Source organism: Malus domestica, chromosome 02 (genome assembly GCF_042453785.1).
Source record: "Malus domestica chromosome 02, GDT2T_hap1".
NCBI lineage: Eukaryota > Viridiplantae > Streptophyta > Magnoliopsida > Rosales > Rosaceae > Malus > Malus domestica.
This window is the reverse complement of record NC_091662.1, coordinates 36,694,783-36,816,931: the sequence shown is the minus strand read 5'-3', so window position 1 is coordinate 36,816,931 and position 122,149 is coordinate 36,694,783. Positions and strand designations below refer to the sequence as shown.

Sequence of the window (122,149 nt, the reverse complement as noted above, 5' to 3'; positions counted from 1 at the left end):
TCACTTTGTCGTCGAATGTTAAGTTGATAGGTGGAGGTATGTCAGCATGCTAGTCTACATATGTGACACGTTGAAGAGACCCAAGGTTGGGAGGTTCATTAAGGGCCAATAAAAGTTGTGAGGGCCTCCTGTATTGGGGTCGGACGACTAGAAAGTGAGAGAGCACATGTTTTAGTCAAGCGTTATTTTAGTTTTGAAATCAATAGAATCCGAGCAACATAATGAATGTAGCCCAATTTTAAGGGGTGGACCACTTAAATCTTTGGGTCAATTTTGTTGCAGTCCATACCCAAAGCCTACCAAGGGTCCGGTATTTTAATTTGTTAACCTGCAAATTTTGAGCATTAACAACCCCCACCACCACCACAACTAGCAGAGCCGCTCCTGTTTCTCTTCAGCCTCTCATTCAACTCACTAAAACTCTCCATCGATAGTGGTGCCCACGAAGCAACTTGGAAACTCGCTCATTGTCGTTGCAGAGCCAGACCTTCTTCGCTTCCCGCTTCTTCACTGCCACTTCGTTCATCAATATGTTAATTGGGACGGTGAACAGGTTTTTCAGCTGGATGTATGGGATTTAAAGTAAATGTTTTATGAGGATTGAAATGAACTAACAGATGTATGTCATTTAATTTAAATAATAAGTAAATGTATGATGTTGAAATGTTTAAAGATGTTGTATGAAGTTGTAATTGAACACAAACATGACTGGACAATATGTAAAAATGCGGATGTGCAAGGTTGGGTTGAGGACATGAAACGGTAGCCTGATTCTGCAAGCAGTTTTGCGGGAGGAGTCAGTTAGATGGACAGGTACTTATTCAAAATTCAAGGGTAGTGCAAACAGAAGCAGTTTTGTAGCTTATTTTATTCAAAATTCAATGCAGCTCATGTTATTCATTTTTTTATTTTTTTTTTGCAGGAAATGCTCAATATGAAAGGTGCAAGAAAAAAATAAAAGAACCGACAACGCTTTACAAAAATTATTGTAGTGGCAAATTTCCACCATTTTCAGTCTTGACAAAATTGTACTTACAAAACATATAAACAACATTGATCAACGGTCAAAGCCACACTATCAGAAATTTGGCATTGCTCAACGAAATTTTGCTTGACGAACAACATTTCGTCGGACAACGATATTGGACCCAACAAATTTTACAGTTGGTCGGGCAAAAGTGGTCAACGTTTTGATTTTTCGTTAGAGAGGTTTTAGGTGATGAAGCCAATTCGTTGGGCAAGGATTGGCTCTAAGGAACAAAATTGGTGCGTATTACTCCACATCTTGCTCGACGAAATTTAAGTTCGTGGGCTAATGTTATCTTGCCCGACGAATATTTTTGAGCAAAGTGTAACAATAACCTATAAAAAAACACGGATACTTTTTAACTCGACGGTTAAACTATATGGTTCCTCTTCTCGTACTTAGTCTTTTGATTTTTATCGCCAATGCTACTGCTTTCTGTAATTTCAGCGGCCGTCATGAAAGGTGGAGACTTTATATTTATTTTTTTAATAAAAAAACAAATTTAGCCAGACGAATATTTTCGTCTAGCAAACTTTATACATATATTTATTTTTTTATTTTTATTTTTTATTTTTGGTTTTCAACAATTGTCCAACGACAATTTCGTCAAGTCAAGTTTTTAGTATTATTTAATTTGGTGCGAGGCAACGAAAACTCGTAGTCGGGCAAGATAATTTCGTTGGGTCAAAACGGTCAACGCATATTTACCTGACAACATTATTCGTAGGGCAAATTCTGTTTCACCTGACAAATTGCTATTTTTGTTGGTTAAAACTTCGAGCGACGGGTTTTGCACGACCAATCTTTTCCGACGAATCCGTCGGCTAAAGTTTATGGTGATGAAAACCATTTTGACCCGACAAAACTTTTCCATCTAGGAAGGTGTTATTTTTGTAGTGATAGCTTTTGAAATACATAATTCAAACCCAATATTAGCTAATCTGTTGGTCCCATTCTATCTATAGCTATCAAGTTAAGCTTTCCATCTTTACTGCTTAATTAGGGTTGACGATGAGGGTGCAATCAAATTTCTATATATGTGAGATCTGGTTTTGAGCAAGTGGTGATGATCGTACGTAGTGATGAGGGGAGTTTCAATTCATACTATCTTGGTGCAAAAGCAAAAGCTACCCACATATTGGGTTGGATTAATATATATCTATCTCAAACTCAATGTTATCTCATTTTTAATTGTACAATCATCATTACCATACATGGCTAACCTTCCGCCTCAATCCATCGTTTCTCTTTAAACGAAGCAATATGTCTACAATCATCATTACTACAAGAACCACATTGGTGAGGGACAAGGTTTGTTATGTGCTTATATGATCTTGGGCTACTCCTCATATGGCCAATTAGTTTTATGGTGGAACCCCAATTTCATCATGGTATCAGAGCAAGGTTGTCCACGTGTGAAGCCCAACGGCCACACGCGCTCCACGTCACCTAGTTGTTGTCCACGTGTAGGCTTGAAAATCCGCCACACGTGAGAGAGCGTGTTGAGAGTTGTCCCACATTGGTGAGGGACAAGGTTTGCTAGGTGCTTATATGATCTTGGACTACTCCTCATATGACCAATTGGTTTTATGGTGGAACCCCAATTTCATCAGTTATATGGTAAATGTCATATTACAATATCAAGGTAGGTTATTGGTTATACGGGATTATATTACACTAGCAATGTTGATGATTGCACCATGGACATCTTATTACAAAATAGGCAAGTTATTACAAGGGGACGTCATGAAATTACACAACATCTTAATTCACTTATGGTCTCCCTACCTTAATGTATAATGGGATTACAACATAACGTTAACATTTAACGTATGAATTACAAGAAGGGTAATGTTATGCTATGTAATTGTTCAAACTTACACTCCAAAATTACATAATAAACAGATCGTTGTATTTAATTACACATAATGAAGTCGGTATTACTATAACAAGGTTGGCCTTTACGTTGTAAACATCATAATACACTGTAAAGTAAGATATATATATATATATATATATATATATATATATATATTATACATGGACGTGATTGCATTACACTATCAACGTTCAAATTAAATGATACCAATGATACCCCTTTCTTATTAGAACACCATAGACTAACCCTAATTTAAAAAATAAAAAAATTTCTTAATTACTTTTAGTATATATGTCTTAAATTTTTAACTATTGAACTTAATAATGCACCAAGTAATAACCATCTTTTGTGTTAACTTGTTTAACTAACTTTTATTTAATTGATGAATGAGGAAGAGGAAATACTCGTTGGGTGTGGCTGAACTTAATCCCAGAATAAGCGTAGGTGATTGACGACTAGCTAATAGAATTCTCACACCTCGATAGGGTCAGGTATAAGAGCCAAATTAAGCAATGAGAAGACTCTAAGTGGTAAGTCGTCGGTTCCATGTCTCATCTTTGTTTTAGCTGGCATGGGAGAACTTGTGATATTTAATATATGCCTGCAGCATTACCCTCTGGCAGTTGCACTCGACTCGCACAGGTACTGGTTTTATATACTACGTATAACTAAAGGGACGTGCACATTATATGATCATAAACTCAATTATGGTATATCTAGTATTCAAAGTTTGCCTCAATTTGATACTGGTCTCGTGGGCAGTGCTTTACCCCTAGATGTCCAATCATGATAAAATTCGCAGCACACTGGTACTACCTTTTTTCCAATACAAGTTCAGGGGAAAGTCGAACACAAATGGAGTATGAATTAATGAATGTGTAAACTAAAGATGTTATATTATTCTCAGCCTTTTACTGTTGTTGAATTAAAGAAGAATTCGATGTAAAGCAAAGACTAGGAACTAACTTGATCAAAAGGTTCTCCCGTAATTCTCGCATTACATTTCGAAATGTATCGAGAATTGGCTCCAGTTGGCTCCAGTGAGCATGGTCAGGGTCATTATCATTCAACAGATTTTCTTTGCTTAGGTAGGGACATCGAATTAGAATAATTAACTGAAAGTTCTCCTCTTTCTTTTTTATACGACAGTGATTAGAGTTAGTCCAGGTGGAATAGCTTTATATGGCGGATTAATCGAAAGTATCAAAAGTAATTAAAAAGAAAGAAACTGATCATTTTTTTTTTCATTAAAGAATAAATTGATGTTTAAAAGTATCAAAAGTGATCTTTCGACATAAAAAAAAATTACTTTGTAAGCATAGTTGTGGGTAACATATACACACTAGGGCTATGTTGAAAAAATGGTAACTCCTACATGTAAGCCTAGTGGAAAGTGAGCAAAAGTTTGGAATCTGAATCCAAGCTTGAACTCCAATAGATGCATTCCTTGAGCTGGCCACCAATGCTACTTTCGCATACCGTTTGATCTGAAGACCAGAAATACATAGTTGCTTCTTGTGGTACTAGGGAGGCATGAAAATGAAAATTAAGTTGCTATAAATGTGTGGTGGGAGGCTTCCAATGTTAAAAAAAAAAAAAAAAAAAAAAAAAAAACTGTAGTATTAGTAATTTTCCTTTTTGGATAAGTTTATAATTTATACATATTTTACATCAAATTCACTAGTCTTTTGTTAGTTAGTTCCTTATCTTTTTGAACTATTTACTTTGTTCTTGTGTTTTGTAAGATTTTTCAAGCAAATAAGAGAAAAGAAGCACTAGGGAGATTTTAAATAACAAATTCGTCAAAACCACCTCTGTAAATCAACTAAATTTTACAGTGAATTAATAACAACTCATAATGAACTAGAGAATAAGCCTTTATGCTTGAAAAGTCACCGTTGTCTATTTTCTAGAGCATTTTACAGTTTTCTAGAAGAAATTATGTCGATTTTAATATTGAAAGGTTACCAAGAAGCAGAGCAGTTTGTAACTGAAAAAACAATAAATACAATAAATCCTAAGAGCCAAAACTGTTACAGCCTAGAAACCAAAGGCTTCATTCCTAATTGGCTTTAATTAGAATTGAATCCTTATGATGGTGAAAAAACCCTATAACACAATCGAAAAGGCAGCAACCGAAAGAGGGGGACGAATGAGCAGACCTCATTGTATTCTTTTCTTTCAGTTTTTTCTAAACTCCTGAAACTTTTGAATTTCTTTTGCTTTCGTAATCATGTAACTAAATATGATTACAAATTTGTTAAGACATTTTGTTTGAATTTCTGTTTGCTCCCTAAATCCGTCATGGTGCCTTGCGGGCATGCCAGGGATTTGCTCACATACGAGATTGGTGGGGTGCGGGCGTGCCACTACTAGATGCCGCTAGTAGACGGGATTTGAATGATTGAGGTTGCGCCTGAGTTTGACTTCGAACCAAGAGATTGTGCCATTTGAGTGGGAGTTGCTCAAATTAAGGTTCTTTGTTTGCCTTAAAAATAAGGACTTTACTTATATGGAGAGATAGAACAATATGTAAATGACAAGGTTGCTTGGAAATATAAATGACAGAGGAAAGTGACTAATATTGCAGATTGCTTGTAATTTATATGACTGGAAATGAGTACATAAAAGCTACAAATCAGATCGATACTACAAGTGAGTAGCAGAGCTAATAAACAAGAAAAGCAAAGGATGCCTGGCTAAAAATAAATGTCTACAAGGAAGCTGATGAGCTAATTTGAGTAGAGTTTTGATTGGTTGTTTTGAGTGTCCATAATCCTTTTGCTTGTGCTCTTTTATATAGAGGTCTGGAAGAAACCCCCTGCTGAGGTTTTTGTACTTGCCTGAAAGAAGCTTGGGCAGCTTGTATTGTGAAATATTTAGACTAAGCAAGTTTGAATCTCCACCACATATCTCCATCACTTGTAATAAATTAATAATAAAAAGAAGCAAGTTGTCTTCTTTCACATGCTTCCTGCAAGAATGCCTGCATGCTTTTCCAATCTACTTGAAGGCATGCAAATCTCCACCACCCCAAACAAATTGGAGAAACAATATTATAATGTCCACTTGCAGTCAAATATTTTCCTAAGCTAGCCTTCTTGCATAATAATCCTCCAAATGCCATATTTTACCCCAATGACCCAAATAAGTAAAAATGGGCATATTTTGAGTGCAAACAGTGCCCCCCAAGTTTTACAAATTTGAGCAAAGTTTGTGAAACTTACAACTCCACTGCTGCCAGGAATGATGTCGAAGGAAGAGGCACGTCTACCTCTTCGGTCTTTCTGTTGTTGATAACTTCGGCAAGAGGAGCAAGGCAAATTGGAAAGAATGTTGTCTAGCTTGTGCTCCTTCTCGTTGATACCAAAAAAACGTGGGAGCATCCTTGTTGATTACAAAAATGGTAAACTAAAAAAATGCCCGAAGTCGGGCAAACTGGAAAAGAAATGAATAACTTGGGCAACTATTTCCTCTATCTTTTTCTTTTTGCCTTTTTTTTATATATATATATATAGGGTATATAAAGTTCTTTCAGGCAGAGCACCTTTTTTTACTCTTTAAGTATAAGATATATATAGTACTATTGGGTAATAGTGACAGACAGACAGGGAGAAAGAGAAAAAAGGGAAAAGAAAGAAAAAAGATAAGGGAAGAGGGACCGACACTCTTTCTGGCAACAAAGATCAGAAGAGACAAGGAAAACAAGAGGAAAGATAGAGAAATAAGAGAAAGAAAATGAAAGAAAATGACAGCCACTTGGGCTTCGGGCTACAAGTAGAAAAGCAGCCAGTCTTATATTATAATATAAGATATATTTTTTTGTTTCTTTTCAGTACTTTTCTACTATATGTATATATATATCCCACTTGGTCAAAATAAAGACAACAGACTTTAACAGAGACACGAAGAAAGAGAAAGGAAAAGAAATAAAAAGAGAAGGAGAAAGAGGAAGAGAAAGAAATAACAAAAAATAAAAAAGAAGAAAAAGGAAGAGACCCTCTTTCGGACCAAAGGAAAACAGAAGAGATAAGAGGGAGAAACATGAAGAAAAATGAAGAAAAGGAAGACGACAGGGAAAGAGAGAGAGCCTTACAGTCTTGTATGATTAGTGCTCACACACTCCTCTCCCTAGCCAGCAAAAATCCAGATTTCTCTTCCCATACTGAGAGATAATCAGATTGCATTTGTTGCTCACTTATCTGTTCTATTGAGCTGTACTGGAATTTGCTCTGCTGGTTGATGTTCTTCGCCCAAGCTGCGACTCCAAGACACCACCCATGTATTCGTTCTGGAGCCACAACGCCACCCCAGGCTCATGGGATTGCCTCGCGCTGTCTTCCCCATTTTTGGTTTTTTCGCTGCTCGCCTCATTTTGACAGATTCATCTTTCGCAAAATTTCCATCTAGTCGTTAAGGAAAAGGCCTGCTCCATTGAAGCATGAGTCATAGTTTGGGAAGAGTATAATATCCTGATGGCGTCATCTTGGATGGCAGAAGGACCGAGAAAAGCTCCGTCGGTCATTCAGGCAAACTTCAAAAACAGTTTTCTGTACTCTTCCTCCAACCCCGGCTATTCAACTTAATCTGAGAACCCAAATAAGAAGATCAGGTGGCCATTGATTTTTAGACGACTTGTTGATGGGAACACCGTTGATCAGAGCTGGTGAATGGTTACCAACAACTCGTTTTGTAATGGAGGAAACATGTTGTTGTAACTGCCGCATGTCACTAATCTTTGATTGCTGCCTAAGCAAAGACTACATCATGCTGGAATGTGGACCGTTTATGTGCTCTTGACCAATGAATTGGGGATTCTGAAGCCTTTTAATTTCATCAAATTACTCTTATGCCCAGGGCCACTTCCTCTTTGTGATTTTGTCGGGCAAGGTTGTAACTCCATCAGGGATTAGCGGGCAAGATAGCCCAGTCGGGCAAGATACTCATGCTTTAGTGACAATGGCTTCCAATGGGTTCATTCTTTCGTACGGCTCCTCCTTTTACAAATGGCCATGACTTCTTATCTTTGGGATATATGAGCATCATATATTTGCTCCACTTCCCAAGTCGCTCGATTGCTGCCATTGTCTTGAGTTCCATCAAGAATATTGCCAGAACTTCTTCAAGAGTGGTTGATCTCCATACATTGTTTGCCAAAGCCCTCCAGTAAGATTGTGGCTTTCGTCGGGCACCAACAATTGGGCAAGATAACCCTATGCTCCTTTTGCAATAGCCAGTGAGAAGCTATTTGATAAGTTTTTTAGCAGGAAAGCCATAGTTTTGGCTCTTATGAAGCTCCTCAGCAAGAAAGCCAGACAAAAACAAGAAAGCAAAATCTTTTTGTGGTTTTTGGAATTTTTAAATTTTTATATCTTTTCTTTGTGTCTTTTCTTTTCAATACATATATATATATATATATATATATATATATAAAATCTCCATCCCCCTACTATAACATATATGTACATACAGCCCCTGTCGGGCAAAACACTTTTATCATATAATATAATATAATAAATATAGAAACATAGATATAAAAGTAACCTTTTCGGGCAGCAGAAAGACAGGTGAGAGAGAGACATGAAGGAAAAGAAAGGAAGAAAGAAAGAAAGAAAAAAAAGAAAAGGAAAAGGAGAAGAAGGGTACTGGAGAAAATGCACAAAAGAATAACACAAAAGAAAGCCATTCGGGCAAATTGGATGAAGCCCCTTGGCTGCTCAAGTGTTATTTTTCTCTCAACACTCAAATCTTTTTCTCTTTTTAAATTTGAGTGTAGAGAGATCATACCCACCATTTAAATTGGCCATGCCATATAGCTTGGGAACCATAGGAGGTGGCCATTCATGTTTGATCCCAAGCTTTGTCCTCTTTGAGATCTCGATGCGGACAACATGCTCGTGTTGGCGGGGAAGAATGTAGGAGCTATTTTCTTCTTCTTCGGGCTCCACATGAGGTGTGGGCTCGTGCCCCCCGAGCGTTGGTGTTTGGCCTACAATAGCCACAAGCTCCATCTTAGCCGCTATTGGTTTTGATATGTCGGCTTGGTCTTCTACAACCATATCTATTTTCATAGATTTTCATTGGGTGGGGCCATTGTTTGGCCTTCATCAACGTGTATGATCTGTTCTTCCTTGGTTGTAGTAGGGTGAGTGTGCTTTGTAGAGGGGATTTGACACATTTGATCTATCAACTTTCTCAAAGTTTCTCCAAAAGTTGTATAGCTTTCCTCCACCTTTCTAAAACACTTAGTCACCTCTTCACCATATTCGATGTTTGCCATATGGAGTTTGGACACCTTCTCTAATTTGCCCACATCTTCTCTGCAGAGCTTTTCATCCGGATGATCATGAGTTGGCATTTCATATATTGGCTCTATGTACTCATTGGAAGCCTTTTGATACTCAAAGCCATTGGTTGGCCTATCATAGTATTAAAAAATGTGATTGTCTTCAAAAGAATAATAACCTTCATCATAGCCATAAGTTGGCCAATCTTCAAGATTATTATTTATTTGATGGCCATTAGTTGGCCGACAATCATATTCCAGGGGACTTTAGTATTCTTCAGCCATGTACCCATAAGTTGGCAACTCATAGGTTGGCTCTATGTGATAGCCATAGCTTGGGTGTTCTTCAACACCGCAATCCTCCTCATACTCCGAAAAAGCAGAAAAATCATGAACATAAGGATTGTTCATGATCTAACTTCATATAAGGATCCCACCGGGCGTGCCAAAATATGTTTGCTCCCTAAATCCGCCATGGTGCCTTGCGGGCATGCCGAGGATTTGCTCACATACGAGATTGGTGGGGTGCGGGCGTGCCACTACTAGATGCCGCTAGTAGACGGGATTTGAATGATTGAGGTTGCGCCTGAGTTTGACTTCGAACCAAGAGATTGTGCCATTTGAGTGAGAGTTGCTCAAATTAAGGTTCTTTGTTTGCCTTAAAAATAAGGACTTTACTTATATGGAGAGATAGAACAATATGTAAATGACAAGGTTGCTTGGAAATATAAATGACAGAGGAAAGTGACTAATATTGCAGATTGCTTGTAATTTATATGACTGGAAATGAGTACATAAAAGCTACAAATCAGATCGATACTACAAGTGAGTAGCAGAGCTAATAAACAAGAAAAGCAAAGGATGCCTGGCTAAAAATAAATGTCTACAAGGAAGCTGATGAGCTAATTTGAGTAGAGTTTTGATTGGTTGTTTTGAGTGTCCATAATCCTTGTGCTTGTGCTCCTTTATATAGAGGTCTGGAAGAAACCCCCTGCTGAGGTTTTTGTACTTGCCCGAAAGAAGCTTGGGCAGCTTGTATTGTGAAATATTTAGAATAAGCAAGTTTGAATCTCCACCACATATCTCCACCACTTGTAATAAATTAATAATAAAAAGAAGCAAGCTGTCTTCTTTCACATGCCTCCTACAAGAATGTCTGCATGCTTTTCCAATCTACTTGAAGGCATGCAAATCTCCACCACCCAAACAAATTGGAGAAACAATATTATAATGTCCACTTGCAGCCAAATATTTTCCTAAGCTAGCCTTCTTGCATAATAATCCTCCAAATGCCATATTTTACCCCAATGACCCAAATAAGTAAAAATGGGCGTATTTTGAGTGCAAACAATTTCTTTTATTAATGGATGGAAATTGACTCACTATCTATATTAGTTAGTGATTAATTCTTAAGTATATGACTTCTTTGTATGCATACTTAGTAAGCATATATAAAATTCTAGTGCTATGAGTGCCTACCCTTACCAAATGAGATCCTACATATTTTCAAGAGTAATGCTTGATAATTGCAATTAACAAGTGAACCAATTTCTATTAATTATGATGCCCAGTGATGATTCAAACTCTTTTACTACTTAATGATTTCTACTTGTTAATCTGTAACGGCAATAGAGAGTGTTTCCAAAAGTTGTTTTGAAAAACAACATAAATACAACTTCTACTATGATATTTTGGGCGAGCATAAACCATTAGGCCAGTCGGCCGGTCATTGCAACTTCTTTGGCACCTATGGTAGAGATTAGAGTTATTTGGCCCCCAAAAGGGATTGGGGATTTAGATCCTTGGCTCCGAGGTATACTCAAATCTTTAGTTTTATACTTGTTTGGGTTAATATTTAACTTTGGGCTTAGAGGAGAGAAAGCCCAAAAGAGTTCAATAAGAAGAGTTTCGCTCGAAGCCCAGACCGTCCATCTCAAGACTAGTTGGTGTTCCCCCATTAATGCAAAAGTTAGGTGCTTACAAGAGAAATGACAACTGTTGAAAATCAACCTACTCTCAGCCCAAAAGTACTTTTTAGTGGCAATACAAGTAAAATACTGATGAGTCACTATCTTTCAATTGCTTTTGGGCAAGAACAAAGCCACAGGCAGTCGGACTAATTCGTCTATAAAATGAGGAAGAAGGCCCAGAGACAAGGACACTCAACCAATCAAACAAACATACAACTTGTCTATCAGCCAAGCAAATACCCAGAAAGCCGTGCTTTGTCTAGACTATGCACCCTGTTTAGCCTTAGATTTCCTTTGAAAGACATCTTTTGTCTATGTAAATGCTTTGCTACATTTTCCTAAATGTTGTAGTATCGATCCATAGTGTATAAACTCATTTCCAGTCATCTCCTTTAATACTCAATCCTTTTGTAAACTGCAAAGAGAAGACACCGCAAGACGTTTAACCTTGCCCGATAAGGTGAAATCTTGCCCGACTCTCTTTGTTTTTGTCTTTCAATTAATAGATCTGTTGTTATAATGCATTCCCCAGTTTATATTCAAGTTATTTCTGGTCATTTGATGACCCAAAGCCCCATCAGTTCTCAGATATGGTTCACTTAGTCTTTTTATTAAGATTGGAATGAATTAAACTGATGACTTGATCAGACATGGACCTTCACCCCTCGAGCATACAAGATAACTAAAAGTCTTTGATCTCAAGGCATAGAAAAGAACTTAATGTAAACTTAACCCACCTACAACAATCCTTTGATAAATAAGAAGTCAGAAATAACTTGGGGCGCAAGTAATCCGCTTAAAACACACTTGTTTTACATCTGCCATACAGAGATGACAATGGCACGCCTAAACACCTAGTTGGTTTTGATTACGAGTCTCAAGGTCTACACCTAAGGCCCCATAAAGACACCTTTTAGAACTAACTTTGTTATCCTCTTGCAGTATTGTGACAAGCAGGAACCCGACAATCAACCAAAGTGCCAACTCCTCGGGGAGCTGTGTGCTCGAGCTAGGAACGCCCACCAGCCAGATTTCTTACCCGAACAATACTCTACTCGTTTCTTGAAGGTCCAATTAATCAATAATATTGAAGGACGATTAGTGTCTGTTCTGCATGACTTTGGAATGTCATAGCTAAGGAGTGGATATCATGGTTCCTTGACTTGCCATCTTTCTCTTATATTAGTATTATAAGTCACTTCTATGTCTTTGTATGCAAAGGGGTGTAGGTTGCTTTCTATGATCTTATATGCTTATTAACATCATTCTAGATTACATGCTTGGAACTAAATTAAGTCTACATAAGAAAGAGTAATAAGTTGTGTCCTAGCATTGAACTAACCTAAGCATCTTTATCTAGAAACAGAGGAATTTGAATGAAATAGAACATATTTGCATGATTATGTGGTGGTGGATAGCAATCCCCCCTAGCTTGTTTTTCTTAATTTATGAACTAAACCTTTTTTCATTATTTCACTTTTGTTTATGTCCTGTTTTTGTTGGATTTTATTAAAATTACCAAATCAACTCATAAAATCCCAAAAATTTGTGTGAGTGTACCTCCTCTGTGTATCTAGTATATGCATACAAATCTTCGTTGAATTTATATAAGTGAAAGTCAGTAGGAATAACAATCCAGTTTTTTGTAACATTTTAGGTAGTTAGATAAGATAATCCTTTGGGGGAAGTTTTTCTATGCTACTGTTGACAAATCTTACTGTTAATAAGGAACATCAATAGGTGGTTGGTGTATTATTTTGTGGTATGCTTTTATTACTATTATGACGATATTCTTGGAGGCGGTGAGTACAAATGAAGCTAATTAAGACCCATGAAGAGAGTTCAAACCCCAACCCCACCCCCCCCCCTCCCCTCCTCCTCCTCCTCCTCCTCCTCCAACCATGTGTTTTTCTCTTCAAAAAATTTGGGGGTCATCTACTTTCATCATCCAAAAAAAAAAAAAAAAAACACCAAGAACTTGTTTGATAACTATTTTTTTTTTAGTTTCTAATTTTCTTTTGCTCATATATAAAAAGCAGAAACTTGTTTGATATTTTAAAATAAAAAATAAAAAATAAAAAACTGGTTTTAGTTTTCGTTTTGTAAGAAAGTTGGAAATGATGTTTTTTATTTAAGTTAAAATTGTAAATGTGAGGACATAGAATGAAAGGGCATGTCATAATGAGTCTGGAGTATTTTGTTAATGAATTTTGAGTCGTTAGGTCTCGTTAGGTCTCGACTCTCGAGGCCTGTCTGAAAGCCTAGCTAGGCTTCTCAATTTGTTGCATGACCAGTCAATCGGACGCGAAATAATAAAAAACAATAAGTTTCGAGTTGACTCGTTAATAAGTCAAGTCGTTATTAGGTCTCCCGGTAACATTTTGGATTATTATCTGGTCATTCGTTATCATTTCGGGTCGTTATAGTTCACAAGTTAATTAACAACCCGTTAAGCTAAGATAATGGTATAAAGCATAAACAACACAAACACAAACTATTTATCAGGTCTAGACAATATGCACGGCAATTTATTGTATAACCCACTAAACTGATACGAAATGACACCCATCAACGAGTCGGTCCATTATCCGGCCACCTATTAAGAACATGTTAAGACAATGGGCTTGACGTGACATAATCTATCAAAATAACGGGTATTATACAAAAATAATACGAACATGACAAATATGACATGTTTGTCAGGGCTAAATCCTGAGCTCTTATTGGATCATAATTAATTGCAATAGTCAAGCCGCAGAGTCACCAAGTCACATGGTTCTAAATAGTTGGGTTTTGAGACTACAGAGCGATCCATGTTTACCGAATTGGTGAATGAGAAAATAGACCATAAAAGATGAAAATGAAAACAAAAGCTTGAAATTTATTTTAGAGAGAGAAAATTTGGCTTGATTTTAATTTTTTTTCTTTTGATAACTAAACAGTTATTAGATAAGTTTTAATTTTCAATAAAGTGAAAATGATATCTCAAAAGGAAATAATTACAAGGCAGATCTTAAATTTAAAAATTTCATAGTTGAATGATGAGCCATAGTCTAGGTGGTGAGGGATGGCCGGTGAAATAAAATTAGAATCTTTGTTTAATACATACTTAGATTTTAGTTAAGCACACATAAAGATTTGTGAAACAATTTGCTATTATTTGTGTGATATAATATGCATGAGGCTATTTCTAATGCACCAAAAATTTGGTAGCAAGAGTTGTATTTGATTCTCAATTTGACTTAGGGGTGTGATATCCGCACACCCCATTTTACTTCTCACACATCTTTTTAATTTTCGACCGTCGAATCGGATGAATTGAAAAAGATCAACGGACATAAATTATCATGAGATGTGTGAGAAGTAAAATGGGGTGTGTGGATAGCACACCCCTTTAACTTAATATGTCTACAACGTATGGAAAATGTTGGGATCCATATAACCTTCGTTCTATATGCAAAGTCTTGTTTGAATTTGGATGTAACTTGCGAGTTAAAAAGTGAGAACTCCCACTTTTCAAAGATATATAAGTTCTGGTTTTTTATATTGGAGATAGTCTGAGAAAATTAATTTTTAAGTTGATTGGGTCAATTTTTATGACCATGCATAATTTGTAGAGGTACAATGAAGTAACATTTTTGTTTAAACAAATAAAGTAACGTTCTTAAAAAGGTAATGTCAGGAAGACTAAATTTGCAAACTAAATGATGTGTCACCAATAAGAATAAGCATATTTATCAATGTGTAAGTAATAAATCAATCATCAACTTTCATGTTTTTTAGTTTTCAAAATTTTGTCTACAAATTTAGTCTCTATAACATTACTCTTCTTAAAACTTATAAGGGAATAGAAAATAAAACGTGATTATTATTATTATTATTATTGCTGTTTTGCTGTTTGTAATAATGAAAATTTGTTTGATTACTGATTGTGCTCAATGGTTTCAATCTTTCCTACTAAGCGAAGCATTCTTTGGCTCATATACCCTCATAGCCTAGCCTACTAGCCAAACCCCACACAACAAAACAAAGCAACCTCTCTCTCTCTCTCTCTCTCTCTCTCTCTCTGCAGTTTAAAAACCTTCCAAAAACCCCATTCCCATGTAAGAGGGTTAGAGCTCCAAATCATATCTCTCTCTCTTTCTCTCTCTCAATATTATTTATGGAGCATGATCAGGACCAAGAAGCTCTATTTCATTCATACCCTTGTGCATACTACGTGCAAAGCCCATCCACCAACTCCCATTCCAACAGTGCTGATATCCGAAACCCCATCCCGGAATCTGAATTCCACTCCCCAACACGACCCGATCCAGCAAACCCAACCCTTCATGAAGAGGCCACTCGCTTCACTCTCTCGCACTACTTGTCCTCCCGTGGATCCAGTCACTCATTCCTGCACCAAAAAAAGATCTCCTTTGATGCACGTAGTAATGGCACAGGGACCGATAATTGCGAAAACCGTCTGGTTATCGTCAAAGGTAGTGATGATCACTTTGGCGATGAAGATGATGACGAGGAGTATTATTATGTGGTTGGGAAAAGATCGGGGTGGTGGAAGAGGTATTGTTCATATCGATATTCGGATTCGTTTGTATGGATACTTTTGCAAATAAGTTGGAGGGCTATGTTGAGTTTGTGTATCGCACTGCTTGTGTTTTATGTTGTTACAAAGCCCCCACCACCCAAAGTGTCTATTCAGGTACGTTCATCAATCTCTCGAAAAAGTACTCTATTTTAGTTTCAAAACTATGCGTATGTATTAAATCTAGCACTTATATATCACAAAAGATTCACCATACTAGGTGTATGTATTGCATGATTTGCTTCAGCTGGATTTTGCAAGTGGCTAGCTAGTAGCATGCACGCCACATATTATTATGGTGGTAATTGAGGACACATGATTATGGCGAATAGAATATAAATACCTAATGAAGAACTATAAAGTGAACGTATGATCACAAATATTATAACACAATATATTTTCACCTTAAAAAAAAAAAAAAAGAGAACTAGGAATTATGCCAATTGAATATATGATTAGTGGCCTTTCTGCCCAATTTGTTGCCAGAAGTTATTTTAACTTGTCTTGTAAAATAGGAAATTTAGTTTATACATATCAGAAAAATAAAATTGAAATTACGAAATGCAATGACCATTTTTTCATTTTTAAGTCTGATCAATAGTGATTTCCTTTCTTTTTTATTAGTTTGAGTTCAAGTTACCTTTTAGAAAGACAAATATATATATATATATATATATATATATCATTTTTTTCCCTTTTGATAAAAAATTATGTGATGTACATTTAATTTATTAGCCTATGTTTGCAGGTGTTTTAGTTAGCATCTTGTTTGCTTTTTAAACTTTTACCGAAACCTAAATAAAACAGAATTCATTAGTTCCTAATCTTGAAAATATGTTAAATGAAATTTGCCCTTTGTAAGTTGAGGATTATCTTTTCTACGTTGTACTGTTGTGTATGAAGAAAATGAAAACCAAGAAATTATGATAAGATTGGAAACAGGCATTAAATTACTTCATATTTGCTGGATATGAGCTTGGGATACGCGCGTTAAGCCGAATAATGAAGAAGCACAATCATGAGACTCAAAGCATAAAGCCAATGGTAGACATTGACTTAGTCAAATTAATTAGAGTTGTGTGCATTTTTTTTATGCTCAAGTGAATATTGCTTTCTATAATTTAAATAAGTTTAATGCAGATATCTTGTTATATATAAATAAAATTAAAAACACAAAACAACTAAACTTGAATCACCTAAAATAGCTCACATATTGCTAAAATATCCTCTTGGTGACTACATGATCAAGAAATGCATAATGAGTCGCCCTTAGCTAGGCTACGTTTGGTGTGGAGAACAGAGAACTTGGAAATGAGAAAATGTTGCCTTCTAATGTTTGGTAAGTTCATGTTTGAGAGATGATTTTCTAGCCATAGGAAAATAGGGAAAAAGTGAAATCCCACCCCTCCCCCACCCCCCCCCCCCCCCGGCGCGCGCTTGCGTATTCACTTTCCTTCCTCATGAAAAAAAGAAAAAAACTGATAGAAATATGTATCGTTACCAAACATAGGAAAGGAATTTTGCATTTTCTCTCTCCCAGGAAGAGAATGGGAAATCATTTCTCATGAATTCCTTTTTGCGTACCAAATGCAACACTAGATTGGATATCAAGGGTTAAGTTTTTTTTTAGTAAAACAACAAAGTCAATTCCACCTCAGTATTGCTATCATGAGAAAAAACAATGAAGTAGATTATTAAAAAAAGCAGAAAAGTACAATTTGTTAAGTGGGACATAAAGTCTAAAAACTCTAAGAATGATATCAACCATAACAAACAAAACCTCCAACAATCAATTCAAGTTATGAAAAAGGTAACAAAAGATAACCTATTGAAAGTGAGTGTGGAAGACCTCAATAATTGCGATGAAAATACTACAAAAGAATTTAGGAGAGTCCCACCAAACAAGACCAGTAAAAGAGAAACCATGATTGGCAAGGGCATCAACAACTTGATTACCTTCCCTATATATGTGAGAAGGCCAAAATGCATTTGGAAAATTCTATGCGAGTTCTTCCACTCCATTCTCAATTGCCAAGTTACCAGTTGCGAAGAGCGTAAGAAGTCAGAATCAACTTCCTACCAAATAAAATCCAAATCCCGAACTGAAGCTAATTCAATAGCTTTAATAGCACTATTCCCTTTGCCACAACAGAGCTAGGAATCTTCGGTTAGAACAAAAAGCTCCAAGAACTGGCATTTAAAATCCCGAAACACACCACTAGAACCAACACGACTGAAACCACTCTTTCATCATCACTATTTAAATTAACCCACCATATGATTGGGAAGAAGCCAACACAGCTCTAAACTAATGGGGGCTCGACGAGCCTTAAATGTAAAACCAAATCTCTTCAACACACAAAAATCATGAAATCATTATTCATACAACAAGCTTCTATTTGAATAATGGATCTGACCAACAATAAGCTTAAAAGCATAATCAATATTCATTCTAACTTCTTCATGCCGGGCTTGGTTTCTCTAGTACCAAATACACCAGAAAGTAGAAACAAAAGTTGCCAACCACAAACCTCGTAATTGAGAACTCTTATTCAAGGCCAATCCGCGCAGTGAAAACTTTCTAATAAGGAGCCATGAAGTGTATCCATTATCCAAGCCAAAAACATTCCAAATATGTTGCCTACCTGACATGATAAAAGTGCATGTAACAAATGTTGGGGCTTAAAAAGTCTTCACTACTTTGGAGATGTTTATCTCACGAAGAAGAATGTAAAGCAGCGGAATTGATAGGCAAGATAAAGAAAGAACACTCAAAATATTACACAAATTTTTTATTCTCACACAAACATTTTTTTTACAGAAACAATAGTGTATTTCATTAATCAACATGAATCATTACAAGGGTGTCATTGGGTACATAGCTTCAGTGACAAAAAAATTGATCTGAAGTGAATTACACAAATAGACAAATAAGAGGAAACCCCTAAATGACAACCACAAGAGCTAACATACAACCGCCAAGCCCACAAGAGCTACCAATACAGATCTGTTACAATAAACGATAGCAGCAACAGAGAAATACAGACAACCACAACGGACATAGCTAAAAAGCAAGGCCACAAAAAATCATCGCGAAAAAGCGAGATCACATCAAGTCATCGTTTTGTTAGCAAACGAGACTACCAAAACGGATCGCATAAAGACGAAGACCAATTTGACCAAAACAAACAGTGACACCACGGTTGTTACATTTATATGCAATGACTATGACTAAGAGAACGTAACCTCATAAATTGTGCTTCTAATTGACCCGAACTTCTCCCACGAATTTGTTAAAGACTCCCAATGATCTGCCTCCGTTACTAACTTCATAATTAATGTGCATGAGTCTTGTTGATGCACAAAACCGGAGGTCTTGGAACAACGTAAATCCGACCGTGAATCTGCAAGTAATGTAAATAACACAAGATATATCGTGGTTCACCCCAAGGTTTGGGCTACGTCCACACTGATTGTATTATATTTCTCTGAGAAGTGAGGGAGAGAGAGAGCTTAGAGCTTAGGGGATGTGAAGAGGCTTCATCAATGGCCTCCCCTAATTGTGAGGGTGAGGGGTCCTTTTATAGAATAAGGACTCTTCACTTATTATATATTTGCCCATTCCTTTATCACATAATTACATTTAAGTCCCCCGAGTATTTATACGAGGTCTAAATACGAGGCCCTAAATATGGTATAAACAGTAGTCCCCCAAGTCTTCAGTCAAGAGAGTCTTTTGGCTGGAGACTTGAAATTCAATCCATGTGTGGGCCGAAGTAACTAGATATTGTCTTGAACTGATGCTTAATATGAGGCGGTGCTCAATCTGAAATGATGCTCATCTAGAAGTAGTACATGCTGCGAGGCTGCTCGACTCGTGGCTTATGTTGCTTTGGTTGGCTCGGCTTGCGGCGTTTGAAGGTGAGGGAGTCCCTTTTTATAGAATAAGGGCTCGCTCCTCAATACATGAATGATGGGCTATAGTTGATGCTCTCTAATGATGGTGAGGGAGTCCCTTTTATAGAATAAGGGCTCGTTCCTCAATACATAAATGATGGGCTAGAGTTGATGCTCGCGGCGAGACGGTTGCTCAGTAGGCGGCGATACTCTTTAATGGTGGTGAGGGAGTCCTTTTTATAGAATAAGGGCTCGCTCCTCAATACATAAGTGATGGGTTATGAGTGATGCTCGCGGCGAGGCGATTGCCCAGCTGACGGTGTTGCTCTCTAATGATGGTGAAGGAGTCCCTTTTATAAAATAAGAGTTCACTCCTCAGTACATGAATAATGGGTGCTCTCTAATGAAAGTGAGGGAGTCCCTTTTATAGAATAAGGGCTCGCCCCTCCATACATAAGTAATGGGCTAAGTCCCCCGAGTATTTTTCATGAGGCCCATTTGAGGCCCAATATATGGTGTATAGTGTAGTCCCCCAAGTCTTCGGTCAATAGAGTATGTTGGCTTGAGACTTCAAATTAAATCCATGTATGGGCCGAAGTGGCGGTGGTTTGGAGGCTGTATTTGTATACCTTGCACTGAAGCTTTGTAAGTGAAGCTTTGAAACTAGAGCTTTGTAAATAAAGCTTTTGAAGCTAGAGTTTTTGTAAATGGAACTTTTGAAGCTGTAGCTCTGTAAATGAAGCTTTTGAAGCTGATTGACATGAGTGATGCTCATGAATGTTTATGTTGACTGACATGAGTGATGTTCATGGATGTTGTCATGAGTGATGCTCATGAATGTTAACATGAGTGATGCTCATGAATGTTGACATGAATGATGGTCATGAATGTTTATGTATGATTATCATAAATGATGCTCATGAATGTTTATGTATGAATGTCATGAGTGATGCTCATGAATGTTTATGTATGAGTGACATGAGTAATGCTTATGTATAATTTGGAGTACTGGGCGTACTTTTGATCACCTGGTTGGTGGCATGAAGGAAAGTACGGGTTGTACATTTCATTACCTGGTTGGTGGCATGAATGACTAGTTGCCAAATGATATTAGAGTACGGGTTGTACATTTCATCACCTGGTTGGTGGCATGAATGGCTAGTTACCAAATGATATTAGAGTACGGGTTGTACATTTGATCACATGGTTGGTGATAATAGCGGCGGGTTACCAAATGATATTAGAGTACGGGTTGTACATTTGATCACATGGTTGGTGATAATAACGGCGGGTTACCAAATAATTATGGAGTACTGGGCGTACTTTTGATCACCTGGTTGGTGGTAATAGCGGCGGGTTGTCGAATAATTGTGGAGTACTGGGTGTACCTTTGATGACCTGGTTGGTGCTATTTCGAGCTTATGGGCTTTCGCCTTCTGTAACATGCCATCCCATTTGTTTTGGGCTTTGGCCTTTTTTTTTTCTTTTTTTTTTACACTTGGTATGATACTGGGGATACAGATGGTGATAACAGTACATATACCAGCAAAAAATAAAAATAATGTCTGCGGTGCCCGCGTATGCATGCATATCCTCGCTTTCTCCACTTTCTCTTCTTTTGTGCTGTCCACTCTCTTTGTGCTTTTAAAGATACATCACAGACGACCCATCATCACACCTCCACTTTTCTAACAGTGTTGTCCTCTTTCTTTTTCCTCTTCTTTATGGTAAGGCAGAATGAGTGGGATCCTGAGTAATGGACCCATCCACTGGTTTTTTGGGTCAGGCATGGGAACAAACCAGAGCTGGCACCCATCTCGAATGATTGTCCCATCCAGTACATTTATCATGGGCAGGGGAAATGCAGGCTGAAAACCTGGCTTCTTCGGGTTTCACCATTGGTTTCCACGGGAGGCCCACTTCCACACTAATATTTGAAGAATAAGTATAATAATAGATATTATTAAAACTATCTTGCTTTAAGAAAATGTGGCCAACATCTTGTAATAAAAGAAGGCTTATCTTCTGTGGTTTGGAGAGTAGGATTGTGGGCTGGCAAATAGTGGGATAGTGTCCAACAAGCAAAGTTGATGCCGTTGATGCTTTGTCAGTGCTGCAAAGTTGATGCTTTGTCAGTGCTGCAAAGTTGATGCTTTGTCGGTATTTCATGAGCCCACCATTGCAAGAAAGCTCTGCTTTCAGTTTATAGGAAAATAATATACCGCTTCACCGCCCTTCTCTAAACACTCGCAGCTGACTGAGCAGATCATCACTGGCTTTGATTTCCACTTGTTGAAGGACAATGAACCAAGAATCCCAGCTTTCATGAGTTGTAGTTTTCTTACGCCCAAATAAACTAGAACTTCTATCAAGAGAAGAGGACAAAGAACCGGTTTTCAGCCCACTAGTGACTGTAGGTGTTCGAGCTGATGGGGAAGAAAGCTTTGAGGCCGACTTCCTGACTCCACTGCTAGCACTACTTATCCAATGAGGAAGTCGCCCTTCTTGAAGAGGAGGATGAAGTGGACAGTGCAAGTTTGACAGCAGGCTTTCTGACGGTCTCTTGTTTACTTACACTCACATTTGACAGGGATGATTTATTCAGACTCCGGTGTAATGGCGATCTTGAAACCGACTTTCTAACTTCTGAAACACTGATTCAAGTCAAAGATTTAGTAGTAACAGCTGAAGGCAATGAACTCCTTCTAAGCTCTGGGAAAGACAGCCTGATAGGATCCGCGAGCCAGACCCATACAGGAGGTCGTCGAATCTTGAAGTATGAGAGGACGCCGTTTCGGGGAAGGAAACACTTGGATCTCCAGCCCCTGCTGTAATTGGTCCACTTGTGGAGGACTCCGGCGACGGTGGCCTCAGATCCCGATGCTCGGTCGGCGGTATTAGCTTCAGATCTTACCTGCGCCAGACTCGCCGGGAGGCTCCGGGTCCGGGACAACGAGATCTCCGACGATTAGTCACCGAGACCTTCAAGCGTGATGTAGCAGAGCGGGAGCATTTCTTCGACCCGTATTTTTGCAAATGGGGGTGGACACCCCCGCTTCATCTTCGCAATCACCCGTCAGTGGTAGCTGGTTCACGTCGATGCCCCGCAGGAACGATCGGGGCCCACCCCGACACCTCTCCAAGTTAGAATTTATATCTCATATTTAGCTGAAAGTGGCTGCTGCTTTGATTGTTATGGGTGTGAGGAAAATTCAAGCTGAGACCGAGACCCAAACGTGTATGCTTCCAAGTGGCTGTGCCACATTTTGCTGCAGTGGTGTAGTAGTACGGGTTTTGCAGTGACTGTTTATGTGTTTGGTTTTTGGGTTTCTGCAGATTCACGGCGGAGGTGAAAAATTGAGAGAGAACCGACATAACTTTTTGTGTCGATTCCCATAGACGGCGCCAAATGTTGATGCACAAAACCGGAAGTCTTGGAACAACGTAAATCCGACCGTGAATCTGCAAGTAATGTAAATAACACAAGATATATCGTGGTTCACCCCAAGGTTTGGGCTACGTCCACACTGATTGTATTATATTTCTCTGAGAAGTGAGGGAGAGAGAAATCTTAGAGCTTAGGGGATGTGAAGAGGCTTCATCAATGGCCTCCCCTAATTGTGAGGGTGAGGGGTCCTTTTATAGAATAAGGACTCCTCACTTATTACATATTTGCCCCTTCCTTTATCACATAATTACATTTAAGTCTCCCGAGTATTTATACGAGGTCTAAATACGAGGCCCTAAATATGGTATAAACAAGTCTCACAAAAGAAAAAACCGTAATGTTCTATCATGGGAACACAATGTTCTAATTCCCAAGCTACAAGGATTAAAAGCCACAAAATGAACTAAATCAATAAAATTAGTAACATTCACAAGCTTACAAATCCTAAGAGCATCTTCAAGGCAAAGATGTAAACCTGTAATAACACTTTTACCTTCATATGACATCTTTATTGACTATTTTATTGTGTAAAACTATTTTGCTCTAGTGAAAGTTTGTGAAGTCTCGAAACTGCAGATGGCAGGAATTGACCAATTTGGGCTTGGGGAAGGAGTGGATGGCTCGGGCGTCACAACTAAGTTCCTTACCTGCAATTGTTCCATAAATCTCATAATAGAGAACAAGTCTAAGCTCTTTAGCCTCCACATTCGTCCTCCAGCGATGGAAATGTGCTTCGGCCGGCTACCTTTTGCACTATCACATGTAAGTATACGTGTGTGTGTGTGTGTGTATTTGCTCAATTTTGTGCCTCATTTAACTTGTCACATACATTTAAATTTAATTACATTGGTGTTTGCTTAAATTGCCTGTTTGTAAATAGAAAGACTCGTGTCTGATTGTGTAGTCTAGATTAACGGTTTGACAAAAGAATTTTCCACACGCACACACACATGTGTTCATGATATGTCAATTTGTTCCGGTCCACCAGTCATTATTCAAAGTTTTCAGGGACCAAAGCTATATGCTGAGAGTGGGTCATCAAAATTCAAGTTATATGTTGGAACAAGGAATAAGCCTGTGTATGGTGCTGGAAGAAGCATGGACGATATGCTCAAGTCAGGGAAGGGTTTGCCGTTGGTGCTTCGTGTGAAACTGAGCTCAAGTTTTTGGGTCGTTAGGAATCTCATAAAACCTAAATTTCATCACCAAGCAGAATGTTTGTTGGTCCTTGATAGGGCATATGACAAAAAACATCGTACTCAGGCATACAGTAGCACCTGCATGATGACTTGAAAGAAGATGAGGGATTCATATATATGTTGTCCGGACACAAGCCAGTGCCGTCCGGTTAAGTAAATTCATATGTTGTATTTGTTATGTATTTAAGCCTGATGTCGTTAATTTTATAAAAGGATTTAAACCCAACGTCATAAACAAATTATCATATTGGATCCTAATTACATTTTTTTCCCTTAAGTTTGAGACTTTGAGGTACAAATGTCGGCATTTCTATCCACTATGCACAATTTAATTAGTGAGTGGCTCATACTCATAGTAAATTATTAGATTGCTTTTTTCGTTGCCACTATACATTAGTTGGATGTTGTAGGTAGGTAAATTGAGAATAAGTTTTTTTTTTTTGGCGCTCCAAAAAAATGTCATGAAAATATAACAAAAAATTTGTATATGGAATACTATTTGTAAGGATATGAATTTTTTTTGGAGTACTATTTATAACAAAAAATTGTGATGTCATTTTGTTCAAAATTATTCTGCTTTGATTTAGTGCACTTTATATTATTTTCAATCAATTTTTTTTTAAATACTTCTACTTTCATTGTTTTGGTTTGTGCTAGTTGTGTGGTTGTAACTCAAATTGTCCATGTATCAAGTTTTCTATCTTCTTGTGTTTGCATCTAAATATAGGTGAAATTGGACTATTTATTGTAAATTTAGCCGTTTGCAATTACGAAGCTTTTTGAGTTTTAAAGTACAAATACAAAAGTTTAACTTACTTTTGCATACAATACATATGTAGCAAAAATAAATAAATAAATCATTTGATTTTAAGATATTTTTTTTAGCTAGCCCACCCATAAAATAATTTCTAGCTCCACCAAGCGGGTCGGAGTGGCGTAGTGGCGAATTGGTAATGGTTTGGCCGGCGACAGGTTTGGCAAGTAGAATGGTTAGGTTGGTCAGGACGACGAAGGCTGGTGGTCTTGTGGGAGATGGTGGTGGTGCATAGTAGGTGCATTCAACAGCGTTGCGGTTCTAAATTTTTCAGAGGAACAACGGCTTTGCAAAGAGGAAGAGGTTTTTGGGGTTGTTTTTTAATAACTTGGCTACAACGACGTCCTTTTAAAAAATATTAAAATCTGCTAAATGCATTACTGGCTACTTCTTCCACCTCTAGTTTGTTATTTTCTTTTTTGGGACAGCAAATTGCACGGAAGAAAAATTGATATATATGAATATGAGTGGTTTTCATCTTTTCAATGTAGTGGAAATGGCAACATTGTGTCTTCCACGCGATAGTTGTATGCAGTCTTCTTAGTTTAATCATGTAGTGTGCTGATATCGTGGCTTCCACACGAAAGTGGAATGCTTTTCTTATTTTCCCTTTTAATTCTAAATAATATTAGGAAGATCAAAATTTCAAATTAAATTAGTAAATTAGATGATTTGTCATTAATATAAAATAAGCACGTTAATTAACATTGTCATTATGCATATTTTTTCGATAAAATTTCATCTTCTCTCACAACATAGTCTGATTAATTTGAGTATTAATTTAATTCGAACACCCAGTTTTGGTCATAGTTATGGTGGGTTTTTTAAATTATGTGCTATCGTAGGTATAAGAAATTGGCATACGCACATTGTACTCCTAAGACCACTATATCTGTTATGGAAATTGTTGTTGTTGTGAAGCCAGGTACTCATGTCATTGGGTATTGACATAAACAATGAATTTAACGCATCTTGTTTATGGACTAGCCAATTATATAATACATGGCTCACAATGCTTAGCCGGTAAAATTAGGTCACCACGGGAGAATGGCAATGAATTCCAGGCATGGAGTATTGGAAATCCTACGTAGCCCACATTTGGAAAGAGTTACGATAGCTACCAGCTAGAAGCACTTCAATTTGCACAAACTATACAAATATAAATAAAAACATACTTTATAGCTAGCTTATGTTGATGGTGGATTATCCACCTTTTCAGAATCTAACAAAAAATATTCGTGAGTTTTACCAAATGTATGCACGGTTGAAATATCACAAATTAACTGCATTTATGAGAAAAAAAAAGTTTAAATATCTCAACCTCACTTCTACTAATACCAAGATATTTTATAATAAAAGTCCATACTTATCAAACTATGCATGTGGTAATTAACAAGTTTGAGACAATACCGGTGTTAAAGTAGGCCTATGGCACATCTCTCTGATAATTCGACGTGCACTCTTTGGGCAAGGTATTGCGATGCTGTCTTTCAATCATTTGACACTTACTCAATTCACTAGTGATGTTTCTGAAGTGTATTTCTTGTGTGCCACTTTTTCTTCTCTTAAAAGGATGAGTTTTGTTCCCTCTGTGTGTTCGTGTGGGTTGAGCAATATTCATTTTTTATTTTCCTTTCATTTTTTTAATTTGGGAGGGATTAGAAAGGTAGAGGAAGAGTACTTATATAAAGCGAAGGTAGGAGGGCTTTTGTGGTAGTGAGCTATCTATCAAAAGGAAGTTGGTGAAAAGGAAAGCTTCGCAATTGCTAGCTCTCTCAGTACAAAGAACAGTAAGCGCAAAGGTATGGCCCGTTACTTGCAAAAGAGAAGCTCCTTTCCCTTTCTTTCAATCTATTTACATTCCAAATTTGTATAGGTATATATGTATAAGGATTATTATTGGCACACCAAAAATCTAAGAATAATCCTAGCTGCACCTTATGCATCAAATGATGTGACACCAATTAATTTATATTTTAGGGTGAAGTGTCGATTTAGTCCTTAAACTATCATCTCAATGAAAATTAGGTATCTGAATTATTATTTTTTGGTAAAATAAGTTCCTAAATTCATTAAAAATTGCTAATTTCATCCCTACCATTATATTCAAAGCTATTTTATCCAATTTTTCGTCAACTTGAGGTGGCACTTGACACACGTTAGAGTGTAATACCTTCATTTTCTTGCCTATAAGCCCTTAACATTTCATATAAGTTACGAATTTAACGTCTAATTTACCCTACAAAGTTAACTCCATACACTATTTCTTTATGAAAAATTATTAATCTGCCCTCTAATGTGTGTTACATGCAAGTAAAGTGACTTAAATTGACGGAAAATTGAATATAGTAGCTTCGAATCTAATATTAGGGATGTAATTAGTAGATTTTTATAATTCAATGACTAATTTTTCTAAAAAAAAATAATAATTTAGAAACCTAATTTTCACTCAGGTGATAATTCAGGGACTAAATTGGCAGTTCGCCCTATATTTTAATTTAAGTTAGAATTTGATTAATAATTGTAATTAAAATTTGATTGGTTCCACATTTTGGTGCAAGAATTTGCCGTCTGTATCACACCTAAAATCTAAATGTGCACTCCAAACTTCTATAGTTAGAAAAAAAAGTACTCATAGTGCACAATTCGACTTCTAGAGTGTCAATAATAGTTTTCTATTGTTGGAGTGCCAATTGGATATTTTAATGATTTTGAATTTGTCTAATTTTTTGCATTGATGATCTATGAATGATGTATAAAAATATTGATAGTTTAGACCGTTAAAAAAATTACAAAATGAAGTGTTCCTTGATAAGCTTATTTGATGAACACTCAAACTATATATTTATATATGTGTGTGTGTGTGTGTGTGTGTTTCTTTCATGTTCTTTCTCTTCTATGCATGCATAATTCATCTTTCCTGGCATATACACATGCATAATATGCATTGATTTGTATATGCGTTGCAAGCCTTGCAACGCTAAGAAGCTCCAATTCAGGGGGCTAGCTACTACTGTGGTAGAATTAGAATTTTAAGTTTGTGTTGATTTGTATATGTGTTGCAAGCCTTGCAACGCGAAGAAGCTCCAATTCAGGGGACTAGGGATATACTACTGTGGAAGAGCTAGAATTTTAAGTTTGTGTAAAATCTATGGTCCAGGGATAATATCGGGTATACAGTTTGTATGTGGCGTAACTAGACACTTTAATCCCAAAGCATTGGTGGGCCGTCCACAATAGTCTTCTAAAAATCTATCGCTTTGGGGTCCTACAAAACACAAGTGCTCCTCGGTCTATTGGAACCCATACGCACGAATCCCGAACTGGACGGTCAAGTACAGAGAGTTGAATATAGGGTTAGGGTGAGTAGAATACTATAATCATTTGAGTTATAAAATCTTCATTACTCCTGAAAAGTTTAAAATTTAGGATATATTTATTAATATTATTCACCATCATATTCGACTGCCGATAACATTATTGTTTGATATTGAAATATTGCCGTCTAATATCATAACGCACTTATTAATTATAAACGTGATTTTACACCACACGTAGCAATGCTACGGTCTCGCCCAAAAAAATTAATTGTACATAGTCCTCTTTTAATTAAACCTAGTTTCACATAAGACAGGTTGAAGCTACTTTTTCATGGAAGGTTCAGAAGACATATGGACATCGTTCTCTCTCCCTCTCTCTCTCTCATCTTTAAGTGTCATAAGTTTTGTTGGTACTCGATATAGAAAACACCTGCCGTAATGCTTTCTGGTACTAACCAGGGATTGTAAACCCAAGGGAGGTATATATGTGCAGGAATCGAGATCCTCTTCGATTTAATTGACTATTGGAACCCTTATGTACGAATCCCGTACTGGACGGTCAAGTACGGAAATACCTGGTTAATATAACTAACTAAATAGACTCACTGTAGTCAATGATGAGTTAAAAATGTTCTGTACGCCCGTCTCTCTAGAGATTGCCGGTTTTTGAGTTAATAATTATGAACGTGCGATTATATAATGACTTTTTTCGTTGCAATGTTTACTGTTTTTTTCTTTTCCTTCACAATCACAATGCTGCTGGGTTACGTAGCTTCCATGCACTACTTACATTCTTGGCCAAATCCACTACTATATAGTACATAACTATATGCAATGCACATTGTGGAAGTTTGAAATAACTTTTTGTTACATGTGGAATAATAAATTACATAGCTTGTGAATAAAAAAAAAATTCCTCTAGGGCTCAAACAATCACCTTCGAAATTCAAATGCTCCTTCCCTAAATTAATTAGTTTGAAAAGCAGAAAAGTAAACTCAGAATGTAGCAACTCTTTTTATTATATGGAAATTACCTCATAACAAATTTCCATGATATCTGGCTTCATAATTAACATTTTTTTATGATATAGTAAAATGAAACGACTGTAAATGATAATTGCTTACTTGAATATTGTGATTTCTTTTAGGAAGTGATTATTTATTTGTACTTTTAAACTCTTACAACGATGAAAAAATAAAAAGAAATAACTTTGCTTTCTTTTTATGTTCCCCTCAACTATTTTCACCTTGATAGATATATGGCTTTATCAAAACACATGTTCGATGGTTTTGAAAGGGTCTTATTTTTATTTTAAAAAAAACTAATATATATTCCTAAAATATAACCCACTGCTTAATATATTTATAAACTTAAAAAAAAAAAAAAAAAACTAAGTACAAATGATATTGAGTGAAAGGAGAGTTGAATATTGGACTAGGGTGCAAGATTACACTTGAATTATAAGCTCTTTGCTACACCTGAAAAGTTTAGAATATCTATTAACAATAATCATGATCATATTCTATAGTCGATAACATTATTGTATATACTGAAACATCATTCCCTAATGTAATATTGTACACATTAATTTTACGTGCTCGAATTTATACCACACGGAGCAATGCTATGGTCTCGCTCAAAAAATTACTTGTAGATAGTCATCGATTAATTAAACCTAGTTTCACACAAGAGACAAGTCGAATCTTCTTTTTTCATGCAAGGTTCAGAAGACATGGACATAAGGATCATTCTGTCTCTCTCTCTTTCATCTTTAACTTTATGTGTGATTATTTAGATGATAAATAAGACTCATGTTTTGTTGGTATTCAATATAGAAAACACCTGCCGTAATGCTTTGTTGTACTAACCAGGGATCGTAAACCCAAGGGAGGTGTGTATATATATATATATATATATATATATATATATATATATATATGTGTGCGCGCGCGCGTGCAGGAATCGAGATCCTTACGGATCTATTCGGACCGGTTATTTTAAATTCTATCTATTTCACTAGTTCATCTTACACAAATTAAGGGTTCAGATCTCTCTTTCTCTCTTGAACTGTCCAAATTTTTCGATTCGTTGGTTCCTAACTACGATCTTCGAAAAAAGATCTGAATTCCATGTGCACAATATCCAAGTTTGGTCACACCTGTATATCTTGTCCCTTCCCTCTTCGACATTGCATGATCCTAAAAGTGATATAGTTCATTGTGAGGCTAAACTCACCCCCTCCCTTTAGTGTAGATAATATCGTTTCTAAAGGAAGAAAAAAAAAGGTTATTATACGATATTTGTCCTTGCCTGATCCCATTTTGCCAAGTGGAAATTTGTAACACTTTAGGCACAAGACTCAAATGTAAGTCTTAAATGTACAAAATTAATATTTTAAAATTTAAAAACTATCATCGACACTTTGCATTTAATATCACGGTCTAGTGGTATTCCTCTTCACTTTTAAATGAGAAGTCTTAAGTTCTATTATTGCCAAAAGCGAATTTGAACCACAATTAATGCTAGCTCATTGTGAGGCTAAACCCACCCCTTCTCCCTTAGTTATCACTCTGAATAGTTATCACTTCTCCCTAATTAAAAATAAATAAAAAATAAAAAAAATACGCGATGACCACTTGAGAATACAAACTTTGAATTATCACCAGTTAATATATGGATTACCTGCCAATTACATATTTATTAGACTGTATACATGGAAGGTAATCTTGCAGGTGTTTATAAAGAGTTGAATTACTCTACATGATTTATAGTAGAATTTCTTATAGTATAAATATAGGTCAACATACATGTGAATCACATACTCCATGTCACCCAATCTGTGTTGTTCGCATACTAGGCTTGAACATGTCAGTGAATCGGGCTTCAGGATGCGAAGAGTGACCCAAATTAGAAGTTTACCAAACCTTAGATGTGCTTATAATGAGTTGAGTTATTCCACATATTTGTTTGATACTCCCTATGTATATTTGGATTACTTGCCAATTATATGCAAAATTGATAGTTTTATTTGTTTATTTATTTATTTTTGTCAAAAACAGTTTTAGTATCCAATTGGCATGGCATGTAATCTTTAACTATATATATGAGATGGATCCGTGACATCACTTTTTTATACAATTTTTTGTGTGCCCACTTCATGGTATATTTTGACGATCCGAACCATCTATCTTTTAATACATCATTTATAGATTTTTTTTTTTAAATTATTACTATTAATGGGAAGAGGAAGAATTTGAAACTATTACAAGGATTTAGAAAATGGGAGAGTTTTGAACTAGGAATGCATGGGTAGAAACCCAAAACCCAATCCACTAGGATATTGAACCACATGCAACATCATTCATAGATCATCCTTGCAAAAATTTAGACAAATCCAAAACCATTAAGACATTCATTTATAGTCAAGAAAATGGACGAACATGGTTCCACAAAGAAACCCTAAACTCTTAATCCAACGGTCATATGGTTTCAGATTTAGGTGATTTTGGTAGACATAGGCTTTGAAGGAAGACCTAAAAGATAAACAGTTCGGATTGTTGAAATACATTATAAGTGGGCCCCACAAAAACCTCGTTTTTGTCTTTGTTTTTTTGTCTTTTGGGACTCAAATTATGCTATACGTATCTACACAGGTTAGGCATTATAATTAACCATTGGTAACATTCTTTTTTCTTTTCAATAAATTTGGGACGCAATGTTGTCAAATTATCAAATTTTATATATATGGTGACATAACAGACCATTTTGTATTTACAAATGGCTTGTAGCTCATTAGTCAAGAGTATCCACTCCTGTCCCTCTTACTTTTCCTCCTCTCCTTTCGCCTGTATATATGTATATATATTCAAGAAATTTTTCTTTGAAGCATTTCGTCCACTTTATTAATTATTTTGTGGTGGAAGCTGGTTTTTTCTCTTAACTCTAGCATTGAAAGTTTGTTACTGATTGCATATACAATTCACACAACGCGTCTTTGCTCACGCACTTGAAGCAAATGCTAGCAGAGTCCCTCCTACAACTTTGATTATCTCGCAAAGATTGGCATTTTTATAAGCAAAAAGAAATCATGTTGGAACTTAGAACAGCTGCTTCTGTTGACAGATGTTCAGTCTACCCGAAACATCATAACTGAGGAAGGTTCTATCACTGATATGGTGCTATAAAATCCAACTTGAGCTTATACTGTTTTGTGTGTCCTCCTGGAGTCATTTCTCAGGCATTACATTGACATAGAAGGTTTATTTATTTTCTCTCTTAATTAATTTGAGGTTTGCATTTGGTATGTGATTCTTGGTCTTGGAGAATTAAACTGAGCTTGGATTGTGCAGACCTAGGCTTAGCTAAGTTTGCGAAAGCAGTGTGGCTCTCTAATCTGCACCCAAGTTTGAGTCCCTTTTTCCATAGCTTAGATAGTTTAGTGTAGATTGTCCCATTGTTTGTCGAAAAAGAAACCGAGGTTGGACTGTGAGACAGTACTGCATTTGTATAGTGATATCAAAAGCTCAAGTGAATTGGCCTCATTAGAAAGTTTTATTTTATTTTTGAAATTGCAGTATCAACTTAAGCATGGCTGAGGAGCAAGATTTGCATAAGCCAGTGAGCAAGTGGAAGATTCCTGTTGGTGTTTTCTTCAAAGATGCAAGGTATACAATTTCACATTTACCATATTTTAATTAGTACCTTGCTCTCTCTAATTTTATTGCTTCTTTGGGGACACCCTTTGCTATCTTTATTTAAGGTTATAAGGGTAAAGTGCTAATTGATGTTTGGTTTTATGAACGTGATTGCAGGCGTGTTTTCAAATGGGATACGCTCGGGAAGGAGATATTACAGATTGCATTCCCTGCCGCTCTCGCTGTGGCTGCTGATCCAGTTGCTTCTTTGATTGACACAGCATTCATTGGTCATATAGGTGAATATGCCTTTGCTTCATGTCTTGATTATTAAAGGTGCTTACATTGGCATGCATTGTAGAATTATCAGACAGACAGGCTATAGGCCCACAGCTCACTTCCAACAATACCGATACTGTTCCCAACTTGGTAATTACTACCTACACAATCTATAAGGTGTGGAGTTTTATCACAAACGGCCTCGATGTTAGTTGGAGTGGGGTGAAGATATTTAAACTATAATTTCTCTTTTTGTATAGCTGATGTGGGACTCTAACATGCATCAATTTTTAGGATAAAATAAAATAAGTAATTGTCTGCATGTTCACAATAAAATAAAATAATAAAGGTCGTACCCAGTGCACAATAAAATAAAATAATAAATAAATAAAAACCTTCTATCGTACGGAGTTTGGCAACATTGACCAGTGTTGTACTAAAAATTCACTAGTTATAGTATTATCCAAAGCCACTGTTATCAGTTCTGTTCGAGTGACCTTTGTTTCATGTGGAGTGACTTGAAAGATATATTTTGTGTTCTATAGGTCCGGTGGAGCTTGCAGCAGCAGGAGTATCTATTGCCCTATTCAACCAGGCTTCAAGGATTACTATATTCCCATTAGTCAGTATTACGACTTCCTTTGTTGCCGAGGAAGATACTGTTGCGAAAATGAACGTGGAATCTGAGAAAGGTGAGAAGCGGGAAAAGAATTCAGACATGCTTGATGGCATGGAAAAAGGGGCTTCCAAACCAAAAGGTGGTGATACACCTCAAAATGGTAAGCATCTAGGAAAGTTTTCACCTCAAAACAGTGGGATGGAAGAGGCTTCAACTGATGATATTGAGCGTGGGGAAGCGGGAAAAGGTGCCGCTGATGCGAAAAGTGAGAGCTCGGACGAGGGATTAGCGAAAAATACTGATTCAAAGAAAGTCATATCGGAAAATGTTAAGCCTGAGATTGCAGAGAACGGTGCTGCTAAGAACAGTGTTCAACTAGAAAGTGGTACTCTTTCTCTCTCTTAAGCTCTAGGCTCTAGCTCACCGCCATTAGAACCCAAAGGTCAAATTAAGAATATCTTAAATAATAATATGCATTGTTGTTTCTTGATTAGGTTCCAAAACCACTATGGAAAAGCGTCCGTCAGATCTGATGAACAACAGTTTGAAGACAAAAATCAGGAAAAAGAAGCGACATATTGCTTCAGCGTCAACAGCACTCATCTTTGGGGCAATATTAGGCCTTTTACAAGCTATTTTTCTCATGCTTACAGCCAAAGTTCTCCTTGGTGTTATGGGCGTGAAACCGGTAAGTGATTCATTTTTATTAGCTCCGTCTATATTGAATGAGGGAAAGAATTACAGCTGTTGTTATGGAGCAGGGTTCCCCTATGCTAGACCCGGCAAAGAAGTACTTGACAATAAGGTCGATCGGTGCACCTGCAGTTCTTCTCACATTGGCCATGCAAGGGATCTTCCGCGGCTTTAAGGATACAAAAACTCCTTTATATGTCATTGGTAGGCCAAAATCTCTGTTCTAATTTCCCAACACCCCAGCACCACCCCCCCCCCCCCCCTCTTCTCTTTTTCCTCTCTCATTATCCTCAGATATGATTAAACACAAGAAATAGAACCCTATAGTGATTGAAAAGTCTAATTACTCGAGTTTATTTGTTCATTTGTTTCGTATTGTAGTTGTCGGATACGCAATTAACATTGCCTTGGATCCATTACTCATCTTTGTCTGCGGTTTGGGCATCAGAGGTGCAGCTATTGCACATGTTCTTTCTCAGTGAGTAGTGTCACCCTTGTTGCATATTTTCAACTGCTGTAGAAATCTCGCTGTTCATACATTTTTAACTCGATTTGGTGCATCATTTCTAAGATTAAAATGTTTGAAACGGTTTTAGGTACTTGATGGCACTGGTACTCTTCATAATCTTAACCAAAAAAATTGATCTCTTACCTCCAAGTCTTAAAGATTTGCAGTTTGGTCGGTTTCTGAAGAACGGTAATGAGCTCAATTCTTAGTAACTCAAACCAGTATTATAGTTAGCATAATTCATCTGACCTCCATCCCTCAATATTCCAAAAATGATAATTGGAATGCATATTTAGACAATATTTATGGTTTTTTGAGTACCAATTTTTCCTTGAACTTGGGCACAGGAACTCTATTGTTGGCTAGGGTGGTTGCTGTGACATTCTGTGTGACCTTGGCCGCATCCCTAGCGGCGCGGCTAGGACCAACTCCAATGGCTGCATTTCAGACTTGCTTGCAGGTCTGGTTGACATCATCTCTTCTTGCTGATGGTTTGGCGGTTGCAGGACAGGTATATCTTTCCTTTTTTTTTCTTTCTCATTCAAAACAAGAGCATAAATATAAGCGTGACTTAAAAGGCAGAAATGTTTACTACTTATTCAAACAATCTTTGTGTGTATTTTCTCATTAGGCTATTCTAGCATGTGCATTTGCTGAGAAAGACTACAAAAAGGCCACAGCTACTGCAACCCGGGTTTTACAGGTTCCTCATTCTCTACACGCAGCGGAAAAATCTATCAACCATAAACGCTTCATCATTTGAACAACCAATTTATTTTCTTTTTTGCACTAATTTGTGATATAATGTTTTGCAGATGAGCTTTATTCTTGGTGTGGGGCTTGCTCTTCTTGTTGGAATTGGTCTGTATTTTGGAGCTGGAGTCTTTTCTAGAGATGTTAACGTTTTGCACCTTATAAAGATTGGACTCCCGGTATTTAAATTCAGCTCTTCTAAAACTCCAAATCTTCATTTACTATAATTATTACTGTTATTTTTTTTAGGATGAAAATAATCATTAACTAATTTGTTTTCTACTCACCAGTTTGTTGCAGCTACGCAACCGATCAATTCGCTGTCTTTTGTGTTTGATGGTGTGAACTTTGGAGCATCTGATTTTGCATATTCAGCATACTCATTGGTAAGTTTCTTTGCAATGAACCTTTCCAAATTCCCTTCTCACAAGTTGAGTTGCTAGCTAATTATCCAAATTATTTCTTTGTTGCTTCTCAGGTTCTGGTTGCCATAGCAAGCATTGTATCCTTGTTCCTCCTCTCAAAATCCCATGGTTTTGTTGGGATCTGGATTGCCTTAACCATTTACATGGCGTTACGTGCATTTGCTGGTGTATGGAGGTAATTATCCTCCCATCTATTTTTTTTTAGAACTAACAATGGGAATGGAGATTCATAATTGTTATCTATTACAATATCAGGAAGAGAAATATCACTAGAACAATAATTTATTTATTTTATCAATGGATCGAGGAAGGGAATTCGAAATTGAGACTTCTTCCAATGATGCTTTCCACGTTATGATTTGAATTACTTGAACTGAGCAAGGTTGATATATACTACATTTGCAGGATGGGGACTGGAACAGGACCTTGGCGTTTTCTCAAGGGTCGTTCACCACAATAGGTTTATCAGCCTAGTAATACAGGAATACTTAAGTTTAGGGTCGTTCACTCATAACCCTTGTCTTTTTTTCATTCCTGTTATGAGTATAGGCATAAACACTCGACTTAGTTTCTATGCATTTTTTCCTCATTTTGTATCATGGTGTCCTGTCAAAAGATGTTTGTGTTTTATGTAATATTGCACTATATAGTTTTCAGTCATTATAATTGGTGTCTCTATTTGGAGGAGATGGATTCATTTGAATAAAACGGCCGACCCTTTTTTTTTTACTCTATATGATCTACCAATGACAAAAGTGAAGAAAGTTGAGGTTCCACCATAAAATTAATTGCCAATATAAACCCCCCCATTTTCTTTCCTTGTATCAGGAGGTGAAGAACTCGATGAAAATCTGAAAAATTCTGAAGTCAAGAACCAAAATATTCAAGAAACGAAAATTCCCACTTCTATTTGACGATTGTAGAAGCATTGAAGAAATTAACAGACAGAATTTCTAGCGAAAATTATAAGAGAAATAAAGCTAGAAAGATGAAACTAACGAAAAGTTGAACCACCAGGATCCATGGTGTGAGCTTGGTGGCTCTGTTACCATGAAGAAAGTTGAGGTTCCACCACAAAACCAATTGATAATATGAGAAGTAGCTCAACTTACTTATAAGCCCATGCAAAGTCTCTCCTCCCATTAATGTGGGATTCATTCTCAACAAAAAGAGGCAAATAGAGGATCATTCCCCATCCCTCCCCCTCCCAATAATATTAGCTAATTAATCTAATCTAAATTTTGAAAAAAGTAATTTTAATTTGGGTGCAGAGAATAAACATATTGGTCTAACCAACTTGACTATTCATGTTTGGGCCACAAATAAAATTTAAGCCTAGTACTAGGCCATCTAATTTTCATTTCACCAAAGAGGAGTGACATCGGCCCGTTACAGCGCAATCCAGTTCGGGCTAGCTCATCTAGGCTCGGACTACCTTCCTAGGACACGAGATAATCCCTAGCAAGCTCGAGCTCTCGATCGTCCATCCAGAAACAGATAATCCACATGGCCAATCAAGCCCCAAAATTTTCGCTAATTAATCTAATCTAAATTATGAAAAGCGTAATTCTAATTTGGGTGCAGAGATAAGTATATTGTCCTAACCAGCTTACTATTCATGTTTTGGGTCACAAATAAGCCTAGTACTAGGCCATCTATTTTCATTTCACCAAAGACGTGTGACATCGACCCTTTACAGCACAATTCAGGCTAGCTCATCTATGCTCGAACTACCTTCCCAGAACACGAGATAATCCATTACGAGCTTGAACTCTCAATCGTCCATCTCAAATAGCATAATCCACATGGCCAACCAGGCCCCGAAAATTTCGCGATTCCTTAAAGCTCAAGGGATGCGTCGCCAGACATGGCATAGCCTATCAGTGTACAAGCATTTAAAAAACCGCAGGTCGAGCTAGCTCACAAGAAATCCAGTTATTGTCATAAGTAAATGACCAACGTACCCTCACTCCAGCATAGCAATAAGATTGAAGATACCTTCCAAGATCCCAATAAATGGAGGCAGATGCCTCTAAGCTCAAGAGTCAGAACCTTCGTCAAATTCAATCTCTACGATTACAATTTTCAAGTAATTCTTAAATCAAACCCATAAAAAACCTAATCTCTTCAGCTCAGTCCAAAGCTTTCTTCAAAGCTTCAGCCTATGATTCTTAACATTAAAAATAAAAAAATAAAATAAAATAACCATTTATAGCATTGCTACTTCGTATATTATGATTCGGTTGACGATTCCTACCATTGATCACCAATCTATAAGGAAACTTCTTAGTCTAGTTTTATACCAAAGCTATCGTTGGACTCTCCTAGCACTATCATGTCCTCTATAACTTGAATCTTGATATTTCAACGTTTTTTTTTTTCAAAGTGTATTACTTCTCTTCCCCTACGCTCCTAGGTAAAGCATATATAACACACCTCGGTCCCAGAGACATAAAAAGGAACCTAACCAAACTAGCATCTCATTCGGTGCTCAATCGTTTTTGTTAAAAGAGTTAGATCTAATAGCAAACCTACAAATGATTACGTTGTGGCAGCCCCCAACAATGGCATGCTGACTCTCATATTTTCTCTTAAGTCATCTCTTGGCATTGAGAATGAAAACAACATCTGAGACAAATCCAACACTCCCAGATCTGCTCACTCATTTATGTTAATTATTTATATCATTACTAACTCATTGAATTTTCAAAGGTTTTTGGAGGATGATCCATTATATGATTGGAGTGAGAACGTACTGGAACTTTTGGTGTTCCAAGCACAAGCAGATACAATTTATAATATCAAGTTGTAAATGAAATTCAGATTTGTAAAGGCGTGACCATACTTAGAACATGAGAGACGTTATAAGCATATTATTCATCAGTTCAAGTGTAAGTCTTTTCTTTTTCTTTTTTACTCTAGCATAGGCGTGGGCTAGAGGACGACCCTCAAACACCAAGCCTACCAAAATTTATTAGATAAGAAAAAAATGACAACAAGAAAAGCCAAAACCTCGAAGAAAAAATACAAAGGTTATAAAATCTTACATGAAACGGTAGTTAGGCATGCGCAAATCTCTATGAAAAAAATAAGAACAGAGGTGAATCCCACCAAGTACAACTCGAGCTCATAGCACATGATTTGCCAAATCATCTGCGGCTTGATTACCTTCTCGTAAAATATGAGTCGAGTATAAGTCTAATAAGTAGCGGAGGTAGGAATTTATAATGATGGGGTCAAAAAATAGCTTTCAAAAATCGGTTAGACTTTCATTTATAATTGTCCACGACGTGTTCTCAAATTTTGGAAACGTCGTATCACAATATCATTATTAATAAAATCAAATACATCATTCTCCATGTATACAAACTAAACTATCATTTAACCATTGATCTTTCATTCAATTACGATGTGGATTCTTCACAATATTCATCACTGAAAATTCTTTTTCAACGGAAGCAGTTGCAAATGGTAAAATCAAAGCTAATTTGACTAGCAAGTACACCAAGGGTATCATCTATCCCTCTTTGCCTCCACTACCTTTTGTGCAAGACTACTAATTTCTTTCAACACAGCAAATTTCATTATGCAAACGCATGTCAAAAATATAATTCTCAAGTCCAGAAGATAACCGTTTAATCAAATTTACCAAGCTACCATAGTGTGAGTCCCAATGTGTGTCACTTGCATTGTACGTTTGACACTAGTGTCTTGATTCAAGTCTTACCCACTTGAATAGGTAGATGTATGTCAATTAAAAATATTAATTAAAGATCCTCATTAATTGAAAATCCTTATTATTTCATATGCATGTTGATACAGGGGTAAAAAAAAAATCAAAATGGCAGGTTTACAAACTTATTGGGATCAACGGATGCCAATGTCCCTGTATTGGCTCTCTACTGAGTCTAATTAACCCTTTTTTAATTAGTGGAAATTTTTAATTAGCTTAGGATATCCTTAAGTTGGTAGTTTTTTATGCATGTGGAGATTTTCATACGTGATTTCCTTCGCGGAAGTCAACTCAGGTAGTATGCAGTAAGGTGAAGGTGCGGCCTGGCTTATTCCTTTTTCTTTTTTCTTTTTTTTCCTTGTATCGCTCTCATGCGGTTCTAGTGAGACAGCCAGTGGGGATGGACGGAGGTCACACTGGGAGCAAGTTAATTAACCAACCTATATAATTAATGTTTATTAACTTTTGAAACTAAAATAATATTGTTAATTAGTTGAGAAGTGCTAGCCGGACTCGAACGTAATATTTTATTCATAATTGTTACATGTTGCTTCGACCTCCAAAACATTAGTACCGCATTGGAATTTGGGACATATACCCCTATAAAAAGTTGGTAAATAACTCGTCGATCGTTTAGGGAGAGAAATAGCTAGGAAGGTTATAAGTGAAGTCACTGTTAAAAATTACTATTTGCTAGACGAGAGTTTGTTGATGCACTTATGCGAATATCATGGTTTTTTTATAGCAAATAATTTAGTAAAGACAGAACTCTTTGAAACAACTAGTACCAATACAGTTAAAGTTTAAAGCCTCTAAAGTCGAAGCAGGGAGGCAATAATCCCCAAAATGGTGATTCAAGACCCAAACTCCAACATTAGCAAGCTTATCAGCCACAAAATTGGCTTCCATAAATATATGTTGTCATCGAATGTTGAGGAAAGAGGTCGCACTTGGTGCGATGGCAAGTGCCTTCACCCATGAGCGGTAGGTCTCGGGTTCGAGACTTGGGAGCAGCCTCTCCATAAAATGGGGGTAAGGCTAGCCGACATTCACCTCTCCCAGACCCTGCGTAAAGCGGGAGCCTTGTGCACTAGGTACGACATTTTATCGAATGTTGAGGAACCTAGAAGCCAGTCATTTGATTTCTTCGATAAAATTAGGGTTTTTGAACTTTAATGCTCGAAAAAGATTGAAATTTCATTAAAATCTGGTGTAAGATTATATATACATTATAGTCCTTTGATGTGTACTTTAATTCAAATTCATATTCTATTTTTGTTTTAATATTTAATATGTATTTTATTCAATTCTCCCATAATTAAATATTCAAATTTATTAATAAACACGTTTTAATTTATTAATTTTGTTTAACTCCCTCCAAATATATCCTTATAAAACTAACAGAAACACTAAAAAACCATTACAAATAAGAAAAATATATAAAAACACAAGTGTATCAAAAATATATTAAATGAATTAACGTACCTAAATGAAGAACACAAATTGTGTCGGGATATATTATATAAAAAATTATTTTACCTAGATGTCTCGAAAAAAAAAAGAAATAAAAATTAGAATTAAAGGTAATTGATACATTAAAATTAGAAGAACAAGAAAAAAAATATAATAATAAATGAAATAAAAATTAGAATTAAATGTCACATCCCGACCCAGGGTCCACCACATCCCAGGCTTATTTCACCATCGTAACACGATATTGTCCGCTCTTAGCCCCGATCACGGGCCCACGGTTTTGTTTCTGGGAACTCATACGAGAACTTCCCAGTGGGTCACCCATCATGGAAGTGCTCTCGTGCATTACTCGCTTAACTTCCTAGTTCCGATGAACTCCGAAGCCAATGAGCTCCCAAAAAGGCTCGTGTTAGGTAGAGATGTGAATATATATATATAAGGCTTACAAGATCCACTCTCCTAGGCGATGTGGGATGTTACAATCATTGTCACATCCTGGCCCGGGCCCCACCACATCCCGGGCTCGACTTCATCGTAGCACGATATTGTCCACTTTGGACCCCGACCACGCCCTCATGGTTTTGTTTCTGGGAACTCACGAGCAACTTCCCAGTGGGTCACCCATCATGGGATTGCTCTCGCGCGAACTCGCTTAACTTCGGAGTTCCGATGGAACCCAAAACTCCCAAAAAGCCTCGTGCTAAGTAGAGATGAGAATATACATATAAGGCTTACAGGATCCTAACCCCTGGGCGATGTGGGATGTTACAATCCACCCCTCTTAGGGGCCCGACGTCCTCGTCGGCACACTTCCGGCCAGGGATTGGCTCTGATACCAAATTGTCACATCCCGCCCCGAGCCCCCACCACATCCCGGGCTCGACTCTGCTGTAGCACGATATTGTCCGCTTTGGGCCCCGACCACGCCCTCACGGTTTTGTTTCTGGGAACTCACGAGCAACTTCCCAGTGGGTCACCCATCATGAGATTGCTCTCGCGCGAACTCGCTTAACTTCGGAGTTCCAATGGAACCCGAAGCCAGTGAGCTCCCAAAATGCCTCGTGCTAGGTAGAGATGGGAATATACATATAAGGCTTACATGATCCTAACCCTTGGGCGATGTGGGATGTTACAATATATTGACACACCCCGACCTGAAATGTCTACCAGAACTCTGAATCGAGTTGTGCTGGCCGACACCTAGAAGGTGACGAAGACATAAGGTGAAGTGATGTGGAAAAAATGAATAAATTAAACCTAAAAATGCCTAATCAAAAGAGTGTGCGTGTAAGCGGAATTGAACCCTTTTCACACGTGATGTCAGAGTATAAGACAATATAGTAAATAGGATGAGGGTTATACCATTGAAGGTAACCATCTCCTGAGATTTGCCAGAATCCTCATATACGCGTAAACACAGCTACTAAACCTGGAGGGGCAAAAAACAAAGTTGAGTGGGTCAGCAAAACAATGCTTATACGAAAACCTTTATTTTTGAATATACTAACCCATCGCCTTAAAACAAGTATAGTTTCCTTAAAACATACTACGTAAGTATGTAATCAAATATAACAACAATATAACCAAAAATATACCAAGTTATGATATATCAAATGCCAAAGTAATATAATCATGTGATAATCAATTATAAGTAGTTTGCTCATCATCTAAACTAGCACACGAGTTGGAACTGCCTAAGGCAATTCTACCCGACAGGACTGGGTGTAATCAAGGCGCTCTAGTACTACGATCACGCGAAGACTGGTGCAGAAGCACGATCACATACAAGTCGGATTGCCTAATGCAATCTACCCGACAGTACTGGTACCTAACTTGGATCCAAGACGAGCGAATGGTGCGGATGTGAACATACACGTGAAGCACTGGCCCTGGCCTTGGCCCTGAGCAGAGTACTAACACCGGGGTGCAGCAAGATGAGCATGTATAAATATGTATGAATGTCATGACAATAATATCTCAACCATATAACAGCATTTATCACATTTCATATCACAATATCGAATACTTGGCAATATAAGCGTAAAAGTGAAGTAACTACGCATTTAGGGAAACTATCAATATGTATAGGTATAAAATAAACTGTCCACTCACAGATACTTCGCCGGTGACGAGCCACGCAACCTAGCGAAGATGGAAACACCACTAATAATTACCCCTTAGCACATAAAGTTACAATTAATAAAACTATATTATAACAATTGAATTTGGGAAAACAGACGTCGAATTACCATAAGAAGGGTCCCGCTTAAATTTCCGAAAGTCAACAAAAGTCAACAGGATGAATATTCCCTGAATGACGGAATATTCTCAAATGGATGGGATATTCCCTAACGGAATATTTCATCTGGGTTAAGGGTTATTAGGTTGGGTTAGTTTAATAGGTTGGACTTAAGGGTTCTAGGCCTAAAGGCCTAAACTAAAAGGGTTTAGGGCTTTAGGGATTGGGTTTGGGGTTTAGGCCTTCAATTTAACAAATAACATAAAAATAAAAGAATTAAAAGGGTTAAGGGTTTGGGTTTGGAGTCACGGGCCAACGGCCTTATTCTACTTGGCCCCAAGGGCCTGGGTTTGAAAGGGTAGGGCTTAAAAGCCTAGCCCGAGTCCAACATATGGGTCGCCAAACCCAAAGGAAGAGGAAGGCCAGAATTCGGCCGGAAAACTACACAACATTTAAATGTTCACAAATTCCTCGTTAATCAACGAAATCGAGTGAAACAAAAATAAAAGTTGTAATTCTAGAAGAGACGAAGAGAATGGTACCTCGCATGACATCTAACTTGCAGTTTTTTGGCCGAAAAACTCCTCGAAAGCAGTCGGACTCGTAGAAAACCGGGTAAGATTCAAATGAGTATAACTTCTTCAATACTCAACGAAATTGGGTGAAACAAAAAATAAAGTTATAGTACTCAGTGAGACGAAGAGATTGATACCTTGCATGCCGGCCAACTTACCGTGGTTTGGCCGGAAATTGGCTCGAAAGACACGGGTCAAACTTGAACTTCTCGAAACCGGGTTGTTTCACATCAAAGCTTCCTCAAACCTTGACTAGGGACCCTAGGGAGTTGCGTAGAGGCTTTCCCGAGTCCTAAAACATCGTGACTCGGTTGAAAACACGTCGAACTCAACTCGTCCGAGTTCGGGCCTTCCGAGTTGGTGAGTCAAAACTCATCCATTCTTAGTTTGGTTGGTATGGTTGTGTTCGTGGAGGTAAGGTGAACACAATGGTAAGGTTTTTAAGCTCGAACAATGAAGATTTGGGGTTGGTCTTCCTTGTTGCAGAGAAAAGAGAGTTTCGAGAGGGAGAGAAAAATAAGGAAGAGAGAGAGAAGAGAAAAGTAAGGGTTTCTGATTGGTGCCAAAAATGAGGGAAAGGATGTGAGTGGTGGAGAGGAAAAGAAGGAAAAGTAAAAGTTGAATGGTGTGAAAGAAAGGGGACAGGATCCCTTTTTGGGATTGGATGGGTTGATTTTGTACAATTTAAAATGTACAAAATCTGCCTCTTTGACAGTGTTTCCAACACTGTAAATCTTGTACGCGCTTCTACAAAATACCCTTAGTTAACGTACTTTAACGGAGCGTAATTTTTTCGTTACAGATCCAATTCGAGTCTAACACACATCCACACGTTCGTAGCGACGAGTACTATGAGGATACGCTAAAAGAATAAGTCATACGTTTCTCTGGGCGATGGTCAATGAAAGTCAAAGTCCTTGCCTCTAAAGCATTTTCGTAAATTCACGCTTTTAAAATTAATAAAAACGTAAAATTAGGGACGGGTCGTCACATAAAGGTAATTGATACATTAAAATTAGAAGAACAAAAAAAGAGAAATAAAACATCAAAATATAATTAATTAATAAATGAAGAGATTAAATATATCAAGAGAAGAAAATTAGATATTAATTTTAAACAAGATTAGAGTTTAAAAGTCATCTTCTCCAAGAATTAAAAAAAAATGCTTTTTATTATAAATCTAATGAGCCTTCTTGCAGTCTTATCTTCCCTAGAAACCGTACTAATTTTAATTTAAAGTTATTTGGTCTAATTTAATAAATAATTTTATCTGTCGGTATAAGTTAATAAGTATTTTATTTTCTATAATAGGTCAATTGAAATGGCTCTCATCTTCAACTACAGCCAAGGATATAAAAAATATCGGCGAAATATTTTTGTTTTTTTTAGTTACTGATATTTTAATGGGTATCCAATGAGTTTTCGTCAAAATATCGCGATATTATCGATAATATCGCGATATGAAATTCAAAAATTCTTGAAAATTTCTGAAAAGTCTCAATTTTGAGCATAGAGGGATTCGACCCCCTCCCATTTGACTCCTTAACGCCTTCACCACCATATCACTTATGTTGTTGTGATAATATGCTAAAATATTTATATATATGGTTTTGTTTTGAATTCTTTTTACAAGAAACAAATTTGCACATATTCCAAATTTTTTGTGGTATTATATTTTAAATTGTGTCAATTAATTACTTAGTCAATGGCATGTGGTTTTTAATTTTTCTATTTTTTATTTGGTCACTTACATGGTAGGGTTGGAAAAAATTCCCGAAAATCCCAAACCAAACCGAAAAAGTCCCAAACCCAAACCGAAAAATCTCAAACCAAAACCATCCTGAAGTTCAGGAATGCCATCCCGAAAAATACCGAAATTTTCGATATGGGATTGGTTTCCAAATCCCATTTGTTTGGTAATCCCGAAAAATACCGAAGTATTCGGTTTCCTATTGACTTTTGGGTTTTGGTTCTTAAAAACCATTGTCATGGTTGTTGACTACTCTTCACAATACATTTACTCTACAAATAGAGATGATGAAGATAGTGCAAATTTTGAACCTCATAGAAACTCTATGTGGTACTAAGTCACTCATGTATCTTACCATGCAATGTATAAAGTGTAAAATATTGTACTAATTCATTATATATAAATGATTATGGTGTGTTTAAATTTCTTTCATTAATTACTACATATTTTCTACATTCACAGTATTTGCCAACTCGCTATATAATCAACTTAAATCAGTTAAATCCATCATGCAATGCATTTCCTTCCAATTTTTTGTGATAAACTAATAGATAATTGACTAAATAAAAATCCTGCAAAGTTTCAATAAAAATTTCCAAGTTTTTCTTACAATTTTCGTGGTTTCCATATTATTTTTATCGATATCGATAATATCCCAATATTTCCATCGATATTTCTGTGTTTTTGGACTACCGATATTTCCGATATCATCGATATTTAATACCTTCACTACAGCTAATAAAAACAATTTTTCTCTAAAACTAAGGTTAATACCACTTGCTAACCTAGTCCTTGAAAACACAAATATTGATTGGCTCAATCCAAATATCAATGGTTTAATTGCATTTTGCTCGATATTTTGGTCATTTTATCAAATATTTTCTTAAAGAAAAAAGCTTAAAAGTTTACTATATAAAGTGGGGACAAATTGCCTTGTTAAGAAAATGTTAGGAACTGTATATTATTAACAAATTCAGATACAAACTTCACTACTTGGGCACACCCCAGATACCAACTAATTAATACACCTCCAAATCTAAAACAAACACTCATCTCTAAATCGCCGCCCTCCTATCGCACAATATTTAGCATTAATCTTTTCTACAATCAGTAAAAACAAATATGAAAAAAATTGTACCTTTGATCTTCGTCTACATGGTTGTGCTAATTAAAGCCAAAAACAACATGGATATCGACAATGACGAAATATATGATGCCGTTGGAGTTTGCTTTGGCGTCTTCGCCATAATCTTACTCATATTCTGGATCTCTTTCCGCAACTAGAGACAATCTTTGGTCGACCCGTCGGAGCACTACGAGAGCTCCGCAACCATCGAACAAGGCCTTGATGAAGCAACAATATGTAGCTACCCGAAACTGCTCTACTCTGAGGCCAAACTGCAAATGGAAGGTTCAGTTTCAGCACCTTCTTGCTGTTGTATATGCTTGGCAGATTATGAAGACAAAGATATATTGAGAGGTGTGCCGAACTGCGGCCATTATTTTCATCAAATTTGTGTGGACAAATGGTTGCAGCTCCACCCGACTTGCCCGATTTGCAGAAACTCGCCTCTCGATTCGTCTGTGTGCTTGATGATTACTTCTGAGGTGTAATTAGTTACTGATTAGATGGTGAAGTTTTGGATTAGTTCATTTTCTTTGACTCATGTATCAGTTGTAAACAATTTCAAGAGTTCTTGTGCAGCAAGAAACATTGATAACAATTTAATTGTCATTTGCCAATTAACTTAAGATAAATCATGCATCTTTTGATCGAATCTCTCTCTTCTTATTGATTCGACCACAATTTTGATTTGATATTTCATGTACTCGTGTCTAAAAAAAATACTAGAAAGATGGAGTGGAGAAGAAAAGGAAATTATAGTTGATAAGGAAAGTAGTTCTTAAAATTATAAGTCAAGCTCAAACGATCGAGCCAAGCTGAAGCCTAATTTGAGCTAGTTCGTTATAAAATTCTAGCTGCTCGACCCGCTTTACAGCCTCTAGAGAAAGAAACGCAAGACCCCCTGGGTAGTCATTAGGCATGAAATCTTCACGCATATCTCCACATTCAGGTCCAGTGACACAGCAAAATCAGGTGCAGAAAAATCTTCTGTTGAATTACTTTCTCAAAATTGCCACCCGAACTGTCTCGGTCACCTTCTGCCGCCGTATCCTCCTCCTGGAATAGCGGTGCTCTCGTGGTTCCGGATCCAGATTTCTTCAAACCAAAACACCTTATGCGAGAATTTGGCCCTTCAACGTCATCTCAAAACCATTTTCCAAAGGGTTTGTCAATATCTTCCATTGGAACTCCAGTGTACCTCTCACACTCTACATCACGTTGTCGAATTTCCCACATAGAGAACATGTGTTTTGCAACATTTCGTACCTTAAATCCACCCATTCCCAACCCCCATTGCCACCCGAGAACTTCATCCTCATCCCTCACCGTAACGGTTTGGACACATCCAATCCCACCCAAATCCTCAGCACTCTCCAAGCAATCTCCTCCCCTTTTGCAATCAGTAGTGATATATGCACACAAAGGTCTCTCAATCTCCTCCCCCATCGCTTGTGTCATCAAAACCAGTGGTAGCCCCTTTACTTGTATCCAGAATTCCTGCGTGGTACGAGGAATTGTACGGAGTTTCCAGGCTATCGACTCTGCCAAGACCACAACTATATCTTGAACGTCCATGGTCCACCTCGCAAGATAGCCCTTCGTTGCGCCATGGAATTAAATGCGAACACAAACAAGTTATCTGCCAAGTTGACAATATTGACTTGCGCTATTGACCGCCACAAGGGCTGCATACTTTGTATGAAAGCTGCCTTATTAAAATGCTTGTGGCAGCGATGGCACTCAAGCAAGCTGGAATTTCTTGGCCTCTAATGGCGGAGGTGATGGCAGCTCGTACTCAGCAGTAATGTTTGCACGAGATATGCATGCCGCATCGGTGGAGTTGGAAGGAGGTGCACAGTTGGTTCTTACGGTGCTACAATGGAATACAGAGATGATATGCCTCCTTTGGGGCATTTGGTGAATGATGCTCGACACTTATTCCGTTGAATTCCCCACATAAGGCTGACTTTTACTAAAAGGGAGGCTAACAAGGTTCGACACAGGTTGGCTAGATTGGGTTCATTCTTAAATGAACAAATGGTGTGGTTCGAGGAACTTCTAATCACTGATCTTATGTTTGAGGATATAGTATAGCTTTATAATTTTATTGGTGTGGATGCTCTTTTTCTTTTGACCGAGTTGAAATCCGCGGCAAGGTTTTTATCAAGACTCTTTTAGTGCACCTCATCCTCTATTTGTACACTTATTTCATTATCACATCAATGAATATCGTACTTTTTCTCAAAGAAATGCTTGTTTAAGCTTTCCTACCAACAAGAATTTCGAAATTTTGAAATCCTCAGGGTTCTTATCTCCCACAACCACCACCTGGTCCTCCTCTTCAGTCAATGCAAATTTCGCAGCAAAACTTGATGCAACTGTTAGCTGTTAACCTATGTAGAATGATGTTCTTGTATACTGAGAAGAAGGAAATGCATAGCGCAGAGAAGAAGATGAATAAAGAAAATGTATGTTATTGAATATATTTCTTAATGAATAAGTAATACAAGGAAAGCTACTACTTATACTTTCTTACAACAATCTTATCTAACTACTTAACTAATTCTCTAAACTTATTACAAGTAGCACAATCTCATTCATCAATACTTATACTCTATCACCCCCTCTCAAACTCATGCCTTGAGGATTCAAGCATGAGATTGTTACAATGAGCATGGAACAAAGGTGCACTCAATTCTTTTGTGAATATCTGCAAATTGTTCTTTAGAAGACAAACAACACAAAAAGCTGCTTCCTGGCTACCCTTTTCCCTTACAAAATAGACTTCAATTTTAATATGACTTGTCTTTTGATGTTGCACTGGATTGAAGGACAAGGCAATGGCATACAGATTATCACAAATAAAACTAGAGCATAAGGCAAAGATACTTGCAGAAAATTGAGATGTTGCTTGATCCAGTCAAGTTCTGTAGAAGTAGATGATAGAGGCATGTATTCTGCCTTAGTAGAAGATCTGGAAATAGTATGTTGCTTCTTGGATGACCAGGAATTGGGATTTGAGCCTAAGAACACTACTAAACTAGTGGACCTTCTATCATTGGGATCTCCAGCTCAATTAGCAGAACTAAAAGCCTTTAACAATAAATCTCCTCTGGTATAAGAAATGCCAAAGTGCATAGTACCCTTCAAGTACCTCAAAATCCTTTTTGCAGTGGTAAAATGAGAAACCATTGGACTCTGCATGAACCGACAGGCCTGATGCACAGAGACTGCAATATCAAGTCTAGTGAATGTTAATTATTGTAGTGCACCTACAATGATTCTGTATAGAGCTGGATTTCCATATGGTTGACCATCATCCTTAAGAGAAATAACATTCTCACGACCCCTAGCAACACATCTAAATGTGTTACACTCATGAGGCATGTCATGTAATGCAAGGATTACAATGTCCTCAGCAGCAAAATAAACCTCTACAGCTAACAGATAATCCCTAGCCTCAATGATCTTATGCAGATATTGAGATGTAGTATCAAACTCTTTCTTAATGGTTAGTTCTAGAGATAGTTGATAATTGTTCTTTCAACCGAGTCCAAAGATCCTTAGAGCTTGAGCTACCAATTGCGCATGACATGGCAATAGGGGAAAGAGTTGCAGTAATAAGTTGCATATTGGCACGGTCATGCATTTTCCAGACAACAAAAGCATTACTTTCCACAAAAGTAAAAGAGTATACCATAATCACCAGATTGTGATGTATGCTATGTAGGACACGGATTAAAGCCTTCCACAAATCTCATGATGCCATTACTTTCCAGCAACAATTGCATTTCGAAGTGTCAATTCAAGTAAATGGAGACATCTTATTTCACATTCATACAGAGGTGAAAATCATAGAGATTAGAGACGTGATTGGAGATTTAATGAGTTGAAGTTGCGATGCAGTCATCATTTTTGCAGCAATCAAACCAACAGAGCTTGAATCTTGAAAATTCACTGAAGACTGGTCAGAAACACGTGGTGTGCACGATTGAGAAGACATAGAAGAAGATCGATCATGATGAAATTGAGGTTCCACCATAAAATCAATTGGCAATATGGAGAGTAGCCCAAAACCATATAAGCACATAGCAAACCTTGTCCCCTACCGAGATGGGACAACTCTCAACACGCCACCGTACGTGTGGCGGATTTTCAAGCCTACACATGAACAACAAATGGGTGACGTGGAGTGCGTGTGGCCGTTTGGCCTCACACGGGGACAACTTGCTCTGATACCATGATGAAATTAGAATTCCACCATAAAACCAATTGGCAATATAGGAAGTAGCCCAAGCCCATATAAGCACATAGCAAACCTTGTCCCTCACTGATGTGGGACAACTCTCAACACGCTCTTGCATGTGTGGCGGATTTTCAAGCCTACACGTGAACAACAACTGGGTGACGTGAAACACGTATGGCCGTTTAGCTTCACACGAGGGGACAACCCATTCTGATACCATGATGAAATTGAGGTTCCACCATAAAAACAATTGACAAGGAAAGTAGCCAAGACCATATAAGCACATAATAAACCTTGCGGTGAGACAACTCTCAACAGATCACAGATCAAGATCAACCAAACTCTAGTGACGAAGGGTTTCAAAAAGACGAACAAAAGTAGAATTTTCAGAAGACGACGACTGATTCAAGGTGAGCGGAAGCAAAAGAGAGGACCGGTATATCAAGCGCAAGCAGCAATGGCGATCGATACTATGTTAACCTAATATAGAAATTAATGCACAGCACTAGAAGGAGAAGAAGAAAGAAAACGTATGTTCTTGTAATGAATAAGTAATACAAGAAAAGCTACTATTTATACTTTCTTTCTAAGGACTGCGTCCGGGTTCAAACCCTTCACCTAGAACACTAAGTGAAGAGATTAGTGTAGTAAACTACTATGTGAAGAGATTAGTGTAGTAGTTTACTAAGTGAAGAGATTAGTGTAATATTTCGCATCGCTTGTGCAATGCTTTAGTTGATATCAGGTCAGAAACTTCAATTTATGGAAATTGAAGCAGTTTATCGAAATAAAAATACAAGTAGTCTAATTAATAAACACCAGTTGTACATGTTCTCGCTTGATTAATTACACTCACCAATCAATCCCCAAACTAAAGCAGAGAAGTTGGGAGGACTAAAATAACGGGAAAACAAGCAACACAAACAAAAGTTCACATAGGAAAAGAAACCCTAGCTAATTAATCAAAGGTTTAGTTGATTTATTGGATTTTCCTTTTCCCATAACACACTGTTTAACAAGTTCCTTCAGTCCCTTCTTCTTCTTCTTCTTCTTCTTCTTAATCACATCAATTTGAGTTCTCTCAATCTCACTGATAACAATCTTCTCCTCTTTCTCACTCCTCCTGGTCATCTCTGCTCTCTCTTCTCTCTCTCTCCTCTTGACCATCTCCGCCTCATCATCTCTCTTCCTTTCGGCACTAGTCTCCATAAACTCCTCCTCCAGCTGCACGCACAGCTTCAGCACACGGTCCTCCACGTGATCCAGCCGCTCGATCAGCGACCCCTTCGCGTCGGTCTCCATCATGACGTGCTCGATCGGACGGCAGTGCTTCTCTAGGCTTTCTGGGGAGATCAACTCCGCGGACGATGGAACGTGCCCTCCGTCGCTCATGAGGGTCCCGCTCGTCCGCGTAGGTGAAGAGGTGCACGAGCTACTCTTGGGAGAATGAGTATGTGAATGCAAATGCGAATGCGACCCTCGGATTTCCTCCAACTGCCTCAGAATGGTGTCGAGCCGGTCCATCCTCGACAGAATTGGTTCCTCAGTAGTGTTGGCCATCGTCATTGCCACCATTATCTTCCCAGGAAACAAACACTCCTGTGATTCTTTCTTGTTCCTTTTTTATTCGTTGTTGTTTTAGATACTAGATAAAGATGTGGAATCGAGATGATGAAGACAGAGGTTGCTTATATACCGAAACGATACGTTGGACAACTGTAAGAATTGCGATACAGGTGCTGGATACGTGTTGATAACACGTGTCGTCAATATGAGTTACAAATAACAGTGGCGCATGCAAAGGACGAGGATTGGCCACCTGTTTCGTGACGTCATGCTGCGCCGGCCTACTGTCAAAGATTGGATTACGATGCAGCTTGGAAGATAGAGATGCTCAGATTAGAGAAGAAGGAACAACATTTTTTAGTGTGGTAAAATACGATTCGACATGTCGAGTGTAAAAAATTTATTTGTTTGAAAATTTAAAAAGAAATTTGACCAATAACGCATACTTAGTGTAAAAAATACTCTATCAGTATACCGAGTCGTGTTCTCGTTGTACTAAAAATTTCTCCAACTATAAGTTGCATTTTCCTCAATAATGCATTGATACATGTTGATATTTTTACATAAAACACTATTAGTCAAACATCAGAATTCATCTCATGTACGTAGGTCTCTTAGCTGAGGACGTAGTTACTTGTCCGCGGCCTTCATCCGCGTTTCACTCGTTGCTTCACAGTTAACAGTTAACACCGATATTTTTCTGAAATATAAGCAATCACACGTTGATACGTGGCATAGCGCGCGGCCGCAGGAAGGGAAGGAGATGCAAATTTGTCCTAGTTACTTGATTGAGGTTAGGCATTGGGATTTGGACCTAAAAACACAACCAACCCCGTAGTGGACCGTCTGTCATTGGGATCTCATGCCCAATCTGCATCACTAAAGGCCTTGAGGTGTAGATCTCCTCGAGTATAGGTGTCACCCACATTCATAGTACCTTTTAAGTACCTGAGAATTCGTTTTACAGCAGTATAATGAACTACCATAGGTTTTTGAATAAATTGGCATACATGATGCATTGAAAATGCAATGTCAGGCCGAGTGAAAATAAGATACTATAAAGTTCCCACAATACTCCTGTAAGCACCAGGATTAGCATAAGGATCTCCATCATCTTTAAGAAGTCGATTATATGGAAGGCATGGTGTGTCACAGGCCTTTGCTTCAAGCATTTCAGTCTTCACTAACAAATCATGAATGTATTTAGTTTGGGACAGAAACAAGCCACTTGTAGTCTTGGAAATCTGAATGCCCAAGAAAAAACGTAAGGGCCCCAGATCTTTGATATCGAACTCAGTAGTAAGAGCACTGATAAATGTGGAATTGCAGTTGTAGCACTCCCAGTGATGATTATATCATCCACATAAAGCAGAAGGGTCACAACTGTATTTTCAACATATTTGACAAACAAAGAAGAATCTGCATATGTATTGACAAATCCCAACTTAGGCAAGAACTTTGTGAATCTATCATTCTAGGCTCTAGGAGCTTGCTTCAAGCCGTAGAGTGATTTATGAAGTTTGCACACTAAAAGTTTATACCATACTTAGGGCCTCCGTATTTAGACCTCGTATAAATACTCAGGGGACTCAAATGTAATTATGTAATAAGGGAAGGGGCAAATATGTAATAAATGAGGAGCCTTTATTCTATAAAATGACCTATCACCCTCACAATTGGGGAGAGCCTCATTCTCACCCTCGGAGGCCAATTCCTAAGGCTCCTCACCCCCTCAAGCTCTCACTCTCAGAGCCTCTCAGATTCATTACAGAGGCTCTCTCTCTCCCCCTCATAGAAATACAATATCAGTGTGGACGTAGCCCAAACCTTGGGGTGAACCACGATACATCTTGTGTTATTTACATTTCTTGCAGATTCGCGGTCGGATTTACGTTGTCCCAAGACCTCCAGTTTTGTGCATCAACATTTGGCGCCGTCTGTGGGAAACGACACAAAAAATCATGTCGGTTCTCTTTCATTTTTTTCACCTCCACCGTGAATCTGCAAAAACCCAGAAACAGAAAATATCTAAATCTCAAACAGACACAGAGCTCTCTCTTTCTCCTCTTTGAGCACAACCTCTCTCTCTTTGTGACCACGTTTCATCCAATGAATTCCATTCTGTTAGAAAACAAGCGTCTCTTAACAAGACTGATGAGACTGAAAGTTGGAGTTCAGTCCCTTGCTCTCTTCCTCAGCAGTAAGCACCGCCAGAAGCAGTAGCACGACCCACGAGACTAACGAAAGCCCGTCGGATTCAAGCCCATTTTCACTTCAAGATCACTTCAGAAGCTACCAGGTGCATTAACCAGAGCCCTGTTTTGGTCGATTCATCGACGATGACGACGAACCTGCCGTAGTTAACGAGAGTAACTTGTCCGATCTGCACATATCTCTTGAACGACATTTTTTCAGACAATCTAAAAAAATCGACGCAGAGGAATCGGATAAGATGAGCAAGAGGCAAGAGACTCGCCACCATCTCCAATTGCTTGGATCTGGAGATTATGTACCTGGTCAAGACTTCTAAGTGCACCAATGTAGACTCGCCGCCATACCCAATTGCTTCAGTGAGCGTCGTGGTCCTCGCGACACATCTGCAAAACCCAAAAGCCTCCAACTAACTCTGGGTTGTCTCGCCTTCCCCGACGATGATTGCGGCGAGAATCCCGTCATAAAATGTCTCTACGTCCATGTTGGCTTTGTCAGACTCGACGACAACGACGCTCTCACCTTTGGAGAGGACGTCGCCCTCAGATTTGACCTAGGAGACGATCTTTCCCTCGGTCATAGTGGAGCTGAGAGCAGGCATGAAGATCTTCCTGATCTTGGATTGGACAGTAAGGGTGCGGCGGCGGGGACAGGAAGAGTTTTTCGTATAACAGCAGCATAAACATTGTTGTTGCTGTGGCAATCATTGGAGGACTCATAACCCCTGTTTTTCAGGATGCTAATAAGTTGGATTTGTATTTGCTATCCCAGAAATGGAAAGAGTTAGCGGAGAAGGGTCGTGGCATAAAGAGAAATGAGAAGGTCATTACTAGGGATCGACGGCTATCCCCACCATTTTCCGATCGCGCCCAGTCATCACGACATGAGCATCACTAGTAGCCGACTGGTCCCACACATCACCGTCACCTATAAACTCCTCGAACCATTTCTGTCGGTGATGCTGTCAAGGATGAGTCTAGATGGCTTTAGTCGACCACCCACATAGATTGCTTTTGTCGACCACCCAGGAAAAGTTATAGATGTGTTTGTTGTAAAGCATGTAAATCTGCAAAGAGATTGCTCTGAAAAATGGACCCATTATTCTCGAAATGGGCATTTACAAGGACCATGGTCACTTTATGTCTGATCACACGTGATAAGATTTCTGGCATAAGGTTGTATACAAGGGAGGAAAAGTCAGCTTATTATATGTGCTCAGAAAATGGAGCAGGGCCAGGGAGGGATGAGACAGAGAGAGGCGCAGTGGAAACAGAAAGCAAAAGAGAAAGTAAAAGCAAGGAATAAACACCCCACCGGAATGATGTGATTTGGTTTTCTTGTTTTTGTATAATGTAATTTATTTTTCCTATCTTTCGGAGACATCTATATAAACCCCATCAGAGAGTAATAAAAAAATAAAAAATAAAAAAAAAGGGCAAAGCTCAAAATAAATGGGCTGGAATGTTGTGTAGAGGGCGAAGGCCCATAAGTCCAAAATAGCTCCAACCAGGCGATCAAAAGTATGCCCAGTACTCCAAAATTATTCGGCAACCTATCGCTATTACCACCAATCAGGTGATCAAAAGTACGCCCAGTACTCCAAAAATTATTCGGCAACATGTCGCTATTACCACCAACCAGGTGATGAAATGTACAACCCGTACTCTAATATCATTTGGCAACTAGCCATTCATGTCACCAACCAGGTGATCAAAAGTACACACAGTACTCCAAATTATACATGAACATTACTCATGTCATTCATACATAAACATTCATGAGCATCACTCATGACAATCATACATAAACATTCATGACCATCATTCATGTCAACATTCATAAGCATCACTCATGTTAACATTCATGAGCATCACTCATGACAACATCGAGCATCACTCATGTCAATCAGCTTCAAAAGCTTCATTTACAGAGCTCTAGCTTCAAAAGCTTCATTTACAGAGCTCTAGCTTCAAAGCTTCACCTACAAAGCTTCAGTGCAAGGTATACAAATACCGCCTCCGAACAACCGCCACTTCGGCCCATACATGGATTCAATTTGAAGTATCCAGCTAGCAGACTCTATTGACCGAAGACTTGGGGGACTACATTATGTACCATATATTGGGCCTCATGAAAAATACTTGGGGGACTTAGCCCATTATTTATGTATTAAGGAGCGAGCCCTTATTCTATAAAAGGGACTCCCTCACTTTCATTAAAGAGCACCCATTATTCATGTACTGAGGAACGAGCCCTTATTTTATAAAATGGACTCCATCACCTTCATTAGAGAGCAACGCCACCAGCTGAGCAACCGCCTTGCCACGAGCATCACTCCTAGCCCATCACTTATGTACTGAGGAGCGAACCCTTATTTTATAAAAGGGACTCCCTCACCTTCATTAGAGAGGAACGCCGCCAGCTGAGCAACCGCATCGCCGCAAGCATCAACTCTGGCTCATCATTCATATATTGAGAAGCGAACCCTTATTCTATAAAAGGGACTCCCTCAGCTTTAACGCCACAAACCGAGCCAACCAAGGCAACATAAGCCACGAGCCGAGCTGCCTCGCAACATGTGCTACTTATAGTTGAGCATCATTTCAAATTGGGGCACCGCCTCATGTCTAGTATCAGTGTCAGACGCCATCTAGTTACTTCGGCCCACATATGGACTGAATTTCAAATCTCTAGCCAAAAGATTCTCTTGACTGAAGACTTGGGGGACTACTGTTTATATAATACTTAGGGCCTCCGTAGCCTCCGTATTTAGACCTCGTATAAATATTCGGGGGACTCAAATGTAATTATGTAATAAGGGAAGGGGCAAATATGTAATAAGTGAGGAGTCTTTATTCTATAAAAGGACCCATCACCCTCACAATTGAGGAGAGCCTCATTCTCACCCTCGGAGGCCAATTCCTAAGGCTCCTCACCCCCTCAAGCTCTCACTCTCAGAGCCTCTCAAATTTATTACAGAGACTCTTTCTCTCCCCCTTAGAGAAATACAATATCAGTGCGGATGTAGCCCAAACCTTGGGGTGAACCACGATACATCTTGTGTTATTTACATTTCTTACAGATTCGCGGTCAGATTTACGTTGTCCCAAGACCTCCGGTTTTGTGCATCAATAAATGGGATCCTGAAATCCAGGTGATTGAGCTATATGAACTTCTTCTTCTAAAACTCCATGCAAGAACGCATTTTTGACATCCAATTGTCTAAGATCCCAACCAAAATTTGCAGCAAGAGCAAGTACTAACCTCACAGTTGTAGGTTTAACCACAGGGCTAAATGTCTCACCATAATCCAAACCAGGTTCTCTTAACTAAACCCATTAGCTACCAAACGAACTTTATGTCGAGCAATAGATCCATCAGAGTGTCTTTTGATTTTGAAGATCCATTTGCAGCCAACAAGATTTTTAGTAGATGGCAAAGAAACCAAAGTCCAAGTACCCTGAGCTTTGAGAGCATCCAGTTCTTCTTGCATGGCCTTGAACCATATAGGACTTTTGAGAGCTGACTTGTAAAAGCTTGGTTCAATTGTTGACAAATCAATCCCCTCAGAATCTTGAATAGATGCTAGTCAAGCCTTCTTAATAATGTCATTTTTGCTTCGGGTTTGCATTGGATACAAATTGATTGGAGGAATATTCAAAACATGTTACATAGTATCAGGATGAAACTCGGTGTTCTTAGTACATATTATAGTATTTGAATCAAGTACCACAATGAGCTGAGATGAGAATTCAGGTGCACTAGTAATGGACTAAGGATTACGTGAAGGATTTGGATGAATATCTGGTATATTAAATTAAGGAGGTATTGATGCTGGTATATTATAAGATATTGGTGATGGAGACACAATGAAATTGTTTGTATTAACCACTGCTATGGGAAGAGAAGATGGAGTGAGAACTGATGCAGTAGGTTTAGTAATGATGGATTGTATCAATAAGTCTGCATATGGAAACTGTTGTTCATAAAAAATAGCATGCCTAGAAATGTATATCATTTTCTTAGGCACATCAAAACACATATACCCCTTATACTGAGAAGCATATCCTAGAAAAAACACATTTGATGGTTTTGGGTTGAAGCTTGGTGTTGTTGAATGGTTTTAACAAAAAGAAACAGGCACAACCAAATATTCGAAGATGTGATATTAATGGAGCTCTGCCAAACAAAAGTTCGAATGGTGACCTGTTTTTAAGAACAACAGTTGGCATTCTATTTAAGATAGGTAGCAGTTTGACAAGCATCGGACCAAAATTGAGGTGGCAATTTAGCAGTTTGCAATAACGTCACAGTGGTTTCTATAATATGCCTATGTTTGCGTTCAGCTAACCCATTTTGTTCTGGTGTGTATGGACATGACTTATGATGAACAATACCTTTGTTCAAAAGAAAAGATTGAAGCCTATGACTTATGTACTCTCCCCCTCCATCACTTCGTAAAATCTTAATTGTAGTAGATAACTGATTAAGTACAAAGGAATAGAATGCAAGAAAGGTAGAGTACAGATCAAACTTGTTTATCAATGGAAAAATCCAACAGTGTCTGCTATATTCATCAATGAAGATTACATAGTATTTGTAACCATCAACAGAAACACAAGGTGCAGGACCCCATAGGTCATTGTGCACAATTTCAAATGGCATAACAGACTTATGGACATGAGTTGGAAATGGTAGTTTGCTAAGTTTGCCTTCAAGGCAATGGTGGCACAACACAAATGATTTAGAAGGGGTACTAGGTACATTGGCTTTATTTAACATAAGAGAAACGACATTGTTGGTTGGATGACCTAACCTATGATGCCAAATCTGAGATTGAACAAGTTGTCCCAGAAAAGCTTTTGCAGATGGTTGACTTTGTGAAGTACCAGAATTGGTATAGGTAAGTGAATGAATAGGATATAGTCCATTACTACACAGCCCTTTGTAGAGAATCCTCCATGTGGCCTTATCCTAAATCCAATAACAAAATGCATCAAAGATAAGCCAACAATTATTATCAAGGCAAATCCTATGTACTGACAATAAATTTTGTGTTAACTGAGGAACATATAACACAGAATTTAATTTGATTGGTTTTGCTGGAGTATGAATGATAGAATTCCCAATATGAAAGACTTGTAAACCTTCACCATTGGCAGTTTGTATGGTCTCACTGGTAGGATAGGGTGATGCCAAAGATAAGTTGCTCATGTCAGCAGTCATATGATTGGTTGCTCCAGAATTAGTCAACCAAACTTGTGGAGGTGCTGATGGAGTTGCAGTTTGAGATGTAGAATTTAACACATTGTGCATAGCATGCATTGGAGATTGTTGTAATTGATGTGTGTGTCACTGTGGGAACCCTTGATATGAATACTGAGGTGGAGGAGGTGGCATGCGAAAGTTTGAAGGTGCAGATTGGAACCTATATGATTGTGGTGAGCTAAGAGGGCCAATGTAGTTAGGTCCTTTATCATTGTAGATACAAAACCAAGTCACATGATTTGTTTTCCCACAGATTTGATAGCCTTGCCTGTCTTGATGCTTTGCACCACAAAATGGAGCAGTGTGACCACCACTATTACATAACTGACATGTAGGAAACATAGGTGTAGATGAAGACCCTACTAAAGATATGGGAGAGTGACCAAGAATTCCTGGTGCAGGATGAGATAAAACATGCGCCTGATTCGAGTACATAGGTCTGGGATTAAAGAATCTATGTCTCTGATACTTGCCTTTGCCCTTATTTTTATTCCCATTGTAAGCTTTGTAACCTCCAGAGGCAAATTGGGATTGACCATGAGTATTGCCAAACGACTGTGATGAGGATGGTGCATTTTTAGAATTAGAATTAGCAACCATAGTAGTCATAAAGGATGCATTCAAATGATTCTCAACAATGACTTCTTCAACAAGTAACTGTGCCCTAAAGTCTTTCAGGGAAATGACACTTTCACAACCTCAGATGACACATCGAAAAGTATTGTATTCAGCGGGCAAGCCATTAAGAGCTAGTATTACAATATCCTCATCCTGAAAGAACACTCCAACAGAAGACAAATAATCCCTAACTTCTTTAATTCTTTGCAGATAAACAGAAATGGAATCAGACCCCTTTTTAATTGTCTGCAAGTTAGACTTCATCTGAAAGATACTTGTTTTAGATATAGTGGAAAATTGCTCCTTTAAACAATTCCAAAGATCTCTCGAACTTTGACTCCCAATAGCACATGACATAGCCACATGTGATAGAGTCACAGTAATCAATTGCATTATAGCCCTATCATGCATTCTCCAAATCACAAAAGCATCATTCTCAGTAGAAGTAGATGAGTCATATGGATTAATACCAGATTCACCAGTTTGTGAGAGATATTGAGATGGACAAGGGTTCGAGCCATCCACAAATCCCATAATACCATTGCATTCCAGCAAGAGTTGCATCTGAAAATGCCAATTAAGATAGTTGGAGTCATCAAGCTTGACATTAACGAAGGTCGAGATCAACGAAATAAGAGTCGTAACCGAAGATTGAAGCAGCTGTAGCTGAGATGCAGTCACCATCTTTCACTCAAGATTGCAGATTTTTGAAGCACAACCCCAATTTCAATCAGAAATTTTCACAAACACGTAACATGCAGAGATCGCACACAATGAATCGAACCAGAAATCGATCAAAATGAACGATCGACAACCAAACCCTAGAAAAAGAAGAAGATAGAGTCCAATCAGAGAATCCAAGGATACCGAAGATGAAGGAGGAAGAAGCGAAAGCAAGAAGGATCGAAGATCACACGTCAGCAATAATGGCAAGTGATACCATGTTAATCTTCATGAATTGAACTGTATATCTTTCTGTAATATTTCTATAGTATGCAAGAACTAGAGAGAGGAAGGAGATAGGAGAGAAGAAAGTTTTTTGGAAAGTATTATTTCTTTCTTACTAAGTAATACAACAACCTTGCCTTATATAGGCAGTTACAAAGCTAATCACTAACTAACTGTTGGAACCCCTAGTCCCACATCGGACAGAGGGAGAAGAGAAGAGTGCTTTAAATAGAAATACCCCTCTCTAACTAACATCGAGGCCTTTTGTGATAAAACCCCACACCTGAGGATTGTGCATGTGGTTAAGTGGGGACAGTATCGGTGTTGTTAGAGTGGGCCATCGGCCCGTCGACCTGAAAATTTCCACATGGTATCGCGGGGCCAACGGGGACCCACCCAATCACGTGGTAGTACGGGCCCGCCTCCTGGCTCTGATACCATGTGGAAATTTTCAGGTCGACGGGCCGAGGGCCCACTCTAACAACACCGATACTGTCCCCACTTAACCACCTGCACAATCCTCAGGTGTGGGGTTTTATCACAAAAGGCCTCGATGTTAGTTAGAGAGGGGTATTTCTATTTAAAGCACTCTTCTCTTCTCCCTCTGTCCGATGTGGGACTCGGGGTTCCAACACTCCCCCGCACGTGAGACCCCACTTATGGGGTCACACGTGAATTTCCACACATCGGCAACCACGTGGGGCCATGTCGGGACTCACCCAATCACGCGGGGCCAATGGGGACCCACCCAAACACGGGCATCTTTGGCCTACGTGGACAATCACGCGGGGCCAACGGGGACCCACCCAATCACGTGGCAGTACGGGCCCGCCTCCTGGAAATTTCCACACTAACCAATACACCAAGATTGTGACAAGTGTTACAATCATGGACCATTGAATATATACTATAACAGGAATTAGGGAGGGAGATGCAAATTTGTCCGAGCACATTATTGATGACACTGTATAAAAAGAAAATTACTAAACTGATCACATCTTTAAATCACAGTGATGTATTATTTATCGTGGCAAGTAATGTATGCAGGTCACGTTAATAATTGAATCTATCTAATTAGATGTTAATTGTATAATCACTAGCTATATGAGATAATAAGCTAATATGATTTAAAGATATAATGTCCTTAGTTAAGTCTTTATAAAAACATGAAACAACTTGCATTCTATTCCAACACTTCTGCTGACATTTTAAGTGGTGATAATATTCACTACCCTTCTACCGTACATTGTCATTAGATTAGAGTAATTATTAATTTATCTTCCACACAAATCTCGAAGTTTAAACTCAGATCATCTAATGATAATCATAGCGTGACAACCATAGTAACCATTTGATTTGTGAGTGGTGAGCAAAAATATTCAAGTAACTGAAGTAGAGTCAGAATGCGATTGAAGATTTCCATGGAAGTTTTAGATCTCTCATAAATAAGTTGGCTAGTTATGTTCAAATATCACATGCAATTCACCCCTTTTACATTACAACAAAATATATTCTTCTTTCACCTCCTACCATCTACAAACAGTGTAAGCTTCAAATGGACAAACCAGTTGACAGAAACAAATATCAAATCAAAATATAAGAAACTCCCACCTCTCGAGCTTAAGTTGGGCAAACGAACCAAATAAATTTGAATGTGAATTTTCGGACAGTAACATTGTCGTCTTTCTGTCTAGCAGTTGATTCCACACTCATCAATATTTGGTCCGGTGACTCTTGTGGTGAAGGGATCAACCCTCACCCACAACAAAGAGAAAATTGAAGCAAGGAGAATCGACCACACAATGACAATGGTGGGCGTACGGTTCTGACGTCCCATGAGACCTTTGAGGAAGGGATACAAATGGACAATCACCCAAAAGGCAAAGAAGAGCTTACCAAAGAGGGGACCCCATGATTGGTAACCGCTATTGACAGCATACGATATACCTGCTACAACCCCAACCAAGTTTATGATGAGGAGAGTTGTTGGCGGGATCAGAAGTGTCGTCCATTTAAACATGTAGAGTTCATTAAAGTCCCCGTCTTCGTCTGATGCCTTGGAGGTGACAGTGAAGTTGGTGTCAATACCAGCCAGTACTTTGAGAAGACCTTGGACAACGGCAAACAGATGGGCAGAAACACCACCAATAACCCAAAACTGTTCATTTCTCCACCATTCATCGATTCCAACACCACTCCACCTCATCTCTAGAATACCAGTTGCAAAGATAGAAAGAAAGAGGGAGATAAACCATATACTCGCAAGATTGCTAATCTGCAACCAGAATGGGCCAACAAATTTAGTGAAATCTTACATAAATCTTCTAACAAAATTTTAAATTATACACAAATTGGCATGAACTTAGGGAAAAATTATATATTTCAAGGTGCATCAATGTACAGACCATATCGTATCTCTCATGGATCAAAGGGCATGCCCAATTACTGAATGCTTGTCATGGTTTTCGGGAAAGTTATATTTATTATGGTGAATCAGTTAAAACAGAAGGTTTTGTGGGTAAAACAATCACAGAGAAACAGTGCTCTATAAAGAAGGGCCAAAAGAACCAAAAAAACAAAAGAGAGACGGAGTAAAAAAACAAAAGAGAGACGGAGTATGCATAGAGGGCAATTATGGTGAAATAACAAACCTGTGGAATGATGAATTTGTTGGTAAGAAGACAGACAGCCGGCAGTGTACAGTACATGAGAAGAGGTATGGAAGTGATTGGGTAAATGGTAGTGTTCACATACGCAAATCTCTCCAACCATTTTAGCCTCCCACTGTAACCATACCAGATAGGACAATGCCGACTAAGAAGAATTTCCACGGATCCCAAAGCCCATCGAAGCACTTGGTTCAGACGATCTGAAAGATTAATAGGAGCAGACCCTTTAAAGGCTGGGAGCTTTGGCATGCAGTATATAGACCTCCACCCACGGGCATGCATCTTGAATCCTGTAAGAATATCTTCTGTGACGGAACCATAGATCCATCCAATCTGTGGGAGACATATAATCATTCTCTTAAGAGTGAACAAAAATGACAACAGGAAACAGAAAGTAAAGGTAGGACATCGAGTCCAAATTAAACCAATGACAACTCCTGAAAACCAATGAGAATTTGAAGTTTCAAAGAGACTCCAGTCAGCGGCATATTTCAACCACACAAAATTAAGGTAGCTTAATTTTGTAGTTGTCTAGACAAACGGATTTCAAAGGTGATACTAAGCAACATTTTCTATTCTTTCCTCATTGCATTGGAAATAAAGGATACTACATAAGGAAACAGAAGCATTGGAAATAATGACATACCTCATTTCCCCAATCAGATTTGTCTTCATATCCACAGCTGATAACATGAATAGCTTCTTTAAGAAGAGTTTCTGGTGTCGCAGATTGAGGAACACCGCCATTCTCCATCAGTGTAGAGGCAACAAAAACAGAAGACTGACCAAACCTCTTTTCTAGGCTCATTTGTGACATCAATAATGACTTCTCATCGTCAAATCCAGCACCTGATTTTGTAAGTGCGTATGTAAAATGTTGAGTGTTCCAACTATTAAAATTAAAAATGGGGCAATAAAAAAAAATTCCTGCAATGACATTATTTATGCCAACTGGAAGTAGGCGTGATATGTAGTGGACACTACCTCAATTATTTACAAATGAAATATGTACAAGCTTACGATTCAAAAAAAAATCAAAATTACCTTCCACCCCCTCTTCAATATCCTCTAGACTGAAAATTGGCACAGTAGGATCGACATTCTTAGATTTCTTTTTGTCCGATCCCTTTTTACTGGATTTTGAGCCCTTCTTCCGTGATCCACCACAAAGTGAAGATAGAACTCCAGTTTTCTTATGCTTAGGCTTGACAGGAGGTTCATAACCATATAAAGCTGTTCTATTGAAGACACACCCAGTACCCACATAAACTGGTCCTTGAATACCGTCTAAACCTCTCAAGTTAATCTGAAATCCAGAAGTAAACGTATAAGCACACTAATCAGTCTATGCAAGCCCACAGTGAAAGACTTGTAACCGTTTAATAAGTTTAATAATTTTATACAGAAGCAAAAACAACATTAGTTCAGAATTAGTCTCTTTTCTGTGATGAATGTAAGGAATATAGAAAACTTACATCAAAGAAAACAGTGTTACGATTGGCGTATCGATCGTTTCTATCAATACCATCAAACCTCTGTGGAAACTGAACATAACACACATTTTTTCCAAGGTTAGGATCCATTAGAAAGCACATAGCTTCCCTCAAGGCCTTACTGTTGTTAATGTAATGATCACAATCAAGATTCAACAAGAAAGGTCCATTAGTGAGGACTGCTGATACTCGAACCTACAAGAGAGTTTCATTGACATCAGAGGAAGGAAAAAACTTAATTCTAAAGAGATAAAGTGATAAACTAACTTTAGAACATAAAAATAAAAAATACTCACAAGTGCATTCATAGCACCAGCCTTCTTGTGATGTTGGAAACCTGGACGCTTTTCACGAGAAACATACACTAAACGTGGCAGTTCATTACCATCAGTATCGAGCCCACCACTTTGACCTAAGAAAACCTGAAAGTGGAAAAAGAAATACAGATCTTAGTACAAAATGAGGCCATATACTTTAAACTCTGCTTCAGCATTCCAAACGAGCGTCAACTAGTCAGTATCAACTTCAATAACTATCACCCATAGATTATAGAGATCTGTCACGTAAGATATCCACCTGAATCATTCCTGGATGGTCTCTAGTATTATTTCCAGGCCATGGAGTACCATCTTGCATGATCCATCCTTCTTCGGGTATTTTTGTGGCCTTTGCAACAAGCCCGTTAACAAGAACTTTAAATTCTTCATATTCTCTCTGAAACCAAAAAGGAAAGAGTACCAGTAAGGAGGGGCACTTTTGTTATGAGGCAGAGTGTTTTAGATGTGTGTGCTAAAGGCCTACCTTCATTGCTCTACGCTCTTTGACGAATGATGGTTGAACTTTATCCTTTAAGTAATCAATCTTCTGTGAAAAGTACCATTCCGGAGCCCGAGGCTCAATAGCATACTTCTTGCAGAAAGGGACCCATTTCCTAGCAAATTCTGAAGTTTCAGACAGAGCTTCAAACGTCAACATTGCGGCTCCATCATCAGAAACATAGCAAGAAACCTTGTCAACTGGGTAGTCAACTGCAAGAATAGATAGCACAGTATTTGCTGTCACCATAGGAGGCTCCTTCAACGGATCGACAGTACTGACAAAGATGTCAACAGCAGCTAAATTTGATGTTTCTCCTTCTCGGTCATATCTGCAACTCAAATGAAATCGGAATTAAACTCAAAATACAAGAGCAAACACATTTGAATGACACTGCTAATTGGTGTTTGCAAACGAATATAATCACTGAGACACAACTGAGAGTATTTGCAAAGAAACTTTCCCACCTCAAAGAAAGTCTGTCAAGATATGTTTCACGATTAACGGGGAGCCACTTAGGGAACTGATCGAGAATCCAGGAAATTGCAAACCAAATCTCACAAATGACTGATATCAGCCACAGAGCATAGGCATTGGGCACAGGATTTGTTATTCGATAGTGCAAGAAAATGCACAGGATAATAAGCCGCAGAACAATGACCATTCTGTAAGGATTTATTCTAGATGATGGAATCGAGACCTTTCTGGAGAGAGGCTGTCTTGCTTCATCATTCCTGCAAAACGGGAAAGAGGATCCACATGAAAATCAACTCTTCCTACACTGTAATTTGAAAACAAACAAAAAAAAACATGTCCATCAAATTTAAGTGACAGAAAACAACTGTGCTACAGAGCACTACGCAGTACGTTCACAACTACTGCTATAACAAAGGTTTGCCTTATACCAGCCTAGCCTCTCCACTGTTAGATTTTGACTTTTCTAATAGCAGTAAAGCTTATGTAACCAAAATAAGTCGCAAATTTTAAGGTTCTCAGCCTTGCTAAAAACTATCAACAAAGAATAATATGAAACTTTGCAGTTCAATCAAGAGACAACCCACAAGAATGAGTCATTAACAAGCAGATCATTGCTGGTGTCAATAGAGTATTAGAACTTGAGCACTATAAATATACTGTTATAGTGGGAGGTCTTCCTAGTCTCTCCATCTATTATTAGATTTTAAATTGTCTCGTGGCAGTAAAACTCCAGTCACCAAGACAAAAGCAAAGTTTAAATTTTTCTATTTTGGCAATCAAACTATTAACAAAACAAAGAAAATGAAGGCAGAACCTACAGTAAAGAGTCGTCCACAATCACATCAGATCTGGCATCAATATCTCCACCGCCTCTTTCAGAAGTAGCTTGGCCAGTGCTCATTGGAATGACATTCTTCTCTTGCTTCATCTTCCAGCCATCCACTCTCTCTTTCCATGCTACATTTCCTATCCCGGGAGAACCAAACTCCCTCACAGGATCCACAACCCTTATATTAGCTGCAGAAAGAATATAATGTACGGACCTTGTTGTCAGGAACACATGTAGAAACTAAGAACATGTCACACAAGATGTGCGGAGAGACATACGAGATTGGTTAACATCTGATCCATAAGAATGATGATGCACACGCTTTCCAGCACCAACTCCAGGAGATGCCATCAAAAGGCGCTCTGGTGAAGCGGCAGACAGTTCTCCGGAAACCTACAAATTGGCGATTTCCAAAGGTTAAATTCCAGAATAAGTTCCTTATAAAAGAATGAAAGTAGCTTTCCAAATGTATGTTGGCCTACCTCTTGTCCACTAGTGAGTAGAGGGATGTGATTGTGAGAAACCTCTTTATCATAATTTGGAGCCGAAACATCCTCTCCCCGGCCATATGTCATATGCCAGCTTAGCATGCGTTCAGCAATCTTTTGCTTCTCGTTTTGATTTTCTGAAGTATAGTTGAAGTCACTGGTACCATCATCAGGAACAGCATCCTCTTCTCTATCACCAAGAATTGCAGGGCTCCCTGAAAACAACCACCCAAAAATAATAAGTGATTACATAATACATACACAAAATGTTTGATAAAAACAATCAAGGACTTGCAACATTGCATAAAATCAAGTTGTGATGAAAATTTATTTCCCATCAACTAGCCAAAGAGAATTACCATCAATTTATAAAATTCAAGTACAGCGGCTTTTTTAGACATATTTGTGATTCCAATATGTATAAAGGTCGTACCCAGTGCACAAGGCTCCCGCTTTACGCAGGGTCTGGGAGAGGTGAATGTCGGCTAGCCTTACCCCCATTTTATGGAGAGGCGGCTCCCAAGTCTCGAACCCGAGACCTACCGCTCATGGGCGAAGGCACTTGCCATCGCACCAAGTGCGACCTCTAATATGTATAAGCAACTAAAACTATAAAGATTAGCTAACAACTTCACTATTTCATGATATCGAAAATAATGAAACTAAACTAATTACAGGTCTTACAAACCTTTGTGCCTCTTGTATCTGGTTTTGCATTGAGGGCAAGACTGATTTCCATCCTTCCTCTCGTACTCATAGCATGGCCTGCAAACAGGAAAGGCACAGACATCACAGGCAATGAATGGTTCCCCATCCGCAGTCTTCCCAACATTATCCCCACAGATCTGGCAGACCTGACCCCCGAGGCTCTTCATGGGCTTTGCCTAAGTAATTAATCATTCATACAGACAAAGTTTAGAAAATGCATTGACGATGGTTGCAATGACATGACTCGTGGAGCATGTGCTAATCGTGATAATGATAGTGAACAACCAAACTTAATTACAATATCAATCTGAAAAACTCAAAATCCCACATCCTCCCCAAAATTAAAAGACAAGGTCACTGCGCAGGAACTAGTCAAAATCTTTCTAATCCCTCCTATCTAACTTTTTGTGATCCATTTCTTCATTACTTTACCTAAATCCCTTAATTTGAAAGTACCTCACCCAAACATACCCTGAATGAACTAATGCCCCATTTGTTTGCTAGGAAATTGTGGTGAAGATTGACAGGAACATTCAAAAGCTTTCATCACTCGGGACTTATATCGCAACACTATCCGCTCAAGAATTTCACTCAGCAAGGGAACATCTGTTACTTTCTCCCAACTTATTATTAAAAAAAGGGAAAATTGCAAAACCAATAGAATACTTATGATGCTTACCGCAGTTTCTCCTTCGGATTCCATTGCCAGCTTCTTCTTTGCTCAGATGTGAACAATGGTTCAAAATTCTAATTTAATCTCAACAAGATCGATGCATGTCTAAAAGCTCAGTAACTTTTTTCCACTACGAAAACCCAAGATCTGGATTAAGAGGGAAGATAAAAAAAATCAGATTTTACCACCTATCAGCAAGCATTTTCTACACCATAGATCACTGAATCTATTATTCAACTGTGGCAAATAAAAATACGATTCTTCCTCGGTTTTCTCAGCAACCGAACAGATTGTAATTAGTGATATCCGGTGGAGAACAGCACAGTCTACATTTCCAAACCTTATCTTTTAATGTAAGAAGAACATAAAGCCGAAGAATAAATGTAAAACAGAAAAGGACCAAAACTATAATCCAACCACAAAACATACCTTAAATAAAAAAAGAACCGATCTTTATCACCAATTCTTCAAATCCAGAAAACCCAATTGAATATAAGCCCAAATCGATCCAATTCTCCTGCAGATCTCAGAAACTAGACAAATTGGAAAAACCCCAGATGAAAAGTTCACTGCTTGAATCCCAAAGATCAAGAGAGAGAGTGATCTTATTGATCCACTGGAACAGACAAAACCACAATGCCAATCACAGCTCTCTCTCTCTCTCTCCTTTCTCTCTCTCTCTCTAGAAAGTGTCTCAGTCTGTGTATGGCTGTATATATTTATATAATTTGTGGGAGAAGGAAATGGCTTAAGACTTAAGAGGGACGAAAGAGACAAGAGGAACAACTACAAGCTTTTTAGACTCTCTTCTCTCACTACCACCGACAGTTATAGACAGAGATGCATTGGCTGTGGAGGAAGGAAAACACATCAGCTACCTCAATAATTTCATCTTCTCATTACCTCATAAAAATTATAATTTTCTGTTACTAAATTGTTTAAATAATAAAAGTTGCAAAATAAAATAAAGAAAACGTAATTATGTAAAGTGAAAGCAAAACTTGTGAGGTAATATTACCGACAGTGTTTTGTTGTCTGTCTTGAAGACTTTGGATTTGCTCCTCCAGTTGTACACGGTACAACACTAGTACTAGGTTTTTGACCGTGGCTAATTACCCAATGAGGTCCTGCCACGTTACTTCTATATGATTTTGGTAAAAAAGTGTTTGTAGAGATAAAAGGTAATGCAAAGTAGACTAAATTTCTAAACTAAATTTTGTAAACTAAATAATATGTTTGTTGATAATTGAATCATTACTTAAAATAAATATTTTATAGAAATTGCTTTTGTGAACATCAATTGGAGGTTTGCTTTGTAGGAATTTGTAGCTTATTAGTTATATTACCCTAATTCATGTCAATTGTAGCTTATTAGCGTCTTTGGATCCAGTCAATGGAATGAGATCAATTCGGGATCTCTGCGGGGCTCGCAGACTGAGAAACCTAGACCATTCAAGTGAGAGAAAGAGATTCGCAACGTTTAAGGTATGGATTGTTATGAAGTAAGACAGTATAATGAGTTAATAGACGCCGTAAAATTAAAATTGAGTAGTACAGATCTTTTAATTTGCGTACTCCAAACATAAAGATCCACTACCACCCAAGACTAAACAAAGCAAGCTTGAAAATGAGATTCAAGAGCACGCTATATAATGCACACGAAAGTGGTTTGTGAAAGGGAAATTTTATTTGAACCCATGTAACCTCTTTCTGTAACACCCGCCCCCATTTATAAAATTATATGTGTGTAATGTTCCCTAAATATTTCTGAATCTATCAATTTCATCATTTTTGGACTACCCTATCAGGATCTAAACATTGGATCCCTTTCTTTCTGAAACTGCCACGTGGCAGTTCCCTAACAATTTCCCTTTCTTCTCTCTCTGTCCCCCCCCCCGTGAACTCCTTCTTTCTTCTTCCTTTATGTTTTCGTGTCTGTCCTGTCTCACTATCCTTCTCGGCTCTCTCTCATCTCTCACTTCTCTCTCCTTCTCTGCACAGCAGCAGCACGCACGCACGCACCCATCTCCCCGCGCGAGGAAGTATCCCTCATCAGCACCATCTCGTCTTTCTCTCTCCCTCTGTCCCGTTCTGCAACCCCAGGAAACCGGAAAAATGAACTCCGACGAACTTTTATATTTTCCCGGTGACGTAAGCTCCAAACCTTCCCTTTTCCGTCCTAAAATCTGGTGAATGAGTTTTAATGGAGGTTATTTCGTGATTTTTGAGGTTTTTAGGATGAATCGAAGACGGGTATAGGGACACCCATCACTGGCGATCCCGAGGGTGTCGGGGGTTATTCCGGCCATCTCCGGTCGTTCCACAACGAAAGGAAGGTATAAAAACACTCTCTTCGTCTTGCTCTTCGTTTTGGTACCTAGATCGGGGTCTAGGATTGAGTATGGTAATCGGCCGGAGCTGTGAAGCTCCGGTGGTGGTGCTCCGGTGAGGCCAGGCCTTCCAGGCCGGTTTCTAATAGCAAGCGGGCCTTAGGCCCGTGTGGTGAGGGAGCCCAAATCCAACCCAATTCCTTTTTATTAGTTTTTATTTAATTATTTTGTTAAGACCAAAGGCCCTCGGGCCGTTTATATTTAGGGCCGAAGCCCATTAGCCAAACCCAAAACCTTTTCAGGTTTTAGTTATTTTCTGTTATAGAATTAAGGCCCTGTGCCATTTCCTATTTAGGGCATTAGGCCCGTGTGTGTGTTTAGCCCAAGCAGATTAGGCCTTGGGCCAATCTAAGTTGGGTTTTCAACCCAAACCCTTAAAGCCTATTCGGCCCAACCCAAATTCAAAGCCCAGTTGACTTTGACCTCTGACCAGTTGACTTGGTCAACGGTCATAGTTGACTTTGACTTTGACCGGTCAACGGTCAACGCTGACTTTTTGAGTTGACTTTTTGGGGTTTCGTTCAGGACCTCTCCTAGGCTAATTTCGACGTCCTGGACCCGTTTTTGAAGTCCGTTTTCCCAAATTCAATCGTTTGAATAGAGTTTGACCAAAAGTACTCCTTTATGTGAATAGGTGCAATTATTAGCAGTGATTCCGCTATACCTTTTTGGTACAGCTTTGCACCATCGGTGTACGGTGAGTGGACCCCTTCAAAAGCATGTTTTAACAATAGAAATGCATACATGAAAAGCATGATTTAATACTTATGTTTTATGAAGTACTTTATGAGATAATATGCTTACTGAGGCTAGATTGGATTATTACTATTTTTCCTATAACCCATACTCTTATAGAATATCTGATGGATGATGATATGATATTTAGAACATGTTTAGAACACCTCTTTGTAGTATAGATGATGGATGACTTTATACTACTGTTTGGACCCAAATTTACACAATCGGCCCAAGTAATCGAGGCCGTTGAGTGAGCATAGCTCTCAACCGTCGGATCAGAATAGTTAAGATAATTATTATTGAAGGATATACTGTGATTTTAATCATGATATATCTTTTAGTAATATATCAATTTATCTAAACTAAATATGATCAATATCACGGTTTTTGTTTGAAATCAAACTTTGCATAGGATAAGGATGAAATTGAAATAGTGATGGGGTCAGAATGGCTTTTGGGATTAGCCAAAGACCTACAAGCTTGCTGTACACGTGGGTTGTCATTAGCAATGGCTGATGAGGTGGCGGCTTTTAATTTTGCATGCAGCAAATAAGGAGTTCTATTAGGATTTTATCTTTGGCTAACGCATGAAGGAGATGATAATGATTATCCATGGTTCCATGCAATTTAGAAATCTATCAGGATACATGTGATGACTTCCAGTTGGCCAACGAGTGATGAGGGGACAATTATCCTAATGCAATTGCGCGTATAGGATAATCAACAAGATTAAGTGATGATTATTCTACCTAATATTCCAAGAATCGTGTGAGGGCGAGGCAGTTCATTCTTATAAATACAGAGTCACGGCACATTGAAGGGCTATCCAGCTGTTGACCCTAAAAACTACAAAGCCTACGTGGCGCGCAGGCCGAGTAATTAATAAGCTAACTACGTCCTTCGGTGATTGCGGGGCGTGCCAACTCGTCGGCCGAGCTCGGCCGAGGAGTAAATTTGTTGATGTTGCGTTGAGCGCGCTGCTGACTTCTGTGTCTTGCGATTGCGGCCGAGGAAGGAACAATTCTCGGCCTCTTGGGTTCTAGAGCCTGAAGACAAGGCTGCTAATTTGCGAAGTTCAATCTCAAATTCGGCTGTCAATGTGCCGAATACAGTAACCTGGTAACACCTCACTTCGCCGAGAAGGCTGATGAGATGACCTCGACCAATAAGGATTCGGAAATCCTTCTCGACCGAGACTTGGATAGGTAACCAGTCGTCCTCGCCGTAGTGCTGTTGATGCCAACGGAAGATGCTGCGAGATCGGCTGATTCTACGGTGACAGAGCTATCTATGCCGACTTAAGATATCACCGGTTGCCTTCACAGTGCTGTTGATGCCAACGGAAGATGTGTCGACGAAAAAAGAAAATAAAAAATCTCAAGGTGTTGAGAAAGTTTGCGCAGGGCAGTTTTGTGTGTGTGTTGGAGAGCCTAAGATATTGCACGACCTCTTGTATTTATAGGACTTGGATATCTGCTTGGCACAACCTGATAATATTGTAGAGTCCAGCTGTAACTCAAACTTGCAGAGCAAAAATTGATCGTGTCAGAGGCTTATCCTTCAGATTGTTGTTTGTGACTTTTCAAATAGGATAAAAACCCATCTAGTCTTATCACATCACACTAGAAGTCTAGCCCACCTAGGCTTCTTGTCTTGATAACTTCAACATAGCCTTCCTTTATCCCATGCATGCATAATAAAATATAACCCCATCATATTTAAAAGCCTAGCCTAGCTAGGCTTTCTTTTCTTGTCATATGCAGGTTACGGCATAATCATATATATATATATATATATAATTATATAATAGGCATCCAAACCGAATTGCTCTAACACACACGGTACACTGCTAACAAATCCAAATTACATTGGACTGTTCCACCTGTCTCTCCGTTGGGATATAATTTTGTCTTGTTTATCTGGTTTAAGAAGATGCAGATAATTCGGATTAAAAGATAATTATAATATTATCCTTTAATAATCAAATTATCTCCACTTTCTCATCCAGTGGTTGAGAATCATGCCCACTCAACGGCCTGAATCGCTTGGGCTGATGATGTAAAATTGGGTCAAAACACCAGCACACACACAAAACTGCCCTGCGCAAACTTTCTCAACACCTTGAGATTTTTTTTATTTTCTTTTTTCGCCGACACATCTTCCGTTGGCATCAACAACACTGTGAAGGCAACCGGTGATATCTTAAGTCGGCATAGATAGCTCTGTCACCGTAGAATCAGTCGGTCTCGCAGTATCTTCCGTTGGCATCAACAGCACTGCGGCGAGAACGATTGATTATCTATCCAAGTCTCGGTCGAGAAGGATTTCTGAATCCTTGTTGGTCGAGGTCATCTCATCAGCCTTCTCGGCGAAGTGAGGTGTTACAAGTGACTACATTCGGCACGTTGAAAGCCGAATTTGAGATTGAACTTCGCAAATTAGCAGCCTTGTCTTCAGGCTCTAGAACCCAAGAGGCCGAGAATTGTTCCTTCCTCGGCCGCAATCGCAAGACACAGAAGTCAGCAGCACGCTCAACGCAACATCAACAAATTTACTCCTCGGCCGAGCTTGGCCGACGAGTTGGCACGCCCCGCACACAACCGAAGGACGTAGTTAGCTTATTAATTACTCGGCTTGCGCGCCACGTAGGCTTGGTAGTTTTTAGGGTCAACATTTTGGCACGCCCAGTGGGACCCAGTGCTAAAACTACGAAGTTCATATGATATATCAAGATTCCAATCTGGCTCAACGTAGCCGATTGTACGAGCTTCTGGAGGAATTGAAGAAACATAATGAGGAATGTAAAAAATCTTTGGAGGCAGAAAAAGTTCTTCGTGGCCATAAAGAGATGCAAAAGTCATTCGCTTGCATGTTGGAAATAAAAGCTCCTGTTACCCTACAAGAGCAATGGGTAAATGAAGACAGGGCTAGATTTAATGCCTGGCTAGATGAAGAACATTTTCCTTACGTTTCTGATTACATATCAATTCCATTTGAAAAATGGTTAGGTCCAAAGGCCGGGGGGCAATTTTTCGCTCCGGCCACAATTAAAATTCGGCCTCGGAAAATTGTCGAGATGGCCGAAGAAGAACATGGGCCACCTGTTTTTTTGGTTGAGACTGAAAGTGTGGTGGGCCTAGAAGAAAAAATTCAAATTTCTGAGCCACAACTCGACTTAGAAAATGATTCGTCAGAAAAGTGCTCCAATGACGAACCAGGCCGAAACATAGGCCTAATCGGAAAAATCACGCCAATCGACATGATTATTGGTGATAAGGCCGATATGGAGAAGTCCCATTCGGCTAAGTTGTTTGAATTGAAAGCCGAAATTGTGCCTGGGGAGCATAATAATTGTTCAACACATTCGGCGGTCGATAAAAAATATTTTTCCAAGTTAAATATATTTGGAGATCATTTTTTATTCGGCTTAATGCAAAATTTAAGTGGCTGTGTTGATATACAAAAATCTCGGCTTGGAATAAAGCATCGTTGGCCTCCTCCTGACTATGGTTCGGCCACTTTTCTTTTCGTTTGTTAAATATATATATCATTTTCTTAAACATACGGCTATGCAAGCCGATGCGTAAGAAAATAGGGGGGCAATGCCTCGGTAAAAATTTTGGTCGAATAAAAGAAAGTTTGGCCGAGTACGATGAGTTTGGCCGCATATATATATACCAATTCCCCTCGGCCTCGACTTCGGCTCACTTTACAAAATTATAAAAGAGGCGGCCAAAGGATTTTAGTCAGGCGTGGGACCTTTCTGCTTCGGAGTTCATCATTCTTTATTGCATCACCTCAAATTTTCTACCAAGATCATGGAGTTATGTTCCTTGCGTATTAACAGTACAGGCCGAACCAAAATGACGGCCTGATAATCTACAGTTTAGAACAACCAATATGGTCCGTGGAAGGCAAGAGGATTCTGCTCTCGACCATATATATTTTCGACCATAGCTTTGGTCATCAAATTAAGGTGGTTAGTCGCTAAGCCAAAAAATGTGATAAAAATTTGCATGGCCGACAACATTATTCCAAGGCCAAGATTTGATTTTGTGTGTGTATATATATATATATATATATATATATATATGCATAGCTAATGATGTTGGTCTTCGGCCACTCTTAGACCTCGGCCAACGATGGAGTTCCTCGACCACCGAGCATATAGTTAATGATCCTCGGCCACTCAATAATAGACCTCGGCCAGCGATGATGTTCCTTGGCCAAATTTTTGCCGAGGCATGTTAGCCAAGAGGGTTGGTCAATAACAGATGATGGGGAAATCGCCGAGCTGAGCACAAATGACTAATTTCCTTAACCGTTCGGCTTACGAGCCGAAACTCAAGGAAACTGGGGGGCAATGTTTGGACCCAAATTTACACCATCGGCCCAAGTAATCGAGGCCGTTGAATGAGCATAGCTCTCAACCGTCGGATCAGAATAGTTAAGATAATTATTATTGAAGGATATACTGTGATTTTAATCATGATATATCTTTTAGTAATATATCAATTTATCTAAACTAAATATGATCAATATCACGGTTTTTGTTTGAAATCAAACTTTGCATAGGATAAGGATGAAATTGAAATAGTGATGGGGTCAGAATGGCTTTTGGGATTAGCCAAAGACCTACAAGCTTGCTGTACACGTGGGTTGTCATTAGCAATGGCTGATGAGGTGGCGGCTTTTAATTTTGCATGCAGCAAATAAGGAGTTCTATTAGGATTTTATCTTTGGCTAACGCATGAAGGAGATGATAATGATTATCCATGGTTCCATGCAATTTAGAAATCTATCAGGATACATGTGATGACTTCCAGTTGGCCAACGAGTGATAAGGGGACAATTATCCTAATGCAATTGCGCGTATAGGATAATCAACAAGATTAAGTGATGATTATTCTACCTAATATTCCAAGAATCGTGTGAGGGCGAGGCAGTTCATTCTTATAAATACAGAGTCACGGCACATTGAAGGGCTCTCCAGCACACACACAAAACTGCCCTGCGCAAACTTTCTCAACACCTTGAGATTTTTTTTATTTTCTTTTTTCGCCGACACATCTTCCGTTGGCATCAACAGCACTGTGAAGGCAACCGGTGATATCTTAAGTCGGCATAGATAGCTCTATCACCGTAGAATCAGTCGGTCTCGCAGTATCTTCCGTTGGCATCAACAGCACTGCGGCGAGAACGATTGATTATCTATCCAAGTCTCGGTCGAGAAGGATTTCTGAATCCTTGTTGGTCGAGGTCATCTCATCAGCCTTCTCGGCGAAGTGAGGTGTTACAAGTGACTACATTCGGCACGTTGAAAGCCGAATTTGAGATTGAACTTCGCAAATTAGCAGCCTTGTCTTCAGGCTCTAGAACCCAAGAGGCCGAGAATTGTTCCTTCCTCGGCCGCAATCGCAAGACATAGAAGTCAGCAGCGCGCTCAACGCAACATCAACAAATTTACTCCTCGGCCGAGCTCGGCCGACGAGTTGGCACGCCCCGCACACAACCGAAGGACGTAGTTAGCTTATTAATTACTCGGCCTGCGCGCCACGTAGGCTTGGTAGTTTTTAGGGTCAACAACTACGAAGTTATTTTTCAATATATATATGTTCAGTGGTTTTGTACTTACCTAATGGTCCTTTCCGCTACGGGACGTAGGGATAGATTCCTGTCCGTCCCGGGCGACGGTTTGGTGTTGGCATAGGGCCTGGAGGGTGTTTCCTCTGGCATTTAAGACTAGGGACGGGGAGCCGGCAAGGGGCCTGTAGTGTATTTTCCTCTGACTGTCTGCTCAGAGACGGGGAGCCGGCATGGGGCCTGGGGGTTATCGGACAGTTCATTAGTGTTTATTATTTATACAAGTTATGAATTTGAGATATTGCACGGCATGCTAGGTTACGGAAAACCTATTTTGATCATGATATATATGTTTTCATAAACCTGGGGGTTAGTATGTTGATAACTGTTTTATTATATTTATATCAAATTGGTCCACTCATGTTTGTTTTGCGCCCCCTTCAGGAACTACGAACGAGGATTACGATATAAGCTACGAGGCATTTCCCTACCAGTGATCCAGTGCTATATTTCTTCTGCTTCGATATCTATTGTAATATAGCACATCTCTATCTTAAATTCTGTTTGTACTCTGTAATAGACGTATGCTCTGACATTATGCGTTGATCCAAATTTTATTAATTAGAAGTTGAATTTTTAGTATTATGTGGCTAGTCCTGCTGCCTGTTTTAGCTTAATTATAAGCTTTTACTTAATTTTAATGGCTTTCGTCACCCTTTGGGTGTCGGCCAGCACGTGATCATCCTGATGTCACGAGGACATCGGGATTGGGGCGTGTCACTTTCTACACCCAACTTAAATTTAAACTGTTAATTGTCTATTTTACCCTATTGCATAATAAAACTCAAATTTATCAATAAACCCATTAAACCCTACCATCAGTTCATGTTTATCCTAAGTTTATTCTGACTAAAACCCTAATAAGTCTTGTAGAGAAAAACAAGTTTTTTTTTTTATTGATGGATGGTGATTTTGAAGTTTTGAATCATTCAACTAAGGTATGACTCAATTTATGAATATTTTGTTCGTTTGATTTCAATTTTTTTAAAGTTTAGAAGATGAGTATTTGGGTTTCAATTTTGTTCATCAATCCCGAATGGTTTGTTAAACTTTCTGCAATTGGAAAATTCTAAGGAAAAACTTCTTACCAATGTTCTTAGATTATAAAATTCCTTGCTTGTTGATAAATATAAGGGGATGAATTGTTTGATTTGTTGCTTATGCATATCAGTAGAAAGAAAAAAAAGTCAAATGTCTGGGTTTGGTAGAAGAAAGAAAAAAAAAAAAAAAAAAAAGTAGCCATGGAAATACTAGTGGGAAGAGGGGGTGGAGGCAAGGACACCTTTTTTTTAAAAAAAAAAATTCAATTACAGATGTTATTTTATAAAGGGAATGGGTGTAAAGGTAACTTAACATTTTTAATTGGGTTTGAGATGGTAGTTTAGGTAATAAATTTGGATTTAAAGAGAGATTAATTCTTTAATAAAAAATAATATGGGTGAAGAGAGTAAGTTAGGTGCAGAAATAGATTACATGTGTTCACATAAAATTTCCCTTTGTGAAATTCAAAAGCCCACATGTGCCAAAAGAAATTTTATTTCCAATTTTAAAAGCAAATTTCTACAATCCCATCAATTCAAGAAACATTCTTCTTCATAATTTTTTTTTTTCACACATTTTATATTACCAATCGAAATTATTTCAAAGAGAAGTAGAAATGATTAACATTTTGACGAAGCTGATTGATGATTTGTTGAAGTAGAAATGTTCTTAGATTATAAAATTCCTTGCTTGTTGATAAATATAAAAGGATGAATTGTTTGATTTGTTGCTTATGCATATTAGAATGAAAAAGGGCAAATGTCTGGATTTGGTAGAAGAAAAAAAAAAAAAAGTAGCCATGGAAATACTAGTGGTAAGAGGGGGTGGGGGCAAGGACACCTTTTTTTAAAATAAAAAATTCAATTACAGATGTTATTTTATAAAAGGAATGGGTGTAAAGCTAACTTAATATTTTTAATTGGGTTTGAGATGGTAGTTTAAGTAATAAATTTGGATTTAAAGAGAGATTAATTCTTTAATAAAAAATAATATGGGTGAAGAGAATAAGTTTGGTGCAGAAATAGATTACATGGGTTCACATAAAATTTCCCTTTGTGAAATTCAGAAGCCCGTGCCAAAAGAAATTTTATTTCCAATTTTAAAAGCAAATTTCTACAATCCCATCAATTCAAGAAACATTCTTCTTCATAATTTTTTTTTTTCACACATTTTATATTACCAATCGAAATTATTTCAAAGAGAAGTAGAAATGATTAACATTTTGACGAAGCTGATTGACGATTTGTTGAAGGTGTTACGGTTCAGTGTTTCCATCTGGGTCCGTCCGAAAGCACGACATTGTCTTCCCCTTCCCCTCTGCTCCTTCGACCTCCATTGTCATTGCTGATGAAGAGTCCCAAGTTGTTCGGTAAAATTGAGATTTTGGGGGATTATATATAGCTATGGGTTCTGGGAGTTTTAAAATTGGGGGTCGAGGGGTTTAGGAATTAGGGTTTATGGTAGAATGAGGTCTTAGGGTTTTTAATGCGCGGAACCCTATTATTTCAGCTGAAATGCGTGGAAGAGTTGGGAGGCACCCTATTATTTTTGTTGCTGTTGCAGTTCATCCTCCACATAAAGACGTGTCACAATTAAGTGGTTCCCTACAACCCCAAAAGTCGATGGATCAAAATTACTTTTGAAGCTGGAGCCAACGCCCTTGGAGATGTTTTAGCTTATATACTTCACAAGCGAAGCGATCGGACACCATGGAATGGAGCTTACAACCTTCTTTTGAAAGCATAAAGCCAATAGAGAGATCAAACATCATAGCAGAGAAACGCATCCGCCCATCAGGACGGGGCTTTCTCTAGTGAACAATGGAACAAAAACAGTTGGATCAATTGGTATCTCACAGGATCTAACAGTTTTCTTTTGTATTCAAGACCAGTACAAGCAAACCAAACCCAAATACAGTATCTATCCGCCAGCCATCAGTGACAACGGACGGGGAGGGTAAGCTTACTCAAAGACATATTACACAGACTACAGAGTGCTGAAACTCAAAGCAAGTAAAGAAGAAAGCAACAGCCCAAGACTAGATAATCCAACACCTTCCTCGCCATCAGCAAGATTATGGGGTGGAAGGAGGCGAACCATGACGGCCCTGGATTATTGCCATGCATCAGCTGTCGTGCGGGCACTTTCCAGCCTCGTGTTCAACCGGCTCCATACAGTTAAGACAATAAATCGGAGCAGCATACCTCCCATGGCGGCCGTCATGTATTTCATAGCCCTTGCCAACCTTAGTTACGTTGTATGGGACAAATTTCAGTTAGGGGCATAAATCAGTCCAGTGCCCAAACACATTGCAAATACGACAAGGGTCTGTGAATAGGAAAGTTCTACCCATTCTGCTCTTTCTCTTTTCTGGTTTTGGTTTTGGAGTAGTAGTATTCTCCTTGTCAAGTTGGACTTTAGCCAGATTCTTTTCAACAGCCTTTTCATTTTTGAGTTGAGTCGGAGGGCCATCTGTGAGTTTGAGGAAATGTGGAGATACATTAGTTAATAATATAAATTGCACAGTGCACATATAAGCTAAGTGCGTAAGCCATCTGGATTTGGGTCGGGCCCTTAATTAGTTTGCATTCTCGATCTCGTTGAATCATCAAAAACTTACTACTAGTGCTTCATGCTCATTCACGTTCTACTGTCTCTGGGTTAACTTGTTAGGAGGATAACAATGCCAGCCATGCATACCATTGCCACCTATATATGTATGTGTGTGTTTGCGCGCGCATGTGTATAGCCACCGGCCTTCTTCCTACCATTGTGGTTCAGTGTGCAAGCACAAATCCTCAATGTTGTGGGTTCGTGTGTGTGCGTGTGTGTGTATATAGCTACTGGCCTTCTTCCCACCATTGTGGCCAAGTGTGCAAGCACAAATCCTCAAAGTTGTGGGCTAGTGTGTGTGTGTAAATAGCTACCGGCCTTCTTCCTACCATTGTGGTTAAGTGTGCAAACACAAATGCTCAATGTTGTGGGTTCGTGTGTGTGCGTGTGTGTATATATAGCTACCGGCCTTCTTCCTACCATTGTGGTTAAGTGTGCAAGCACAAATCCCCAATGTTGCGGGTTCGAAGGCTGGTATCCCAATGGAATTGCGTGCATAAATAGCTAACTGAGAATAATAGATAGTCCACTACCTATGAAATTTGTTGAGAATGAGTTCTACACGAATAACTGCAGGAGGCCAAATCGAACAGATTTGGGATGATACTTGATAGATTCTACTTATGCTCTAGTGATCACGCATGGAAAATCAAACAAAATTGGTCATACCAAAATACCTAATTGATTGTGATATGAATACCTATAGCTTTTAATAATTAAATGAACAAGAAAAAAATTACATATTTTTCTGCGCATAAAAATTAGGCATCATCAAGTACCCCATTTAAATTCAAGCACGGAAACCCTTTAAACATAAAAAACACACATGCATGGTGTTAATTAAGCTGCAAATTCGAAATTACAGATAATCTTCTTCCTACTCACAAACCCTAAAACCAAAGCAAACATGCAAAAAAGCATACCATGAGAAGAGGGAGGAGTCCGGATCTCACCTCCGGGCTTCGTCGGTTGGCCTGGAATCTTCCCCTGCCAGGATCCGGATCCTCGTCCGGCTAGGGACTTCGACTTGGCCTTGGCCTTAGCCTTGAACCTGGCCTTGGCCTCGGCCTTGTATCGGTTGATCATGGTTCTGTTTTGTAAGCGACGGGCGAAATTGGGGATTCTGCCGGGGAAGCGCTAGTTAAGCGGTTTATATACTAATTCTCCATCATTTGACCATAATACCCTTCATATTTTACTGATTTGCAGCACATGGTCGAACTTGCTCAAAAGCTAGTTAGGCGGTTTTGTTACTTTAAGAAACAAATTATCCTAAATTTATCTTTTAATAATCTCAGGCTTAAAATTTAACCAGAAAGGTTGAAGTAGAAAAATTGTTTTTGGGTTAAAACTTAAATTTTATAGGTTAAAATATTGAGAGGTCTTAGGTTAAAATCTCGTGGATGGCGAATTCAATACCAAATTAGGTTGCTCATGATGTGGCTTAGCCAAACTCCCCCTTCCCTTAGAGCAACTCTACCGTGGGAAACCCCCAGACTATTCACTATTTAATTTACCCACTGAACAGTAACTGCATTTTGCATCTCCACCGTTGCATTTGAATAGCCTTGACAATAAGCAATAAAATATTAGTTTTTATTTTATTTTAAATAATACAAAATAATTTTATTTGTAATTTCGGATAAGATTTTTAATCGTTCTCGTTACGTCACGTGTCATTATCCGAAAAGATAATAATTGGTGATGGATTTCGATAAGATTCTTATCCAATGTTTTTTTTTTTAATTTATAAGGTCGAATAATGTGGACCGTTGATCTCAGATTCAACAGTTGAAATTAAATAAGGTTTTTAAATTTTTTTTACCGTTGAAAATCCAACGGCTCAAAATTTGTTACCGTTGAAATCCAACGGACTAGGGGAAGCCACGTGACTCCCCAACGGTAACATTTCTTCACTGTGCATCAGGAAGCCTTCAGGCTCTCGGGCTAGCAATTCGTGCCAGGCCTCTCCCTCGGGCTGATTTTGGAAAATTCAGGGTTTTGCCAGTAGACTCTTTCTTTGGGCCGTTCTGCAACAAAAAGATGTGTGGTTGGGTAGGACTCTCATTCTTAACCATAGCATGAACAAAATATCCCGAACAACCTTTAGAAGGAAGTATTTGGCGGGAAGAGATGAAATTAGGGAAATTCTACCTGTAGTCTCCCGGGTGGATGAAAGGTCACACTCTTTTCCAAGTTCCTTTCTCAACATCGAAGTTCCAACTACTTCTTACATAAGCGATGCACAAATAATTTCGCTTTATCTTCCACATATATTCTCAACGAATAAGATTCCACCAATAATTCCAAAATAGCACGTCACAATATATTCTCAAAGAACAACATTGTATCAATAATTTCAAAATCAATAGCAAATAAACACCCAGCTGAAGCAGTAATTTAAAGCGACCCAATCATGTACGCATTTAAGTACCACCCAAGAGTAATCCACCAATGAAATAAATAATATTTTAGCATGTCATAAATTTAATATAATTAATTCTGTAAAGGTCTGCCATATTTTACCCGACTTTCAAAGCATTGCACCAAGTCCACCACCTCCATCAACTCATATTCACGAGTGCAAGAAGTCACTACAAGCATGACGTCAACTCTAATCCTGATTTAATACAACAGCAGCAGCTGGTTTTGGTTTTGGAGTAGCAGTAAAGCATAACCAAGGGCTTCTTCCAATGAAGATGAAGGATGGGGGAGGGACTACCCGCTAATACCGACAGCTTACTATATAATCGACTATATCACTAAACAAATATACAAAAGTTTATTTATAAATAGATTTTCTCACACCCCTTCTCCCCTACTACATACCCATGTTTATTTCTACCCATCAACTCTCAATTTATTCAATCCAAAAGAGAGAATAAAAGAGTGTAATGGGGCGTGTGAAAACCACTTCCCCGAAATACTGAAAGAAAACATCGCATAAACTTTCCCAATTGCACAATACGCCTATCTTTAATTAAAAATAAATAAATAAATAAAGAACTCCGCACAACACATGATCTGAAGTAACATCTTTTTTTACAAATAAAACTTAAAAAGAGTATAACCACTAAGATCGAGTTCAAACACAAACCGAATGTTTGTAGGATATACTTTTCGGCTTCGTCTCTAGAAAACAAGCTCGTGAGGCTTCATGCCTTGCTTGAGAGAAAACCTTGCAGCCAAATATTCCTTCATATCTGCAATTGTATCGATGCATTCAATCAAGGGTGTATCAACAGCCTTCTGGTCTTCTTTTCTCACCTGGGGAATTACATTTTTGTCCTACAATTTGAACAACGAAATCAGAGGTTAGAAGACAACAACAAAAAAACTGCCAAATGAATGACCGTCTACAGTATTCCCTCAAAATACCAAAAAGATAAAATGACCCAACCTCGGTCTCCACTTCAAGGAATTCGCCTTCTCCCTTCTTCTTTTTCTTCTGGACTTCCTTTGCAAAATACTTGTCATCAAACTTATCCACATTAACCCCAGAGATGTCAATCTTAGTTGAAGTTCCAATCACGTAAGACTGGTTCACACGTCTTAGAGGAACACCGTTAATTTTGAATGGTCCTGTAATGAAAACAACAGTCCGAAACACTCCAATAGTGACACAAGGCACAGAGGATATGTAGGGGGGAGAGAGAGCGAGAGAGAGAGAGAAGGGGTGGGGGTGGGGGAAGAACACTAATAGAAACTACACTTCCCAATCACCAACAAGCACAGCCCAAGTGGCTATCTTAAAGTTACGCTCAAACACTCTTAACAAAATTAATTACTTCAATCACACAATGTAAATAATGACCTATTTCCATGTGCTAAATAGCCACCGCTCCATCAAATTACAACAACTACAAGTTCATGACCACGTTTTCCTTTGTAATATATTTTCATTTAATATTAATAATACAGATTAAAACACAGAACAATTGACACGAGGAATAAGAACAAAGAAATCAACCAAGCCAATTCGGTAATGAAGAACTGAAACAGATGAAACATGTAAGGGAGATCAAGAACTTACCAGTGACCAAAAGCAAGCCAGATGAAAGCTGCTTCAGAAACACAACCCTCTTGCCCATGAACCTCCCGGCAAGAATGATCAACACGGTACCAGGAGTAATGCTAGCCCTACACGGTATAAAGAAAGAAAACACCTAACCATTATTAGAGATCCAGAGAAGAAAACACATAAAAGGTTACCACAACTCAAAAACTTATATGAGATTATACAAACCAATTCAATTCAAAGTAAACACCGAAAGTGAAAAAGATAAAACACATTTCCATCTTGCAGTTTGTGCATGTTAGGTCACAAAAACAGAAAAACAATAAAAAAAAACCAAACAAAGTGATCCAATTATTACTCTCCATCTTGTTACTTCTACTCTATATATCTTCACTCTATCCCCGTGATAGAAATGGAGTGTTGAAAATCATAAACAGAGCCCCAATACGACAATGTTAGACCGCATACACGCACATTCATACATCACATCTCAACATTTTCCAATTTTCAGGTAACAATCTTATTGCAGAGCAATAATACCCATGTGTACCCACCCATATGCCCCATCTGTGCTTGCAAAATCCCACATATTTCTCACTTTCGACCTTTTTTTTTTTCTCTCATAAAAATAAAACCTCACTACCTAAAACTACATGCACGATTGAGAAAACAATAGTCATTCAAAAAATATACAAATTAGAACGCGTTTGAGAAGTGGTTTTCCAGAATTCACTAGCATTTTTACTGAGATTGGTTCCAAAAACATTTTGGGCCATTAGATAGATAAAAAAGTCACAGAATTCAGACAATAATCACACAAAAGCTAATATTTTTTCAGAATCCAAACACACTAAGGCGACAATTCAACACATTTTTGTCGTCAATCAAGGGCCAGAAAGAAATACACGCATACACATAATCTATAGATATGAAGATGATTGAGAAACAGTGAAAGATAGAGACCTGAGCTTTGTGGGCTTGGCCTTGCGCTTGTTGACCAGAGGCTTCTTAACATCGTCGGCGGGGTAAAACTTAGGGGGCTTGACTGCCGGGGCGACGGCGGCAGCTTTCTTATCGTGGCGGGGGAAAACGCCGCCGTTAATGGCCTTGATAGCCCAAAGTCCTCGCTTGTGGTACATCATGGATCTCGAGTATTTTCCAATCCCTCTAATCAGATCTGGGTTTCTGACCACCCCTGCAATACTCGGCTCCGGCGCCATCCCTAACGGACCTGGATTGTCTGCCCTCTTAGTTACCATCCCCTTCCATACCCTCCTACTTTCCTAGCCATTGATTTCATCTAATGCTCCATATTTTGCCACCTCACCAACAGCTCAAAAACATCTTTAAAGCCTCCCGCCTCTTCCACGTTTCCTAATCTTCACGTAGTGCCTTTCCGATTGCTGCCTTTCCCGTCACCTCCTTCTGATTCGCCTGATTTCTCTAATCTTCCCAGGTCAATTTATGTTAATTTTCTTTGCTTGGCCAATTCGCCTAATTGGGTGGATCGGGTGCGGTGAGTAATCTAATGGCTTTGAAGAATTCCTGGAAAAGTGGTGCGCGTGTGCGGACGATATACCTGGTGAAAATACAGAGATTATGAGGACTCTTCCAACGGAAACACAGAGATTATGAGGACTCTTCCAAAACGTCTTTAAAGCCTAATTTTTCTCCCTTTTTCTGTTGCCTTTCCCGCCCCCTCCTCCTATCTGCTTTTAAGATGCCTTTGTTTCTGATAAGTATTTTACATTGCTCTGTTTTATATCATGTTTTGATGCTAAGACAAAAGTAAGAGTGCCTTGGTTGGAAAATGAGTTTTCATGTACTTACATGCTTCCATTACAAGCAGAACTTTTCTGCATATTCAAAATTACACACAAAAAATGAGTTTTCATGGCAGTACATGCTTCCATTATAAGCATAGAATCTAGAGCATTCCAAATTACACACAAAAAATTTGTTTTGCAGAAACTAGAGATTCAAAATTACACACAAAAATCTGTAGATTCAAAAAATGAGTTTTCATGCCAGTATTTGCGGTTCTGCAATAACAGTAAGTTGGCTTCCTCTCTTCATCTCCAGTGGTCACCGCTTACATTCAAATCTTGGTGTGCAACGGAATAACCAGTGGGATTTGTTTGGAGTAGCTCTTGAAATGTACTATACTGAGGTTCTTCATATGTCATCCATGGCATGTATTTAAGCATGTCATGTCCCTGTGACTATGAAAATTGCATAAATAACTAATAAACATAATATAAAAAAGAATATAAGGAGGTTAATTACCACTCACCGAATTCAAAGTATTCACCACTGGAAAAGGTCCCCTTGGTTCAGCCATCACGGGAGCACAAAAAAAGGGTGGAGGAGAAGCAATATAACATCCCGCTGCAACGGTCTCCTTTGGAACACAAGTTTCCTTTAAGATGTCACAACTCACAATATAGATAAATAAACCATATGACTTAGTTTACTGCTATTATAATTTTTAGAAAATTAAAACTTTACCTTTGATAAATGGGAGTTAGATGATCGCTTCCTTTTGGCTATAGCTTCTTCCAAACAACTCTTGAGTCGTCTTCTTCCCCGACAAGTCTCTCTCTTCTTTAATCCTTTTGCTTGGACAACAGTGGCATTATTCAAGTTGGGAACATCATTAGAATGGTTTAGAGCCATAATGGGGGCAGAATCCTCACCCTCATCTTCTGTTTTACCATTAATTTGTAAACTGAGCTTGTCTTCAGTCAATTTACCCAACTTATGTGCACAGCTAAGAGCTATTTCATATGTTTCATCACCTTCTGCAGCCCTGGACGAGATCTGAGTAAATGCGTGGCACAAGGACCTAAATCGAGAGCTCTGTTGCAATCTAGGATCAACTTGGATTTCCTTCCCATGCATGTTTTGTATGCTCTCAACCCTAGCTTTTTTAGTCCACCTTTTCAAAATATATTGACTAGGGATCTCCAAGGTGTCCATTACCTCTCTAAGGATTTTTATGGCATGACTACACAAAATACCTTTTATCTCAAACAATCTGCAACTGCAACAGATTATGTTTGAATCTCTCTCCCTCCTCACATGTCGTTCCATAAAAGCACCGTAAGGTGGAAAAACTGTGTACACAACAACTTCACCATCATCAACGGTACTTTTTATTCTTAAATCAAGAGATTCCCCATATTGTTCTTGAAATTCCTCAAATATTGCTTTCGTGTAAGTATCACCTGCTTGTTTGACCATCATAGCTGGAACTTTCACTTGTGCATTCTTATAACACAATTTATTTTCAGCTTGGTACTCCTTATACCTCTGATCATCAAGTACTCTCTCAAAATGCATGAAAAATTGTACCACATTATAGTCAGACTGTAAATACTCTTTTAACCTACCATTGAAGCTCTTACTAATTCCCGTAGTTGTCATTCCTGCAGACCATGCCATCTTTACATACGCCTTAGCCCATTTTTTTCTCAACTTCTTTATTCCTTTCAACCACTCTAATGCTTTCCCCTGCACATTATGTTTCACAAGCATTTCATCCCAAGCCACTAAAAACTCATCCTCATCCTCATATTCATCAATGAACATTTTTAGGACTTCTCTAACTCCACTGTTACCCTTGAATACACAATTAACATTCTTTAGTGCATTTTGCATCATATGCCACAAGCAAAGCCTATGATATGTATCAGGCATCACATGTGGAATGGCATTCATCATAGCAGCATCTTGGTCTGTAAAAATGGTTTTGGGAGCCTTGTTGGACATTGCTACCAAAAAAGTTTCAAATAACCAAATAAACGAGGGAGCAGTTTCATCGTACATCAATGCTGCCCCAAAAACTACAATTTCTCGATGATGATTCAAGCCAGAAAACACAGCAAACAGACGACCTGCTAAATTAGTTTTATAGGTAGTGTCAAATGAAACAACATCTCCAAAATGACCATAGTCACTTAGCATTTTAGCATCCGCCTAGAATATATTGGTTATTTGCTCTTCATTATCCAATTGTACGGCATAAAAAAATGAAGGATTTTCAACTGTCTTACCTTAAAAATATCTCAACAAGCTTCCTGCTTCACCATACACCATTTTTCTTTGCCTTCTAGACAAAAGATAGTTCTTTTGATCAACCCTTGTATAACCAAGAGATTCCCTTCCTCCAACATGCTTAGCCATCAACTCATAAGATTCCCGAAGTGGGATACCAGATTCTTCTGCCAAGTCTAACTCAGCAGCCTGAGAGTCTGATATTTTTCGCTGAGATGGTAGCATATATGCACACTCTGGTTTCTGAAAAACCTTCCATTAGATCTATTCAACTTAATAACCATTTTAGCATGACAACCTGTCCGTGTCTCTGCCCTTGGCTTCTTTATCTTGTAATCCCGCTTATCTTGGAGCGGAAAACCCTCCTTACTACAAGCAAAAATTCTTGAAGTGACTTCATTAGTTTTCTTATTCTTGTAGTGACGATCTTTTCTAATACTAAATCCCACTTTTCGTCCGTAGGCATTGTATAAATTATAGGCTGCTTCTTGCGAATCAAACTTCATACCACACCTCGGTGTACAATCGAATTCGTTCGAGTCATCATTGTTGATATTATTTGCTTCTTCAGAATCAATCATTTTCAATCAGATCTGCAGTATAGAAAAAGGTATGGTACATAAAAAAATCAACATTTCAAAGTTGTTTCTTTACGGAGGTTGTGGGCAATCTAGAACAAATCCCTCTCCAGATTTTCAAAAATCAACATTTCAACATTAAACATCCCATTAATCTCTCTTGTTCTCAATTACTCTAGAAGAACAAATAATGGGACACATTAAATCAGAAAAAGAGGACCCCAACATGTTATAAAAAAGAAAATCCAAATCCAATAGCAAAAACAAGCAAAGAAAATTAACATAAACTGACCTGGGAAGATTAGAGAAATCAGGTGAATCGGAAGGAGGTGACGAGAAAGGCAGCAATCGGAAAGGCACTACGGGAAAGGTAGCAGAAAAGTGGAAGAGGCGAGAGAGTGAAGATTAGGAAAAGTGGAAGAGGCGGGAGGCTTTAAAGATGTTTTTGAGCTGTTGGTGAGGTGGCAAAATATGGAGCATTAGATGAAATCAATGGCTAGAAAAGTAGGAGGGTATGGAAGGGGATGGTAACTAAGAGGGCAGACAATCCAGGTCCATCGCTAACACCCGAGGTGAAGGTAAAGATTCTCTTCCTATCAGTCGCTCGCCGTCTACGAAAGGCTCAGCCACAAAACACACTGGGGAAGAAGGTTGGGTACAGAATTTATCAAATATAACCAAAAATTAACCCTTACTATTTGAAAAAATAACCATTTTGAGAATCATCTAATGAAGTATAGTCTATCTTTTCTACTTCTTATAAAACTAGCCAAAATTGAAGTTAAAAAGACTTAATTACCCCTATGTCAAAACTCTCTCTTTCTTCTCCTACCTCTGGAGCTCTAGTGTATGTTTCTTTAAATCTTCATCTCTATTCCAATTGTTGAAATAGAACCAAGATCAAACGCATAATTGCTGGTTTTTGTGTTGATGTTAAATTTGTTGTTAGGTTTCTTGGGTGGCAATGGAACATCAGAGTACATCACTCTCAAACACCCACTCTTTGGAACCGACCTTCTATGTCAAAACACTCCCGGTATTGTTCATTTTTAACGAAAAACCACATTTTTACCTTTAACTGACACTATTCACTATACCTTTAAAAAGGGTTTTCATTAAAAGAGAAGTTTTTTTGGACTTTTCATTAGTTTTTCATTTATTTAATTGTATGAATTGCGGGTTAATTAATTTGTTCCTTTTGTGGACCAAGAATGTAAAAGGTATGGATCTGGGAATTTTTTTTTTTTTTTTTTTTTAACGAATTGAAGAATACAAAAGGCATGGTTTTAGCAAGTTGTATTGGAACACTATCGGAGAAAAAGATAAGGAAAGGTATTCATGCATTAGTGTTTAATATTGATCAAATAGTACATGAATTGTGTGGCAAGTATGCTGGGAACTGGGAAGAGAAACACATATGGAATTTGGGGATGCAAGGATTGTGGAAAAACTGAAGCTAGCACTGCTAGTTCTTAAACCGTTAAAGAGCAAAAGAGGAGGATTTTAGTAATTAAGGGTATATTCGTACTTTCATTCAATTTTTTGTTATAATTATCAACAATTTATAAAAATGGTTATAATTCTATATAGGGACCAATATTTCCCCGAATACCAGGATAGGCATGTGCTGGCCGACACCCAAAGGTGACGAAAGCCATTTATTGAGTGCAATTGCTTAAAACAAGGAATATATAAGGGTTATAAATATAAAAGAATAAATAATATGCACTTAAGGAACATATTTAGAGCATACAACTAACTAGAACACTAAAGGAAATAATATAAAATTATATAAACAAAGGAATGGGTCCTACACCGAGAGGACTCGAAGATACCGAAGCGGAAGTGCCTGGATTGCCGGGATTGTAGGCCTCGATTCTAAATCCTGAAGGGGGCGCAAAACAAACATGAGTGGACCAATTTGATATAAATATAATAAAACAGTTATCAACATACTAACCCCCAGGTTTATGAAAACAAATATATAATGATGAACATAGGTTTTCCGAAACCTAGCATGATGTGCAGCATCTCAAATCATAACTCATATATAATAATCACTAGTGAATTGTCCGATAACCCCCAGGCCCCATACCAGCTCCCCGTCTCTGAGCAGACAGTCAGAGAAAAATACACTTTAGGCCCCATGCCGGCTCCCCGTCCCTGTGCTAAATAGCCAGAGAAAACACACTCCAGGCCCTATGCCAACACCAAACCGTCGCCCGGGACGGACCGGAATCTATCCCTACGTCCCGTAGCGGAAAGGACCACTAGGTAAGTACAAAACCATTGAACATATATATATTGAAAAACAACTTCATAGTATGAAGTCATCCATCATCTATACTATAAAGAGATGTTCGAAACATATTCTAAATATCATATCATCATCCATCGGATATTCTACAAGAACATGGGTTATAGGAAAAATAGTAATAATTCAAAGTAGTTTCAGTAAGCATGTTATCTCAAAGCGTTTCATAAAACGTAATCATTAAATCATGTCTTTCATGTATGCATTTCTACTATTAAAACATGCTTTTGAAGGGGTCCACTCACAGTACTTAGCCGCCGAAAAGCCACGCAAACTAACGAACAAGAAAACGTCACCAATAATTGCCCCTAAGCACATAAAGGGTCCAATTAATAAAACTCTATTTTAACAATTTGAATTTGGGAAAACGGACTTCAAAAACGGGTCCAGGACGTCGAAATTATCCTATGAGGGGTCTTGGACGAAACCCCGAAAAGTCAACTCAATAAGAACTCTGACGGTTGACTAGGTCAACAGTCAAAGTCAACTGGTCAAGGTCAAAGTCAGATTGGGCTTGGATTGGGTTGGGCTAAAAGGCCTTAAGGATTTTGGGTTTTATTAAAGATTAAAGGGTTTGAAAAAGGGCTGAAAGCCCACTTTATAATTGGCCCAAGGCCTTATTTCCTAAAACAGAAAATAAAATTAAATAAAAACCTTAAAAAGGTTTTTGGGTTGGGCTAGAGGGCTACGGGCCCTAATCCTAATGGCCCGAAGGCTTTAAGGTCCTAAACAACTAACAAATAAATAAAAACAACAAATAAAAAGATTGGGCTAGGGCTTAAGCAAAACGGGCTTAAGGCCTATGGGTTTGACAAATGGCCCAAAGGGTCTGGTGCTTCTACACGGCTTGAAAGGCCTGGTTTCGCCGGAGAACACCGGAGCTTCAATAGCTCCGGGCGACCACCACACACAACCCTATACCCCGATCCAGGTACCAAAACGAAGAGCAAGACAAAGGGAGTATTTTTATACCTTCCTTTCGTCGTGGAATGGCCAGAGATGGCCTGAAACTCCCCCGACACCCTCGGCTTGCTGGAAATGGGTGTCCCTACACCCTCATTCGATTTCGTCCTAAAACCTCCAAATTTACGAAATAAAACTCAATTAAATCACAACCCACAAGATTCAAGGACGAAAAAGAGATAATTAGGGGCTCACCTAACCGGAGATTGAAAAATCTCGCCGGAGTCCCTTTTCCGGTTTCTGGGGTCGCGGGAACGAAAGGGAGAAAGAGAGAGAGAGCAGGACGAGATGGTGAATGGCAATGGGTCTTCCTCGCGTACGCGTGCGCGATGGTGTGCGTGTGTGTGTTGCGGTGCAGAGAAGAGAGATAGGAGTGAGAGCCGAGAGGGAGAGACAGGAAGACAGAAAAGAAGAAGAATGAGGAGGGTTCACGGGGGGATAGAGAGAGAAGAGAGAAGAGTGAAGGGGGGGGGTGCTGCCACGTGGCAGCTTGAGGGAGAAAGAATCAAATGTTAAATTTTCAGATTGGGTAGATAAAATGGGACCAAATTGATATATTTAAAATGTTTTGGGGTAATTACATACATATATTTTTATAAATAGGGGGTGGGTGTTACACTTTTTCTTGAAGCATGTACTACCATTTTTATTTTCTCTAACAAATTAATAATTTGACAAATGATCGTGGTGTTATTGTCTCCAAAGCAGTGCATTAATATAAGAAACATGTTCATAATACTCATAAAAAATGCTCAAGATAATTACATACTTTTCATAATGTCATAATAATCCCAATATAATTCCACAAAATGATTCTTAAGAAGTTGAAAAACATAACACCCTCAACCTTACTCAGCCATCATAAATGAAAATAGGTTTAGTTACAAGATTCCAACCAAACAAGGAAGGGCCATGGAAAGTGTAGTTGATCTCCACGTGTCATGTGCGTTTCGAGCAGAATATTTGTGCTCTTGTTTTGATAACTAAAACCTTATTTTGCTTGTGTTTGGTTAAGTGGAACGCCCATATTTTGTAATCGAGATTCTATGGGTTATATACCCTATGGATGGTAAAATCTCTTATGTTTTCCAACTTCTCAAGGATCATTTTGTGGAATTGCATTGGGATTATTATGACATTATGAAAAGTATGTAATTATCTTGAGCATTTTTTGTGAGTATTATGAACAGGTTTCTTATATTAATGCACTGCTTTGGAAACAATAACACCATGAACATTTGTCAAATTATTAATTTGTTAGAGAAAAATAAAAATGGTAGTACATGCTTCAAGAAAAGACTAACTTTGCTACTTATGAAGACAATAACATCATATGGCATTTCCCATGCATAGGAATGAGAGGGAAAAATAAAATTGAGGATAGGAATTAGCGCGAAAAAATAGAGGGAAAATTTTGTTTTTTATTTATTTTCAGTTCTTTAATTATTTTTAAGAGTGAAATGACTTAACTACCCTCACATGTTGTGCACATTGTCTCACTTAACAGAAATATGGATGAAATATATGAAAAACTAACGGTGGGGGGCAAATCGGCTAAAAAAATTAGTTTGAGTCCTTAATTTTCCAATAGAAAAGTTCAGGGGGAAAATCGAAAGCTAAGTGAAAGTTCAAAGGGTAAATCGACAGTTTACTATATTTTCTTCTTCTTTTTTTGGTTCCTTTTTCAAACGAAAAACAAAGGTTTCTCTCAATTTTATATTTTAATAAAATAATCAAAGAAACACATTTCTTCATATATGTAATATAGCACGAAAATATAAATACTAAAAGGACCTTTTCATAATTCCAAGCTGCCCTTCAAGGACGATATTGCAATTGTACTAGCTTTTTACAGTATTGAGAAAAGGCAGAAATGTTGAGCAAGACCAAAATTAAGGAAATTAACCAACAAAATTCTCATGCTAATTAATTAGGTTTTACCACACAAAGAGATGATTAAGAACATTATAAAGAGTAAACAGATTAAGCACAAAGTAAAATTTTGCTGCAAGAATGGCAGCAACAAGAGCTCTCGCTAAAGTGTTTTGTGGGAACCATTCGAGAAAGAAAGGTTTTTTTTTTTTATTATCTATTAAAAAAAATTGAGAGATACATTTGTTCTTCGTTTAGAAAAGAAATGAAAAAGGAAAAAACATATTAGTGAAAGCAACTCTTGATTATTGCAAAAGAAGTCTTTTAGTTAGTGTAGATAATATTGTTTTGTTAAAAAAAAATAGTTATTCATATAAACTGAAGCTATTTATGTCTATGTATGTTTAATTTGGATGTCTTTGAAAGTTTTTATAAGAACTGATATTTTTTAAATTAAGGGTTAATTTTTTGTTATATTTGATAAATACCAGTTGGGTTACTCATTACATGAAATGACCATTTTGGTAAGGTTCACCATTTTACTTTTTTTTTTTTTTTTTGAACAAAGATATTAGGTACACGGGAAGGGGACAATAATTATCATACGTAATTTAAGTTTACATATGTTTCACATTGATGCTAAACGGAAAGACAGTAAAAGTGCTTTTGAGCCTTTTGTTGCATTGGAAGCGGTTTTTGTATGAACAACAAGAGTCTGGGGGGTACCTTGCTAAACTAATATCACCAAAACAGGCAGCCATGTCACTCTCCAACAGAATGTTACTGGGATTTGAATTACAATGAACTATTGGCACGTGAGACTGGTTGTGCAAATAATCCACACTACACGCTACATTGATGGCAATGTTTACTCTCTGAATAAGATTCAGATTCTTCTTCAGATTGGTTGGCTTGTCTACGGTTTGAACTGAAATATGCAGCCATTCTTCTAGGCTCCCATTCATCTTGAACTCACAAACCAGAGCTTTGAAATCGTATCCTTGAAAATCGATTTTGAACATGCTGTCAATAGTTTGACAAGATTTCTCTGCCAAATGCTTTTCAACTGCCACTTGAGCAGAAAAAATGTTTGTAGAGTTGCTAGATGATACCTTTGGCTTTATAAATCATTGTATTGACCACAGAGTCGTATATGTTAGGCGAATCCATTGCCATGAATAACATGGGAACTGATACCGTATTGTGGATTTCAAAATTTCCCACAAGACCTACAATGTCAACAAAGTCCCCAACAAATTGTCGAGGAATATAGAATACCTCGGAGCTACATATAACAAGACTCCGCTCCTGTGTGATGCTCTCCTTGTAATTGACTTACAAATGAAATGCATGGTGCCGACAACGTTCTTTACCGTATTTGCTTGTTTTGACAACCATTCCAAGTCTTTACCGTAGATTGAGGATGTAGTCCAAGACTGAGGCACCTGCAAAAGAGAGAGTGAACGAATGATCAGTCAGCGTTGGTTTACAGTCCAGGGCATTGTGCTCGGGATTTCACATTACCTCGTCACTGATCACAGCTTAGTCTTGCGTGCTTGCAGTAAATTCCAGTAGTTGAGAATGGTATGGTCCTGGAGGAACAAGAATCCTTCTGCCCTTTTAAGCCTGTCAAATATCTTGGGGAGATACCTGCATGCCATTTGTGAATTGTGAGGGCAGCACAACATACATTATTGTTAAATTATGGCCAAACAACAATTACTTTCGGCTATTAAAAAAAGGAAAAGAAAAAACTTTTGGTTATAAAATTATAAAGACATCATGATGAGGAGGCATCATGATGATGTTTTTTCTTCTTTTGTGGTTTTTTATTAGCCGAAAGTGATGGCTTGGTTTAAATAATAAGTCATTGTTTTGTTTCGGTAGATAGAGAAGAAAAGGAGAGCTCAATTTCAGTTTTGAGCAGAAGAGAGAAGAGAGCTGCAGAGAAAATGAGTGCAAGCTGCAGAGCATCAGAAAATTAGAAAGGGTGCAACAACCCTTTGTTGAAAAGAAGAAGAATGTGCTCTTCTTTTTTATTAGCAATCATCCATCATAGTTATTGTTGTAATAGCTTTGAGCTATATGTGTAGAGAAGAAATTATTCAGTATATTTTCTTCTCTATTTGTTTCTTTGGTGTGTGAGAGCTATTGGGTGTATTGGGTTATTTGGGTTGTGAGATTGCCAACACTTTGTAAACTCCCATTTGGTTGATAGTGGATTATTGGGTGAGCTCCTACTGCTCCGAGGACGTACTCCAGTTACACTGACTGTGGAGGAACCTCGTTAAAATCTTGGTGTTATTTTCTATATTGTTCTTGCATTTTCATTTGATAAATTTCCTGTGGGTTAGATTGAGTTGGTTCCATAAGGTTTGGTGCTATCCTAGCACAACAATTATAAAATTGGAGATTAAAAGTGAATCGAGTGATCAAAGACACAGACAAACACCTGATTACACACGCAAAGGACAAAAAAAAATCAATGCAGTGTGGTCTTAACCAAAACAGAAAACCTATGAATATGTGCGGAAGTTGGCAACAGTGACGAAGAAACAACGGCATAACTAGTAACTTGTATACTTGGTCCAATGTAGCTCTCTACAGCTAAGTCTTGTTTACAACTGTCCTCGAAAATCACCACAGATTCAAATACCTTCCATAGAGAAATCTCCGCTCCAACGCAGTTCGTTCCATAGGCCACAGAAAGCAGATCTTGAAGCCAAGCTGCAGTGAACTTCACCTCCTTCTCGGTCCAAAACCCTTCTTTCGCCATCAAATAACTGAATTCCAAGTTATTATCAAACAACCTAATCTTAGTAGATCTCCAAGTGACCAGGAACTTAATCAAGCAACCCACATTTACGTGAAGATCCTTCTCTTCCGTAAATGAGTATATGCTTCAGTCTTATCATATCTATATACAGTTGGAGGACAAAAAACAACATAGCCACCAATCTCCAACAATATTCTTTGTGCCTCATAAACCCTCATCAGAACTACAACGAGATGAAGTTTGCCACTCGTTGTGACAGAAAGGCAGGTCTGACATGATACCTTTTTTTCCGCATCATCTTCTTAGTTGTATAGAATAGGGAAAGTTGTTGACATATGTTTCAGGAATGATACGGAGAAGATTAGCGTAATCTTTGCACAAGGATGACACATTTAGACCGAGAATATATAAGGGTTACAAAACAGAATGAACCAATTACCGAGTATCTAGCTAGAGATGGAAGTTGTCCCGGGCGAGTCTTGCACGCGTCATGTCAAAACTGATAGCTAATAGATTGGATATCTGGTAAATCATGCTTTGTAACGTATAACGATTGATAAGTTTTAAATTTTTGAGCTTTATGTGTGGAACAAACGTAGACAGCAGTATAGGAAGAGAGTGGTTTTCATGTTCTATGCAATTTAATATTTCGCCCCGGTGCTGATGTTTTGGAATTGTTCCCGTGGCTTTTCCTTGATCTTATCCCCAAGAAAACTTCACCCTTTTAACTCCAGTGATAAAGAAACCGGACGTTGGTACGATGCTCAAGTCCTTGAAACAGTTGGATTGAGCTTTCGCATTACAATTCCGGAATTCTTAGGATCCCCTTGAGGAATTTGCAGCATCTAAAGCTTCATATTATGGATCGAGCGGTGCAATTACCAAAAGTTGAGGAAACCTCTCTAACTTCTCCTATCCATGTCGAGACTGACTTGTGTTATAGATTATCTGTTGACAACCTCGAGTGCGGGACAGTGATGATATTGTCACTTTGGAACCTCCCTCAATATTGATGGAGCTGACCTTGCAATGGTGTGTTCAGAAAGGATTGAAAAGTTTGATGAACTTTGAGTGCTTAGCTGAGTTGCATTGTCTGGCTTATCCGCCTTTATTCCCTCTCTAGCTATTGTAAAAATTTACTTCTCTTGCTGTGATAGACTTTGATTATAAATAACTTTGATTTGGAAACACCGAATTGGCTTATAAATGTCAGCAGCCTTGTATCTGTAAGCCTAAGCTATCCCAATTTGTCCAGAATGATTCCGCTTGGTTCCGGTGAGCTACCAAGCACGGAAATGATGTATCTTTCCAAGAATGCAAAATCTTACAGCAAGTTGGCTCACAGCATCATTTGGAGATGGTCTTAGTAATATTACCCCTAATTCACATCAATTGTAGCTTATTTGCGTCTTTGGACCCAGTCAATGGAATGAGATCAATTCTAGATCTTTGCGGGGCTTGCGGACTGAGAGACTTAGACCATTCAAGAGAGGGAGAAAGAGATTCGGACCAATTAAGTTTTGAATTGTTGCAAAGTGAGACATATGATGAGCTAATAGAGGCCATAACATTAAAATTGAGTGGTATAGATCTTTTATCAAACGAAGTTTTACCATAACATTGGAACCAATATGTAATTGATTCAATTATGGATTCATGAATAATCATCGATTCGGTCGGTACATAATAATCTATAATTTTTTCTTCTATATGAAGAATGGATAATGTATGATGAAGTCTCAACAAGAATATAATTTTTTTTTAATTATAATTAACATAACATGAATAAATAAACACGAATTAACAAGCTATTTTGAATCTCTATATTCAAGTAACGTGACAAAATAAATTCAACAATTTCACATTTCTTAGAGTACCAATAACTCATAAGAAATTTTATCTGCGGACTCCGGATAAAGAGATCCACTACCACCCAAGACTAAACAAAGCAAACCTGAAACTGAGATTCAAGAGCACGCTACATAATGCACACGAAAATGGATTGTGAAATTCAGAATTCCGCACCCACCTGCATGTGCCAAAAGAAAATTTATTTCCAATCAAAAAGCAAATTTCTACAATTCCATCAGTTCAAGAAACATTCTTCTTCGTATTTTCTCCCACATTTTAATTATATTACTAGTCGAAATTATTTCAAAGAGAAGAAGTAGAAATGATTATACATTGTGACGAAGCTGATTGACAATTTTTTGAAGGTGTTACGGTTCAGTGTTTCCATCTGGCTCCGTCTGAAGGCACAACATTTTCTTCCCCTTCCCCTGCTCCTTCCACCTCCATTGTCATTGTTGATGAAGAATTCTGTAAAATTGAGATTTTTGGGGATTATAGTTGGGAGGCACCCTATTATTTTTGTTCCTGTTGCAGTCCATCCTCCACAAATAGGGGTGTCACGATTAAGTGGTTCCCTACAACCCCAATGTCGACGGATCAAAATTGCTTTTGAAGCTGGAGCCAAAGCCCTTGGAGATGTTTTAGCTTATATACTTCACAAGCGAAGCGATTGGACACTAGGGAATGGAGCTTACAACCTTCCTTTTTTTTTTTTTTTCGGTAAACTGAGAATTTTCAAAAGATGTCAGAACATACAGAGAAAGCCTACAACGAGGCAAGCAAGGCTAACAAATAAAACAGTGTAGAGGGGTACAAGACGGGGGACACTGCAACCAATGCAAAGGTGTCGCCCCCTACACTGACAAAATAAAATCTAACAAGGTAAGTCATCATTGTTCAGCACATTCACCAACGAAGATGGGGGTCGATCAACCCAAATGACATCACACATCTCCAAATTGTTTGTTGACACGAGATTTCGCCGCTATATTGGCTGATTTTGGAACCCAAGAACAGCGACAGTCCTGAAAAGACTCACCCATCTCCTTGACTTCCACCAAGATCGGAAAGGCCTCCCAAGAACCATCCTCCATCGAAACAGCAAGGCACGAAATAGATTCCAGGGAGTCAGACTCAAATACAATCGAGCTAAGACCCAAAGAAGAAACCATCTCGCACCCCCAAAGCAGCGCATAGGCCTCAGCCGCGGCGACATTCGGAGCCACAATGGAGTATTTTGCCGCTGCAACAAAATTTCCTTCCGCAGTCCTCACCACAACCCCAACAAACCCAGTTTTGTTCAACCTCGACCAGCATGCATCGACATTTGCCTTATAAAAAGGAGCAGTTGGAGGAGACCATCCGAGGTCCTGCCCGTAGCCAAAATCCCAGTATCATTCAGATTACCCCGCGCATCAGCGAATTCCCCCAAGGAGTTCGAGATTGTCCCAATAACTTTTGTGGGCTTGATGGGCACCTGGTTGAAAACAAACTAACACCGGGATTTCCAGATATGCCAGCAAGAGAATCCCACAAATGCTCGCACCCAATTGCAGTTCGCATTTGAACCCAGGTTAGAGGAAAAAACAGCTTGCAGCCACTGCACCCAATTTGTACTACCATCTCTGATCACTTGATAATTTAGTGCCCCACCAAGCCAAATGGTAGCAACCCAAGGGCATAGGAGAAGAAGATGTTCGATTGTTTCCTCATGGCAACAACAGATTGGGCAAATAGGGGTGGTAGAGGAACGCCTTCTGTATAAAGCAGCCATAGTTGCAATCGCTTCTTCGGAAAGCATAAAGTCAATAGAGAGACAATCATCTGCCCATCAGGCTTTCTCTAGTGAGCAATGGACCAAAAACAGTTGGATCAATTGGTCTCACAGGAGCCAACAGTTTTCTTTTGTATCCAAGACCAGTACAAGAAAATCAAACCCAAATACAGTATCTATCTGCCAGCCATCAGTGACTATGGACGGGGCGGGTGAGCTTACTCAAAGACATACGTACAGACTAGAGTGCTGAAACTCAAAGCAAGTAAAGACGAAAGCAACAGCCCAAGACTAGATAATCCAACACCTTCCTCGCCATCAGCAAGATTATGGGGTGGAAGGAGGTGAACCATGACAGCCCTGGATTATTGCCATGCATCAGCTGTCGTGCGGGCACTTTTCAGCCTCGTGTTCAACCGGCACCATACAGTTAAGACAATAAATCGGAGCAGCATACCTCCCATAGCGGCCGTCATGTATTTCATAGCCCTTGCCAACCTTAGTTACTTTGTCTGGGACAAATTTCAGGTCAGGGCATAAATCAGTCCAGTGCCCAAACACATTGCAAATTCGACAAGGGTCTGTGAAGGAAAGTTCTACCAATTCTGACTGCAATGCTCGTTCTCTTCTTTTCTGCAATGCTCGTTCTCATCTTGAACTCAAAAACTTCACCCTTTTAACTCCAGTGATAAAGAAACTGGAAGTTGGTATGATGCTCAAGTCCTTGAAACCGTTGGATTGAGCTTTCGCATTACAATTCCTGAATTCTTAGGATCCCCTTGAGGAATTTGCAGCATCTAAAGTTGTCATATTATGGATCGAGTGGTGCAATTACCACAAGTTGAGGAAACTTCTTCTCTCCATGTCGTGATTGACTTGTGTTATAGATTATCTGCCTTTATTCCCTCTCTCGCTACTGTAAAAATTTACTTCTTTTGCTGTGATAGACTGATTATAAATAACTTTGATTTGGAAACACCAAATTGGCTTATAAATGTCAGCAGCCTTGTATCTGTAAGCCTAAGCTATTCCGATTTGTCCATAAAGATTCCGCTTGGTTCCGGTGAGCTACCAAGCATGGAAATGATGGATCTTTCCAAGAATGCAAAATCTTACAGCAAGTTGGTTCACCAACCAAGCTTCCAATAACTTGCACGGCAAAACTTGGATGAAGAATTTATTAATTTTCGTTGTTTATTTTGGAAATGTAGATTTTTCTCATCATGGATGAAAAATTGGGAGAGAAGCTTGCAGACGAGACTGGCACTGTCCTTGTTGCAATGCTTCTTTCTTCTAGTGTTGTCATGGGTGGACATGCTAGGGCCACCTCTGTGACTGATTATACAAGTAATTTTTTCTTATTTATTTGTTTTCTTGAAAGTTTGTTTATACATTGTATTTAATCATTTTCTAGTTAAACATCCTGAATGCAAACTCTTTGAAATTAGGAAAAATCCGCCTATACTTGCGTCTTGGAGCTATAGTTCTTCGGCAGGGTAGTATTTATGATCTATTTAAAAAGGAATGCAAGAAATCAAACCATTCATCAACTTCTAGAGGATGGTACATTACATTTGAAGGAAATTGACCAGAAGTTTGATGTATAGTGTTTTGTGTGCTCAATTGTGAATGGGGCATGACATGCTATTTTATTTCTTCTTCGATTTCTATTGTTTATGATTGTAATTTTTAATTTATGGTTTTTTTCATTTGTATATGTTTTCTGTTTTGTAGGAGCCAATAGGCTATCTTATAAGTAGATTTTGTGATATTAAGCATGATAAAGGTTGTAAGGGTAAATTTAAGTCTAGTGCTAAGTGCAAATGTGAAGGGTTTCTTGTTGATTGCCATTATAAGCTATTGGAAATAAGGGTGCATTGCATAGGCAGCGGTAACAAATCTGCGTATACTAGTTTGAAGAAGGATTTCCAGGGAAGAAAAAATTACGGACAATTTACGTATGAGGGGGACATTGAAGGATTTCAATTTTTTAATGTCCCACTCATCTGTAAATCGTCGATAATTCTTTCTTCCCTTGAAATCCTTTTTCAAACTAGTATACGCAGATTTATTACCGCTGTCTATGCAATGCACCCCTATTCCCGGTGGTTTATAATGGCAATCAACATGAAACTCTTCACATTTGCACTTAGCACTAGACCCAAATTTACCCTTACAACCTTTATCATGCTTAATATCACAAAATCTACTTATAAGATAGCCTATTGGCTCCTACAAAACATATACAAATAAAATAAAATCATCAACAATAGAAATCGAAGAAGAAATAAAATAGCATGTCATACCCCATTCACAACTGAGCACACAAAACATTGTACATCAAACTTTTGGTCAATTTCCTTCAAATGTAATGTAACATACTCCAGAAGTTGATGAATGGTTTGATTTCTTGCATTCCTTTTTAATTAGATCATAAAGTACTACCCTACCGAAGAACTATAGCTTCAAGACGCAAGTATAGGCGGACTTTTCCTAATTTCAAAGAGTTTGCATTCAGGATGTTTAACTAGAAAATGAGAAAAAATGATTAAATACAATTTATAAACAAAATTTCAAAGAGTTTCCTTTTTAGGTATGATTTTTCTTTTTGTTTACATTTTTTTTAAATTCTTATAAATCCACAATTTATTCTGTTTTATTTTTTGGTTGATTGTTATCGTATTTTGGTCTGGGAATTAATTTTATTTGGTATTTTTTTCTAGGTTGCCAATATGTTAAATGCAACAGCCATTTGGGCTTTGACTTTTATTCGGCTTGGCCCAATTTTCAAACCATTTGTTCATGGCCCGCCAACACGTACAATTCCACAAAGCCAAAATCAAAACCCTTGTTCAATTTGCGACTGCTCTCCCTTGCTTGATGAGAGTCGGAGCTTAAATTTGTATCACAATTCCAAACCCTAGGACAGGAGAGGCAGAGCTTAAATTTACATTAGAGCCATTTCTTTGTCGTCGTTATATTCATCCGCTCAATCCTTGGCATTGATTTTGCATCCTCTGGTATGTTATTAATCGACATTTGGTTTTCTTTTTCTGCATTCATTCTTCTCCCTGTTTTCAGTTTCTTTTCCTAATTTCAATAATTTTCGTTGTTTATTTTGGAAATGTAGATTGTTCTCATCATTGATGAAAAATTGGGAGAGAAGGTTGCAGACGGGACTGACACTATACTTGTTGCAATGCTTCTTCCTTCTGGTGTTGCCATGGAGATGCTAGGGTCACCTCTATTACTGATTCTATGAGTAATTTTCTCTTATTTATTTGTTTTCTTGAAATTTTGTTTAATCATTTTCTAGTTAAACATCCTGAATGCAAACTCTTTGAAATTAGGAAAAGTCCGCCTATACTTGCGTCTTGGAGCTATAGTTCTTCGGTAGGGTAGTACTTTATGATCTAATTAAAAAGGAATGCAGGAAATCAAACCATTCATCAACTTCTGGAGGATGGTACATTACATTTGAAGGAAATTGACCAGAAGTTTGATGTACAGTATTTTGTGTGCTCAGTTGTGAATGGGGTATGACATGCTATTTTATTTCTTCTTCGATTTCTATTGTTGATTGTAATTTTATTTGTATATGTTTTGTAGGAGCCAATAGGCTATCTTATAAGTAGATTTTGTGATATTAAGCATGATAAAGGTTGTAAGGGTAAATTTAGGTCTAGTGCTAAGTGCAAATGTGAAGGGTTTCATGTTGATTGTCATTATAAACCACCGGGAATAGGGGTGCATTGCATAGGCAGCGGTAATAAATCTGCGTATACTAGTTTGAAAAAGGATTTCAAGAGAAGAAAGAATTATCGACGATTTACAGATGAGTGGGACATTAAAAATTTGAAACCCTTGAAATCCTTCAATGTCCCCCTCATACGTAAATTGTCAGTAATTTTTTCTCCCCTCGAAATCTTTCTTCAAACTAGTATACGCAGATTTGTTACTGCTGCCTATGCAATGCACCCTTATTTCCAATAGCTTATAATGGCAATCAACATGAAACCCTTCACATTTGCACTTAGCACTAGACCTAAATTTACCCTTACAACCTTTATCATGCTTAATATCACAAAATCTACTTATAAGATAGCCTATTGGCTCCTACAAAACATATACAAATAAAATTACAATCATCAACAATAGAAATCGAAGAAGAAATAAAATAGCATGTCATACCCCATTCACAACTGAGCACACAAAACATTGTATATCAAACTTCTGGTCAATTTCCTTCAAATGTAATGTAACATACTCCAGAAGTTGATGAATGGTTTGATTTCTTGCATTCTTTTTTAATTAGATCATAAAGTACTACCCTACCGAAGAACTATAGCTCCAAGACGCAAGTATAGGCAGACTTTTCCTAATTTCAAAGAGTTTGCATTCAGGATGTTTAACTAGAAAATGAGAAAAAATGATTAAATACAATTTATAAACAAAATTTCAAGAAACAAGAAAACAAATAAATAAGAGATAATTACTCATAGAATCAGTAATAGTGGTTACCCTAGCTGTCAACACCAGAAGGAAGAAGCATTGCAACAAGTACAGTGTCAGTCCTATCTGCAACCTTCTCTCCCAATTTAACATCCAATTTTTCATCAATGATGAGAACAATCTAAATTTCCAAAATAAACAACGAAAATTATTCAAATTAGGAAAAGAAACTGAAAACAGGGAGAAGAATGAATGCAGAAAAAGAAAACCAAATGTCGATTAATAACATACCAGAGGATGCAAAATCAATGCCAAGGATTGAGCGGATGAATATAACGACGGCAAAGAAATGGCTCTAAATGTAAATTTAAGCTCTGCCTCTACTGACCTAGGGTTTGGAATTGTGATACAAATTTAAGCTCCGACTCTCATCAAGCAAGGGAGAGCAGAAGCAAATAGTCGCAAATTGAACAAGGGTTTTGATTTTGGATTTGTGAAATTGTACATGTTGGCGGGCCATGAACAAATGGTTCGAAAATTGGGCCAAGCCGAATGAAAGGCAAAGCCCAAATGGCTGTTGCATTTAACATATTGGCAACCTAGAAAAAAATACCAAATAAAATTAATTCCCAGACCAAAATAAAATAACAATCAACCAAAAAATAAAACAGAATAAATTGTGGATTTATAAGAATTTAAAAAAAATGTAAACAAAAAGAAAAATCATACCTAAATTTTGAAATCTGCAATTAGCACTTTTGAAAATATTCTGTGGCAAAGCAATTGGGGAAGTGATAGCAAAACAAAATAGTTCAAGAAAGGGCGGGGGGTTTTGATTTCGTATTTGTGAAATTCTATTTGCGGGCAGACCAGGAACAAAAGGTTAAAAATGGGCCAAGCAAAGGCCAAATCACTGTAAAATTTACCATAATGACAACCTAGAACAAATCAAACAAAGTAATTCCCAGAAAAAATAAGAATCATAAATAATAAATAAATAAATAAAAATAAAAACCAGATTAAATTGTAGATTGATAAGAATTAAAAATTTAAAAACAAAATTATGTGTACCTATAGATTTCGAAAGTTAACGGAATTGAAATAATTTGCACACTTGAAAATCATGTGGGCCATAACAATTGCGGAGTTGATAGATGTACAAACTTGAGGAAATATAGAATAATCAGACCTGAGAAAGAAATAAAGCACATGAAATTCTCCAGATCTGTGAATTAGCAAACTTGAATTCATGAGGTAAAATGGAATAAAAAGATCTGAAAAAGAAGTATTGAACTTCAATTTTTCCGATCTGCTTATTTCATGATACAACATGATTTGCCTATTCTCGAGTAACATCTTGTTTTACAAAATAAAACTTAAAAGAGTATAACCACTAAGATCGAGTTCAAACACAAACCGAATGTTTGTAGGATATACTTTTCTGCTTCGTCTCTAGAAAACAAGCTCGTGAAGCTTCATGCCTTGCTTGAGAGAAAACCTTGCAGCCAAATATTCCTTCATATCTGCAATTGTATTGATGCATTCAATCAAGGGTGTATCAACAGCCTTCTGGTCTTCTTTTCTCACCTGGGGAATTACATTTTTGTCCTACAATTTGAACAAAGAAATCAGAGGTTAGAAGACAACAACAAAAATACTGCCTAATGAATGACCATCTACAGTATTCCCTCAAAATACAAAAAAGATCAAATGACCCAACCTCCATCTCCACTTCAAGGAATTCACCTTCTCCCTTCTTCTTTTTCTTCTGGACTTCCTTTGCAAAATACTTGTCATCAAACTTATCCACATTAACCCCAGAGATGTCAATCTTAGTTGAAGTTCCAATCACGTAAGACTGGTTCACACGCCTTTGAGGAACACCGTTAATCTTGAATGGTCCTGTAATGACAACAACAGCCCAAAACACTCCAATACAGTGACACAAGGCACAGAGGATATATAAGAGGGGGGGGGGGGGGGGGGGAAGAACACTCAATAGAAACTGCACTTCCCAATCAACAAGAAGCACAGCCCAAGTGGCTGTCTTAAAGTTATGCTCAAGCACAACACTAACAAAATTAATCGCTTCAATCACACAACGTAAATAATGACCTATTTCCATGTGCTAAATACTAATAGCCACCGCTCCATCAAACTACAAGTTCATGACCACGTTTTCCTTTGTAATATTTTTGTATTTAATATTAATAATACAGATTAAACCGCAGAACAATTGACACGAGGAATAAGAACAAAGAAATCAACCAAGCCAATTCGGTAATGAAGAACGGAAACAGGTGAAACAACATGTAAGGAGAACAAGAACTTACCAGTGACCAAAAGCAAGCCAGATGAAAGCTGCTTCAGAAACACAACCCTCTTCCCCATGAACCCGGCAAGAATGATCAACATGGCACCAGGAGTAATGCTAGCCCTGCACGATTATTAGATATCCACTGAAGAAAACGCATAAAAGGTTACCACAACTCAAAAACTTATATGAGATTATACAAACAACATTTCCATCTTGCAGTTTGTGCATGTTAGCTCAAAAAAAAAAAAAAAACAAACAAACAAACAAACAAAGTGATCCAATTATTACTCTCCATGTTGTAACTTCTACTCTATGTATCTTCACTTTATCCTCGTGATTGAAATGGAGTGTTGAAAATCATAAATAGAACCCCAATACGACAATGTTAGACCGCATACACGCACATTCATACATCACATTTCAACATTTTCCACTTTTCAGGTGCCAATCTTAATGCAAAGCAATAATACCCATGCGTACCCACTCATATGCCCCATCTGTGCTTGCAAAATCCCACCTATTTCTCACTTTCGACCTTTTTTTTTTTTGTATTTTCTCGCATAAAAATGAAACCTCACTCCCTAAAACTACATACACGATTGAGAAAACAATAGTCATTCAAAAAATATACATATTAGAATGCGTTTGAGAAGTGGTTTTCCAGAATTCACTAGCATTTTTCCTGAGATTGGTTCCAAAAACATTTTGGGCCATTAGATAGATAAAAAAGTCACAGAATTCAGACAATAATCACACAAGAGCTAATATTTTCTCAGAATCCAAACACACTAAGGCGACAATTCAACACATTTTTGTCGTCAATCAAGGGCCAGAAAGAAATACACACGTACACATAATCTATAGATATGAAGATGATTGAGAAACAGTGTAAAGATAGGGACCTGAGCCTTGTGAGCTTGGCCCTTGTTGACGAGAGGCTTCTTGACATCGTCGGCGGGGTAAAACTTAGGGGGCTTGACTGCCGGGGCGTCGGCGGCTGCTTTCTTATCGTGGCGGGGGAAAGCGCCGCCGTTAATGGCCTTGATAGCCCAAAGTCATCGCTTGTGGTACATCATGGACCTCGAGTATTTGCCACCCCTCTAATCAGATCTGGGTTTCTGACCACCACTGCAATGCTCGGCTCCGGCGCCATCGCTAACACACGGAGGTGAAGGTGAAGATTCTCTCTCTTCTACCAGTCGCTCGCCGTCTACGAAAGGCTCGGCCACAAAACACACTGGGGAAGAAGGTTGGGGTAGAGAATTTATCAAATTACTTTAGTCTAAAAGAGGGATTTCAACTGCACCATTCAAATTTAGACCCGAATTTCACTCTATTTACGTCCATGCCATTGGTTCATAATAATGGGCTTTGTGTGTTTGGTTGCTATCAATTTACTTGAGTCACCGTCACGGACAGAGAGCAGGGCTGGCCTGCAGACAGGGCCGGTCCAAAGATTTTTGAGGCTCGGGGCGACGTAAAAAAAAATGTCCTAACTTCATGTTAGAAAATTATTTATTTTCACACATAAAACATCTAAAAAATTATGCTTCGAAAAACACTTCAAACTCAATAATTTAGAAACACAGAAAAATTAATTTATTTTGTATTGAGAGAGGGAAGCAAAAAAAACTTCGGGCTTACAAGTAGATAGATGATGAGTTTTGTTTTCCATTTGAACTTTGAATGTGTTTTTGAATAAATCGTGAGGTGTTTTTTTCTTATTTACTAACCTTGTCAATATGGGACTAAAAAATAATGATGTTTTCGAGTCTTACTAAATTAAACATTTTGATGACACGTCATATAATTTGCAAATTTGGTCTACGTATTATTCTTTATTGAAGATTAGACTTGAATTAAAACGAATATTTAAAAATAACAACACACATAGCTACTAGATAGTAACTAAAAATAAATTACCAACCAAACAAAAATTTGTAAAATTTGAAAAGAATAAACATGCACATAGCATTTCGAACTTAGGACCTCTTGTTAATTTTAAACAACAAAAATCATTGTTTCTAATTAAACTTCTTGATCCTTTAACCAAATTTTCTAAATTTATACTCTTATAAAAAGAAATTTGTAAAAAAAGGGAAAGTAAATAAGCACACATGGTGTTTTGAACCCAAGACCTCCTTATTATTTTCAAATGACAAACCACCACTTCTAGTTAAATTTCTGTGTCTTTGAATCAAATTTTATAAATTTATACTCTTATAAAAACATATATAAATATACCGCCCTAATAATTTTGGTGCCCCTAATTTTTTTAGGCCCTGGACGGTCGCCCCTCCTGCACTGGGCCTGGGCCGGCCCTGCCTGCAGATGGCAGAGAGAAGAGCAGGGCTGACCTGCAGGGATGGCAGAGAGAAGAGGAGAGAGGGAAGAGTCGTGTGGTTTGGAATCGAGGGGTGGGAGGAAAGCTGGGAGGAGAGAGGGAGGGGTGGTTTTTCAACACTAATTGTAAACTATTATTTTCGTTGTTGTCATGTAACTTACTGCTGATGGGTTTGCTGTGTTTGTGATTTTCAAAAATTTGGATCGTTAGAGGGAGCACATGACCCTTTGGTTTTTGAGGTATATTTATTTTCGGCGATTTTGTGACTATGTTGTTACATTTTTTTCATGCACGTTGGGACTGGATTTGGCTATATACGTATGGCTGTGATAATAGTGGAATGTGTAATTCCTATCTCTTAAGCCGGTTTAATGTTAATGGTTTGCAAATGCTTGGTAGGCTATTTGGTAGGCTATTTGCATAGGGTCCACTAACATGCACAGCCGCAGTCGGATTGCCACCCTTAGTCGGTGGTATTATCTTTACAATCGATTTAGATTAGGGATTTAGAGAATCTAATAACAAAACTGAATTATATGTTCCATGCTTTTCGTTTTTATTTTGGGTTAAAAAGTTGGAGCTTTGGTACTAGGATTGACCTTTTTTAAGCTATAACCTTTTTTGGAGCTAGGATTGACTTTTTTAACCTAGGATTGGGTTAAAAAATTGGTTTAAAAGTTTTAACCCAATCCCCGACCTAGGTTGGAGCTTTTCGTTTTCATTTTGTTTCGAGATTAGAATGAAATCATTCCAATTTTTTGGTGTATTTTTAAGTGGGATTTGGGATTTGGTATACGTTTGGCTTGTGTGAATGACATTTTGCCTGAAGTTTGATTAGCTTATCAAATCTCTTTAAGCTACTTGCTCTATGTAAATTTTGATTAAAATAAGGCATTTAGGATTGTTTTATATATTTTTTAAATGGGATTTAGCATTTTATGTGTTGTGCCTAAAGTGTCTACTGATAGTGCTGTGCCTAAAGTGTATATGGCATTTGACATGTGATGTTTACCTTTTTTTGCCTCTCGTTTTATCTCTTCGTTCGCGATGCTATAATCTGCCTTCCCCCGTCCTTTCGTTCGTAAAATGTTTGAATATAGTCATCTCGGGAGACTTAATAGCACCGTTCTGTGACAGATTAAGTTCATGTCACGGCCTCAATACATTTTATGGGTGGGGATGAGTGGTACAAATTTTTTGTTTTAGCATGTTTTTGTGTTTGTTGGAAGGTCTCAATTATTGTTTTTGTAGATAATCTATCATCTCATATGGAAGAGTTGAATGAAAAAAAGGTCATGATGACAAATGATACCTTCTCGTTATTAGCTGCTTTTCTTTCGTGAAATGTAATTATGTCGTAGATTAAGTTTGTTGCACTGTCACCAGTGTTCTAAAAATCGGCCTAGGCGCTGGGCGGCGGAGCTCCGACCCAATTTAGACCAAAACGTTCAGTTAGGCAGGGAGGATATAGGCCGCCGCCTATGCGCTCGCTAGGCGCCTGAGGCGGACTAGGCGGCGCTAGGCGGCAGTCTAGGTGGTTTGAATCTAGCTGCAAATTCCAAACTTGCTGCAATTTTCACAAAGGATCTACAACTTCTGATCTCGTACGTAGCAGCAGAGACCCGGAAAATTTTATGTAGCTCGTCTCTGTGAAGATGAGGGAAGAGAGTGTGAAGAGAGAGAGAGAGAGAGAGAGACTGCCGGTGAAGAAAAAGTGCTGCCAGATAATTTCTGCAGCTCATTTGTGAAGATGAGAGCAAAGAAGAAAGTGCGAAAAGAGAGAGAAAAAGAGAGAGAGAAAGAGACTAACATTTCAATATGTGTTGGTGGTGCAAGTTGAGGACTCAAAAGCTTGGGTGATGTGAAAGAGCATGGACGGTTTGTGATTTTAAAATTGAAAACCATGGACTTTGATGGTTTTGTGGACGGGTGATGTGAAAACCACCTTGGGTGGATGGGTGATGGATGGGTGATGGACGGTTTGATGGTTTTAACAATGAAAACCACCCACTATGTGGGCTTTTTATATTTTTAAAAGTTTGGGATATATATTATGTGTGTGTATATATATATATATATATCTTATATAAATTATAAATTATTTAGATACTATGTTGTGTTTTTTTTCCTAGGCAAGCATTTCATATATATGTACATAAAACATTCACATATGTATGTTCTTCTATCAGAAATAGCATATTAGTAAATAATTATTTACATTTTATATAGTAAATTTAATTAATTTATATAATATATAAGAAATTTACCTAAATCCGCTTAGGCCGCCTAGGCGCCTGCCTAGACCCCACCTAGCCGCCTAGGCGTTAGGCGCTAGCCCACCGCCTAACTAGCACCTAGCGTTTTTTAGAACTTTGACTGTCACAGATTAAGTCCATTGCACTGTTACAGATTGAGTTACTTTTCCTGTGTCCGTTTGTTTGCGCTTCGAATTCTTACTCTTAATCTCATTGATTTTTTTGCAGTTTAGATCGGACTATCATCACAACATCATGATCTACTATTGATGTTGCCTTTGATCTAGGGGTTCGGAGCGAATGCATTTGAATCAAGGCTCTGGTATGTCACCTAAACTTCGATGCATTGTTTCCCCGGGCTTTCCGTTTGAGGCAACACAGATTTATGATTTTTTAATCGATTGTTTCGTTTTCTCGATTTATGTCGTTCGTTTGCTCTCTACTTTGTTTCTCATTCTTGGTTATATCTGTGTTCCTCTGATTGTTCATAAGTTCGTTGGTTTCTTTGTTTTTTTGTTGGTTTTAATTTAGTCTCTACGATTCTGTTATTGTTCAAATGTCCCTTGTTGTCATCTGTGATTTTGGTCTAACCCGATGTTCTTAATTCTTCGTCGAATGTTGTTAGGCATTTTGTATGTTTTTTTGTCGGTTGCTTTCTTTCTTTGTTGCATTTTTAATTTTCCAAACCGTTGTTTAGACGTTAGTTGCTTTGCTTGGTTGGTGTTTTCGTTAGGTTTTCCTGGGAGTTAATCCTCTCATCCTTCCCGAAGTGCTTTAATGAGTGCTATTGATAACCGCGCTCTCTCAACAAACCAAAAAAAATTAGGAAAAAATCACAGCTTCTGTATTTAAGAGAATCACTGGCCTTTTAATGCATGAATGCAGCTTACATGTTCAGAAAAAATTAGGAATGTTTACATTCAACCTGCACGTATTATTAACGCATAAAACTTTAATTTATGTACTCTTCTCAAAAATAAAACTTTAATTTATGTATCTTCTTAGTCGGCTATCACTTTCGAATTTGATCTAGGAACACTGTGAAAATGGTTTTTGGTTGCATTTTCTTTATTCATCTAACTTTCACAAAATTTTATATATTTTCGTTTGTTAATTTGACTATTTAGCGAAAATGTTGTCCAACGTCTAGGGTTCAAATAAAGTGAACACAGGCTTTAATTTTAGGACTTTCTCATTGTTGCAGTCTTTGATGAGTTAGTCAATTATGTTAACCTGATAGATCAATTAAAAGTGAGGTTTACCTTTGTTGCCTCTCGCTTCGTCTCTTCGTTCACAATGCTATAATGTGCCTTCCCCGCCCTTTCGTTCGTGAAATGTTTGAATATAGTCATCTTGGGAGTCTTAACATGATCGTTCTGCCACGGATTAAGCTCATGTCACACTCTCAATAGATTTTATGGGTGAGGATGAGTGCTGGAGATTTTTTATTTTAGCACGTTTTTATGTTCGTTCGAACATCTCAATTCAATTTTTTTTTTAGAGTATCTATCGCCTCAGATGGAAGAGTGGAATACAAAAAAGGTCACAATGAGAAATGAGACCTTCCCGTTATTAGCTGCTTGGATGGGAAGTGCCATGTTCTTTGTTCAAATGTAGGGGACGAAGTGAAAATTGATGTTTTGAGACTTACCCTTTGTTTGGTGCATTGCCACAGATTGAGTCCATTGGACCATCACAGTTTTAGTTACTTTACTGAGTTCGTTTGTTTGTCATTGATTTTTTGCAGTTTAGATCGGACTCTCATCACAGTATCGTAATCTACTCTTGCTGCTGCCATTAATCTAGGGATTCTGAGCCATTGCATTTGAATCAAGGCTTTGGTATGTCACCTGAACTTCGATGCGTTCTTTTCTCGTGCTTTCTGTTTGAGACAACATGACTTTATGATTTTTTTTTATTAATTGTTTGATTTTCTCGGCTTATATTATTCATTTGCTCTCTGCTTTGTTTCTCATTCTTGATTGTCTTTGTGATCCTCTAATTGTCCAGAGGTCTAATGGTTTTTTTTTTTTTTTAGGTTTTAATTTTGTCTATGCGATTTTGTTATTGTTTGAAGGTCCCTTGCTATCTCTGTGATTCTGGTTTAACCCAATGTTCTTAATTCTTTATCGAATGTTGTTAGGCATTTTATATGTTTTTTGGTGGTTGCTTCCTTTCTTTGTTGCGTTTTCAATATTCCAAATCGTTGTTCGGAGGTCAGTTACTTTGGTTGGTTGGTGTTTTCGTTAGGTTTTTCTGATAATGAACTTTCTCATCCTCCCCGAAGTGCTTTAATATGTGATGTCGATAACTGCGCTCTCTCAACGAGCCATAAATATTTTTAGACAAATCACAACTTCCATATTTAAGAAAATAAGTGACCTTTTAACAATGCATAAATGCAGCTCATATGTTCAGAAAATGAGTTGCGTTTTCTTTATGGGGTGTGATATCCACACACCTATTTTACTTCTCACATACCATTTTATTTTTCGGCCGTTTGATCGAATAAAGTGAAGAAGATCAATGGACAGAAATTAAAAAGGGTGTATGAGAAGTAAAAAGGGGTGTGTGGATAGCACACCCCTTTCTTTATTCATTATCTAACTTTCCCAAACTCATATATTTTCTTTATTAATTTGAGTTTTTTAGATTTTTGACAATGTTATTCTTCAACATACAAGCTAAAAGACTTTTCTAAAAAACAAAAATATTTACGCTATATTTAGTTTGTGATTCAGGGTAAATAAAATGACGAAAGAGATTGATCAAAGAAAACAACAAATTCTAGGAGGAGTTTTGGTAAAAAAAATTAAGGGCACTGGTTAATGCTTGAAATGATGAACGAAATCGAAGGATAGCGTTGAGATATTCAAACACTACCATGGGACCTGATACAAAGAGAGCAGTGAGAATAGAAAAAACAAGGATGTGTTTGCGTGTTTATGGTAAAGGTCCACACTATGTATTCGCCTGAAAACCGTAGTAATTCACCAAAGAAAAAGTTTCGTTGGATGACAAAGTTTCACAACGTTTTTTGGGGTTTTTCAGTGGGATCTACAAGTTTGGTCTCTGGAAGAAGGTTAGAGCATCTGAATACATGCAAAAGTAAATAGACGACCCTTCTTTAATTACTTTTGCGTTTATATTTCTTCGTTTAAACTTTCTCACCCTAAACATGCGCAAAATTGGTTTGAGCATCTGAGATCGCGTGTTCAAATCTTGCCCAGCTTAGCTGACATGTACACGGGGTGTGCTATCGATGCTAATTCTGAGTCAAAAACAATAGACAAGTTGCTTTTACTTGATCCTGCGTTGCACAGGGTTAGTCTTTCATCACCAACCTGTTAACAAAAATCACTTATTTTTTAAAAATATATTTTTTGTGGTGCATCTTGCTTGGCTGCCACTTGGTTTGTTTCCCTATTCATTTATACTCAGTGTTTGCGAGGTGATGGTTAAATGTCTTTGATCATTTGAAAACTTGTGATTCGATAACAAAAAGAAAGTTTCGCACGCCAAGCGACTTTTGTTGGATTTGATTTGGCCAGGGGTTGGTGGTACAAGTTATGCCCATCCTACCATAAAGCTGTAAAGAAAACATATGGATCGTTTGAGTACAACAAACATGGTTTGATAAACAAATTATCCAAACCAAGGTAATATTCTTTTGCATCTATTTTACATTTAATGATTATATTAAGTTGCTGAGTCCTTTTTGAATTTCTTATGATTATGAAATTCATACATAATAAAGGTTTTATACCTATGATATTTTATGCAACAAGATTGAACGTGTGACGAAACTACCGCTACATATGTGTTTGAACTTTGTACAAAGACTTTGCATGTGTTATTAAACTACCATTTTCTATGTTTATGAATTGTTAAGTTTGCTATGCCGAACACTGTCTTTCGGTATATCTTTTTGTGTTATTAAACTACCATTTTCTTTATGAATTGTTAAGTTTGCTATGCCGAACACTGTCTTTCGGTATATCTTTTTACTTGATGGTTCAATCTACAACCTGTTGAATTCACTCCAATATATGCACACGAACACGGAGGTTTCTTCAGCCAACATATACTTTTGCATTCACTCTCATGCCAAGTTGATATTTGATTCATAATCCCAATTAAGGATGGACAACAGTTATGACGGTCGGATAACCGCGGTTATTTACTCATAACCATTTATGCTCATACCCGCATAACTATTTACCCGTGGGTAATTGCCTAAATGGTTATACCCATACCCATAACCGTTTATAAACGGTTAACCATACCCATTACCGCATACCTATTTAACCGTAACCATTTAATACCCGTTTACCCATTTATCCTTTTTAACCCGTTTTTTTTTTTTTTTTACCATTACCTATTTTTCACCCGTCTACATGTTTTTTAACAACTTGAAAATTAAAAAAAAAATTGTCATAATTTTCTTTTTTTTGACAATTAAACACCGTTATAGATACATTCATCATACATTTCCATATTTTCTTATACCATTCCAATAATTGAAATTATAGTTTATAGACAATATTTTTAACTGTTACCAATGAAGGTAAATATAATATTTACTAAGTATTATTGGGTTACAAAAATTGTTTAGAAGACATTTCTGTCAATTTCACGGTTACCCGTAAGGAATTTAAATTAATTTGGCCAATTCCTTGATAATGAGAATCATCATTCCTGTAGCAGTGTTATTGAGAGAATGACCGATAAATTCCTTGCTAATTTATTGCGTGCTAAGTATTATTGGATCGAAAACATGGTTTGTGTTAGTTTTACATATATAAAATAAATAGATAAACATTTACCCGTTTATAACCGCAGTTAATACCCATACCCGCCTATTTAAATTTCGCGGGTAAACGGTTATACCCATAATCGTTTATTTATCTAAATGGTTACCCATAATCGTAACCGTTTAATTTAAATAAGCGGATAACCACGGTTACCCATAACCAATGGGTATTTGCCCATTCCTAAACCCAATGATACATACAAATAACTTTTGGGTAGTCTCCATCTCCATTATACTGTGACTGCTGTTTGACCATTGGGAGTGTATTAGTGACTTTATCGTAAATGTTCCTGCTTATAATGTGTTGGGATAGTCTACACCTATAGGGTGCATTTGTTGCATTGGACTATCTCGGACTGGATTAACTTCAGAGACTAAGCTGAATTAGCTTGGCTTGGACTAATCAGAATAAAAATAATGAAGTATTTGATGACCTCAGACTAACATGTTTTAGATCCAATATTGATGTCTTTTTCAAATTTTCAATGGAACTAAACTTTGATAATTTGCATCTATCTATCCAATTACTTGTCCTTTTCCTCAACACCTACCATTTCTCTCCCCCTTCACAGAAAAACACCAACCACGCGACCTCTGATTTTCAAAACGCAAATTCTCAAAATTACAAATAAAAAACACAATTTTCCTCCAAAATTACTCAATTTATCCCCACAATTCCCTACGGAATAAAAAAAATAAATAGCAAATTGATTGATCAACCACAAATCTCAAATCAGATATCATATACAAAATAAAATCTACTTATCAAACTTGATACAAAGCTTAATTTACTTTCAGTTCGAAAAGACATGCAGATCCATGAGTTATAATACAGAAAAACCCATAATTCAGAAAAATTGAAAATAAAAATCACAATTCCAGGCAATTTTTCTTTCCAAGTTTCTGATTTCGTATCCAAATAGACAACAACCAAATTAATTGATTGATTATATATCTCAAACATCAACCAAATCAATCAGAATTTTCAGTTTTCCAACAATATCCTAGCAAACAAACACGTAATTACCAAGAAATAAGAGAGAAAGACCATGTCTTTGAAAGGCCCAGGAGGCTTCGAGAGAGAATTGGATCAGATTGTTGAGAAGCGCAAAGTCAAACCACTGTCATCTTCCCAGGCCCCAGATCCGGCCGACCTAGACTCTTCTCGGAGCGGGAGTCCGGCGATTTGAGACCCGTTGGGGGAGTTGGCGTTTTGGGTCAGCGATTCGAAGTGAAGCAGACGAGCAAAGGAGAGGGAGTTCGCGAAGCGGAGGAACAAAGCAGGCCTTAGCTAGTCCCATGGTTGTCGGGGACTCTCGTTAAGAACCTACAGTGAAGGTTTTAGTCCATACGAATCCGACTTAGTCTCATTAATGTGAGTCCGTGTGATACCAAACGCTGGACTGGACTAAGAGTTAGTCCAGTCTAATCCAACTTAGTGAAGCCAAACAAACGGACCATAGTGTTTTCCCCCAACTTTAAAGAAGAAACTTAAAAATTTCCATAATGATGATACGTCATATATGGAAAGAATGCCCATGTGACGTGCATCCTAGACCTTGCTTCTCCTGATAAATTTGAGTATGTCACTATTATCGTGGACTCATTCCATAAGCCTATAAAAAGATGTTTTGAGAATCATCTAGAGAATTCCTCTTTGATTCTCAGTTTCTGCTTAGGAGCTCTGGTTCTAGACAATGGTTAACATATTCTTTTAAATTGGTTCCGAGTACAATACGTTTTGTGTCTCTTTTGGTTGTGGCCAATTATTTTATTTTTGTTAGTTTGGAATTAAATTTGCAGCGCAAACCTTTGGAGCCTCATATAAATCGCTAGAGTTTACCTTAAGTTGGGGAAGCATCGTTTCCATTTGCTTTTGTTTTATAAAACTGGGGGACAACTGTATATTTTGTTAAACTCAAAACTTTCAAATAAACGCTTTTCATTCTGCAGTCTGTTGATGTAAAGTCATTTGAATCTCAATATTTGTGCCCTTCTATCCATATTATTCACGCATGCCCTGCATTTACGATGGTTCTACTGCATTTTGCTAGATTGCTCACAAGATTGGTATTAGCAGTAATGGTTGTTTTAACACAAAAATATTATCCTCTTGCACAGGTTCAAAATCAATCTTATTGTTAAAAACACGAATCAGTACAACTTCCTCATGATAGGAAGGCACATCGAAAAGATGCTTCGTGTTTCTTGCCACAATTTGGTGATAGGATGGATATGAGGATCCTTTCGTGGTGCCGCCAATTCTTAAAAATTTGGTCAACAAGTCAAAAATATTTCAACTTTCTTTTGGAAATCAAAACAGCAACTTCGGAAAAACAGACTTCATCGTTCATGGACTGCTTCAAGACCAAGCGCCCTCCAACACGTGCTGCCACCGCAGGAAAACAATTATCAGTCAAGCGACCCACGGCCCATTAAAGCCTTCCTAATGACTAGATCAACAACCCCAATCAGTTACACCCACCAAGACTTCATAGATAGCATTGTTCCCTAATCAACAACAACAACAACAACAAAGCCTTTTCCCACTAAGTGGGGTCGGCTATATGAATCCTAGAACGCCATTGCGCTCGGTTTTGTGTCATGTCCTCCGTTAGATCCAAGTACTCTAAGTCTTTTCTTAGAGTCTCTTCCAAAGTTTTCCTAGGTCTTCCTCTACCCCTTTGGCCCTGAACCTCTGTCCCGTAGTCACATCTTCGAACCGGAGCGTCAGTCGGCCTTCTTTGCACATGTCCAAATCATCGGAGCCGATTTTCTCTCATCTTTCCTACAATTTCGGCTACTCCTACTTTACCTCGGATATCCTCATTCCCAATCTTATCATTTCTCGTGTGCCCACACATCCCACGAAGCATCCTCATCTCCGCTACACCCATTTTGTGTACGTGTTGATGCTTCACCGCCCAACATTCTGTGCCATACAACATCGCTGGCCTTATTGCCGTCCTATAAAATTTTCCCTTGAGCTTCAGTGGCCTACGACGGTCACACAACACGCCGGATGCACTCTTACACTTCATCCATCCAGCTCGTATTCTATGGTTGAGATCTCCATCTAATTCTCCGTTCTCTTGCAA

At 38.1% G+C, this 122,149-nt stretch overlaps 6 protein-coding genes, 4 long non-coding RNA genes and 1 pseudogene across 15 annotated transcripts; 3 read left to right on the top strand and 8 right to left on the bottom strand.

Annotated features, from left to right (window-relative positions):
* The first annotated feature begins 15,172 nt into the window (after positions 1–15,172).
* On the top strand, positions 15,173–24,626 carry LOC103413154 (uncharacterized). Its single transcript, XM_008351649.4, has 3 exons — positions 15,173–15,864; positions 23,669–23,854; positions 24,101–24,626. The coding sequence occupies exons 1-3, from the start codon at positions 15,325–15,327 to the stop codon at positions 24,383–24,385; spliced, it is 1,011 nt and encodes a 336-aa protein (XP_008349871.1). The 5' UTR covers positions 15,173–15,324; the 3' UTR covers positions 24,386–24,626.
* Positions 24,627–26,836: 2,210 nt separating this feature from the next.
* Positions 26,837–37,003, top strand: LOC103411321 (protein DETOXIFICATION 43-like). 3 transcript variants are annotated; one of them, XM_029096785.2, is made up of 14 exons: positions 26,837–26,907; positions 33,001–33,090; positions 33,238–33,359; positions 33,885–34,343; positions 34,453–34,646; positions 34,720–34,855; positions 35,033–35,129; positions 35,248–35,348; positions 35,507–35,670; positions 35,791–35,862; positions 35,975–36,091; positions 36,203–36,298; positions 36,391–36,512; positions 36,743–37,003. In XM_029096785.2, the coding sequence occupies exons 2-14, from the start codon at positions 33,014–33,016 to the stop codon at positions 36,795–36,797; spliced, it is 1,812 nt and encodes a 603-aa protein (XP_028952618.2). In that variant the 5' UTR covers positions 26,837–26,907; positions 33,001–33,013; the 3' UTR covers positions 36,798–37,003. The 3 variants fall into 3 exon arrangements, with proteins under 3 accessions (XP_028952618.2, XP_028952622.2, XP_070674055.1); XM_029096789.2 differs by lacking the exon at positions 26,837–26,907 and adding an exon at positions 32,526–32,683; XM_070817954.1 differs by lacking the exon at positions 26,837–26,907 and adding an exon at positions 32,765–32,903.
* Positions 37,004–41,623: 4,620 nt separating this feature from the next.
* Positions 41,624–44,909, bottom strand: LOC139193984 (uncharacterized). The gene is made up of 3 exons (XR_011578576.1): positions 44,325–44,909; positions 43,656–43,685; positions 41,624–42,972 (listed from the first exon to the last, which is right to left on the bottom strand). It is a non-coding gene; the product is annotated as an uncharacterized lncRNA (long non-coding RNA).
* A 7,311-nt stretch (positions 44,910–52,220) lies between these two features.
* LOC108172459 (uncharacterized) lies at positions 52,221–53,128 on the bottom strand. The gene has a single exon (XM_017330031.3). The coding sequence runs from the start codon at positions 53,052–53,054 to the stop codon at positions 52,434–52,436; it is 621 nt and encodes a 206-aa protein (XP_017185520.3). The 5' UTR covers positions 53,055–53,128; the 3' UTR covers positions 52,221–52,433.
* Positions 53,129–63,506: 10,378 nt separating this feature from the next.
* Positions 63,507–71,139, bottom strand: LOC114822435 (cellulose synthase A catalytic subunit 3 [UDP-forming]-like). Its single transcript, XM_070817941.1, has 15 exons — positions 70,673–71,139; positions 70,250–70,390; positions 69,551–69,746; positions 68,857–69,077; positions 68,653–68,767; positions 68,364–68,562; positions 67,536–67,802; positions 67,054–67,399; positions 66,829–66,966; positions 66,549–66,674; positions 66,235–66,447; positions 65,804–66,065; positions 65,406–65,608; positions 64,742–65,092; positions 63,507–64,365 (listed from the first exon to the last, which is right to left on the bottom strand). Exons 2-15 carry the CDS (start codon positions 70,271–70,273, stop codon positions 63,781–63,783), a joined length of 3,246 nt encoding a protein of 1,081 aa, XP_070674042.1. The 5' UTR covers positions 70,274–70,390; positions 70,673–71,139; the 3' UTR covers positions 63,507–63,780.
* A 1,124-nt stretch (positions 71,140–72,263) lies between these two features.
* On the top strand, positions 72,264–79,575 carry LOC139190655 (uncharacterized). Its single transcript, XR_011574998.1, has 3 exons — positions 72,264–72,394; positions 72,481–72,579; positions 79,399–79,575. It is a non-coding gene; the product is annotated as an uncharacterized lncRNA (long non-coding RNA).
* Positions 79,576–81,912: 2,337 nt separating this feature from the next.
* On the bottom strand, positions 81,913–83,812 carry LOC103411317 (uncharacterized). The gene is made up of 2 exons (XR_011578575.1): positions 83,592–83,812; positions 81,913–82,527 (listed from the first exon to the last, which is right to left on the bottom strand). It is a non-coding gene; the product is annotated as an uncharacterized lncRNA (long non-coding RNA).
* A 1,813-nt stretch (positions 83,813–85,625) lies between these two features.
* On the bottom strand, positions 85,626–110,843 carry LOC103442228 (large ribosomal subunit protein eL6x-like). 4 transcript variants are annotated; one of them, XM_070817953.1, is made up of 5 exons: positions 110,794–110,843; positions 87,650–87,907; positions 86,702–86,808; positions 86,069–86,250; positions 85,626–85,956 (listed from the first exon to the last, which is right to left on the bottom strand). In XM_070817953.1, exons 2-5 carry the CDS (start codon positions 87,904–87,906, stop codon positions 85,801–85,803), a joined length of 702 nt encoding a protein of 233 aa, XP_070674054.1. In that variant the 5' UTR covers position 87,907; positions 110,794–110,843; the 3' UTR covers positions 85,626–85,800. The 4 variants fall into 4 exon arrangements, with proteins under 4 accessions (XP_070674054.1, XP_070674052.1, XP_070674053.1 ...); XM_070817951.1 differs by lacking the exon at positions 110,794–110,843 and adding an exon at positions 91,888–91,937 and having other exon boundaries at positions 87,650–87,917; XM_070817952.1 differs by lacking the exon at positions 110,794–110,843 and adding an exon at positions 91,880–91,930.
* Positions 88,486–91,876, bottom strand: LOC139193982 (protein FAR1-RELATED SEQUENCE 5-like). The gene is made up of 4 exons (XM_070817950.1): positions 91,256–91,876; positions 89,195–90,423; positions 88,980–89,105; positions 88,486–88,902 (listed from the first exon to the last, which is right to left on the bottom strand). The coding sequence occupies exons 1-4, from the start codon at positions 91,287–91,289 to the stop codon at positions 88,759–88,761; spliced, it is 1,533 nt and encodes a 510-aa protein (XP_070674051.1). The 5' UTR covers positions 91,290–91,876; the 3' UTR covers positions 88,486–88,758.
* Positions 97,041–98,123, bottom strand: LOC108170618 (uncharacterized). The gene is made up of 2 exons (XR_011574997.1): positions 97,994–98,123; positions 97,041–97,914 (listed from the first exon to the last, which is right to left on the bottom strand). It is a non-coding gene; the product is annotated as an uncharacterized lncRNA (long non-coding RNA).
* LOC139193983 (large ribosomal subunit protein eL6x-like) lies at positions 108,331–110,918 on the bottom strand (annotated as a pseudogene).
* Positions 110,919–122,149: the final 11,231 nt, after the last annotated feature.

Coding starts and splice junctions, on each gene's coding strand:
- LOC103413154 (XM_008351649.4), top strand. CDS start 15,325: ATGGAGCATGATCAGGACCAAGAAGCTCTATTTCATTCATACCCTTGT. Junction 15,865..23,668: donor CACCCAAAGTGTCTATTCAG/GTACGTTCATCA, acceptor TCGAAACTGCAG/ATGGCAGGAATTGACCAATT. Junction 23,855..24,100: donor TACCTTTTGCACTATCACAT/GTAAGTATACGT, acceptor CAAAGTTTTCAG/GGACCAAAGCTATATGCTGA.
- LOC103411321 (XM_029096785.2), top strand. CDS start 33,014: ATGGCTGAGGAGCAAGATTTGCATAAGCCAGTGAGCAAGTGGAAGATT. Junction 35,349..35,506: donor TGGTCGGTTTCTGAAGAACG/GTAATGAGCTCA, acceptor ACTTGGGCACAG/GAACTCTATTGTTGGCTAGG. Junction 35,863..35,974: donor CTGCAACCCGGGTTTTACAG/GTTCCTCATTCT, acceptor AATGTTTTGCAG/ATGAGCTTTATTCTTGGTGT.
- LOC108172459 (XM_017330031.3), bottom strand. CDS start 53,054: ATGGTGGCAATGACGATGGCCAACACTACTGAGGAACCAATTCTGTCG.
- LOC114822435 (XM_070817941.1), bottom strand. CDS start 70,273: ATGGAATCCGAAGGAGAAACTGCG. Junction 67,803..68,363: donor ATTGTGGACGACTCTTTACT/GTAGGTTCTGCC, acceptor CCCGTTTTGCAG/GAATGATGAAGCAAGACAGC. Junction 66,675..66,828: donor ACCATCCAGGAATGATTCAG/GTGGATATCTTA, acceptor TTCCACTTTCAG/GTTTTCTTAGGTCAAAGTGG.
- LOC103442228 (XM_008380997.4), bottom strand. CDS start 87,945: ATGGTAACTAAGAGGGCAGACAATCCAGGTCCGTTAGGGATGGCGCCG. Junction 86,251..86,701: donor TGGCTTGCTTTTGGTCACTG/GTAAGTTCTTGA, acceptor TTTTCATTACAG/GACCATTCAAAATTAACGGT. Junction 85,957..86,068: donor TCCTTGAAGTGGAGACCGAG/GTTGGGTCATTT, acceptor TTCAAATTGTAG/GACAAAAATGTAATTCCCCA.
- LOC139193982 (XM_070817950.1), bottom strand. CDS start 91,289: ATGATGACTCGAACGAATTCGATTGTACACCGAG. Junction 90,424..91,255: donor GAATTCGATTGTACACCGAG/GTGTGGTATGAA, acceptor CCATTTTTACAG/ACCAAGATGCTGCTATGATG. Junction 88,903..88,979: donor TGGTGAATACTTTGAATTCG/GTGAGTGGTAAT, acceptor TCATAGTCACAG/GGACATGACATGCTTAAATA.